General features: G+C 41.2%; 1 protein-coding gene across 3 annotated transcripts; it reads left to right on the top strand.

Annotated features, from left to right (window-relative positions):
• Positions 1–30,063: 30,063 nt before the first annotated feature.
• On the top strand, positions 30,064–114,290 carry LOC108935150 (collagen alpha-1(XI) chain-like). 3 transcript variants are annotated; one of them, XR_001966186.2, is made up of 68 exons: positions 30,064–30,444; positions 37,391–37,555; positions 38,702–38,912; positions 40,487–40,649; positions 49,400–49,525; positions 52,520–52,618; positions 53,346–53,450; positions 56,408–56,698; positions 58,176–58,241; positions 58,625–58,666; positions 58,911–58,973; positions 61,073–61,147; positions 61,559–61,642; positions 62,103–62,159; positions 63,107–63,160; positions 63,304–63,357; positions 64,106–64,159; positions 64,375–64,428; positions 66,636–66,689; positions 66,772–66,816; positions 67,387–67,440; positions 67,534–67,578; positions 68,271–68,324; positions 68,803–68,847; positions 69,359–69,412; positions 70,333–70,377; positions 70,667–70,720; positions 70,800–70,844; positions 73,142–73,195; positions 73,478–73,585; positions 73,821–73,874; positions 76,254–76,307; positions 77,445–77,489; positions 77,611–77,664; positions 77,763–77,807; positions 79,589–79,642; positions 80,714–80,767; positions 82,167–82,220; positions 82,422–82,529; positions 84,729–84,818; positions 86,254–86,307; positions 88,927–89,034; positions 89,522–89,629; positions 90,738–90,791; positions 91,050–91,103; positions 92,137–92,244; positions 95,873–95,926; positions 96,096–96,149; positions 96,263–96,316; positions 96,869–96,922; positions 98,083–98,190; positions 98,298–98,351; positions 98,852–98,905; positions 100,019–100,072; positions 104,699–104,752; positions 105,957–106,064; positions 106,427–106,480; positions 106,566–106,619; positions 107,597–107,704; positions 108,380–108,433; positions 108,527–108,562; positions 108,660–108,713; positions 109,393–109,633; positions 110,503–110,615; positions 111,071–111,139; positions 111,621–111,854; positions 112,762–113,258; positions 113,510–114,290. XR_001966186.2 is itself a non-coding variant. In XM_018753493.2 (67 exons), exons 1-67 carry the CDS (start codon positions 30,324–30,326, stop codon positions 112,906–112,908), a joined length of 5,451 nt encoding a protein of 1,816 aa, XP_018609009.1. In that variant the 5' UTR covers positions 30,064–30,323; the 3' UTR covers positions 112,909–114,290. The 3 variants fall into 3 exon arrangements, 2 of the variants coding, with proteins under 2 accessions (XP_018609009.1, XP_018609010.1); XM_018753493.2 differs by having other exon boundaries at positions 112,762–114,290; XM_018753494.2 differs by lacking the exon at positions 56,408–56,698 and having other exon boundaries at positions 112,762–114,290.
• Positions 114,291–132,157: the final 17,867 nt, after the last annotated feature.

The raw sequence follows: 132,157 nt of genomic DNA on the forward strand, positions 1-132,157 counted from the left end.
ATCTGACATCTTTCTCCCAAGCAACTTGCGACGTAAGTGACAATTACTTTAGCATTTACACAGCTGGGTAATTTTTACTCGATCAGTTCAGCATATGTTCCTTGCACAAGGGTGCTACAGCAGGAAGCAGGATTCATACCTAGCTCTTTCAAAAGGAAGGCGGCAGCTCTAACCACTGCGCCACCTGTTGTCCAGTTACTGTGCTGCCTGTTCAATTTGTTAAAAGTGTCAGGGTACCAAAAAGTCAAGTGAGGCCCAGTTGCCAGGGCACCAATCATTCCTGTTAATGTCCTAAACTGTGCTGATCCACTGCGGTCCTCCCCACACTGATGCGTGACTGTGACGTCCATCCCCTTCGCACAGGCTGACAAGAGCTGGGTGAGCTGTCAATGTGAGTCGGGGCATTGGAGAGCAGGAGCAGGCCCTGGGCACAGCAGTAATTGCCTTCAGGATTGATGTGCTCAGTACACAAGCCCCTGCTGAGCGGAGACTCGCCTCACTCTGACAGCTGTTTATTGGCAGTCCCCACTAGGATCAATGGCCTTTTTCCTTTTCCATCAGCAGGCCAGGAAAGGATTTCTGTTTTTGACTAGGGAGGGTGGGACAGAAGGCTGAATAGCAGAAAGCAGAGAATTGGACAAGGTTATGTATAGTAATTGCTCCCAGAATGCAGAATGGAATAATTGACTAAATGGCACATTGCGGGATTTCTCACCCTTTTAATTAGTCCTCAGCAAAGCCCACAACATCATCCAGAGGTAAAGGACTTACAGCAATGTGGTATAGCCAGATGTGTTTCACAGCAAATGAGAGCAAAAGAAATTATTTCATTCTTTTTTTGGGAAATATACATTGAAACAGGGATGTGACGAAGTTCGAATTCGAATTCGAACGTTGTCGAACTTCAAACGTTTTTGGCAGATCCGAAATTCCTCGAATTTTATCAACGCTTTTTCGGCAGATATGAATTTGATGTTAAAAATAGTAGTCAAAGCAATGCAGCTCATTATAAGCTTTATTTTACATGTATATGCGTTGCTGTTCACATGTCTAGGTACACTTGAGAGAAACTGTAATAATGAATGATTGTACAGTACTACATGCGCACACCGTTATATGCAAACACAACTCAATGATTTGCACATGTTTTTGCATATCGATTATGCAGTGAAATGCATTTGGCCTACTTTGTGAAAGTTTGCATACCATGTATGTCATTGTGGTCTTTTGCGTGGCATAAGACAATTTGTGTAAATTTTCATATATGCAGCTTTTTTAGAGTTTCTCAGTGGAAATACTAATACTGATTTAAATGAACGCTTACATTCTTGCTAATATTTAATTTGAGCATAAAGCAATGTTTCTTGAATTGCTGAAAAAGAAAATTACTCCTGTATGTAAAAGAGAAACCAGATAAATATTTCTTGTTATATTTTAATTGATATGTGCATGAGGATTAGAAAAAAAAAAAGGTATTTTCCATTTTAATTTTTATTAAAAACCGCATCAGTATGGATGCAGATTTTGATTAGCTCCGTCACATCCCTACATTGAAACAATCGAACACAGGGTAAATTGAAAACAGGGAGAAACAACAGCAGTTTTATTCTCTGTTTCTCTAAATGATTTTTAGCACCCTCAGATTGTAAACGATTATAGTCAGAATTACAAAAACGTTTTTTTTTGTACACTGCATTAACACTGTTCAACTGCTGTTTGTTTACTGTTACACTGACATTCTGAGTTTTCTGAGTTTCTGGCTTCAGTTGGCGGTGTGCTTTATGCAGGGAGAGCCATTAAGAGCAGTCTGATGAGACTGGCGTATCTGCAGAGCTGGGTGAATTCCCTGGCAGCAGGGGATGTCTGTCCAACCACATATTAATCACTGGTTTGGAAATATGTCTGGAAAGGCATCCTAAATTTAGTGTTGTTGTGTATTGAGTTTTATTATTAAATAAAATCATTACTGATCTTTTGCCAGACTGTTCTTTACTATTTCATTTACACATTAATCCTTATGAGAAGGGGAACACACTGTAGTAGTTTCTCGGTTTTTTTTGCTACACTGTCAAGAGATGGCTGGAGCCTGTCTGTCCTCTCGGTGTTAGTAAAACCAAAGTCTATCTACAGCCAGATGTGGTTGTTCAAACATAAAAACTATTAAAACATAAATCATGTAAGAGCTTTAAAAATTATTTATAGTGATCCATGAAGGTCCATGAACATCTAGTTGAACAGATTGCCACTTTTTCTGATGGAAATAACATCCCTCCTAAAATGGTCAAAAGTTGGTTTTTGGTGTTATGGTGCTATATTACTTTCCACTTATACATGGTGCCATATGAAAAACAATGCCCCAAAAATTCTAGTAAGTAAAAACATTAAAAACTGACCCATATAAATTTGAAGCTTAAACGGCTATACTCTAAAAAATGATTAACTCCAATAACACTACTGTGTCACATGCTGTCATGTGCAGTATTTTGAAAAGATGATCAATCTTTTGATGCTTGACCTCATAGAGTTCTTTGAGTTAATTCTGCCCCATGGGGCACTGGTTAAGGAACAAAACCCTATTCTTTCTCAATACCGCTCTTCAAAGAGCAAGGAGAGGCCTGGTGAAGAAGTCTGGCTGGGCCAGTAACTTGATCTTCCTCTGTTAAACTGCACCGACTACGAGTCGGAGAGGAGATCTACTCACACCATCCTCTTGCATTCCTGAAACCAGAGGCCAAGATGGTCTTGACACATCTGCCAAGCATCGAGACATTTTTTTTCAATCAAATCCAGAAGCTTTCTCACATGAACACACTGGATGACCTCATAAGCAAAACCGCACTATTGAGTTGATGGACATCTGGCACTTACACCTTCACAGATGAACAAGACCCAGTGCCTTCTGCTGTGGAGTACCTTTCTGGGATGGACACGAGAAGATTATTTATTGTGTTTTTAAATGTTGTTTTATGGGTTTGTATATGAAACACTGCGGGTGGTCTTGTGTTCAGCCAGCACAAAGAGATACCACCAAGACTGAAGGAGGGTCAAGAGTCCAACATGGAGTAGAATGCAAAGAACTGAACTGTTGAACTGAACATTTTTTTATTTGAAATTTTAATACAGTCATCTGGAAAAAAAAAATACCAGGGAGAAGTAAGATGTTGCATATTATCGGCAACCTTCTCAAAATCTTTGCTTGAAGTGAAAATCTAATCATCTGACTTTCATCTTCTTTTGAACGGCTGCCTTCTGGCTTTTTTAAGCACTTGCCTTGTGGATAACGCAGTTGTGCTCTGAAGCATTTAATTCATTCTGTTTGTCATATTCATCTACCTTCACAAAAATGTGCACAAATTCCCTAGATTGTAAGTTATTCCCTCAATTCTAAGTGGCCTTCTGGAATCTAAGATCTGCACACAGGGCAGTGTGTATGTAATGCTTATCCAGCATTTAGTATCACACTATTTCTGAGTAGAGCTGCTGCATGTCGTTTTTTTGTTCACTTAAAGCAAGCACACTTTACAAAGAAGAATTCTGAAGATATGTTAATTAGAATAAATAGCAATAATAATGAATAGCGGTGCATGTGTTTAGACTGCTCAGTAAAATGTGGACTTTTTAATCTACAAATATAGGTCACTGTGCATACACTTACGGGGTACTATATACTGCATGTACTGTTGGCTGTAGGGTTTGCTGGTCAGATCACGGCACAGAGAGACCATACAAAATACTCAGGATGTTAATTTTGGAGGGTGTCCATGTGGTACTCTGGAAAAATCAGTTTCTTTCAAATGCAGCAAGGAGAAGTTCCTACAGTACTTGCCATGCTCTTCCAGAAAGAAGCCCCAACCTTCTTCTATGGAGTTCAGATTGTGGGATTTACAATATGATAAAAAAATCTGGATAAATTATATTTACTCATTTAGCCGACACTTTTCTCCAAAGTGACTTACAATGTTAAGGTTACAATTATTTAGCCGTTTATACAGCTGGGTAATTTTACTTGAGCAATTCAGGGTGAGTACCTTGCTTAAGGGTACTACAGCTGGAGGTGGGGAGCAAACCTGCGACCTTTAGATGCAAAGGCAGCAACTGTAATCAGTACACTACCAGCTGTCCTCTAATTTCACCATTAGATATGACTGGAGGCTTTGGAATGTGTGATATAAGAATGCAAAGTATTAACTAATTACAGTACTGCTGCTGTTGTGTTTCACTTCATGTGTCTGACTGAATAACTTTTATAAACACTATGCTCTCTGCAGTGGATCAGTGTCCACCAGGTGGAACCCTACACAAATATGCACTGAGGAAAGCTGGCATAGATTCAGAGATGGGAAACTGCGGCAGTCTCAAGTGTGGAGTTTATTTATAGTGATTATGGTGATACAGCCAGTTCTACCATAATGAAACCATTGTGTTACTGTGAAATATTGTGTCCTGGTAATTGGTGCAATAAAAATAAGAGATTCATTGAGCAAAAAGAAAGTTATGAGCAGAGAACATCAAAAACACTAATCACCACCTACAAAAAATTCTGAAAACTCTGAAATAAAGCAGAAGAATTTGCAAAAAATACCAAAAATAATAACCTACTGCAAATAAACTACTAAGCACATGATGTAATGAAAGAACACTTGTGGCACTTCATTCCTTTCTTTCAAGGTGCTTTATACCATTGAACTTATGTTTCAATGTTATAATCTTTCCTTTACCATCTTCTGTGGGGCTACCAGAGCACTTTACATTCATCATTGTACCCAGCCGTGATTACCTATAGTACCATGGATCAGTTTTAGGCACAAAACACAAAAAAATCCACAGTGCAAGTTAGAATTTTCACAGAGATCTCTTTATTCCCAGATCACAGTGGCAAAAGTAAGCTGCATTCCTCCATGTGTTCCAATTTTCTCCCACAGTCCGAAGATGTAAAAATATCTCTGGGCAACAGTTTCAGGTTAATTGGTGGCTCTAAATAACATGTATTGTATGACTGAGTGTGTGTACCCCCCAGTAAATACACACACACACACACACACACACACACACACACAGTTTCTGAACCACTTGTCCCATACAGGGTCGCGGGGAGCCGGAGCCTAACCCAGCAACACAGGGCGTAAGGCCAGAGGGGGAGGGGACACACCCAGGACGGGACGCCAGTCTGTCGCAAGGCACCCCAAGCGGGACTCGAACCCCAGACCCACCGGAGAGCAGGACCCGGTCCAACCCACTGCGCGACCGCACCCCCCCCAGTAAATAGGCATCCATTATTAAACTCTAAGGAGCCTTCAATCCTGTGCTTTCAGGACTGGCTCTGGACCACCATGACCCTAAACCGGACAAACTGTTAATGACGGAATAAGTGAAAATGAGTAGATGAGTGGGTATTTACTCATTTTATGAAACTACTTGTCCTGGTCAGGATCACGGTGATCCAGAACCTATCACTAAATCACTGCATGTCAGACCAGGAGGAATATATCCTGGACAAAATGACAGCCTATCACTGGGAGGCCACACCCACACACTCAATCACACCCATAAACAAACTATATGTAATTTAAGGTCACCGATTAACCTGAAACACAAGTCTTTGGAGCACCCACAGGGAAACCCAGGGAGAACTTGCAAACTACACAGTCTGAGCCAAAATCAGCACTGCTCACTACTCCACTGTACTGCTCTAGTGAGTATTTAGTCGGTCCAGCTATATTCAAGTCACCTAGTTAAAGTACACATTGTAGCACAATTTATTGTCTTTCAAACATTAAACAAAGACATACGAAAGAGTTCTCCACTGTATCTAAAATGTTGACTACTTTGACTTAATTGATTAAATTCAAATAAAGCTGAATCCTGTCAGAGTTGCAACTCATCAACCACGTACTCTACAAGTTTCGAATAAAAGCTCAGTTTAAACCCAACCTGACAGTTTTTTAGTGGTCGATAATATTTTGACGCAGTGTTTGAGTCTTTCATAAATATCTACAGGTTTCTTTCTCGATTTACTCTTGGCAAGTTTGTAACAATTGCCATCAGGTTGTTCTTTTCAAATGCAGTTTACATTAAAATGTGTGAATTGCCTGTCTCAGAGAGCACATGTATACATTTTAGTGTTTCATAGATTTCATAGGAACAAACACATTTTACAATACTGCCACTCTTCTACATAATCAAACACTGAACAAATCATATGTTCTAGTTATGGCCTACACCCAAATGGTAAAGCCATAACCGAGCCAGACCCATTATTAAGGCTGTGTTTTACATACTTTGAGCCAGTCCGACGAAGCCACAGAAACCTGGAAACGGGAGCTGTAGTTTCAGACCACCAATTACAGCTGTGTGACATTTTGTGACATCATTCCACCAATTACAGCGAGCTGATGATAGGCTACAGCTATATCCCAGGCTTCAGAAAAACTGGATCATCTGCTGAGATAATTTTAGCAAAAAGAGGCATTTTTGGTTCAAATGGACTGACTTAGCAAACAACCATCCTGTCAGAGACTTGTGATCAAGAAACAGCTTCTCTTGTTACTTACTTAAAAAACACATTCATCATATTGTGCTTTTTCTGCAAACCTGTATCATTGCTTTTTAGAAAGTTACCAGACAGGAACTTGCAGAGCTCTTGTTGCTTTAATCCTTTGGTTTTATTGGCTTGGGTAGAAGGAAGAATCACATTCTGTCTGGCTGAACTATCTCTATTTTTCCCTTTGGAATAAAGACAGAAATTCATAGAAAAAAAAAGGATTGCCTTTCTTACGTTATGTAAAGGTAGGAAAACAGTGATGTTGACCTTCCCAGTGGTCTATCCCTTCAAAACTGAAGTGTTTTCTTTATAAACTCCTCTTTAGTTGTGTTTCATCCCAAAATTTTGAAACACGTTCTTTTAAACTCAAATTAGTGAAAAGTCCCCAGACTGACTCTCAGAGTTTTATTTCAGTAAAAATGCCAAGCATGTAATATAGAGTAGAAAAGAGGTGACCTGTCCACATAAGAGCAGAAGCTTGCAGTGATGACTTTATTTTATTTCTTTAACCAGGGTACAGCAACATTCCAAGACTCAGACAAAACAGGAAGCACAACGCTAATGAGTCAGGCAGCTTTGCATAAAACATACGTGAAGAGAAAGTGTAAATGCATGATAACACTGCTCCCTGATTTTCAATGTCACACTGTTAGGTTTTGACCTGTGAAAGCCAATTCTACGCTTGATCCAGAAGGAAGGCCACAAATCATTAATCAGTGTTTCCTAGTAGGTGCCTTCTATCCTGTGGTATGCAGCCACCTTCCAGCATATCTTTTGCGTAAGTAAGGCCACAGCAGATCTTTTCATTTTGTCAATTAACGGCCTTACCATGTTCATCACCTAGCCCTCAGTTCCATGTCTTTCCAATGGAGAGATGGCCTTGTTGACTTTGCCCTTTTCCTGCCACCTTGGACATGCTGACAGCATTTATTCATAACATTTATTCATTTAGCTCACTCTTGCTCCAAAGCAACTTGCAATGCCAAGCTACTTTACAATTATTTACCCATTTATACCGCTGTGGAATTTTACCAAAGCAATTTAGAGTGAATTCCTTGCTCAAGGGTACAGTTGGAACAAAATTTGGGATAAGTTTGTGAAGGTAGGTCCACAGGCATGAACTACTATGCTACCAACTGTCCCCAACACTGCTCATCTTCATGCTGGCTAACTGGTGAGCAGTATCTTTGGTGAGGATATGCTCACAAAGGCCTACTTTTAGAGTTGATTGCACTGCGCAATTTCCTGAACAGCACCACCTCAAAGTCTGCACAAGATGAGGAAATTACAGTTTGGCTTGAGGAATGAATAAAATAAAGAGCAGAGCTGGTAGATGACAAGCTGTGTTCAGAGACAGGGACTGTGTCATGCTTGAGTACGGACTGAAGAACTAAAAAAAATAGCTATGGGCTCTTTTCCCATTTTCTTTTACTGTAAATTATAACTTTAAAATATTACTTGTACAGCAGTTCAAGTAGCAGTTCTTGGAAACAGAAGCACTCATTTGGGACAAAATTTGGGATAGGTTTCATGAATTCCAAGGGTATCTGATGCTTGCAACATTAACGTTGGGCTAACATTCTTTTTTGCAGGAATAGTGTAATATCTCATAGCGTGTGTTAAAGTCAAAACCAGCACAGCTGAACTACCATGGTAAAACATTCATATGTACATGTAAAAAGATAAGATTTTTTTATTTTATTTTCCATCTGCGTTTTAATCGGAATTCCATTCAATGGAAGAGTTTTTTAATCAAACAAAACAGATCGTAGGCAAGTCCACAAACCACCGTTGCCAGTGGAGGAAATTGTGAGCCAGATGTTGGATTGGGCCACCAGAATAAGTTTGAAGGCTCTGCTATGCCAAGCCAATGTATAGGAAACTCACTACTTATAAGCTTGCATTGTATTTGATATTATAAATTTACATATTAAACTGTGAACATATAAGTTTTCATCCATCAGAACTAAAATATGGAAAAGATCTAACAGAATTTCAGACATTGTACAACAGCATTATTCTTGCATATTTCAGCAGGAGTTGAAGCAATTAATAAGTAAGCAGGGTTTCCCTATTATCAGCTGAAAAACATTGTGTAATTGAGTTTTTTTCCATGAAATTTCCTTAGTATCTTCTAAATAGAAATGAATGAGAGGACTTGTAAAAGGTCTTCTTTTCTCATAATTTACACTGAATTTGAAAATACACACACACACACACACAGACACACACACACACACACACACACACACACATTTTCTGAACCAATACTTCAGATTATAATAGCCTGACCAAAAAGTGGTAACAGAAATACATTTAATTGTTTACAGTGTGGCTTTTTATAGTCGGTTGAGCCCCTTTTTAATATTCTGTTTGGGTAAAACTTGTATTATGTTCATATGTTGCCGGCTGGCTTACTTTATTACTTTATAGCTTTTTCACTTTATAGCTAATATAGTTCTTATAGTCCCTAACTGCATAGCTAAGCTTTTATCAATAGGCTTACTTCATATCTGCTGCAATCTTTTACCACTTTGTCTCCTGATCCTTTGTCCAGTCCTTTGTGTCACTGAGAAAAGTGCTCTATCAAAATAAATTTAATTGAACTGAATCACGTACAGTTCTTAATGTGCAGTAAATGTATGACACAACACAAACTGTGTAAAATAGCCAGTGGCCAATCCTTACCAAGGTTTATGAGTTTTCAACCAAAAAGTAGCTAGACAAGCAAATGTAACAAAAAATTATTTGTTTCACATTCAGAAGGGTAGATGTGAGCTACTGTCAGTTGGTTTGGACTGAAGCGATTACCACCAGTCTATCACCCTTTACCTGTAGCTACACAGATGTCACCAGAATGTTACAGACTTTCAGTGCCTGAAATGCTGAGGTTAGAGGGGTAGGAATTAGCATGAATACCACTCATGTCCTGGATAAGCAGGGGGTCCGAGTGCAGAAGCAGTAAAATAACGACTCAACCTTCCTTTAAGTAATGGAAAACCCATGTGGTTTCCCTCCCTCCTCCCAGACTTTGAAAGCAATGCCTAACAGCTGCTCTATACGGATACTTTATGGATGGGTTTCTAATTAAAAGAATGGTGCTGTGCAATTATGGAAGTGACACTTATGCATATGGCGATTTCAAACCATGATTATTTCAAGCCGCCAATCCATGGCGCTAAATTGCCTTTCAGCAATATTCTTCCCCAACGATGTTATTACGATACTTTCAAACCTTCCTTTCCAGTTCCTGAATAGACTTCTTTCTTCCCTGAATAGAAAGTTGTTTCCTCCACATTTTTCCCTCGAAGAAATAGTTTTTTGTTCCTCTCAAAAGGCATAGAATAAGACTTTTCTGCCTTGGTGAACCCTTACTGCTGTGTCTGTCTGCTGAACTGCTCGTAAATGATGTACTCTATCTGCAGCACAGGTAACCAAATACAGATGAAACTTGCTTTTGGAAAATATTGCAGAAGTATTCCCACTTCTTACCCTGCTGTTTTCCATCCAGGCATCTTAAGATCATTGCGAAAATTAACTCTCCGAGAGATATGTGATGTGTTTAAGGTAGTATAAAAAGCATACCATTAATTTTCATCTCACTGAGAATGACAAGATTAACTCTGGACCATAATCTAGTTCATGTGTTTTTCCCAGTTCCATGCCAGAGCAGCCTCTGGAGTGCTCCACTTCAATTTACAGTTATCTGAAGAATCATATCAAGATGTTTTGCATCTGTATTTCAGCTCCTTTAATGAGTGATGACATATCCTAATGTCTCAGGATTAGACAACAATATGCATGTTATATATAGCGTAGTGCCTTTTGTATTGCTCTTGGTCAGTATTTCAGCACATAAGTTTTCAGTTTTCGTAAGGTACATGTCTAGTATACACATGCCCTGGCATTAGACCAACTGCAAGCAAGTGTCTTCAATTGCTGAATGCTGAAAAAGTCTAAAAAAATCAGTGGGTGAAAAACAATAGAGACAGCAGCTGCTCATAAAAACTTAGACTACAGTGTTTGCCACTGTATTTTTTGTACTGTACATTTTTACAAACACACTCTGTAAAAATGAGAAGCTGAGATGGCGTGGTTTTTCTCCTTTTTCCAGACAAGATTCTTAAGCGCGGAAGGAAAATGATTTTCAGTGCCAGAACAAATACATACAGCCTGGTCTTGCTGTTCTTCTCCAGGTAGAACACTAAATGATGTGTGCAGCTTGGATAAATAAATCACACTGAGATTGCAGGAAAATAGTGACGGGAAGTAGAGAAGCATGCAGATCTCCTCATGCAACACCTAACAAAACAGCACTACATATTTCTCCTTTCCAGCTCAAGTGTAATAATGCACACTTTTCAAGTTGTTAATGGGAGCTGTCTTAGAACAATCTTTGCTAAGTCCCACAATTTGTGGGCACCCATTTCTACAGAATTCATTTAATTTTACATCTTTTTAACAATAAGGTGATTTGGAGCAGAAATGGACTGTGACTATTTAGTGTATCGTATACTGTGTTATCCAGACAGTTTGGACAATCCTCATAGCTTGAAAACTGACAGAACTCTGAATATGAATAACTGCATATTAAGAATTCTCATTACGTCCTTAAAAAGAGGGTTAAGTAGATTGGCTACAGCTCCAGTCAAGTGCAAAGCCAGCCCACTTTATAAAGAGTAAGTAAAGGGTTTTGACTAACGGGTGACATTGGACATCTGGCTTGGTCTAAGAACCCCCCCCCCCCCCCCCCCCCCGGATTGATCTGAAAAGGTTATACCCTGCTTGGATGATGTTCCTTCATGTGCTACACATATAGAACACTGAACACTATGAAATGACATAAAGAACTCTTTTCAGCTGAATGGCACGTTATTGTTACACCTACAGTATCACCACTATACTCCCCAGAAGCCGTAAAGTTAAGTTCACATTAATACACCTCTGTTCACTTTACAAGTCGAATGAAGGTTTACAGTAAAATGCTTGCTTAATTCAGAGAAATACAGCTCACACTGAAAGTTTTGTAACAACAAATGTGGCTTCCACCTTTTAACACTAACAGTAATTTAATGTTAGTTTTACCAATTTCACGTTTTTAAATTCCTCTTTTGGGTGAACTATAAGACATTATCATGTCATGACTGTACATTTCTAGATATATGTAACATAAATCATAACTAAGCATTGTTTAGCCTCACAAGACAGGTTATTTATGTCAACAAAATGGTATGTATGTAACATTTGCTTTGTGGTATGGATGGTTTCATTTTTAAGCTCCACTGGCAAGCAGATTAAGCATGTCTTTCTTTAGAAGACTTAGCAAACAGACCAAAGCTCCTTTTTCTGATAATTTATGAACTAAAACAAACCCAAGTTCAGTAAGTAAGCTTCATTTTTTTTAAATTATAATCCAATCTACTTTCTATACTATACTTACTGTGGAAGATGCTGAATTAAAGACTATATAAGAAATGTTCAAGGCTAAATTATTCTTGGACCCAACATGAATGACAAATTATATAAAGCAATGAAGAATTTCTATTTTGATCATACATATGTTCAAATCTCTGAACAATTTTTCTTAGTAATTTGACCAGCATTGTCCTGTCTTGCAAGGGGGGTGTGGTGGTGCAGTGGCGCAGTGGGTTGGACCGGGTCCTGCTCTCCCGGTGGGTCTGGGGTTCGAGCCCTGCTTGGGGTGCCTTGCGATGGACTGGTATCCTATCCTGGGTGTGTCCCCTCCCCCTCCAGCCTTATGCCCTGAGTTGCTGGGTCAGGTTCCGTGACCCTGTATGGGATAAGCGGTTCAGAAAGTGTGTGTGTGTGTGTGTGTGTCTGTCTGTCTGTCTGTCTTGTGTCTTGCCATGGGGAGTGATGACACTACCAAAGGTCTGGGTCAAAATCACCTGGCAGAATGTGGTGCAGTTGTTCCCAGTGATTCAGCTGGAGAAGGAGTGATAAAAGGCAAACAACAAGCCTGTGGAGTTGTGAACCCTTGATCAGTTATATATGGTTTTTGCCTGTGATTTGCTAATGGGCCCTACTCCCTTGTGTGTTTCCAAAGTTCTTGTTACACTGTGTTTCTGTTCCAGTCCTTAGTTTCTGCCATGCCTGTGCTTGACTGCTGTCCCCCTGTCCTAGTCCTGTGGCTCAACCTTGTTTAAGCCATATTTTGACATGCTTGTCCTGTTCTGCTCATGATACTTGTTTAAAGTGCTCTGTGTTTCACTTTGCTCTGTTTCTCTTCTCACACCTGGACTTAAGCTTCTAATTTACTCCGTATACCCATATTTTCACTCTGCATTTGAGTTTCACACCCCTATGTCCATATAGGGATGTTACAGTAATGTATATCTGTTTGACCTCTGGACATGACAAGTATCGTAATGTTTATCCGGAAACAGGACTTCATCATTAAGTTTCAGTACATGTATTCTCAGATTTATAGAATACCCAATAAACTGTAGGTGATTAAATATATAGTTTCTCTCACATCAAGTGTTATTTATTCCTGAATAACTGTTGATAAGGTGAATTCTTGCAATACAAACTCTTATTATTCATATAAATGGAGAAAACATGAATAATGACAGAAAAGATTCACCTATTTTTTTATCAAGCATGTAAAATTCCTGCTTTATCTTTTAAGCACTATCAAATCCAAAATAAGAAGTCCGGAATATTATAACTCAAATACCTTTACATCCAGGTTAAAGACTGATTTGCTCAAAGTCATTTATACAGTTTGTGTTCCCTTAGTTTTTTTTTTATTTTCTATTTTTGTCTCATAGTTTTTCTCTTCTTGTTGTTTTATTCTTTTGTTTTTTGATGTAATTGTGATCGTACAGCAGATGCACTGGTGCCTCATAGCTCCTGGCTCAGTCTTTGCAGAGTTTCTATGTTTTCTTTTTGTTCGCATAGGTTTTCCCCGGGTGCTCCAGTTTCCCCCTCACAATCCAAAGATATTAAACAACCCTTAGTATGTGTTCAGAATAAGCTCCACCACCTTGACCTTGCATTGAACAAGCCATCACTAATGATGGATAGACAGACTTTATGCAGTTCTCGCAATTCTAACTCTCTGCTGAGTTATTTGTAAAGTGTTTTCTGTAATAACTGAATAGTTAATCACCCAAAGTCATTCCTAATGATATTTCCTTGCAAGGGAATTATATTTTGTGTCTAAATGCTTGAGACTTAAAAGTGAGGATTTCCTTTGCTTTGCCCTTACTTAGTTTTTTTGTAAAACTTTTTATCAGGAGTTAGAAGCATTGCACTGGTTGTACAAAAAGAGAGCTGGGGGTGGGGAGGCTCTGGGGTTGCAGAAAACAGCACATACAGGGCAGAGGTTAGTGGGCAATCCTATATGTTGAAATGAATGATTGACAGATGGGTGTAGCCAGTGCTTGGTCTAATACCTCTCTCTTGATTTTTTGTTACAAACTCGACTTTGAAATGGCAGGGGAGTGTGGAAGGCCTGCAGAGAGGTCATGGTTAGCAGTACTTGCATAGTAAAAAAACAAGGCAAATCAGAAAGAGAAAACATGACATGAAGGCTCAGTCACGTAGATGTACACAGGGACATCTGTGAGTAGAGCCGCCTTAATGGCAGCCAGTAGAAAAGCCGGCATGCGCAAGAATGCAAGGAGCCAAGGCTCAGTCGCATAGATGCACGCAGTAGTATCTGTAAGGAGAACCACCCCAAAGGCGGAATTAAGGGAGAGAATTCACATGAGGGGGGAAGGGCTCAGTCGTGCAGATGCATGCAGTCCCATCGGCGAGTGGAGCTGGCCTCAAGGTGGAATAGGGAAATTAACTAGAGAACCACATAGCCTCCCTAAGGGTTTCGTGTAATTGCTTCCCAAAAAGGAGTGCGGTGGTGCAGTGGGTTGGATCGGGTCTTGCTCTTCAGTGGGTCTGCGGTTCGAGTCCCGCTTGGGGTGCCTTGCGGCAGACTGGCGTCCTGTCCTGGGTGTGTCCCCTCCGGCCTTACGCCCTGTGTTACCGGGTAGGCTCCGGTTCCCCGTCACCCCGTATGGGACGAGCGGTTCTGAAAATGTGTGTGTGTTTCCCAAAAAGTCATTCTTAAAAACTCCAGATTTTGCACATTTTTACAATATATGGATTTAAACTCTGAAAAAATACAGTCACGCAATTTCTAAAAGAGATAGTTGTAAGTGGTCATACAAGGACAAAACAAGAAGCTACACCATGTCTGTGTGGGGGGTTGCTGGTTGCCCAGTCAAACTAAGGCTTTTACTTTAACTGAAATTTCTGTTCTTGTAAGGCGTTTCTCATAAGTGTCAGTTGATGGCTCAAATTACTGTTGTTTATAAGTTCAAAGTCTCATGAATGTTCATTATGTCAAGTTTATATACAGTACAAGTATACAGAACTTAGTCAAAATATGCATTTATTTCTTTAAATAGTTTAATAATTTCAAAGAATCTACACAGCATCATCACATATAGACATAATAGTTTCTCCTTTAAAGAATTTAATTTATTTCTTGCCTGGATTTTTGTTTGATCTATTTAATTATATACTTATAGAATAGTTGTACATTTGTGCGAAAATTAGCTGATACTCTGGTTGCATTAATAACAAACCTTTGTTGCAGAAAAAAGTAGAGTTGTTTTCTAAATAATGACTTTTCAGATATGCATGTCTGCACACTGTGAGAGATGGACTGAATTTCCAGTCTTGTCCATAAAAAGAATTACGTTTTGCTTGTGTTGGTGCAGGCAATTGCAAAATTAAATTAACTCTGGATTGCAGCAAAAGCAAATAACAGCTCTGAGGTCTGCAGCTTTGCAGTCTTTGAATAATCATCAGAATGTGTCTTTTCTGCACTTCCAGAGGTGACCAAACATACTGGTACTAAAACAGGAGAAGAAAAAAGTAGTTTAAGATAAAGCTGTAGTGATGAAAGTGCCAGGATTCATGCTCCACCATATTTGATGCCCAATGCCTCAGTCCAGCTAGTTTTTTTCAGGACTTCTACCTGAAGTAATTATTAGTACATTCTTAGTATATATATATATATATATATATATATATATATATATATATATAGCACAAACACTAAATAAGCCATTAAAAGGTAATTTTGCTGGAGCCATTGTAGCTCCCAAAGCAATTCATAAATAAACTTCATATATGACATTGTTTAAGCGAAAAGATGAAAAGTTATTTACACAATAATGGTCTTAGCTTGCTCGTTTGCACGATGTATGAATCTTCCATACGTCAACATATCTATAGCTTTAATTCAGGGTTAATGTGGTCAGAAGTCTATCATGGAAACATATGGTGCAAAGTGGAGGTATAACCTGAAATCTGGATATAACACAATAAGGGCAGCGAAAAAGAAATGTAGAATATATACATCCCAAAGTCCTAAAGGCCTGGGCTGAGAGAAGAGGCCTAGCACTTTTTATACATGAATGACATCCATAGGACAAAACAAATCGGTCCAGCTCAATTCAGTTTAAGAAGTAGAGGTGGATAACACAAGTTGCTACAGTGTCAATAGTCAGGATCAGTAGTTTTCCAGGCCTGTGATACAGATGTATTTATCAGTAATGATCACCTAATTGAACAAAAGCAGACACCACCAAATGAAAACAATAATGGAACTGTATACTGGATTCTCGAAGATACAATAGCAGACTGTATATTTCTGATCTTTGTACTTGAGTGTCTGTCAAACTCAGACAATTTTATCCCTGGGCCAGCTTCTGTACTCGTACTGCTAATATCATAAGCTGAGTGCTGCAGATGTTGTTGTGAGAGTTCAAGGCAATATCTCCAGACGTCTGCAACCTGTGATCCTCAGTATAGTTGTGTTATTTCTCAAGCTGTACAATCTTATTCCCTTTTTAACAGTTAACACTAACTCTGCTTAAGGATTTCACCCCACACATCAAGTGCAAGCATATGTACTGTGCAGAAAAGCTATGTGGGGTATCATATTGACATTGTAACATTGTTCTTCAAACCATGGTCATAAGCAGAAATATTATATAAAAATAATTCTGCCAGTTTCCTTCACAAAAGATTCAGTCCATCTACTAATGCTGTTATACAAGTCTGAATAGGATATAGAAGAAAACTGGACAGTTCTTCAAGAAGCAATGCCTGTTGTTCTCTAAGGGATCAAGAATGTAGAAATCCACTCTTTAATCACTGGTGCAGAACTTTCAATAAAGCTTGAAAAATGGTGCTTGATTCCATCTTGGCATTCATGGCAAATTTGGTGCGGAGTATATTTTCATCCTGAAAAACAGGTAATACTGGCTTCATATTCCTTGGCCATTATCCATCCATCCATTGTCAACAACCGCTTGCTCCAAGCAGGGTCACGGCGAGCTGGAGCCTAACCCGGCAACACAGGGCACAAGGCCGGAGGGGGAGGGGACACACCCAGGACGGGATGCCAGTCTGTCACAAGGCACCCCAAGCAGGGCCCCAAGTAGGGAAATCATCACGCAAAGACGAATATCCCAGGATGGCTTCCCTTACCATTACATCTCCAACATGTTATCAGGGACAAATACAAAGTACCATGTAGCTTGGCAGTCTTTAGCTTTTTACAAGCATAAACCCATGGAGATGTAGGAAAAAGAGTAAAACATGACTCAGCTCATCGCACAATTTTCAAGATTGAAACATCAAAGTTTTTGGCTCTGTATTCCAGATTATGTGTTTTTGTGGGGGCGCGCAGTGGTGCAGCAGGCTTGGCTGGGTCCTGCGGGGTTGGGTCTGGGGTTCGAGTCCTGCGTCGGGTGCCTTGCAATCAACTGGCGTCCTGTCCTGGGTGCATTCTCTCTACATACGCAGGGCCCACAGTTCTTATTCAAACCAGCAAGTGATGATAACTGAATTGTATAGATCCTTCCAGATGAAGTTTGGGTTAGGACCATTGTTCCTCATTTACAAGATGGTTTTTCTATGTTTGATGTATGCTTCTTTGCCACATTATATGATTGGTTTTTGTGACCTTACACTAATTCAGAAAGCATGGCTGAACTGCATGAATAGCACCCCAAAAGAGATAAATGGTTTGGGTGTTCTAACCCAAAGCCATTAGTCTCTTTTATGGTCAGTTAAGAGCAATATACATCCCTAAATTAGATGGGTCATATTTTAAGCATTTGGTTGTTTGCTGAGAATTTTTGTTTATATTGTGCAGCACTTTGCCTCTAGCTCATGTATGTGATTAATTTCATTCAAAAACAGACATGATGAGCAATCTTCCACTAGTTTTTTAGGCACATTTGGTCTTCACCTGCATCACTAGACATCTATGTTTTCATCATTAAATAAAATGCAGTGTGGTGTGTGTTTTTACACTGAGAAAAATATAGTAATGACATTTAATACATAAAACTCAGACTATACCTTTTATTTCCACACTCCATTGAAAGTGTTTTTTTTTTTTTTTTTTTTTGCTGTAATTGTTTTCAGATTTTTGAGCAATACTGTTAAAAAAGAACTCTGTAAAAAGCATTTCAGAATGTGGAAAGTATTCTAACTTGGCAGGATTCATCCTTCTTTTGTTTATAGTTTGGCCGACTTAATAATACTGTCAATCTTTTCCACCATTTTTATATTTCTCATCCTGTCATGAAATATTTAAAATCACTATGTACTCCCTAGCCCCATTTAAAAATCCCAAATATTACAATTAGCTTTACATTATAAATTTGCATGCTACTAAAGATATACTGGAAACAGCTAACTCAAGGTCAAAATGTGCATATATTTGTTTTACCAACTAATGGTTGTCTACTTATATAACCAATGACAAAGAAATAGTGCCACCAATATGTATTAAACATTTTCTTTAGGAGACTGTTCGAGGTAACTACTTGATGCTGTGTAGAAGACAGCTCTGAAGCAAAAGGAGTGATGCTTTAAAAAGCAAGAAGTGTAATGTGAAAGGAGACAGCTAGATTGAGGAGCTGTAGGGAGAAATGTCACTTCTCAGATAATGAAAAACAGAGCTATTAACTCAGCAGCAAGCAAACAGAAAGATCTGAGGCCAACTCAGAAGCAATAAGCCGATAAAGTGAGTCAATGAATGAAATAGCATAAAGCTACAGCACCAGTTAAAAGTCTAAGTATAATTGTACTCAGATTTCAAATTGGTTCTTTAATCATCCCTACATTGCACATGAAAAGAATTGTTTCACTGTTATGCAATGTCTAAATTTTAAGTAAACAGTCATAATTATGGCTATTTGTGAGTATTTGTGCACGATGAAGGATTTTTGTATTTGGATTCAGAAAATTAAGTACAAAAATGAGAGCTTGAGCTTTAATAGAAAGGGGAGATCCTCTACATGTTGCAGAGTGTAATGTATCTGAAATATGATAGATTTTATCACAAACACTAGGAGATGCGGCCAGTTGGACTGTAGTCCCTCCTCCTTTGGTTCCAGTCCACCTCTCTGCACCAGTTTGCATCAAGGCAATCAATCAATCCATCCATCCATCCATCCATTTTCATGCCCGCTTGTCCTTCTAGGGTTGCAGTGGCAAGAGGGAGAGTAGAGAGGCCCAGATGTCCCTGTCCCTCACAACTTCCTCCAGCTCAACTCTGGATCCCCAGCCGTTCCCAGGCCAACTGGGAGATATAATCCCTCTAGCAGGTCCTGGGCCGACCTCAGCGCCTCGTCCCACTTGCTCGTGTCTGGCATACCACCAAAAGGAGGCACCTAGGAGGCATCCGTACCAGATGCCTGAACCACCTCAACTGGCTCCTCTCAATGCGGAGGAGTAGTAGCTCTACTCTCAGTTCCTCTTGGATGTCCGAACTCCTCACCTTGTCCTGGAGAGTGAGTCTCAAACCCTACGAAGAAAACGCATTTCAGCCGCTTGTATCCGCGATCTTATTTCGGTTCATGACCATAGGTGAATACCAACCGCTAAATAGCAAGCTTTGCCTTATGGCTGAGTCCCTTCACCACTACAGTCCGGTACAGCGACCATATTACTGCTGCTGCTTCTCCCAGTCTTCAGCCAATCTTACACTCCCTTCTCCCCTTGCTCGTGAACAAGACCCCAAGATACTTAAATTCTCTCCCCTGATCTAGAGGGGGTATGCCGTCCATTTCCGTGAGAGAACCATGGACTTAGACTTGGAGATGCTGATCCTCACACCAACCACTTCACACTCGGCTGCAAACCATTCCAGTGCATGTTAGAAGCATCCATGTCATGGTGCCAAAAGGACATCAGCTGCAAAAAGCAGAAACATCACCTTCCGACTCCCACATAGAATGCCCTCCTAACCTTAGCTGAGCCTTGATATCCTGTCCATGAAAACCAAAAACAGGAGTGGAGACAAGGCACAATCTTGGCGGAGTCCAACACCCAATTGAATGAGCTTGACTTATTGCCGAGTATGCAGACACAGCTCTTGCTCCGTGTGTACAGAGACTGAATGGCCTGTAGTAGTTGCCCTAGCACCCCATACTCCCGAAGCACCTCCCACAGAATTTCTCAGGGAACACAGTCATAGGCCTTTTCCAAGTCCACAAAACACATGTAGACTGGATTAGCGAACTCCCATGCCCCCGCAATTATCTATGAGAGACTGGTCCACTGTTCCACAGCCAGGGCGAAATCCGCATTGTTCATCTTCAATCCGAGGTTCAACTATCAGCTGGAGCCTCCTTTCCAGCACCCTGGCATAGACTTTCCCAGGGAGGCTGAGAAGTGTGATATCCCGATAGCATACACTCTCCAGTCCCCTTTCTTAAAGATAAGGACCACCACCCCAGTTTGCCAATCCAAAGGCACTGCCCCCGAGGTCCATGCAACACTGCAGAGGCGTGTCAGCCATGACAGCCCTACAACATCCAGGGGCTTAAGCAATTCTGGGTGAATCTCATCCATCCATGGTGCTTTGCTACTCTGGAGCTTTCCAACTACCTCATTGAGTTCCATCAAGGAAATAGACTCTGATACCCTGGAAGCCTCTGGCCCTAACTCCTCTAAGAGAAGGATATCTCTAGGGTTTAAGAGTTCCTCAACGTGCTCCTTCCACCTCCTGGCAATGTCTTCATTTGCGGTCAGAGTTTCTCCACTTTTTGCACAGCTTGAGCAAAGCTCCTCCGACCCCTTCTGAGCTACTGGATGGTTCTCCAGAACCTCTTTGAGGCTGACCGATAGTCATTTTCCATAGCCTCTCCAAACTCCACCCATGCTCTGGATTTTGCTTCTGCAACCACAGCCGCTGCTGCTTTTTTTCCTGCCGGTACCCATCTGCTGAGTCAGGAGTCCCCAGAGCCAACCAGGCCCTAAAGGCCTCCTTCTTCAGCCTGACGGCTTCCCTCACCACCAGTGTCTACCAGCAGGTTCTTGGGTTGCTGCCGCGACTGACACCAACAAGCTTTAGGCCACAGCTGCGCCTGGCTGCTTCCACAATGGAGGTTTTGAACAGGGTCCATTCAGACTCCATGTCCCCTACCTCCTCCAGGACATGGGAGAAGTTCTCCCGGAGGTGTGAGTTAAAATCATTCCGGACAGGGTCCTCTGATAGTCATTCCCAGCACACCCTTACTATACGCTTGGGTCTACCAGGTCTGTCCATCAGTTTTCCCCGCCATCTGATCCAACTCACCACCAGATGGTGATCGGTTGACAGCTCAGCACCTCTCTTAACCTGAGTGTCCAGAACATGTGGCCTCAAGTCAGATGAAACGACTACAAAGTCGATCATTGACCTTTGGCCCAAGGAACTCTGGTACCACGTACACTTATGAGCATCCTTGTTTTCAAACGTGGTGTTTGTTATGGACAAACCATGGCTAGCACAGAAGTCCAATAACATTTCAGGTTTAAATAGGGCAAGCCGTTTTTCCCAATCACCGCACTCCAGATTTCCCAGTCATTGCCAACGTTAGCATTGAAGTCCATCAGCAGGACTACAGAGTCTGTAGGTGGGGCCTTGTCCAGAACCCCACCCACTCTCTCCAAGAAGGCTGAATATTCTGAACTGCTGTTTGGTACACACAACAGTCAAAGTTTTCCTTTCTGCCACCTTAAGTGGCATTGAGGTGATCCTCTTGTCCACTGGGATAAACTCCAACTGTATGACAGCCAGCCAGAGGCTTGTGTGTATCCCCGCACCCACCCGGCACCTCTCGCCCTATGCAGCTCCCGAGTAGGAGAGAGACCACCGCCTATCGAGGAGTTTGGTTCCAGAGCCAACACTGTGAGTGGAGGTGAGCCCAACTATATCTAGTTGGTATCTCTCCAGCTCCCCCCCAAGTGAAGTTACATTCCACATGCCAAGAGCCAGTTTCTGCCATGAGGGGTCACGAAGCCACACGCCACCCCGCCCCCTCCTGCTGCCTGTCAGACAGCAAGGCAATCAATGAGGATTTTAAAAGGTAACAGATGCAGGTGGCCCTCACACTATCTTTCTACACTCAGGCTCATCTGGCCCAACAAGATTTGCTCTCTGAGTCATCATATTGTGTTTCAATCTTTACACAAATCATGACTGTAAATAAACTCTGCACCTGGGTTCACCCACATCCAATTTGTCCAAACCTGAGAAAGGTGTTTACCTTAAATTGGTCTAGGAAAATGACCAGCTGTATGAAAAGGCAAATAATTGTAGCTTAACATTGTACGTCGCTTTGGAGAAAAGTGTCAGCTAAACGAATAAATGTAAACGTAAACTTTTCATAAAGCTGAAACTTTTGATGTAGTTGAGGAACTATCCTAGTACTTGTTAGCAATCTTAGTAGTAATGTTAACTCCTTAGTGGTCATCTTTCCATCAGTCTCAGAACTGTGTCCAATGTTTTTCCACATATGCTCAGAGGTTTTGATTCTAACTTAAAATGACGGAGTGCATATGTGTGAAGAAACACCATGAACTACATTTATTTATAATGTAGCATCACAATTTTTCAAAGATATTCTTACAGAAGTAGCAAAAATACTCACAGATGAAATATGAAATAAAAAATCTACTGCCTCAATAGCTCCTCCAACTTCAGTACTAGCTTACTGCACTAGCATGTTTTAAAACCTTCCATGTGAAAATTGTTGAGAAAACACTGCCTTGTCCTCAAGGGATCCAGGATTGAGTCCTGTTCACACAAAGTGAATTTCCTGAATTTCTCCTTTAACAATGACAGTACACACACACACACACACATTTTCAGAACCGCTAGTCCCATATGGGGTTGCGGGGAACCGGAGCCTACCCGGCAACACAGGGCGCAAGGCCGGAGAGGGAGGAGACACACCCAGGACAGGACGCTAGTCCATCGCAAGGCACCCCAAGCGGGACTCGAACCCCAGACCCACCAGAGAGCAGGACTGTGGTCCAACCCGCTGCACCACCGCACCCCACAATGACAGTGTAAATAGTTAAATAACTACGTATCTTAATATTGTACATTAACTGGAGAAAAGCATCACTTGTCATGTCCCTAGGGGTTACTGCCCCTCCTGGTCAGAGGCAGCACCACTCAGTGCCGCTAGGGAACACCCACATATCAGCTCACAGTCTCATAGGACACGGAGGTATAAAAGGAGCCAGCGGAGCAGAACCGATTGCGGACTCTTAATCAGCGGTTCCATTGTGCTCTCTTGGCGATTAGTAGTCTCTTGTTCCCTTACTCTGTTTCCTAGGTGTTCATGTTCCAGTCCCGAGTGCCCGTCCTGTCAGTTCCTGCCTCTTGTTCTCCAGTCCTGGTCCAGTGTTCCAGTCCGGTTTTTCATCACGTCTCGGGGTTCCAGTCATACTCACAGAGTAGCGTTTCACTGTCCACCGTACTTCAAACACCATGTGTGTTTCCTGGTCTCGTGTTTCCTGTTTCACTTCCATCGAGTGTCTTACAGTCTGCACAGTGCACTTGTAACATCACCCTGCACGTGAGGTCATTTTATGTTTCGTCCATACACACACACACACACACACACACACACACACACACACACACACACACACACACACACATTTTCAGAACCGCTTGTCTCTTACGGGGTCACGGGGAACCGGAGCCTACCCGGTAACACAGGGCGTAAGGCCAGAAGGGGAGGGGACACACCCAGGACGGGACGCCAGTCCGTCGCAAGGCACCCCAAGCGGGACTCGAACCCCAGACCCACTGGAGAGCAGGACTGTGGTCCAACCCACTGCGCCACCGCACCCCCTCTTTCTGTTTCGTCCATATTCAGATGTAATAGCAACGCTCGTCTGTGTCGGACTCCCATCCAGACACTACAGAAGAATCCGCCTGCTATGACTTCAGCAGAATGGCATAAACTGGCGGAGCTGACAAAGGTGAACCAAGAACAACTCACAGTTTATACAAACGTCGCTCATCACATAACGGATAGCTTGGTGTGGTTGACACGACTCATCAGTCGCTGCGGGCATGGCGCCAATCCGACCAGTTCACAAGCACATTATTGGCAGACATGTCCTCCTGCTGCCGCCTCGTGTCCCCACGCTGAGCATGCGGCTGCCCTATATGACAGTGAGCTGGCACAAGCACGCCACACTGTCAGCTATGTAACGCTCGAAGAACAGTGCATCAGACAGGGATCAATACGACTCAGTAATGGGCATTTGACAGAGGAGGAAAGGAGGCACCGTTTTCTGCAACACTTGTGCTCTTACTGTGGAGCTGCAGATCACGTTCAGGTTTCCTGTCCAGTGCGGCCATCCGTGATGTATCTCTCAGTACCTCCCTGTTGATATTACCAGTTACATTATCCTGGGGTTTGCAGCGGCAGGAAACAAAAGCTATGGTAGACAGTGGCGCTGCAGGCAATTTCATAGATTCTGATATTGCTGCATCCTGGGGCTTGCCCTGTGCCCCATGCTCTAAACCCCTGGCTATTAAAGCTATTGATGGCGCTCCAATCGGGTCTGGGCGTGTAGAGCAGCACACAGAGCCTGTTACTCTGCAGGTGGGACCTCTCCATAGGGAACAGATATGGTTTTATCTGATTAAGTCCCTTGATCACCCCATTATTCTGGGATATCCGTGGTTAGTCACCCATGATCCTGTTATTTCTTGGAGTACTGGGAAAGTGCTTTCTTGCGGAAAGCAGTGTCCCAAACAACATCTGGAGATGTCTTGTAACGCCACATCCATAGAGACTCCTAATGCAGATCTGCCCCTGCAGATTCCGAGGATAGTATGCAGACCTAGCGGAGGTGTTTAGCAAATGCAAGGCTGCGGAACTGCCCCCTCATAGACCTTGGGATTGTGCAATAGATCTTTTGCCTGGCACCACACTCCCTAGGGGAAGGGTGTACCCCCTTTCCCAACCTGAACATCAGGCAATGGATGCTTATATAGCGGAGGCACTAGAAGCCGGACTAATCCGTCCATCTACTCCTCCAGCTTCTGCTGGCTGTTTCTTTGTTGAGAAAAAAGACAGGGGTTTGCCTCCGTGTATTGATTATTGGGGGCTAAATGCCGTTACTGTGAAATACCCGCACCCCTTGTCTCTTATCACGTTGATCTTCGAACAGGTTTCCAGTGCTAACATCTTTACAAAACTGGACCTTAGGAGCGCATATAACCTGATTCGGATTAGGGAAGGGGATGAATGGAAGACTGCCTTTAGCACCACCTTAGGCCATTATGAGTATCTGGTCATGCCTTTTGGCCTGGCTAATGCGCCTTCCGTATTCCAGGCTTTTGTTAATGAAGTACTCCGAAAGATGATTAATCACTCAGTGTTGGTGTATCTAGATGATATTCTGATCTTTTCTCGGTCTCGTGAGGAGCATATTGTACATGTCAGGGAGGTTTTACAAAAGCTAGCAATGCATAAGCTGTATGTGAAGGGAGAGAAGTGCCAGTTCCATGTGGAATCTGTGGACTTCCTGGGGCACATCCTAACACCCAATGGTGTTACGATGGATCCAAAGAAGTGGGCCATGTTCTTCACCAGGTTCTGTTTCACGGTGACCTATCGTCCCGGCTCCAAGAACGGCAAGGCTGATGCTCTTTCCCGGTTGTTCGAGGTTTCGCCTCAGCTCTCCCCACCAGACACCATCTTGTCACCGGCGCAGTTTGTGGCACCCATCCATTGGGCTTTATTTCACGATATCCAAGCGACCCAACTTCAAGAACCCGGTCCCAGCAAGCAGCCCCAAGACAAAGAATAATTCCTGTCCACCGTCCGGTCCGAGCTCCTACACTGGGCCCATGATGGTTCCAGTACAGGACACCCAGGGGTCAACCGAACGTTGAAGCTCCTCTCTGAATGCTTCTGGTGGCTATCCATGAAACAGGACGTAAGAGACTTCGTCCTTGCTGTGCCCAGGCCAAAGTCCCACGACAGGTGCCAGCAGGGCTCCTTGAACCGCTTCCAGTTCCAAACCGTCCATGGTCCCATATAGCAGTGGACTTCATTACTGATCTACCGTGTTCTGACGGAAACACCACCATACTGGTGGTCATAGATCGCTTTTCCAAAGCCTGTCGACTGATCCCACTGAAAGGTCTGCCCACAGCCCTGGAGACCACGGAACTGTTGTTCCAACATCTCTTCTGGCTGTATGGCCTGCCAGAGGATATTGTCTCAGACAGAGGACCCCAGTTCACCTCAAGAGTCTGGAAGGCCTTCTTTGCCCGCTTGGAAGTCTCAGTCAGCCTCTCCTCCGGTTATCATCCGCAGTCTAATGGGCAAGTGGAACGCCTCAACCAAGAGATTGGACATTACCTGCGGAGTTACTGTAATCAGAACCAAGCCGACTGGAGCAGATACCTCCCCTGGGCAGAGTATGCCCAGAACTCCCTGGTCCATTCGTCCACAAACTTGACTCCTTTCCAGTGTGTGCTAGGTTACCAGCCTCCACTATTCCCGTGGATGATGGAAACCAGTGGGTGGCCAGCGGTGGACGACTGGTACAAGAGGAGTGAGTCGGTGTGGGAATCTGCAAATGTCCGCCTCCAAGAGGTGGTGTCCAGCCAAAAGGAGAAGGCCGACAAGAGGCGCAGGACTGTATTATACCAACCGGGGCAGAGAGTGTGGCTGTCCACCCAGGATCTCAAACTGCATCTGCCCTCAAGGAAGCTCGCCCCCATTTCATCGGCCCATTCAAAATACTGAAAAGGATCAACCCGGTTTCTTACCGCCTTCAGTTGCCCCCTCATTATCGTAGCCGTCCCACGTTTCATGTCTCGCGCCTCAAGCCCCACTGCGTTTCCACCCCGCAGAGCCCGGCAGTTTCTCCACCTCCACTGTTAGATATGGATGGTTCTCCTGCTTACTCCGTCAGGGCCCTCCTAGACTCCAGACGGAGAAGGGGTATGCAGTACTATCTGGTTGACTGGGAGGGCTATGGGCTGAAGGAGCAGTCTTGGGTACCAGCATGGGACATATTGGACCCAGCTCTTATAGCGGACTTTTCATAGGTCTCACCCGGATCGGTCTGCTCTGCGACAGCAGGGGCAGCTGCCAACCCACCGGCGTCCTGTGGCTGGAACCGCCCCTGGAGGGGGGGTACTGTCACGTCCCATGGGGTTACTGCCCCTCCTGGTCAGAGGCGGCGCCACTCAGTGCCGCTAGGGAACACCCACGTATCAGCTCACAGTCTCATAGGACACGGAGGTATAAAAGGAGCCAGCGGAGCAGAACCGATTGCGGACTCTTAATCAGCGGTTCCATTGTGCTCTCTTGGCGATTAGTAGTCTCTTGTTCCCTCACTCTGTTTCCTAGGTGTTCATGTTCCAGTCCCGAGTGCCCGTCCTGTCAGTTCCTGCCTCTTGTTCTCCAGTCCTGGTCCAGTGTTTCAGTCCGGTATTTCGTCACGTCTCGGGGTTCCAGTCATACTCACAGAGTAGCGTTTCACTGTTCACCATAGTTCAAACACCGTGTGTGTTTCCTGGTCTCGTGTTTCCGGTTTCACTTCCATCGAGTGTCTTACAGTCTGCACAGTGCACTTGTAACATCACCCTGCATGTCAGGTCATTTTACGTTTCGTCCGTGTTCGGACGTAATAGCAACGTGCGTCCGTGTCGGGCTCCCATCCGGATGCTACATCACTTTAATGACCTACAGTAAAAACTGTATTGAATATACTACAGGTATACCCTGGTATACAAACTCCTGGTTCACAGAAAAAGAGCCCTACAAAAGCTGTACCCATGTTTGGTATATGGACTGACTGCACTGGGTACTATGGACTCTTTTCAGCTGGTTGAAGTAGACTTCTCTCTGATGATGTAGAAGTCATGAACCAATAAGGTGCAGACTTTTCAACAATGCATGATAACCTCTCTTTATTTTGGCATTCTCTTTTATTTATTTATTTTTTTTGTTCACATACCTCTTTACATTTGAAAGGTCTCAAATCTCAAATCTTTCTGATTCACGTTTCCTAATCTCGTAAGTACTCAAAAATGTGTGTGTTATATTTAATAATTTCTAATAATTTGTTCAATAATGGAAAAGCCTATGTGCAGCTACTCATATAATGTATACTGGTTTATACAGTGGTATGTGACAAATTGGCAGTACTCAGAAATCATGTTTCTGCATCCAAATCTCTCCTTCTGTTGAGCTAATCCACTCTTTGTACTGTTCTATGAGATGTACATTACTTTGGAGAAAAGCATCTGCTAAATGAGTAACTGTAAATGTAAAAGTACTGTATGTGTCTTTCATGTTTACGCAGATTTATTGTACAGTGGTTCAGTAAACAATAACAGTTCCTAATTTAGTCTGTTAATTTCTGTCTTGGTTATTTTTAATATCTTATCATACTAATGTTTTGATTCCAATTTCTTCGGAGTGTTTTTAAGTGGGGGGTGCGGTGGCGCAGTGGGTTGGACCACGGTCCTGCTGTCCGGTGGGTCTGGGGTTCGAGTCCCGCTTAGGGTGCCTTGCGACGGACTGGCGTCCCGTCCTGGGTGTGTCCCCTTCCCCCTCCAGCCTTACGCCCTGTGTGTTGCCGGGTAGGCTCCGGTTCCCCGTGACCCCGTATGGGACAAGCGGTTCTGAGAATGTGTGTGTGTGTGTGTGTGTGTGTGTGTTTTTAAGTGTTCGGAGGATGTTTGTGGAAATATTTGGGCAAGTCCAGGAATGCATAATCTTTTCGCCATTTAAAACAACAGGAAAAGCCCTCCTGGTTTACAGACTCTTGGTATACGGCCCTGTATTTTAATTGTGATTGAAACATACCTTAATTGTTGGTTGTGATTTGTTGAGACTGTGAATGCGATGGTGATGAAGCAGGAAGTATATAGCTGGAATACATAGACTAACACAGAATAGTTTTTTTAATGTACACTAAAACGCATACCATTGTTTAGCTATTTAGGCAGCACGGTAATCTTACTACAGCAGCTCAAGATAAGTACCAGAGACATTTAGATTACGTGGCAACAGGCCTAAACACAATGCTACTTGCTAGTTGCAAGCAGTTCTTGTAGCATGAAACCTCTTAAAATAAGATCGAAATGGCGTTCACTGCAACCACCCTGAGCATGTACGTACAGCTGTGTGCATATTCATCTAGCTTACTAGTTGACTAGTTTGTGATCTAAACGGGTGGCTCAGTTGGTTTGGATGGCTGACAACTCTTCACGTTCAGTTTGGTGCACTTACAGACTGCAACGTCCACATGACCGAGAAAAACTTTCTTATGAGTGGTACATTCTTGAAGTCTGAATAAATAAGTATCTGTACTGGGATGGGTCTACATTCAACCTTAAATATACACTGACATACATAAATATGTATTTACTTGACCTGAGTTAACAAAGAACAACTTGCTATATTTTATATTTTTATTAATGGCTAACAGTGGGAACCTAAGGGGTAATCTAATGGGTCAGTTGGCTTTTTGAGCAAGTTCATTTATCAGTCTTATTATAGGCTGCTTACTTTTGACAGAAATAAATGAGTCTAATTAAATTAATTGTAATAACACATACATTTTTTTTTAAAGTTCACTCTCACGTTTTACTATTCCATGATCGACTACTCTCTCTGGAATGAATGTACGGACGGCCCCAAGGTAAGCTACCCCAAAAACCGTATTGAAATATTTACAATTTTTAACATTTGCAACAGTAGTATAAAATACAATGTGATCTAATGATGACAAAAATAAAAGCGAATTCCTTTTTCTTAACATATTGCCTTATTGCCTACGTTCAATATTTTCGTCAACCACTGACTGACTGAGTATGAGTATCCTCAAGCCAAGGTTTGTTGCTCTTTTTTTCAAATAAATCGTTTATCCTAAATTGAGATACCTGGAGATAATGAACTTGGAAAAGAAACCGAAGGCGCCCCGCAATTCATGCAGAAATTTAAAAATGACTCCCGACTGCCTACGTGCAAATTTGCCATCCATCGAACGACAGACAACCAGAGCCAGAGGCACCAGACCCTCGGGGCTTCGGTAAAATAGTGGGCGGGTCCCACGCTCATTTGGCGCACGGTGATTGGCTAGTGGGCGTATTTCAGCGCTGTCATTCTCCTGTAATCGCCGGTCCGGGTGATGCCCTGCGTCCAGCCCTCCGCGCGGTGCGCTCCGCGAGACATGGAATGGGTTCCGCACTTTGACTGAAGCCGAAGTTGCTTCAGCGTGAAGGCTGGGCACTGGGAGGGAAGACCTGAGGGCCCCGTAGTGGTTGAGAAGACAGTGTCCATTTCTTTTCACTTATGGCTGCATAGCAGCGAGCGCGGTAATACGCCTTGGACTCAGTGGAAGGAAAGGTTCTAAATTTTAAGTCGCCCGGCGGTTTTCGTGTGTCAGTTGTGCGGGCGCCATGGAGATGCAGAGGTGGTCCTCGAGGTGGAAGACGAAAAGGTGGCGTGTGGTGGATACCACCGTAACCACACTCGTCGCTCTCACAGTCCTTCTTCTCCAGGCTCAACATGTCTCAGCAGGTAAGATGCGCGGGGGAAAAGTTTAAAGTAGCAAAACGTTGTAGTGAGGTGCAGTGAGTGAGTGAGCAGCATCATGATCGGATCATGTGTGTCTGTCAGCTGCCCGCGCGCGTAACGTCCTGAGTGGCTTCGCTCTCCTCTCCTCGGGGCACAGAGACCCGCCCGTTTGAACCGACAAGCTGAAGCTGTGAAATATCGTTATCGCGTATTTGAAAAGTACATCATTACTGTCCACCTCTCGGTTTTCGGGGAGAGGAAGTCCGAATTGAGAGCATTAAAAGTCTGAAACAGCAAACCACCTGCAGGACAAAGAGAAAAAAAAAAAAAGAAAAATCCCCCCCCAGTTCAAAGCATCACTTGAAAACTAGGGCAGCTTCCGAACAGAAGTTCAGCGCTGCTGTGTCTTTAAAATGGTATTTAGATACAAGCTTTTACCCATTTACACGCTTATTTAGACTTGATAAATTGGGGTATTGGGCTATTTCTGTATGTCTCACTTATAAAAGTCCATTGTTTCAACTAGTGGTCCGTTAGGTGTGTGTGGACACGGTCAGCAGGGTGGAATTCCATAGGATTTTGGATAGGAGTCCAGTGCGTTTAAAAAAAAAAAAAAAAAAAAAAAAAAGTCCACAGCTACTGGAGAGATTTCAACCAGTTTTATTCATGACCATGACTTTTGGGGATGGAATAATAACATTATATCATTTCGTTCCCCCCCCCCAACTTCTTAATTTTATTCACTCTTAATTAAACTAAAACTCACTTTTCTAATTATTCTTCACAGTTCTGATCTATTGAGAGAACATGCTTGAGTAGTTGCAGTGTCACAACTGGATGTGGTTACCTCACCTAAAGTATTCGTAGTATCGGTAGGAATGTGTGAGTTACAGGAAAAGGTAAAATAACTGTGTAACCAATTGTGTAGCCTGTTCCTTGAAGTTAATTTTGTGGCATATTTTAAATTACATTTAACTTGCCAGGTCTATGAATAGTGTCTATCACAAAAACTAACTATTTACAATATATACTGGACAACTGTTGTGATTTCTTTGGACTTCTCTGTGGCATTTTGCACTTTGAATACTTATGAAGACCTAGATTATATGCCTGCAATAACTCACCTTTTCTCCACACTTACCCTGTCCCCATATAAGGCCAAAGAGTGCCTAAGGGGGCACCTTTTCCAGAAATATTTTACCTTTTGATTTTGAAGCTAGACCATGTTTTTCTTCTGTCTGTTCCCTGAGGGACAAAAATATATTTGTTTCTGCGAAATACATTTTGATTTTCTTAGATGTTTCAAAGAGCAAGTAAATGTAGGAGCTTGGATTAATGGGACAGACAAGGAAGGACAGAAGTGTAATCTTTTAAATGTAGATTGACTTTTAATGTTTATCTTCTGCTTTCACAAATGAGTAACTGTCCCAAGGAGTTTGTTTTTTTTAGGAACCATACAGCCAGTATATTCATTAGCGCACTGGTATGTTTAGGTGAAATGGGAGGCTTAAATCAAAACACGTTTATTTGCATGGCAACTCTCTCACACAGGTTAGTCTGTGTAAATTCGGTATTTGGAAAAATAGAAAATGAGTAGAATTTTGCTATGATTAAGGTGGGAATACTCCTTATATTCAGAAGGCATATTGGTAAGTATTTCATGCATTTTTCTGAGGTTCTCATTACGAAAGTAATCAAGATTGGAGGGCATTTTACTTCAAAGAGTGTCTACTCAAGAAGTAATTATTCTTCTAATGAGCATGGGTTTTTACGCCTTGTATAACCCATAAAGAATTTTAATAGTGATGGATTACTGTCATTGGGGGGGGGGGGGGGCAGTGAGTTGGACCAGGTCCTGATCTCCGCTGGGTCTGGGGTTCGAATAGGTCTGGGTGTGTCCCCTCCCTCCAGCCTTACGCCCTGTGTTGCCGGGTTGGACTCCGGTTCCCCGCGACCCTGTATGGGACAAGCGGTTCAGAAAGTGTGTGTGTGCGTGTGTGTGTACTGTCATTAGCCTTTATTTTCCCTCAGAGTACATATGCTAGTATCTATATCACTTGTAAGACACTAAAGCAGTGTCTTGTAGGAGCATCAGCTGTGTGAAGGGCCAGTATAATGCAGCCTTGTTGAGGCTACGAGTATGTGGGTCCGGTGCTTTCACAGAGCACAGAGGAATTCTTCTCAATCTTTGGAGTCGCAAGGATCAGCAGGTGAAGGGGTTTTTTTTTCTTCTTTTTTCATATTACTTTGCCCTGGCATACTTAATAGTTATATAAAAAAGCATCTGCACTTCCTTGCGCTCATGGGGTTATGTGGACCTGCCTGTTGTGCACTGTGCAATGCAGTGAAACCACTTCTTCCCTCAACAGCTGACTGAAGTGGTAAGGCATGGCTTGCTTCCGGGGACATGTCTTTCTCTTTAATGTTGGTTTTACATCTGCTTGTTAACATGACAGGTATTAAATCAGAGCTTGGCAGGCAATACAGTGCAATGCAAATGGGGCTGGGATGATTCCTTCCATTTTTTTTCAAACTGCATTGCATGCCTTGTGGGTAAACAGTAACTCTTGTCACAATCTCAGGCATCTCTCTGTGAATATCATATTCCACTCACTCTTTATGCCCCTGCCCCCATTTGTTTTCACAGAATTCCTATTTTCAACCGATTTGTAAGATTTTTACACAAAGAACAGAATAATATGCATCCGCATTTAGACTGTAACCCAGGTTATATAAACCTACTCTCATCAGATGCTGAGATTTAAAGGTCGCTTACATTCAGGAGTTTTAATGGTTTTGGGATGTTGCTGTTGTTCTGGCACTCTAGCCAAACCATCACATCTGGAATATATAAGGTCTGAAGGTATGCAGTTAGGCAGAAAGGCATTCTGAAACTCACAAAGAAATTCTTCTTTCTCTTCTATAAGATCCAGTAGCTTTTCAGTGTCAGAAAGCGTAGTTCTAAAGAGCAAGTAGCCAGAGACAATTTCCTCTGTGCTTTTTGGAGACGTCTGGATTGTTTTTCCCCCCAAGTTAACACTTAGCTCACTCATGATAGTGTGAAATATAGAGTGCAAAATGCAGGAGGCTTCCAGCCTTCTGTAGGAACCCCAGCAAATGGAATAAAGGGCCAAGCAAGATTAATTTTCTTGAAAATATAGTAGATGTGATTATCCTTTGCAGGAATTAAAGGGCCACCCCATTTTTATTCACAAAGATCTTAACCATTGCTCTCCAACTTGGTTCAAAGCTCAAAAGTTTAATTGATTGACCAAATGCAATTCTTGAACTATAAGTTTGACATTTCACTGGCAGTGTCTGGGTGCCCATGACACATGTGTGCTCTCACGTGGAGCTCTCTGGTGGCCCCAAGAGCAGGAGCACATACCGGTTCTGCCAGAGCCATAATGTGTTCAGCATGTGTTCCAATGGAAAACAGTGTGGATAATGCTTTACCGCCATACAACCTCACGCAGACCTGGTGGAGACTGCGATCTGCAAGATCAGCGTTTCCTACAGAAAAACCTCATTATTTGGGTGTACAGGAAAAAGGATATTAAACAAATACGATGACAAAAAGTAGTCTGTGCAATCAAAACTGTTTCTTGCATCAATATTTTCTAAAATAAATATGAGTTTAGTAAATTTAAAATATTTCTGTTGCAGTGGTGGAATGTATGGTGTGAAGAAGTTATGCAATGCACATAATTACTATAGATAATTAAATAAGAGATAATACTGTGTACAGCTTTATGCTCTAATGAGCCTAACTAATTTTATACAAGGTTACTAACACCACCTTTTCATGTACAATGTTGTTTCTGTTGTCTGAACCTCAGCTACGGTTTTAGCACAGCATCTGTACTTGTAGGTTTATCACTGTTAATAGGCAAGACCCCATCTTCCTTTTGGAAGCACATGCTGTACCAATGGAAAAGCTGCCAGAATCATGGTTCAGTGCTGCTGGTTGAAGCATTTGCACATCTTGTGTTGCCTTGTGCTTACCGTTTCCTGTACAACAGAACCAAGGTGAATACCCACAACCTTTCTTTATATAAGTTGTGCTAATAAATAATTACTTTCAGTGCTCCAGTTTAATTTTGTATCATACCTTTCCCAAAATGTTACCACAGGTGCTCGGTCACAAACTTCTTTGAGTACACAATAAAGGTAAAAATCTAATTTACTGATGTTTACTGTAAACCTGCAGCTAAGCCGGCATTTTCAAAGATCAACATACAGTAAGGTATTTGTTGGAGTGGTGAACTGTTATGGTGTTGTGTGTTAAACAGAATATTTTGTACTGTTAAAAACACATCACTATCAATCACTGAATGAACCACTTGTGAGAACATGCATATCATAATACCTTTTACTGCATTTGTACTTTCAACTTCTATGCAAAGTTTTGGCACAATTATAGCTGTTTCTTGTAGACTTTTTTTTTTTGTGTTGCACAAACCAGTGTAAGATCAAGATTTTTTTCACTGGCTTCGTTCTGGTCTTTCAAAAGTATGTTCCCATGGGGTTTTTTGTCAGGGTTATGTGGAAGTGAGTGGGATCAAACAAAAAACTGCATTGAGGAGGACAACTCAGAGGTTCTCTGAAATACACACTCACCCAAAATGTATCATAGCATAGAGCAGCTATGGAGACATTGTTTATTGTTCTTCTTGCTTTGAAGGAGGTTGTCTGATGTGGGACCGGATGACGCAGTTTTGTTGCCCTTGTTTTAACTATCCTGGTTCTCATATCTCATGCATTCTTTTTCAGACTTTCAAGTTCATTTGTAGCTGCATAACAAGAGCATCTTGAGTGTTGTGATCATCTCACTGATTTTACAATGGTGGTGCAGCAGCAGTAGTCGTTTTACTTTGGCTGGAGGGGGTTGGGACTGCTGAGTGGAGATCATACTTGCAAAAACAAGACATATGGACCAAAGCAGAGAAATTGTTTATTATTACTTTTAGCATTAGTCTTTCATCCAGGAGTTCGAGAAACTGCAATTCCTGTATACTGAGTTACAGATACAGAATGAATCCATGAATCAATTTAACTCATATGGTAAGCCAGCCATCTGTTCATGAATGTAGAATATGGATTTTTGGCAGGGGTAAATATCTTCATTCATTATTTTTCAAAACCAATTAAAAAACACATACACACTGTCATACAGGAAGTAGTCCTTTTAGTAACTGATATCTTGTTAGATTATTGAACAATCGGATCTTGTTTCAACAGACATTGATTGGCAGTTAAAAAAACTATTTTGCAGTGGCATACAATGTCACTGGATCAGCACAGAAGGACAAAATATTATTGCATGTTTTTCATGCTCTGATATATTGTCTGGTACTATCTTACAAGTGATTTTTCTTATGTTTAGTGTTACACTGCTAAACTGTTTTAATATGATTAGCTATTTTAGCCATTATAAAGTGAATACTACAGTCTTTTTGAGTTTCAGCTGTGATTGTGAACAACCAGTTGTGCTGATTATTATCAAGTGTAAAATAGAGAATTAAAAGTCGCAGTTGTTCAATAATGCATGCAATTGTGGGTTGTATAAAGTAAAAATGTAGGGGACCAACAAGAAGACATTTTATGCTGTGCAACATATGTAGAAAACAGCAGGAGTGACTTTTGTGAATAATGGCTCGTTTCATGCATTCTGGTTGAATGATCGGCAGCAAAAGAAGAGGGAAAGTGCAGCAAATGCTTCAGTGAACCACTAAAAATTTTTTCTCATATAACATATAGTTCTGTAGTCTTGCTTCTGCTTAATGCTCTTGAACATTCTGGTACACATCATTTAATATCTTACATATAGGAAAAAGGAATCTATCTCACACACACACACACACACACACACACACACACACACACACACACACACACAAACAACTCCTTGTCTCAAGTGGGGTTGTGGCAAACCGGAGCCTAATCCGGCAACACAGGGTGCAAGGCTTGGAGGGGGGGCACCCGGGGGACGGGACGTCAGTCCGTCACAAGGCACCCCAAGCGGGACTCTCTCTTCTGTTCGGTTATAGGTGTGCATCACTAAATACTAGAATATCTGTTGAATTATAGTTCTTTAGGTTGAGTGTCCTTAAAATTCATTGTTATCAGCAGTAAAAATAAGAGATAATAGCAGTATGATTTGGGGGTTTGTCTGGTGGTGTGGTGGCACAGCAGATTTGACTGGGCCTGCTCTCTGGTGGGTCTGAATTCAAGTTCTGCTTGGCATGTATGTTTTTTGAATATACGCTAGTCAGAAGATAGAAACTTATTCCATAGAGCAAGAGCACAAATCTGTAGAAAATGGAGAATTCATTCCATAACTATAATTAATTTTAGTTTTGTTGAATGTATGATTGTATTACAGCAAAAATCCTGACTAAAAAAAGTTCTCAGTGTAAGCAGGGACATGTATATTGAGGAACTTATTAAACACGTACAGTTAATGCATAATGAGGAGCAACATCTTGTGAGATCCTGTTCAGGAGAGAATTCTTTTCAACTTTTCTTTCTGATTGGATAGTACATTTACAATGTATTTACTTCTTTTGCTGACCCTTTTCTCCAAAGCGACTTACAGCGATTTACCCATTTATACAGCTTTGCAATGATTTTTACTAGAGAATTCAGGTGAAGTACCATGACTGAGGGTACTGCAGCAGGAGGTGGGATTTAACCTTTGAGTGCAATCTGCCAGCTATAACCACTACACCACCTACCTCTAGTAAACCTTGAATAATCATGGCTTTAACCATGTCTTGGGTGCAGTATTCATTTTATGCTCATGTTTTAAAAATTTGCATCGAATTTGCTTAAAATATATACATATTACACAAATAGAATCTAGTTTTAATTTTATTTTCCAGTATGTTTTAACATTTTAGGTGAAAGTTTAAAATAGTTTTTTGTGCACTCTCCCCCTTTCCTACAGCTGAACCTGTCGATGTCCTGAAAGTGCTAGAATTTCACAACTTACCTGAAGGAATCAAGAAAACGTCAGGCTTTTGTGTGAACAGAAAAACATCGCGACCGGACACCGCCTTCAGGGTGGGGAAGGAGGCACAGCTCAGCGCACCCACCAAGCAGCTTTTCCCAGGTAGGGAATCTTGGTAGACACCCACCAGGAGCCATTTAGGTCCCCCTCTGGGCTCTCAGAGTCCTTGGCCTTTGTTTGTCCACTGTGCTGGGATTCGTTTTGACATTTCCTGCTCAGAAGCTGTGTAGGATGTGCAGAATTCAACTGTTCTCTTCTGACCTCCTTCCTTGGTTTTTCTTTGACTACAAAATGCTTGAGTCATGGTTTAAAAGACACTGTTTGTTGCTTTGGGACAGAGCCCATCAGGCCAGACAAACAGGAGTTTTATAACGTTTCCCTCTGGCTGTCGTTTTGTCCGAAGTTATCCCCCAACACTTGATAGAAAGTGTTCAGAATAAAGCTCAGGAAGTTGTTAATCACCTGAAAAATGTGCACTTAGTGAACCCACAGGAAACCTTGAGCATTTTCTGAAAGATAGTTCTTATAAAATTCTAATTTGATGCAGTGATAGTAAAATTGTATATGTTGTCTACGAAAGGTAACTGTTAGTCCTTCTGTTGCAAAATTGTCCAAAATTATGGGTAATTTCTCCATCTTAAAGATTTATTTTAGTTTTTGTACTTAAGTAAGCAAAGATTGTTGAATTTATTAGTTAAATAATATTTCTGAATATACAAGCAAAATTCTTGTTAAATAAATTTCCAGTGTATGTGGTGGTTGTCTTTCAAATTGGCCTCAGTGAAAAGAGAAAATAACACACTGGTGAGCAGATTAAATTAAAAATCTGATGTGTGTGATTTTTGGCAGAAAATGGTTGCCTCAAAACCATAAGATTTTAAAGCTGGAAATTTCTATTAATAACCCATCTTCAGCAGCAAAAAAAAGGTCTTTTGTGGCTGAGACAGAATAAGCCATTGGAGGTCTCTCAGCCTTCCAGGTGTACCATAGACTTTAATCTCTCCTTTATATTTCTCTTTTTTCCATCTGTTGAGCACCTAAGATTCTTACACACTGTTTGTGCTGCAGTTATTTGCTGAAAAAAGTCTAAACATACTTTATCTAATGTGTTCATAACAAAGAGCAGAATAACTTGTGTATTCAGCCTATCCAAAGTTTCCTGTCAAGATGGATGCCCTTCACGCCATTGCAGTCTTACAATGACAATACAGCACAAATGAAATGAACTCCTATGCTGACTGCTTTCAGGAGTCTTCCCTGAAGATTTCTCTGTCCTTATGACCATCAAACCCAAGGCGGGTATGCAGTCATTCCTGCTGTCGGTGTACAATGAGCAAGGCGTGCAACAGCTGGGGATTGAGGTGGGCCGATCCCCAGTCTTCCTGTATGAGGACCAGCATGGCAAACCTGCTCCTGAGGACTATCCCCTGTTCCGGTCTATCGACATTGCTGATGGGAAGTAAGTGATACGTGCACATGTGTCAATCAGGCAGACCCTGGTGGAAGACCCACCATTGTCCAACATTAGACCAACCATAGAAGGCCTTACTCGATCTATCAACACTTCCATTAATCATACTCTCAGACAAACATGCAATGCCACTATCTTAATACAGCTACAAAAGCAATCTAGCTTATAAGATATGTATGGTTATAATTTGGTCAAGATGTTATGTATGGAGGGGGGTGCGGTGGCGCAGTGGGTTGGACCACGGTCCTGCTTTCCGGTGGGTCTGGGGTTCGAGTCCCGCTTGGCGTGCCTTGTGACGGACTGGCATCCCGTCGTGGGTGTGTTCCCTCCCCCTCCGGCCTTACGCCCTGTGTTACCGGGTAGGCTCCGGTTCCCCGTGACCCCGTATGGGACAAGCGGTTCTGAAAATGTGTGTGTGTGTGTGTGTGTGTGTGTGTGTGTGTGTGTGTGTTATGTATGGGCTTTAAAAAGAAAACCCACTACTTCACTGTGAAGTTGTAAAGCACTGTAAAATTATGTGCTTTGACAAAGTAGCTTTCTTTACATTATTAGAGGAGCTATATATACATGCTGTTCCATTCTGTATTTTAAAGTTGGGGTTTTCATAAAGAACTTTAACTTTGGTTTCTAATCTTCCATATTAAATCAACCATTGAAATGACACTTTTTGTCTCAACTCATGCCAGCAAAAGCAATGAATTATAGACAGATAGCCATCATTTGAATTACACAAGTCTAGGAGCTTCTGAAACTCTCTCAACAGCTAATTTATTTAGATGGCCCAATGCAAAATTAAATCTAACAGTAAAAGTATACACACAAAAAAATAAGCCACATGATTTTCAGCACCCATGAATACTTTTTCATGCACTTATAATCTTATGACCCTTTAATGCTCTTGATAACATAAAAAGTTCCTTTAAATTGTGCATGAAAATGTCCTTGGAATATTTGGTGTATTGTTTTACAAAGTTGTGAACCTGTAAAGAATAGTTAAATAAAGGACTAATTCTTTATTGATAAATTGACAATGCCTTCTACGTAGAAGTGCTGGCTTCACATTGATTTATTTATTTACGGTATTTATTTTTTTAAATGCAGAAATGGAAATGAATGCCAAGTTAAAGAAATTGTTAAAGATTACATTACTTAATCTCTTTGTTGGCACTTTGTTGTAAATGATTTACTTGTTGGTTTAATTATAGATAGACAGACAGACCCATGTGGTAGTCCAGTTTATTATTCCACACTTATTTGGGTGAATACTAAATTATCAGTTACAGCTACTTAGGTGTGTATTATGAATATTTCTTCCTGTACACTTGAAGTTCATCCACATTAACTGTGTTAACAGCACAACTTTAACTAAACAGTAAATGTTTCTGTTTGTGCTGAGCATGCCAGCTTGCCAGTTTGCCGGGGGTGATAGCACAGAGGAGCTTGCCTGTGGTTGGAATGGCATACCACCTTCCAACTACCTGATAGATGTTTAGGCTTCCATCTTAACACATAGCATTACTCTTGCTAAAACCCTTGTCCTCTCTCCTTTCTTTTTCTGATAGGTGGCATCGAGTGGCCATCAGTGTCCACAGGAAGACCGCAACCATCATTGTTGACTGCAAGAAGAAAGTGTCAAAGCCTCTGCTGAGAAGTGACCGTCCGGTCATTAGCACAAACGGCATTACCGTGTTTGGCACTAGGATCCTAGATGAAGAAGTATTTGAGGTAAATAGACCGCCATCATCTTGCTTCCTTTAACTTTAATTATGTTGCCTAAAAACAATGTCATTACCTGTACATTAATCATCTTTTATAATGGTAATTGATTAGTAGCTGACACTGATACCTTCCAGGTTTGCAGTTTTCCCACTTATCCTCTATGCGTTGTTCATTAGTTTCCAAAACCTGTTTTCTTAATATTTTATCAGTCACTTTATTTTTTTTAACACAGCATATTAGTTTCATCTAAGTGTGATGACACAGTAGTTAGTTAATTTCAGTTCTCAAAGTATTTGAATGTGAAACAGGGGTTTTAAAACCTCTTGAAGTTGTTTGTTATGGTATGTCATTTATAAAAACTTAACCCTAATTATACTTTATATAACACTATTTTTGGTGTGTAGCTGATGGGTGGCACGGAGGCACAGCGAGTAGTACTGCTGTCTCACAGTGACTGGGTGGTGTGAGAGCATGTGGGTTTGATCCTTGCTTAGTTTGTCTGGAGTTTGCATGTTCTCTTTGTCTCTGTGTGGGTTTCCTCCCATAGTCTGAAGACATGCTGTTCAGGTTCACCCATAGTGTGTGAATGACTGAGAGAGTGTGTTCCACCGGAGGGGGTGCGGTGGTGCAGTGGGTTGGACCGGGTCCTGCTCTCCAGTGGGTCTGGGGTTCGAGTCCCGCTTGGGGTGCCTTGTGACGGATTGGCGTCCCGTCCTGGGTGTGTCCTCTTCCCCCCTGTGTTACCGGGTAGGCTCCGGTTCCCCGCAACCCCGTATGGGACAAGCGGTTCTGAAAATGTGTGTGTGTGTGTGTGTGTTCCACTGATGTATAGATGAGTGACCCAGTGTAAGTAGTGCACAGTACATTGTAAGTCCCCTTGGTGAATAAGGTGTGTGGGCTGATGACATGACATAGAACTCATATAAAGCTGCTTTGGAGAGAAGTGTCTGCTAGGTAAATAAATGTTTTGAGCTTAATGTTTTTAAATTCCCATTTCTTCAGTAACAGTTTGGAAAATTGCTGTTTCCAAGCTGTAGATATTATTTGTCAGGAAGTTCTTGTTGTAGTTGACTCCTTATTTGATGTTTCTATTATATTGACAGTAAAGAAATTTAAAGCTGTGGCTTGGATGTATACTACCTTTATTTTATTAACTGTAATGTGTGCATCAATAACACACACACACACTGTCTACAACCGCTTGTCCCAAGTGGGGTTGCAGCAAGCTGGAGCCTAACCCAGCAACACAGGGCATGAGGACATGCCCCAGATGAGATGCCAGTCTGCCACAAGGCACCCCAAACAGGACTTGAGCCCCAGACCCTCCACAAGTCAGGCCCCAGCCAAACCTGCTGCACCACTGCCCCCTCCATCAATAATACATGATTATCAATAAAGTAAACAATTACAATAAAAGTATGTTTAAGCTATTTTCCAGCTGTCAAATTACATTAGTGTGAACTAAAGTGCCAGTTCTTGGGATGATTCATAGGTAGGTTTTGGAGAGTGGACATGGTGGAGACAAATGTCTGGATAACTGTGAACATACTGTACATACAGAAGTGCTGAAAAATGAAGAAGCAGAGCTTTATAGCCTTTTTGTTCAAGTACAGACTGCTTTATACTATTTAAGCACTGGACTTTGACAACAAATAAAGGAGCATCAGACACAATTTTATTATCCTGTAAATCAGAAATAGGACCATTAGGATTCTGTTTCAGTTCAACAAATGAAACCACAGAGAAATAATAAAAGTTAACCAATAACAAAAACTGCAACACCAATCATATTTGCAATTTTAATGAAAAATATAAAAAAAACAAATTATAGTGTTGCATAGAATGAGCATACAGTATGTCTTTCCAGAAACTGTTATGGAAAAAAATGAGTAGACTTGAAATCATATCAGAAAAAGACCAGAAATACTACTTTCTCGCTTTACAGTATGACTTCCTGCACAGCTACGTTCTGGGTGAGATGTTTAGGAATTCTCATATATGTATTCTTATGATTGCTATTATGTAGTATTATGATTACCATATATTTAAAAAAAAAAATCATGCCATACTTTACCATACTTTAATAGCATGAGAAATGTAAGCATTTAAGAGAAAACTACTGTATATTAACCTTTGTGTCTGTATCATTAGTGTCTTCATATTAGTTAAAATTTGATTTTCCTGCCTTATATATTTTTAAACTGCTAAATTTGTAGAAGTGCAAAAAATGCAAAATACCCAGCCTTATTTGTTAAGTATGTTTTGTTTTCTAGGAATAACAGTGCTTGTTTTTAAGTTCTTGACACAAATCATAATACAATAGAAAAGCTATGAAATAATAGTGCAGTGTTGCACTCATCTAATGTTGGCAGCAAGCTGTGGAATATTTGAGACCGCAGAAAGTGTGGTTTCTCTTCATTTCTTTTTGCCTTTAGTTTGGCAGAATTCTTCATTTGCCACCAAGGTACACATGCCACGTGTAAATGCCACCACTGGAGTGAGTCTGGACTGCCACTTAATGGTCCAAAGGCATGGCTTTGCTTCATGTACCCAGTGGAAGGATTCTGGTTTTGGACTTGTCCCTGCGGTCATGCAGGCACTCTGAGCATGCGTTGCTTTCCCTGCAGCAGTCTGGTGCATAAGACTGGCAGGAAATTTGCATCTTTGGTGACTGTCAGCATCACGGTAGTAATCAATTTGCTTGCTGGAAAAACATCTGCTATTTTTTGGCTGCTGGAAATCATTTGGAGTTATTCCGGAAAACCAAAAATATGTCAGACTCCTGATTCTTGGTAAAACTGAGCAAGTGTTATATTGTGTTTTTCTGGTATTGGGTAATACAGTGAAACCCCTTTATAAATGCGATTGTTAGGGTCCATAAAATGTTATCGCGAAAAAAGCAGGATCGCGCTGAATCGGGGTTCAAGAAAATCAGCCTTCAAACTGACCAAATGTTGCCTGAACATCCTAAATCACCTGTTTTTGCCCTATTTGAAACATTTTTTGCACGTTTACTTTCTGGCAAGTATATTACCTTTGGATTAAAGAATTCTGTGAATTAATGGTTGTTGTTACAGTAGAAATTAAAACACAAAATACACACGCACACACACATTTTCAGAACCGCTTGTCCCATACGGGGTCACGGGGAACCGGAGCCTACCCGGTAACACAGGGCGCAAGGCCGGAGGGGGAGGGGACACACCCAGGACGGGAAAACACAAAATAATTTTTATTAAATCTTTTTTGTTAACATAACAATTAAACAACAAAAAGTGCTTTGGGCTTAAAACCACATTTACATTCATGCAAGTTATAAAAATTCGTTTTGCTCTCATTCTACTCAGAGTTAGTTCAATAACAAAAACATTCAAGAATACATGTACTGTATGTGTAAACACTATTAACTACGGTGGCGTATCAGCAATCATCATTTACAGCATATTTTTTGAAAAAGTGATCGAGTGTTCATTGCTTGAACGTAGCATGTCACTGGGGGTGGGAGTGGAGGCTCTTCGCTATCATCTTCTTGTGGCTTGTTTGCGTTCTTTGGATGTTTTAAAAAAGCTTTTGATGTGTTTGATATTAGTTTAGAACAGTCTTTTGAAACTAATGTCAAAGTTCGGTAAGTGTGATTTGCCCCCAATGAAATGATGGCAGGTGCCAAGACAGTTGTAAGAATAACAGGCATTTTAGCATTTCTAACCCATTCGCTCTGTAAAACGGTTTGCTAGGTTTGTAAACTTTCCCAGCTTTTGAAGCTTTCAATGTAGTTTCTTACATTCCAGAAAGAGCAAAAAAAAGGGTCCAGTGACCCATCGTGTTATATCCAAATTCACAGTAAATGGGGTCGCATTAAATCGGGGTTTTACTGTACTTTTTAGAATTTACAAAATTGCTCCTTGCCTTACTTAATCGTTGTCTCAATACATCAGACAGTTTTCAAATGACTATTTGGATTTTTATTAAATGCTACTGTCCCTAATTGTAGATCCTAAGGATCCCCTATGGTAGGCAGTGCATTGTTCTTAATTTACTTGAGGCCCACTTAAAGGCCTTGTGTGTCAGTGGAACAGCCCACACTGTAGAAATGCAGACCTTTTCTCCTGACACTGTTTCTGTAACTAAATCTTCCCTGCCATTTGGCCTGTGAAATATCATTGAGGTTCAAAGTTGCACAAAGTGCGTTACTTCACCTGTCCTTGGGAACAATATGTGATCACACAAGTACAGGATGAGACTGTGGTGCTGGTTGGTGTTGGTCTCCTTTTAGTAGGATAGCTGATCTTTCTGAATTCGCAAACATACTCATTTTCTTTGTAAATAATTAATTAGCCCCCTAACTTCTCTTTTTGTGGCTTGATATATATATTTTTGTATAATTTGATGTCTTGATATTTTGCTTTGTTGTTATCTATCTGTATCGTAAGTTCATCGCATAGAGGGAGAGAACTTCTGTTAAGGCTTTTTCATTTCATTCCTCTGCCATGATGTGTAAGTGGTATGTAAATGTACCCATTTTTTTCAAGATTAAATTGCACAGCACTACATAAATCCATTTGAATTTCTGCTGAGATTTCACTGAGAGCATACTTACACTTTGAACTGTGGTGTTCCATTCCTCTGACAGGCCTTACTCAATTCTGAATGCAGTTTGAAGGATCAAATGAATTTATCCTGTTAATTGAAAAATACCAGTTTTACTGTGGAGGTGAAAAATCTGGCATGAGGGGATGGTGAAGCCAGAGGAAAATATGATCGGAATAACTGTTTATGCATTTTGTTATTTATTTCTCCCTGCTGCCTGAGAGACACTGTGGCTCACCGCAAACTTGGCCTTGCAGTCTAAACCAAGTTTTTGAGACCTGTGATACCTAGAGTGGTGCGAGCCTCACAGCAGTTCTAGAGACACAGCTATAGTACAGGCAAGCGTGACTTGGGCACCGGAGAGCAAAGCTGAGGATAGGGTTCCTGACACGTCTCCCTCAAGCCCCCGGCTTTGTGACAAACCACAGTGGCCTTAGCCGAATTGAGTTTGCTAAATAGCAGCCATGTGCTTCCAGCAAGATTTGGATCATTTGGGATAGATTGCACTGTTAAGCATCTGCAGGTTTAACTGTTGTGTGCCATACTTCGTGGCCGACATCTTCAAAACTTTCTGCAAGGCTACGAAGGAACATAACACCTTAGTGGGGTCTGTCTGCAAAGCACGGTCTAAGATATTAAACGTGGCATTAATGAATTTTCCTGGGTTAGGGTTTTTGGCACTTTGGAACAGTAATTAGTGTAATTTGTTCAGAAGAAGGAGATGAAATTTCTTTTTGTTGATCATGCATTTTTGAGAAATAAATACCTATTTGACAAATCACTCCATTTGTACGGGAGTCACACAGCACAGTAATTACGATATAGTATATATAGGGTTTTGTGAATGAAATAATTTCTCCACTGGATACTGTCCAGTCCCTCAGTGGGTCCAGAACAATAAGACCAACTAATCATCACCACACCAACCTTTGGATTACTTCTTATTTCTTCTGCTGAAAATCTGTGCTTTTTATGTGTTTGTGTATTGAGAAGTAAGATGTAAAAGAACTTCTGGAATTATTTTAGAAATGTTTGAAAGGTGGCGACTTGTTTGTAGCTATGTGGAAATATCAAAGAAATTCAGGCTGCAGGTGGCTTCTGCATGTCCTCAGTACATAAAAATATGTTTTATTCTCGCTTTGCCCAAAAAGGCTATGCTTGATGAAAGCTGTAAAATCTGGAGTGTATTAAACCTTTTATGGTATTGCTCTATGGCCTGCATCTTCACACAAGTTAAAAAGGCAGATGGGTTTATCGCTATGCTCCCCCTCTTTTTAACCAAAGTTCTGCATGATACCACCTAGTGTGAGTGATTTATTTTATTGCATGAATGGTGGTGGTTGATGAGAGTTCCTTGAATAATATATTAATCACCATGAAATTGTTTCCTAAAAAATGTTTTAAAACTTTTTTCACCCTTATTTTCTTGAATCTTGTGTTTGGCACAATTTTACCTGAACTCTCACCCTTGGCTTCATATCTCCTTTCACCTTTGACCATGCCTGGTTCTTTGACCACGAAGACATCAGCTCTTAACAGAAGCCCATGTTAGCAGTCATCCTTTGTCATTCAGACCTCTAAATCAGGCTGAAATAAGATTCAGAAGAAGAAGAAATGGGCCGTTTAACAGTCTTCAGTTCAGTTTAAATGAACATGTATTTTTGACTACTTTACTTTCGATGTTACCAGGAATTTTGTAGTCAATTTGCCATGAAAGCACTGGATATTAAATAGTTCAGGATGTACCTGTTCTTCTTCGACATGGGCAAAGGATATAATGTGATTTAATGTTTTAAAAAACAGCTCCATATTTAGAACTGCAGTGCTAGCCTTGTGTGCTACTTTTGGGGCCAGCAGTAGTACCCGTCATGCAATTTGAATATGTAGCTCTTGGCAAAGGCTGATCTGGAAAATAGTTGTTAAATTTCATAATGCAGTTGAGTGTTACTAATGGCACTCTCATTTTCTGTCATTCTGGAGAACTGTGGCAAGTTAATGTGCTGTAAAAGTAATGCTGACACATGAAAGTGCTGGGTGCAGATGGACAGGTGTCAAGTGAGGTAATGGACATGAGCTTTTGGTTTGAGGACATTCATTTTCCTATGCTTCTGTTCACACATGCAGGTTTTACCATTGTTTTACTGCCAAATCTGGATTTTGCAATCTAGTATGCATTCAAAACACACACACACACACACACACACACACACACACACACACACACACTTTCGGAACCGCTCGTCCCCATACGGGGTCGCAGGGAACCGGAGCCCACCCGGTAACACAGGGCGTAAGAACGGAGGGGGAGAGGACACACCCAGGATGGGATGCCAGTCCGCCGCAAGGCACCCCAAGCGGGACTTGAACCCCAGACCCACCAGAGAGCAGGACCCTGTCCAACCCACTGCGCCACCACACCCCCCTGCATTCAAAATATTTCCCAGTAATTAGCAAAAAGCTCACATCTGACATGTATAAGGAACTTTTTAAAGGCTACAATAAATTTACAAAGGTTATTAAAATGTGAATTTTCTGGAGGTTCTCGAAGAATTTGGTGACAAACTACTGTGTCAATAGAAGTGTTGAGAAGTGTGAAAATTTTTTAATCAGAATACTGAAGCACTTTCAATTAAACATACTAGGTGTTATTGTTAATATCTTGGTAATGTTTAAATTCTGTTTCTTAGTAGACTTATGAATGGATGCCATGATTTGAGAATATTTAAAATAACTATATAATGCCAACCTTTTTCAGAGTGTATTTTATTGTGCTCACCTTGTTTCACTGAGTTCACATGTAACATGGTGTTACATGTTTAAATACTGGGTCAGCACCTCACCAAATCTTAATGCAGTTCATGCTGGCTAGCGATGCAACTTTAGTGTGCTGCACTATGCTCTACCTTCAGTTTAGGTAGGTTTTTCCTGATGTCCTTCAGAGGGAGTTGTTTTACCCTTCATACACCCAATAAAAGAAAGTAAGACTGAAACAGTCAGGGACTCTTAAGGCTGATTTTCATTCCTTTGCATTCCCTGCCAGTCAAGGCAGCTGCTATATCATCAAAGAAATTCTTAGTAGCGTTCCAAGGTTGCAAGTAAGTTAGGTTTACGAGTAATTACAGTTCACATAGTGGCGACTAACTTCAGTATACTAGAGAGAAAATACTCGTTAATTTTAGTGAACACATGAAAAAGACTTCATAGACTGCATTCATAGTACAGCCAAATTCTATCATCTTGAGATTGCTTCTTCATCTGCAATGCCGTTCAGCAGCCATTTTACTGTGACACGCTGGGCATTCTTGGAGCAAATTTTGGTCGGATAAGGTAATGCTGAGGTTGTGCGGTGGATGATTAACATTCCCTGCAGCAACAGAAAGATGTGGGTGAAACATTCTTTGGGATAAAACCATGCAAAGAACCTTTGGATTAAATAAGAAGTGCAAGAGAGGGGACAGGGCTGGAGACAGGTCAAGGGAGGAGGGCTTTAATTTATATTCTAATTTATATTCTAATTTATATCCCTTTCAAAATCTTCTGAAAAAACAAACCTTTTAAAATATGTTTGGATGCTATTATTACCATTCCATTACCATTCATGCAGGACTGTGCAGTGAAATGTGACCTTAAGCGATTGAAGAGCTGGGGAAAGCAGAACAAAAATAGCCTCTGAATTATACATTACTCCACCCATGACGTGGGCTCTCAAAGCTCCTGAAGGAGCACAATCTGTGTGCTTTTTTCTCTCTTCCCCATCAGATGAGTAGGAAGCAGGCTAACCGTCTTCACACCACTGACAAAGTATAATAGTGCCACTGATCTCATGTCATCTTAGTTGGATGCTGATCAGCTGAGTAATACATTTTAAAGAGAAAAGAAAAAAAAATAAAGATACATGTTAATTGTGTTTATCTCAGGAGCTTAACTGAGAGAGTCATGATTTTGTTTTAGTGCAGAGGATGGACTCCAGTTAAGAAAACCAGCACTGATTTTAAAAAAAAGAAAACCTTGATTTACCTCATTCCATTTGATAAGACAAGAACTTCACTGATAGTTGATCTCCATCATCGCAGCTGTGCTGTGTGATTTTCAAAAATCATCTTGGTCACAAAATATTATAATTTAAAAGGGGTGATAGGCACTAAATGCCCAGTACTGTTTGTTTACAGGGTGATATTCAGCAACTTCTGATCGTGGCTGATCCCAGAGCAGCTAATGACTACTGTGAACACTACAGCCCAGACTGTGAAACTTCCTTTCGCGACACACCCCAGGCTCAGGAACCCGAGGAAGAGGTGAGTAACTGCCTTTGACCATGAGCTTGTTCAAAGTTAATTGGAAGCCTGTGGCACACACAGAGTTAATGCCGTACAGGCAGTGTATAACACAGGTGCTCGCATTCCCTGTGTTATGAACGTCCTCATGTCTGCTGTGACTTTAAAATAAACCAAAGTATTGTCTTCTAATTTATCCAAAATGTTAGTTGCAATGGTTTACCATATTTTCAACTGATTTATAGCAAATTTTAATGTTAAGGCATTAATTTCTTTATTCAACAGATGTTCAAGCATGACACAACAGTTCAGCAGTTTTTTTATTTAATTTGATATAGCTGTCCTTTTTTTGTTATTCTACAGCTGGGATGTATGACTGTTAGCAGGATGCTTATACTACTGTTATACAATATCTCTGGGTTTCGGTTGGTAGCCGATTTCCTGATTGAAAATGCAGTAGGCTGAACTTGGCCCTTAGGAAATTCTGTCTTTAACAGGCTGCCATTTTCCTATAGTATTTCACCAAATAGCTGATGACCTCATGGTGGAAAAAATGTTCCACCATGAAGGCCGAGTCCTCCGTGATGCCGCCTCTGATTTATTCCACTAACGACTTCTGCAGATCTCTCCCAGCTCAAAGGAAAATTGTGGGCGTCGCTCTTTGGCCCTGTGATACATCTAGCTTAAAAATCCCGACTTTCTAATGTATTCACCAGACTTGAAAATTGCTGCTCTAAACACACCAAAATTAAAGCAACAATCACTATGAGTAAATCAGCAATTTGTATGTCATGAGGTAGTGCTCTTAGGGCAAATACCTTTAAAAAGGCTACTTCCTCTGTTTAGCATTGTGGATATTAACGTATAAATAAGGAAAATTAGGAATGGAGATTTTCTTAATACGTTGTTTTCAGTAAAAATTCCCAGTTAGAAACACACTACCACCTCTCTATTTGGAGGTCCCAGGTTTCTATTCAGCCTCCTGCTGTATTACCCTTGAGAAAGGTACTTTACCCTAGACTGCTCAAATGAGCATTACCTTGTTATGTAAATCAGTGTAAGCTGTTTTGGAGAAAGCAGTCAGCTACATCAGTAAATGTTAAATGTACAGGTCTCTGAGTTGATCTGGGTAAGAACGTCAACTAAGCAGTAAATAATGTTCCAGAGCAGCAGGCAATGGTTGAGGTTAAGACAAGGCAGTTGCAACTGCCTTCAAGTCTCAAACCTCAGGTTCACACCTTACTCACCTGCGACTGCTCTAATACCCTTAAGCAACATGAGAATTTAGAATCAGTCCAGTCAATATATCTAGCTATTTAATAGGATAAAGACTGTAAGTTGCTTAGGATGTTAGATAACAAATAGTCAGTCACAAAAGACTCTGTATGACACAGTGGTGCGCAACATATTACAAGTATGTACTGAATGTGTGGAGGAACTTCCATGTGATATTTGCATTTGCCTTTCCTTTCATGGTGATGCTTCCTGACCAGAAAGTCATTTAATCTGACTTTCTGTGTGGAATTGTGCTTCCATTCATCCATTCTCTAAGAGGATGGGTCAGCTTTTCAGATTTAGAGGTTTTCTCCTTTTTTTTATCAGCTCAGCAACTATGTAGGGACTTTTATTTATATACTCACACACACACACACACACACACATCAGTCTCTGATGATTGCAGAGTTAGCAGGGGTCGCTGCCTCTTAACTTAATCTGCCTTTTCTTTGTTTTGACTGCTGATGCTTGTAAAAAAAAATTAAGACCTCTCTAGTCTGACTGTAGAAATATGTTCTACTTTAAGTTGATTTAGTCATTCATTATTATTTCTTAGAAACTAATGAATGTGCTTCTAAACACCTCGTTTTGCTTTCAGATAAATTCTACTGGGGATAATGTAACATCCATCACCTTTGTTTTGCTTATGTTTATTCAAAATGGGGAGTAAAGAAGAACAGTAGTCTAACTGCAAAAATATGTTCCACTTGTGTTTTGGCTGGTTCATTTGTCATCTCGTAGCAAATAATGAAAGTATTCTTTCTGTGTTATATTAGACACTGGATTTTGCCTTCAAAATATAGAAAATTCTGCTACTGTTCAATAAGTAACTTTGTTTAGCTTTATTAAAACACGTATTCTTTTTATTCTAATTTTTATTCTTTTCCTATTTTTTCATGATATTGGAAACAGTGCCCTTATTATTTGTATTTTTATGACAATAATTTATGAAGCTCCTTCTATCAAGTAAGGGTGGGTCTGATGGACATCTCTTATTGTGAAAGGGCTGGGTTTAAGACTGTCTTGACTGACATTTCATTTCCTTCATGCCACATATCCTGTTCTAAATCATGCTGCGAGCAGTTTTCTCTCTGTCTGCTGCCAGGAGAATGCCCTCATGGGAAAAGGATATGTAGGTGACCAGGAAATAACTGCATAAAAGTGCCCTGAACTACCTTTGCTGTAGTTCCTGTGTACAATGCTTCCACATTACACACTAACCACACTCACTGGTTAATTTTTCACATTTCTGGCTTTGTGCTTCCGTTTATTGGAAAAAATGAACTATAGCTGCTGTTTTAATATGTGATATTGAGCTTTTTTGTGAATTACACTTATGTGATGAATTTTGAAACTGCTATTTTAGGTGCTATGAACCTTTGTTCTAGCTTGAGGGAGCAGCTATTTTGGTTTGGCTTGTCTGGTAAAAATGTTAAATATATTGTCCCTTACATAGTTTAATGTATTTTGTTTCTATCATCTTATATAGTTTAAAAAGTGCTTCAGATGAGAATTGTGAAGTGAATTCTTATGAGATTACTGTGAAGTGAACTCAATATGGAACAAAGGTTAATGCTTTGCTGCTTACTAATTGCACAAACGGTTATCATTTCAATATATAATATGTCTAAGCTGTCGTGGGCATATTTTGTACCCCTTTTGCTATGAAAGGGTTATTGTTTTATAAGTTTTGCTCATGCTAATCTAGCTGTGCTTCACTTGTTTCTCCTCACAATCCAGTACACTACTTATGATTTAGAATTCACTGAATTCTATGACTATGATGAAGAATCTGAAACTGCAGCTCCCCCAACAGAAGAGGCTTATGCTGAACCTGAGGTAAAAAAAAAAAAAAAAAACATCCCAAGAAAATCCCCATCTTCCTGCTGTTTTTCACTTGGTATCTTGCTTCCAGATATCACTGGACCCAAAAGCCATCAATCAGCTTATCACTAGTAGCCCTGTTCCGTATTGATCCTGCCTCAGTCTTTACCTCATTTCGAACTCTGTTTCGTATTGCCAGAACTTTGTCTATAGAAAGTGTGACACTGCACTTTCAGCAGCCCTGTTGTTGTTCTCTTAGTCCTTTCCTCATCCACGGTTATACCTTCTTTTCCATTTACTGTGGGTTACCCTCATTTCTCTCTATTTCATTCCTTTCATCACATTTTCCCAGAAAATGAAACATAAATTCTCCACCAATCAGAGAAGAGCGAGAAAGTCAGCCAGAACTAAGGCTGCACCCCTAAAGATCACATCCTTCAAAAAATCAGCACCTAAAAAATTAACAGCTAAGAAGAAGAGACTGATGCCTGGCTACCAAGCTACTGCACCATCGAGGCCCACAGTCAGTCTAGGGGTAACAATAGACCAGAGGAAAGCATCAAGATCTTTCCTGTAAGAAGGACAGGAAAATCTCTGATGTTAACCAGAACCGCAGCTAACCCCACTGTAGATCAGTATAGCTCACTCTAGGTGACACTTGACTGTAGTAACAAGAGTGTCATATTTCCTTTTAACACTTTCCTCCTCCTCTCCCTTTGCCTTCAATGTGACTCGATGTCAGCTAACCAATGTAGATGGAGAATATTATACTGAGAGTGAAACCGACTACGGCACTGTAGAAGGTTATCAGACTCAGTCCCCCATTGAAACAGCTGGACCAGACAAGGTAATGTCCCACTTTTTTCCCAACTTGTGTTAATGTGACCAAGGATCTAGTGAAAATGGTTGCCTGCTTTGTTAGGTAGACCTGGGGGCGGGGTGGCAGGACAACACCTTGCAGAGAAATGAGTACGAAGAAGTATAGGGTATGAAATGACAGAAACAGAAGCATTAAAGCTAATGGTTCTGTTTCACTGATGGGTTATTTCAATACCCTGGTTTGAAAAAATGCTAGGCAAAGAATTTATATTCAATCCACTTGATCAATATGCAAATGAACACTTTCCTCAGCATTCATTTTGTGGATTGTAAAATTCATTTGACAGTGAAACTTGCACTTGAATAAATCTTACCTTGTTTACTTGTTTTGTGTTAATTGTGGGTAAGGCAGGACTTGCATACACGGAGTCCTTTCAACACAGTTGGGGCCAGAAGTCTGTTCGAAACTCAGTTTTTTTAAGTCAGTTTCATCACTGAGTTACAACCAATAAAAGCTGAACAGCAAATACATTGGTGAATTCATTAATGAGTAATGGAGGATCTGTAAAAATCTCGGATTAAGTTATAATAAATGAAAAGACTCTGTAACACTTCCATTTCTCCATTATCAATAATTGCTTGGCCAGCATAGTGTCTGAGTGTCCGAAGCCTATCCTAGGAGTAAAATGTGTGATCCAGGGTTGCACCTTGGATGTGATGCAGCTTCGTCAGAGTTTTATTTTATTATGTTGCCTTCACTTCAGGCTGAATTTTTAAAATTACTGAAAAGAAATCTGCATCCTCCACAACATCTTGTTCAGTGCTGTTGACCAGTTAGTCACATAAGCATGTCCTCATGTTTGTTAACTTCGTCCCACTTTCTTTATTATTTACACACTCCAAAAATATTAATAAAACAGATGTCCCTTAATTTGTTTACATTTTGGGTTGTGTAAATAAAATGGATATAGCGATACTAAATATAAAATGCATTTCCTCCACAGTCCTGTATTCAGTGAAAATGGACTGATTTAACCCATAAAGATGTGCAGAATTTGTCATCTTGTTATTGATCACTGACACTCAAGAACACCAGACACGAGTTGTAAAGGCTGTGGAAACAAGCTGAATGAAGGAGGACCCACACTTGGGTTCCTATGTTATCTGGGAGTTTTTTACTGCCAACTAGTAGCCGGACACAGAAACGCAAGTGATTTCCGCTATACAACAGACAGATATTTTAGAAAACAGAACCATGAAGAAAATGCTAAAAAATGTATAAAGAAAGAAATAAATGAATAAACAAGAAAATGGTTGTGTCTTCAGAATGTTTGTAACATGGTGTAGCAGTTTATATTTAGAATATATAGTTATCAGTATATTTAGGTTAAAATGTACACAGTTTATGAAGAAATAGGTAGGATATGTATATTTTCTCGGTAAATTAAATTGTGCTTAGCGATTTGCTTAGGTCTAAGGTCCTGGTGTATCACCAAGCATCTGAGCAGGGCTACATGCACCCAATGAGATGCCAAACAGTCCTTTAACATACTGATTCTGCTCTGTGATCCATGATGTACATGTTTAAGGTAGAGGTCCTTTGGGTATCCACATCACAAGCTTTGTCCTTGGCTGGACCTAGGATTGACACAGTCTTCTGTCTACTCTTTTGCTCTCAGCCAAACATTTCCATGACTCACTGTTATCAACTGAGGTTTATATGTCCAGCATCATATAAGAATGCTTTTGGTCAGCTGGTAAAATCCAACTACTGAAATTGACAGGTGAGTACTGAATATTACGGAGAATTTCTTTAACGTTCTAAATTCTACCCGTTCCCTAAGAAACCTATCATTTGAAGCTTTATAGAGACCAAAATAAGAAAACAGCGTACTATTTAACTGCCCTTAGCTGAACTGAAAGTAAATAGAAGGCTGCATTTCTCCGCTTTATTTCGGAGTCTGGCACTTCGTTACATAATTTGCACTTGACCCTCTTAAAAAACCGTCCATAATGAGGAACACATTGAAACAAAACTGAAGCAAGAGGTTTATACTCTGTGTGAATCAGAACAGTGTGTGTCTTTCTAAGGTCTGGCGAGTTAGTGCTTGACTAATAGTCCTAGCCTTACCCACAATTGACAGAATAATATGACAAAGCACTTCTGCTTTTGGTCTCATTTGTGGATTTATTGCCTCTAAAAATAAGTGGCTTACTCTCCAGTTTTTCAAGTCTTCTGTACCTGCATAGTTTCATTTTTCTCATGCTACTGCTTGCAACGCAACTATGACGGAGGCTACAGGAGTGGGCAATGCGCAAAGTGTTGTTTTGTAATATGACAGCACAAGCGCAGTATTGCAGAGGAACTTGTGTGTGATGCCAGCGTCAGTGATTTATAGCCGTTAAAGTATAACTCAGCTGTGTTTCTTTCAATGACATAGCCATGAAGGGTATCCCTGGTTCACCTGTTGCCACCATTTATCCATTTTGCCTTTATCGTAGTGCGTTCAGCAAGGCCCTGTACTGAAATTTGGAGAATGTGTTCAGACAGTGTCTTTCCTGTAGCTGGCATTACATACACAGGTGGACTAGAGAAACTCTATGTGCAACATGCACCTGATAGATTACTTCATGAGATATTTTCAATTGAAATGTAAACATTTTGATTGCATTGTTGAGTCAAAATCCATTTAGACTTTGTATTCATGAGTATAACGGTCCTCATTTCTCTACCTATTAAGATCACAACTTACTTTGTTATGGCTGCTAAAAAAAGTATTCTCTTTTACACATTTGCTAAACCACTGACAAAAATTTGATTTTCATATCCATGTGGTCTGCAATACTGCATTTGTGTAAATCACCCATGATTTTTTTGTGAGATTATAAATAACTATGTCAGATTATATAAGTACAACAGTAATCACTTTCACTGCTCAACTAACCATCATGTTTCTTTTACTGCTGAACTCTTTGCTTTGGTAGAGTAAGGCTTTTGAAGAGCACATTATTGATGACTATATTACTGGAGTGGATGAGGTCGGTGTGGAGCCTACCATTGCCACAGAAACTATGGAAACCAAGGAAACAGTGGACCTTGGGTTCAGTTCATATGACTTTGGGGAGTATGACCTGAAGGAGTATGAAACTAAAGAGTTTTATAAGAAACCATATCAGTATGGAGACTATGAGTATGGTCCAAATGAGCCAAAGCCCACCGAGGACACACCAAAGGAAGACTTTGGGCCCGCTGACAATGTCTTTAGAGAAAATGATGTAAGTATGGTGGGGCCCCAACTGGGCATGCTGAAGGCATGTGATGGCACGACTCGTTCCTTCCTTTGTGAAGCTGGGGCTCTTACCCACATGAGATTTTCCCATTCTCCAGTGATTCATGTGGTCACATTCACATTATTTTTATGTATACAAGGGTCTTTCTCTTGTACATGCAAAAAGATATTGGCTTGCATGTAATAAATACAGAAAAATACTGAAGTGAACATGCATGCTTACACACACACACACACACACACACTCTGCAGGCCGCCCTGCCGTTCTTTTTCACGCGATACAATGGTAGTTTTTAGTCCCACCTCCAGAACCCATAGTGAGTGACAGCACTCTCCTGTTGCCCAGAAGCGTAGCACTTACCACATGTTGGAGAGAAGGCTGTCATTTCTTTCTGAGCCTTGTGTCCAACCTCCAGAAATAACAATCATTTACCACTGACCATTTTTAGCCCCTGAACTCTGATCTGAGCTCTGAACATGGACATTCAGCAGTACAGCTGGGTAACACAGGGCAGAGGCACCAAAATGATTCTCTTTTAATGTACAGTATTCCATAAAAGGTATATAAATATATTTATATTTTAGAGCAATGGTAGAACTGCTTTTCACTACCAAGAAAAGTCAGCATATGGTCTTTTGCATCACATGAGATTCCACAGATGTCTATAAGCTTCACAGTACATTGGAACCTCTCCAAATGCACCTTTTCATCCTGTTACCACAGCCCATCTGTTACTCATTTGGGGATATTATTTGCAGAGCTCTCAGCTTCTAGTCTGTGAGAGCTTCTCTTGTAGACAAACAAATAAGCAGTGGATACCCAGCACTCAATCATTGCTTGATTGTTCGGGCCCACATGAGGTGATTTCAGAAATCAGATTAGCTGTTTAAAGTATGTTAAGCACCATTTGCTGTTGTACTTTCTCCGGTAAATCCTCTTTTTTAGCACTGGCTAAAAAGTCCACACCACAGCAGATATTTCCGTTTCTGACATATCTAAATGTTTTGCCTTGCTGGGCAAAATATGCATATGGAATTGGAAGACATCGCTTGGTTGAAAGGTACCAAAGCTTTATATGCCATCTGATATTTGTAATGGGACATGAGGATTATGACTAACGAGTGTTATAATACCACTGTATTGGTAAAAAACATACACTTCATGTTACATTGATAGTAACTGCACATTACTGAACTATAACATTTCACTGTAAACAGACATTGTTTTGAGCTGTTTGGTAGTGATCAACTCAGCCTGCACAACTACTAACAGAATGTACCTCCCTTTGTTTTTCCCTTTCTTTCTGTTTCCACATTATTCTATGCTAACTTGTTTTTTTCCCCATGCATGTGAAACATAAGACTGTTACTGTTTTTTTAAAAAGAAATTTAGAATGTTTTTATATACACATTCAAAATATTTGTCACTGTTTCCTTAAAACTCATGGTGACATGGCTTTCAGGTTGGGGGTGGCGGAAGCTACTTCGGGGAAAAAGGAGAGAAAGGCGAACCAGCTGTCATTGAACCTGTAAGGACATAAAATAATGACTTCATGGCATTTTCTGACTGTAGAGTCCTTTATAGTGGGCATATTAATTTTGACACAACAAATTTGTTTCTTTTACATGATATTACCATGACTGTTGTGAGGTCATGGCTATTACAAGCACGTATAGGTTTGTATTGTAATTAATGTATGATTAGATTTAGGAAGCACAGAAGCATATTATCATTTAAATAAAGTATGCTCTTATTACAGTCTGGTATCAGATGTATTTTCCCATGACTGTTTCATGAGAATAGCAAAGAAGGCAATAATAACTTATAGTATGAGCCTTGTGTCTTGTCTCCTGCTGTTCTGCCTGGAGATTTATGACTTGCTGTAAATGCTACCATTTCCACATTTATCAGGGAATGCTTATAGAAGGACCCCCAGGACCACCAGGACCCACTGTGAGTATCATATTATCCTGCACGTTTTAGAATGAAAATGATTCCCTTTTATTTAGGTGGAGGAACCTTCTGGGGAGGACAGAGTTTCCATCTCAGCTCATATGGAAAGTGCTGCAGTTCCAGATGAACTTTAGTTTCCGTGGCTCTTTTTCTGCCTCACCAGGATTTTTCACTGAATGGTTACTGCAGGTCTTGGACAGCCTTTCCCACTGTACAGTAGCTTGACTGTGTCGTATTTTGTCAGGGTCTTCCAGGCCCCTCTGGTCTGCAGGGCCCCCCTGGCCCAGCTGGAGACCCAGGAGAAAGGGTAAGTGTGAGTGAGGGATTGCCACTGTTCACAGGCATCTGATTCAGTCTGTGTATATGTGAGCGCTTGTATATGTGTGTGTGAGGGGGTTGACTGTAATATGGTGTGAGGTGACTTTTTTTTTTTAAATATTGACCCAAACTTTGTCCATGAGCCAGTTGTATATGGTACATTCTTCAATTACTTCATTTTCACCAGTTTTTAAAACATTATAAAATGCCAGTACTTCAGTACGATAACATTTTATGGTACAGGTCATTAAAAAAATGTGAAAAGACTTAGAAGTCTGTGGTTTGTCACACATTTAACTTCAAAAAACAGCCATTCCCTGATTAACAGACAGTGCGCTATCTTCTAGCCTTATTTGGTACCACTTTTTGCAGACAACTGAGTGTCCAACCAAACAAGGGGTAGCTAGATGATCCTAGGGTGCAGGCGAGCATGCAGCTGCAAGCTGAACCGATGGAGAGGGGATAAGAGAATTCCCACTTGAGCAGCGTAACCGGATCTTGGAAATGTTGGTTTCATTATCACAACAAAGGCTCTTTGGTAGCAGCCTTAATTGTTGCTCTGATTGACCTCCTCCCCCACACTCTCTCCCTGTGTGGGGGCTCTCCAAGGCTGAATGTGAGGTGCTTGAGCACAAAATCAGTTCCTGCTGTAGCACCCTGTTCCTCTCAGTTTCTCCAGGAATGCGCCAGGGTACCAAATATGCTTGCCTGATTGATTGTGAGATGTGGGATAAGTGTTCTCCGAAAACTCAGAAAAAAAAGAAAGCTTTTTTTTCCAGTCCGTGATAGTGATGGCAGGTTAACCCTTTAGACGCAGTCCTGTTACTGATCACCCGCCGTGCCCTCACTCACAGAGGGCTTTTTCTCTGTCATGTTTACGGGGATGCTTCATGCCAAAGAAAATCAGGCAGGACTCCCTGGGGAGACCCTGTTGGCATAGTGTAGTCCTGTCCTTCATGGCATTCCATTGCATCTGAAGCTGGAATCCTCTGCCATGTGGAGAAACCCATCATTTACAGCGCTATCTTATTAAACACGCACACTGCGGATAGCACTGTGTGCTACCTGCTATCACACTGTGTCCATTAAAATATTTTTCCAAACGCACGCGGGAATAATTTCGATTACATTTCGAAAAACATAAGCGGCCTGTTAAACACATTCTAGCTGAAATACAAGTAAAATTTTTCATGAAATATGTTAACAAGATTTTTTTCTACTACTTATTCTTTCCTTTGATTTTATATTGTATAGCTTGTATATTAGTTATTATATATTGCTTTGAATTAATTCTCTAAGAATAAATACATCATTACATTTGTACATGCATCATTACAGCATAACAAAATTGTAAGTATTCGGTTAAAAACGGTATGCCTAAATGAAGTGTAGAATTAAAATGACATTCTCAGAAATTAATTCAAACATAATTTTGCCTGCAGTGCAGTTCTTGTACAATTCTTTTGATGTTTCTGTAAATGAATTAAAATTGGTTCATTTTTGTATTAAAATGCTAATTTACTGCTTCATTTAAACTTCAGAAGTTTGCACTATCTTGCAGCTGATACCTTTTTTCCTCACTCTCCCTTGGACACCTTTGGCTCTTGGGACAACAGCAGAAAGCAAACCTCCACTGTGCACTCACTGTTTGTTTTGGAATGTAGACACAGGCCTGCTTACAAACAGGGTTGTTTAGTGAGTTGGTCATGCTAATATTGCCAGTGACAGCTGCTGTGTAAACAAGGCGCAGACTGAGAAACAGTGGTATATTTCTGCCCTGCTGAATGTACATGGTCATCAAAAAAGTGCATTTCAGCGACTCATCTTATCATTTGAACAAGTAAGATGAATAAAAAATTAACTGCTACAGAGTGAACAAACACATGCCACATACATTTTTCCTTAATTTAGCCTTTTTGTGTGTCTTAAATTTCCATATTTTGAGTATAAATATCAGTTGCTAAAGGTTTATGAATAAAAGGTGTTTTGAAATTCCTTTGGATGTATTTTGTACCCATTTGGGTGGTTGAAAACAGTTTTTTTTTTTTTAATAGACTCCTCAGTTATATTTTTCTCTCCCTCTTTCAGGGTCCTGCAGGACGAGCTGGCCTTCCAGGAGCTGACGGCCTACCTGGTCCACCAGGAACCATGCTGATGCTGCCTGTAAGTGCTGAAATAATTTAAACAGCCATGTCAGAAATTATTATTATTGTGACCACTGTTAATTGACTATTTACAGATGCTAAACGGTTCCTCTTTCAACGAAAGCTGTTAGCGCCGTAAAGGTCGCTTGTAAAGTCTGAGTGATTCATGGAGCTTCACCACATCATAAACAGGCTGAACTTCCTGAGGGCACACTTCCTCCTAACATTGAAAAGCCACTCCAGAATCTTGGAAGATTTGCTGAAAATTACTGTGAAGCCGGTTGGGACCAGAGATGATGTTCAGAAGATTCTCAGCGTTTGAACTGAAAACGAATGGTGTCTTTAAGAGTTTAGGGATGCTGGTGAAAATAAACAGCAGCAGTGCACGTGTTTTGGAGAAGTGAGTAAGATATCTGTTTCTGATTGACAGTTCCGCTACGGAGGAGATTCCTCCAAGGGACCCGTGGTGTCTGCTCAGGAAGCCCAGGCTCAAGCCATTCTGTCTCAGGCCCGGGTAAGTACTAGTGGACTCTGGGTATTATGGTAGTGTGGTGAAAGCTGCTCATACACTGCCAAATTATAGGCTTTTATTGCCTCCAGTGGTTCATTGAAGTGGTTCGTTTAGCTCATTTTGGATATGTTAAATCTAGACACACCCAGAGGCACTATACAACTAGAATCCTTCTCCGTGTTCATATGCGCTAGTAGAGCCATTTTTAGCAAACAGCAGAGAACCTCTTTAATACTGAATCCTTAATTTTAAACTTCTTCTCCCTTTTTCACTAAATTGAAAAGCATTTGGGGAAGGTCGGTTAAAAAGAAAAGTTAAGAAAAAGTCAGTTAAAATGTTAAAAAGTTTAAAGACAAGTTTTGTTGGTATGTCTTATTGGTGGGGCTTTGATTTTCTGGGGAGGAAACATATATCTAGATGTGTGCTCAGTGCTGTATTTTGACAGTTTATTTCACCCCCGCAGCTTGCCATGCGGGGCCCACCAGGTCCAGTGGGTCTCACAGGAAGATCTGGGCCCATGGTAAGTTTCCAGCTTCTTCAGAGGCAGGAGTAACATTCCTACACCAGGCTGATGAGAAATGCAGCTCTCCCCTTCCAGCTGAGGACCCTCTTTCCCCCTCCTGGATAGAAATCCAAATTTCTGAGGCTTAGTGTTTTAAGCAGCACACATTGTTAACAAAATGCTGTTTTCATGCCTGCATTATTTCTAGTTATTTATGGCAAAGTGCCCTGTCTTCTACCTTTTTTGTCTTGTCTTCCTGATTATCTAAGGGTCACATAGGACCAGCACTCCGTCTATCTTTTCATCAAGCTAATTCCCTGTGTAATTACCATGTAATAATTTAATTTAGTCCCCAGTGCCCATATCAGGTACTTGTGCATTCTTGCTTCAATGTGCACCTCAAGGCCAGGCTGTTGAAACAGCAGCAATTGCTGGTGGTTATTAATAGTGTGCTTTGGGGTCTTGAACGGTTAAATGCGATGCACATCTCAACACTGCCTTGGGCTATTTTTCAAAGATAAATTAATCAAGAAAGCCTTTCCAGTAAAGTTATTTTCATGACACTTTTCATAATGTTCAGAATTTCTGGCAGTTTATTTTGCTATTCCTATTTGGATTTTATACAGGTAACCACCTGCCTGAAACAGACAGATGAAACATGTATTTTGCATTGTTCTTATTTAACATCGCCTCCTGCTGTTTCCATTACCAGCTGGTCTGCACTTTAATTTTTTTTATTTCACCTACTGCATATTCAACCTTGTAACAAAACTGGCAAAACCCACCTACGCAGTTCTTTGTAGCACTTTGTATAGCACTGGGTTTTAAATTCTGAGTGAATTAAATCCATATTTCAGTTTAACTTCCAAAACAGTTCTTTCTTTTGTCAGTACATTCATAGATACCAAAGCTGTGATTGTTTTCTTTGCACAAAGATTGCTGACTTGCGTCTCTCTCTCATGCAGGGTGGACCAGGAGCTCCTGGCCTCAAAGGTGACTCCGGAGATCCTGGACCTCCAGTGAGTATCAGGCACCTAGTTCAAGTCCCAGAAATGTATCTGCTGCTGTACTGTTAGAGCAGAGAGTTTAAGTAACTTTGAATCAGATAGCAACAGCATCATAATTAGCAACAGTAAAATAAATGATAATGAACCTGTCTTAGGGCCCAAGGGGTGCTCAAGGTCAATCAGGACTCCCTGGAAAAGCAGGAAAAGGGGTAAGTGCATTTTACATTCCTCCATCACTTTTACATTTTCCTTTTCTATAGAATTAAACAACATGTTTTTGTTCTTTTCGTACAAGTCTGACACACGCACACGCTTTCTGAACCGCTTGTCCCATACGGGGTCGCGGGGAGCCAGAGCCTAACCCAGCAACTCAGGGCATAAGGCTGGAGTGGGAGGGAACACACCCAGGACAGGACACCAGTCTGTCACAAGGCACCCCAAGCAGGACTTGAACCCCAGATCCACTGGAGAGCAGGACCCGGTCCAACCCACTACACCAGCACGCCTCCCTTTACAAGTCTGACAGTAGATTTCTGATTTGGGAGGCATTGGGTATATTTTGAAATTGTGATTCCCAGGTATTGTGTGACAGTGCTAAACTTTAGCTTGGTTTAACTACACAACAGATTGTTGTATAGTTGTGACTGATGGCCGCTTAGGATGGCAGCAGCTCTCAATACATGTGTACAATGTTCTTAGACTTCCTGATAAGGCTGGGTCAGTACTAGAAAGCCTGATGTTGACAATAATTCCCTTTAATTACTCATAAGCTTCTTGCTGTTACATCTTCCATAGTCGATACAACACTAACCTTACAGGTGAGGCATACAGTGGGTATTGGAATGTGACAATGATACTGTGAACACTCTGTCTAACTTTGGGATAGATACAGTATAAATGAGTGCAGATGTTTGCTTCTCAATGTTTTATACCTTTAATTGTTGCTTTTGACAAAAGGGTCGCCCTGGAGCAGATGGATCCCGAGGAATGCCTGGAGAACCTGGGGCCAAGGTACGAACCACAGGCAAAGAAGGATTTGCTACGGATTTGCTTTTTATAGCGATTGACAGCTAGTGTGAATAGCATCAGTTCTGCGTGAAATTAAAGGAGGATAGCTACGCATGAGTTGTAGCCACTGACCTGGTTAAAAGTTCTTAGTTCACTTTAGTAGAAGTGTGTTGCTGATATGTATGTATGATTGCATGAATGTTGCTTTGTTCTGACAGGGTGACAGAGGGTTCGATGGACTTCCAGGCCTGCCGGGGGAGAAGGGACATAGGGTAAGTCGAGTGTGCATTTAGGGTAACAGTGTGAACCTACATGCTCTTTGCCAGTGCAGACCTTCGAACATGGACCAGAAGCCTGAGGGAGTGTGTGCTTTAGATACTTAAACAGTTCAGATGAGATAAAGTGGATGTGCACAACACCCCCGCCATCCCTGACAGCTATATGTAGAGACTGGTTTCCCACCGTGCAAATACCAGCCCTGGAGTTCACCCAGTTTTACAGGCCGCAGGCAGCACTGAGGCCTCTCTTCACCACACTCTCATCTACTTCAGTTTCCTTCAGATTAAAAGAGACAATTTAATGGGTCGAGCATGCGGCAACATCCCCTGTTTAGACTGTGCTCAACTGGTGAGTGGTTAGCTTTCGAGGAGCAACAAAAGAGACGCTTACTCGACTCTGCAGGAAATGCATCATTATTTGTTAATATATTGCTGTATTATGAGGAGAGGGGAGACATGCAGTTTATTATTTTCTGTGCCATGATACTTAAGATTAAATGAAGAATAAAGTTGAACAACAGAGCTGAGGCTTTGCATGCAAAACCTAAAGTATTGGGCTTTTCCCTTCTTATTTTGTAAGACATCAGAAAATAAAAGTCGGATTTGGAGTCTGGGAAAAGCCCTGGGAGCACAAAAAACTGAGCACAATGGTGCGTCTTTTTGCAAATCTTAGACATGGCACATATCAGATTATATGTGGACACACTTTGGGCACGTGTGCTGAAATTATGACCCATAATAAAACAGGACGATAGCCATTTTAGTGTCTTCATTGCTCACTGGGTCACACCTGTGTTTTTAGGAGGTAAAACTGGAATCAATGTTCCAGCTCATTTTTGGAACATTGAGCACAGATTTTGCTTTCAGGCAACAGTGCATTGATAATAGTTAATAATCGTTAAAGATTGTCCAGAAACTGAAGAAATTGATATGGAAAATTCTGTTCAGTGCAGTTCATTTTTATAAAATGCATTTCTCAACAGAGTGACACAGAGCAATAAGCGATTGAGGACAAGTGACAAAAAAGTGCTTGAAGAACCTAAAGACAAGGATAATGATTTATAAACAGTAACCAAGGTGGCAGCTGAATAAAGGAAGACCAAGAAAATCCTAGTATAAAGAAAGGGAGAAAAATAAAGCTCTGTGACTCAAAGTACCAGTAGTGGCCCAGCCCCTGAGGAAAAAAAGTCCATCTTGAACTAAAAGTCCATGCTCTTTATTGGTCTATGTACTTTATAGTCCAATTGAATTTTCAGTGTAAAGAACTGTGCAAAATTGTTACATAACTTTAAGGCTTGGAAAGTTTCAGTGTTACCTTTTTTTAAACACGTATGGTGGAAAGAAACAAACTAACTGCACTTAAGTATCATGCGTCTGCATCTAAGTCTCTCTTTCTGCTAATATAATGCACACATTGTATTTTCTATGAGATGTACATCACTTTGGAGAAAAGCGTGTGCTAAATGAATAAATTTAAATGTACAGTGGTTTTGTTTGACATATAGAAAAGCATTGCTGGAATGTGCTCTACATTTTCAGGCATGACCTTATTATGTAGAATCTGTCGTTAGAAGTGGAAAGTTTAATTTTGGTATGGGTGGGAACAGAACCAAAGACCGTATTCCATGCACAGTCATGCTGTTATCCAGACCCAATTATGCCCGCTTGACAGTGCCCCCTGACAGCACACGGCACTCAGAGATGCCTGAAGGACTCTTACAACTGCATCTGATGCCTCCCTCTTCTATATGTTCATCATGGCTAGAGGACCTTTCCCAGTGCACATCGTTCCTCATCCACTCATGTTCTTTCCCCCCCACTGTACCCCATCACCCTCACCATCCATGAAATTATAATTGGTAGTGTTCTGGCTGCCGACTTTTCTTTGAAATGGCCTGGCAAAGAGAGAGGACCCAGCCTGGTCCATGCTAAATTTGGGGCCTAAAGCTTCGGGGGAAACTGAGAGAAGGGCCTCAGATCACAGGGAGGATATTTCCGGCCCTTGCGCCAGGCTCCTAATCCTGGCCTATGTAATTGCATGCCACAGCTCAACAGTCTGGGTAGCTACCCTTATAGCAAAGAAACTTTAAGTAGAGGTTCTGATCTTAAATGATACTGTATGCTCAGTTAGGTAGTAGTGGTAATAATATACAAGCCTGTCTGTATGTCTCTCTTCCTTTTTGTTTCCTTGGGCATAACAGGGGGAAGGAGGTCCACCCGGACCCCCTGGACCTCCAGGAGACGACGGCCAGAGAGTAAGTTCCACTCGGTTCTTCAGCACACTGTAGCGTAGGGGCCGCTTCAATGTCGAGACTCACGAAACCTTTTTCTCCTCAGGGCGAGGATGGTGAGATCGGGCCCAGAGGCCTCCCGGGGGAGAGTGTAAGGCTTCTCGTTGTTCTTTTTCAAATCTTGTCCTAGGTATGCAGGCTTACAGAGCAGTAGCCACAGGTTGGGTTCACATTCTTGATTAGCATTGTTTCTCATAGTCTTGTTTTATTTGTCAGCTGCACAGCGTCCACCGTCTATGTCTGTACTTCACTAAACAAATATCCCACATAAAAGAAGGCAAAGATCTATTCACCATCCTAATATGAAGCCATAGCCAAAGTAATGTGTACTGGTAGCATAGCAGACTGACTATTTGTATATTGAGCAAATTATGTATATGTATTAGCCATAGTGGCATGAAATAATTACCTTTCTCTTACTTATTTATCAGTAGAAGTGCGAGAAATCAAATGGGCAGGGAAACGTGCCTCGTCTACTAACCACTAGAGGGCAGAGTTGTGCAATTTATCTTTAATGTATTTAATGTAATGTATTTTTATTTTGGTGTCTCTTCACTAGCAAGCAATGTAACTGATGTTTCGACTCTGCATTGTGTTCAGCTGTCTTTTCCACAGTGAGTGAAGGTTATCTGAAAAAGCAACTTTTTTCCTCAATATTCAGGGTCCAAGAGGGCTGCTTGGTCCCAGAGGATCTACTGGTCCCCCTGGACAACCTGTATGAACTTTAAATTTGCTCTCAATTTTCTTGGTATTTAACCTAATCACAAGTATAAACTTGTAGTCACACTTTATTCATTTGCTTCCCCAGGGTATTGCTGGTGTGGATGGTCCTGCTGGTCCTAAAGGGAACATGGTATGGACCATGGTTCATGGTCTTTGTCATATAAACACAGTTACTCATATCTGACAATACCTCATTGTATCCCTGTAATATTGACCATACACATCTGCATTCAGTACAAAAACTTGCTGCTGAAATGTCTTGCTTTACAAAGGTGTCACCATGTAAAAGTTCACTGATGGTCCTATGTTTCTGTACTTTTCAAGTCTCCACTGAGATGTGCACTTAAGATCCCATGTGAAGATTGTTGACTTCTAGCAGTACATCATTTCAGCCCTCTTTGTGCTCTTGTTAAATGCACAGAGGTCAGGGAGCTAAGCTTGTCAAAAAGCATGGAAAGGGAATTTTAGATGGCAGTAGTAGTGCAGAAACTGTGAGCAGCACATAATCTTCATAGACAATGCAGTGTACGTAGCTTAACACACCCAACACTTACAGGCTCAAGATGCAGAAGTGTCCCGGTGTTCATACCTTTCTGCAAAGTGTTCAGATGGCCTGAGGTGAACCTAGACCATCACCAAGCTATATGAATCAATTAACTGTGAGCTGTGTGTCTGGCTGTGGACAGGGCTGTCGTGCAGCATCAACTACATGAACGTGAAAATGTTACTTGAACATGCACTTCCAGTCAGCTGAAAATAGGCATTGCAGACATTTTTTTGAATGAAAGATGAACTGAAGGCTATTCTTTTCCACTTTTATAGGGACCCTCAGGAGAACCAGGACCTCCTGGCCAACAGGGTATCCCAGGGGCTCAGGTGAGTGCTGTAGGCACTGTGAATTTCCACACTTCTCTGGTTCACCTCTATTCTGACCACTAGTTTCAGCTGCTTCCTGTTCTCCACCACATCGTCTGTTGACTTACTCGCTTCTTGGTTTCTGCTCTCCTGAGTCTCTGTGCAGTTACCCCCCCATCTCCCGATTTAGGGGCCACAGTGAAATCTCTTGGAGTTCACAGAGCTCCTGTCACTGGAAAAAAAAACAGCAAGACCCAAACTGAAAGCAAGTTATTCATAAAGCTGAAATTCCAGCAGAGAACGCTACTCCCCAAAGCGGCAACAGACAGATTGGGTTACTGGGGGCAAGTCCACGTGGTTGGTGCCGAGAAGAGGGCAGAACGGAAAGCACAGTTATTACTGTGTGGAGCCCATGGTGTCCGCGGCCCCCTCATCATGAGGAGAACGCCCACTGCGTTTCTGCAGAGTGTGACCTTGTCTGTCTTCTCCTCTCCCTCAGGGTCTTCCTGGTCCCCAGGGTCCCATTGGACCACCCGGTGAAAAAGTGAGCGCTCCCACTTTCACAACTCTGCCAGAGCAGTTCCCGCTAACTGCTTTAGCAGACTTACTGATTTTTACAGAATGAGCATACACAACCACACAGACACACACACACAGACACACACACACACACACACACACACACACACACACACAGACACACACATGCACACAGTGTTTAATGCACATGAGAGTTAAGCTAACACAGATGGCTATGAATGGACTCATTTCTTATGCAGCGGGACTGAAATAGAGCAATAGCAGTAATAGCAGCCCTTCAAAAAACAACTGACCATGACAGAAATAATTCCATTGTTCTCAGTAACTATTTGTACTGGACATTGAAGCTGAAATAAAAAATTGTCTTCTTTTTGTAATTTCTCAAATTTTAGACAGTTTTTGATGGTTCAGTATGTTCTGTTCAGTGGTGACATTGAAGGTTTGTCCTCACTTTGAACAAAAACTGAATTTCTGCCTGGACATTTAGCCTTCCCTGTGTCTCTCTCTGTGTGTAGGGCCCCCAGGGTAAACAAGGGCTGGCTGGTCTTGGTGGAGCTGATGGACCCCCTGTAAGTCTGTTCTGTGTACTCTTTCTGGAGCTCTTGCACATCATACTATACACTGTACATATTAATGTACAGATGTATTTATCATATCCATGAATAAGAACTCTTTGTGTAGTGAAAGTCCATTAAAACATTTAACAGCTATTTCAATTACATGATGCCTTTCTTTAAAGCCACTTACAATCATTTACCCATTCATACAGCAGGGTATTTTTTATGTTAAGTAGCTTTCTCAAGGATATCACAGAGGGAGCTGAACCTACCATCTCCAAGTCCAGAGGCAGTGGCTCCAACCACTATGCCACCTGCTGCCAGTGATCCATGAACCCAAACAACTGGGTGGTAGTTTGCATCAGTTACACTGACCCAGTCATAATTTCACTTTACAGAAGCAGCCTCAGTAATATAGTTTTGTAACCAACTTGGTGTCTCTTGGTAGAAAAACTTTAGATGGCATATTATAACGTTTTATTTGTGGCTTGCGGTTTTACTCCGGAGAAGGCGCCCACATTCGAAAAGCAAAATGACCCATATCCAGAGAAGGGCATTGCTCAAGGGGCCCGAAGCCAATTATTTTACACAAGTAGCAAACATCTGTGTTCCAGCAGACACAGTTTGCAACATAAACAGATAGATTAGATAGTGCTGCTTGATCACACCTCTGAAATACTGAAACCTTTTGACCTTCTTTCCTTGCTTTATGTATGGGGATATATTTGCAATTTCTCAGTATACCATTTCTGTCTGTGACCCAGTGCTGTTTATAAAAGTATTTTAAAAAAAATTAAAGAACAGAGTGAAAAAAGAACAGCGACAAACTGTAAACTATTCACAACGACACCAGCTTTAATGCAAGGCATTCGGCAGGGTTATTGATATTCTCCCAGCTGCATGTAGTAGGCTATTAATCACTACCTTCACAGGGTCACCCGGGGAAAGAAGGACCACCGGGAGAGAAGGGCACAGTGGTGAGTGAATTCTCTAGTTGTTACTAATGACCACCCATCTGGAGTTCATCCAGCATGCAGGGGAACTCTGGGTAAGGGCTCAGGTCCAGTGCAGGGAGCGAGAGAAGTGCCTGACTGCAGCTGCAAAACGAGTAGGATGGTAGGAGTAGCCATGTTGGATTTTTGATCCTGTTTTAACAAAAGAATCCGGTGAATCAGGAGGAAAGAGAGGGGAGAAAGATACACCTGTTTATGTGCCCCTCTTGCTCCCCCAAGACACCTCTAACATCTCTGTGGTTTTTATTTCCAGGGACACCCTGGTCCACAAGGCCCGATTGGCTACCCAGGCCCTCGCGGAGTAAAGGTATAGCTTCTCCAGTGTTCTTCTCATTCCCACCACCCCTTGTTTTCTTCTGCCAGTAACTTGTGGTCTCTCCCTTCAGGGTGCCGATGGCGTCCGTGGCCTTAAGGGTGGCAAAGGTGAAAAGGTAAATATTCCCAGCTACTACAGCACACACTCTATATGACCCAGACCAAGATGGGAGAGGTGTGGTGGAGAATTTTTTTGTTGTTAATCATTTGCTCTTGTTACTCTGAGGTTAACTGGACTTAAGTGAGAGGTGTCCAGTTGCAGTGCTGTTGTGGATGCCTTGCAGCTTCTGATTCTCATTTCTCAGTCTGGAGTCTGCCTGCAGGGCCCCGTCCTCTTTTTTCACCCTTAAGTCTCCAAACTTGATGCTCACATATAAACCACAAAAAGTCAGTCTACCATCTTTATATTAGCAGGACACAGTTGGAAAACCCAACACTTCATTAACTCTTGACAGTGTTCTGTGTGCGTGTCAGACAGAAGTTGTGAAAGGTGGTGTTGAAAACCTTTGAGGGGCACAGTAGACAGATTATGAACCAAAGCATCTGAGAATGATTGCAAATCCTGCCTGGCTACACATCACCACACAAGTGCTGGGCTGTCTCATCGCTTTGGAGTCCATCTTTGCCAGATTGTGTGGCCACTTTGGCATTTCCTCATGTGGTGTTTTCAGAGTTGTTCCACGTGCATAAGTGTTTGACATTTTGCATTTGAAGAAAAAGACCAAAAAAAAAACAACTCCACTGAATTTGAGGGGGACTTTAATGTCTATGATGGGTGCACCTTAAAGAGACATATTTTATTCACATGCACTACCAGAGCATTTAAGCATGTCTACAGGCTTCACATTTTGTAAACTGCCTGTGAAGCTGAAAGGCAGTGCTTTTTAAAGTAACAGACACTTGTGATGAATGTGTACAGCTGCCTTCTGACAAGGAGGTCTCACTAGCCAAACATGTTAAAATGATTAAAAGAACAGGCAATTTTCATTTTGTAAATTTATCTGTATTTTCTCCTTAATAGTTTTATCTACTGTTACACAAAGACTTCTGGAAAAAAAAAATCTATGAACGAATTGAATGGTATTAATATTATTATTTAAATTGTTGTCTCAAATATCATCTGTCTGCATCCAAATCCTTACTTCAGCCGGTTTAATGTACTTTTTGTGTTGTACTCAGAGATGTACGTCTCTGAAAGGGAGTGTTTTCTAAATGAAGAATTGTCCCATACGGGTTCGCGGGGAGCCAGAGCCTAACCCGGTAACACAGGGCTCAAGGCTGGAGGGGGAGGGGACACACCCAGGATGGGACACCAATCCATCACAAGGCACCCCAAGCGGGACTTGAACCCCAGACCCACTGGAGAGCAGGACCCAGTCCAACCCACTGCACCTCTGCGCCCCCTTGCAACCAAACATTAGTGAAGATAATTTTAATTACAGGGTCCCAGGTTGTGCTCTGCATTTTAAAACTACCTTTGAAGCATCTTTAAATTGACATGTACAAGTATGTTCTCTGATATGTACACTAATGTCACCATTTTCTGAACAAAGCTTGATTTTAGCAATTTGCTCAGTTCCACTTCCCCGTTATGGTACTCATAGTAAGTAGTCTCAGGTTGCAGGTGACCCATGATGCTCGAGCTGGATAGTGGCTCTGGTGTTGCACCGTATTCAGCACACATTCCGAGGTGGGGCAGGAGCTCTGATGGCACACTTCATATCCTGCTTAATCAAATGCTGGGAAAGCAACTGCGGACCTTTTATTGCACTCACTCCACACATAGCCCCAAAGACAATTGAAGTGAGCTAAGTGACAGTCTGCATCTGCGGTCATCATCTGTGCCCTCAGAGGGCAGAATGCGTACTAGATTTTTTTTTTAAAAAAGTGTAAACAGACTGCGGCTGTAAGAGTGCGAATTTTGTTCTAAAGGGCTGCATTGCGCCAGAGATGATGTTCTCAATCCTTTCTCTATTCGCTGTGCTTGACAGAATGTGAGCAATATCCAACAGGGGGCAGCTTGGGTCTCGACTCCATTCTCAGTGGGATATCACATTATCTATAGTTTGGATTTAAACACGTTCTTAGATGCTTAATATCGCAAAGTCAGGAAAAAATATTAAATTTGCAAGCTGAGATGTTTCTTTTTGAAAATAAATGTTTGTGTTTTTGATTCACTGGTTTTGTCACCGTCCAAGTTCAGTTAATATTCACAGTGCAATGTGGCAAAGCTAGCAGTAATGCAGAATGAGTGATGCCATTCTGTAAATAAATCAGTATTATATGTATATACTTTGAACATTTTTAGTAATTTAACTATGATTATTGACGATTGATGTTTTTTGGAATACCTTATTTGTGGTTGTGCTTTGTGGAATGGTTCAGTGATGCACTAGTTTGTTTTCTGTTTTAGGGCGAGGATGGGTTCCCTGGTTTCAAGGGTGACATGGGTCTTAAAGGCGATCGAGTAAGTTCCTTAACAGCTGCGATGCTCATGAGTTTGATCAAAATTTGGGATTTTTTTAAAACATATTCTTTATTCAGTGCGAGATACTGTTTTTTATTATTTACAGGTGTTAAATTGCATGTTACTTTCCATCTTGGGGTCCTTGCTCAAACAGAAAGGATTTCACCTAGGATTTCAACCCAGTACTTTTTAGTTAGTATAGTTCCACACTCATATCCTATGGGCTCTGATCCCATACCAAAGTGTATGTGTATGTTAGTGCCATGTGCTGTGTTTCCTCAGGGTGAGCCTGGTGTGCTGGGGCCACGGGGTGAGGACGGACCTGAAGGTCCAAAGGGTCGTTCGGGCCCCTCCGGAGAGTCTGGTCCGTCAGGCCTGGCTGGTGAGAAGGTATGTTTACACATCATCGCATTGAGTATTGACTCCTGTGGCCTTGATGCTATAGCCCAGAAGCTGTATGAAATGTTCATGAGTGTTTCTGTGTTTCAGCATTGCTTCAAGAAAACACATAATCACCTTTGATAGACTTTATGTTATAAAATATACAAAACATTTTCTCTTGGAAGGATTATCTCATTTAAAACTTCTCCATCAGTGGTTTTGACTGAAAATATTTGTCATGCAGGGAAAACTGGGTGTTCCAGGATTACCTGGCTACCCTGGAAGACAAGGGCCAAAGGTACGACCATATAATTTCACTATACATCTGAAGAGAGTTCATCCATGGCAAAAGCGTAGCTGAATTATTTTAGTCCGTCTGCTAAAATGAATAATTGTTTCCCAGAAAGATGCTGTGAGAAGTGCAAAGGGAATGTCAGTCTCTTGCTACTGCTGACACTAATGCTAAGAGTAATACTGCAGAGAATGAACAATGTACATAAGCTGCTGTTTTCACAACTGCAAAGAACAGGGAGTGACCTCACAATAACATTTGTAAACTTACTGAGCAGATCCCAACAGAGTGGATTCTTGGTATAAGTGGGATCCTTGGAAAAGTGACCGGAATCTGGCTTCATAATACTGCTGATGCAGACATAATGCTGCACATCATTACCGATTCTCAGTCAGAATCAGTAGCATGTTTCTTCACCTCAGGCTGAATGTTGCCAATACTCCAGTTCTGAGTTCTGGTTTCTGGGTAGTGTCAATTTGTTTGCCTCTGACAATTCTGTAGGATCTTGGGACAGCAAGGCTGCCAGTTTCCTGCGTCTCTTACACGTCTTAGAGTTCAGAAATTGACTTATTGGAACAGGTTTTATCAAGAGAATTATGGAACAGTTTGTTCCGTTCCTAGGTGGAACAAACATAAGATGGATTACAGGCCTATGGTGTCCGCAGGAGTCAGATGTTTACTGTACAAATGCCAAAATAGTAACAGTACAGTGTACTGTGGAGATTCATTCAGCTCTTACTGTGCACACAGAGAGGGAGGTTGGTGCAAAATGGGGAACCTACCATTGCATTTCACGTGGGAACTTCGTGATTTGTCTTAGACCGCAGGTGGAGTTTAACATAACCACATTATGGAGCCTTCAGTTATGCCATGAATCACAAGCATAGCTGTCCTGTGGTATAATTTTTTTGAGATGTAGGTAAATTGTTCCACTGACCAGTGAGGAGTAACATTGGATAAAATTATATTATTATATTATTCAGTCTGTGACAAATGACATTAATGTGGCACAGTGTCACAGCGAGTGGTGCTGGCGCCTCCAAGTGCCTAGGTTGTGTGAGAGGATGTGGGTTTGATCCCTGTTTAGCCTGTATGTAGTTTACATGTTCTTGCCATATCTGTCTTGGTTTCTTCCCACCGTCCAAAGACATGCAGTTCAGGTGAATTGGTGACACTAAATTACCCATAGCCAGAGCCACTGGTTAACCGGTACCGGCTAGCGTTGATGGCACAAAAGACATCCATTCGTAAAATCTCTTCTCCAAAACACGGCTCCAAATGCTGTGGGACTTGAAGGTAAAACCGCCAGGTTTGGGTTCCCCTGGAAAACTTGCTTTAAAATTGAATAGTAACAGTAATGAGGAGTGACTTTGTATAGTTGAAGCTGCTTAGTCAGTGATGAGTGAAGTTTTACCAAGGAGACCTTACATTGTATAAGTGATATTATTCACTTATTGTATAAGAGATATGCAGTATCTTGATGTTTGACCGATGAGAAATTACACTGTAAATGTGATGTTGTTCACCCAACAAGGGCTGACATCATACAGATAACACAAATTAACTAGTGGTACTTGACCAGTGAAAAGTTATCATTATATTAGTGAATTTGTTTGGCTAGTGAGAAGTAATGTTGGCCAATGAGGCAAATCTATATTAGCCAAGGGCTCAATGCTGTACGGCCTCACTCTCAATGTGTCTTCTGCCCTCCAACATCTCCTGGTGTGTAGCGAGCGAGTACAAACAGCTGGGTATTCCTAGACTGCTGCGAGGGATGACGTTAGAGGGAATCCAGCGGTAAACAAGGGCTGCAAGTACACACACTATCTGCAGTTGAGATGCATATGAAAATACTGTACTGACAGGCTTGTTGCTTTTAATGCAGCCAGGATGGGAATTTTATTGGTAAGCGATATTTTATTACTCTAAGATTCCCAAGTTCATTTTGTCCAATTTCCAACCTAAGTTCATAATTAAGGTACTAAATATATTTAAGATAGGCTGTATACTTTTTAAATGTCAATTTGTTTGCTTTTTCCTGTTTCAGCTTTGTTTGAATGAATGTATGTTTTAAATATAGTTATGCAGTAGAAATAATGTGCATCTTAGTATGTCAGCGAGAATGAATAAATAAGCATGCATGACTGAATTTTTTTTTTGGTACAGATATTTCACTTTGAGCACAGCCCTTTCTGTCCCATGTCACGGGAATGTAACAATACAGTTTTTCTATGAGAGACATTGCAATACATTGACAGAGGAACTTTTCCTTGTGCAACACCATCTTATTTGATCTGACAGTAATGTTAACACCTGTGAGTCGCTGCACAGTCTGTCATATCCAGAGAACACGCTGACTCTCCCCCTTCCTTTGTCCAATTGCAGGGTTCGACTGGCTTTCCAGGATTCCCGGGGGCTAACGGAGAGAAAGGGACCAGGGTAAGACCATTTGCTAGGGCCTCTGGGAGCCTCTCGGCATGCTGGGCAATACAGGGTGAAACCCGCAGTGTGGGCCTGCATATGAGTTTGAAAATCGGCTGTAGAGCAGATACTGTCATGATTGCGCCCACAATGACTTCCTGTTCTTCCCATTAAGCAATTTAAACTCACTCAGAGACAATCACTTTAAAAGAGGACCTCTGAAGCGATTTCAATGCTGATTAAGAGTTTAGAATACTAAATGGCTCTTTTGAATGTCACACAAGGGTTTTTGGCTTGAAAAAATTTGGTCTTATCACTTCTGATATTAATCGAATCCAGACCAAGGTCAGTTTATTCTGGTATAAACCTTGTTTGTTTAAAAGTCTCCCCATGTGCACTGAAATGTTGCAACCTTGGATCTTCCTTGTGTTCATCCAAAGTAAAATTAGCATCGCAGCCAGCTCATATCAGACAATCTCCAAAAAATACTGTAACTTTCAGTGTGATCACCACCTATAAAACATCTGCTTTAGAAAACATTCAGCGCACTAAACATATGTGAACATTAGGAGGTTGCAGTAGAATGAGTGGATGCCAGGGATGCCGCTTTGGACTATTCATAGAGAAAATGTCAAGCGCAGATGTTCCGAATCACACCCCAACCTTCTTTGGTCTAAATACCAGGCCTGCAAATGTGAGCCTGTAAACTGTGGGTGAGAGGCAGGCTGATGGGATGGAGCGAGCTAAAATGTCAGCTTGTGGACTGTTCCCAGCCCTGGTCTCAGATGTAATAAACCCAGGTCAGAGGGTCAGCCTCAGCCCGTTATCCACAGAGATGACAGTGTTCAGGTTCTTTTCTTGTTCAGCTAGGACAGGTAAACAGCTAAACTGTCCCAATACACCACCTGCAGATTGACATCACTTACAGGGTTCTTTCAGATGTTTTTTTACGATGGTAATTTAATCATTCTGTTTCAGGGGCCGATGTTCTTTGTTACTAAAAACCATTTAAGTGCACGTTCCACGTTAATCTTTTTATTCTGGTAACTGTACTTCTTAAGACAAATGTAGTCTTTTTTCCTCCTTTTTCTTGTCTGCTATTGTGCAGTTTTGATTGTTGATGTGTAAGTTGTTCTTATGTGTTTATTGTTTTAGGGAACTGCAGGGAAATCGGGTCCCAGGGGACAGAGAGGCCCAACGGTACTAATTCAATGATTTATTCAGTTTAATTACATTAACCTTTCATCCAGGTTGCATAAACAGACTAAGCTGATTGTTTTTTGTTTTGTTTTGTTTTGTTTTGTTTTGTTTACACTTTTAGGGTCCACGTGGTGGACGGGGTGCCAGGGGTCCAACAGGAAAACCTGGTCCCAAGGTACCATGTACTCTCTTCTAAATCTGTATTTATGTGTCAGTCACACCCACTTACCTACACACCCTACAATACCTAACTGCCCTCTGCTTTCTGCACAGGGCACATCAGGCAACGATGGACCCCCTGGTGGACCCGGTGAAAGGGTAAGTTCTGTGACCTGCCCTAGGATGTTGCTACAGGGGGATTTGGCAGAAGGTGTTATGGAATAGAGCACGAATAAAAAATTAGTGTTTTAAAAAGCAGTCCAGTACTTTTCCACTGTGAACTGTGTTCTGTTTGGTGTCTGATCCAGATTCAGTTGCAGGAACACATCTGACAATCTCTGGATGGGTTTGGGGGACAGAAAAGCTTGTTGTTTACTTCTGGAAACCATTACTTTCATTTAATATCTGGATGTTTGGTAAAGGAGGTTTTGAAGTACAACATAGCCTTTGTTTTTTAAATGACGGAAACAGTCTGAACTCTTATTTTTTTGCACATTCTCTTAGTAATTTTTGTCTTAATGTTCAGCACATATGGAAGAAAAGAGTGTGTTATGTTTGAGATGTCATTACAGTTTTTATGGAATTCCAGATCCATGTTCAGTGATGAATATTTTCCATTACCTACTAGTAAATCCACTGGAATGCTTGTCAAAGTGAACGGAACCTTGGCCTTAGTTTAATTGCACTCCTGTGGCATTTGTCCTTTTCAGAATTAAGTGGAAAACTTATATCAATTTCATAAAGCAGACTCGAGGATAATGCCATTGCAGTTTAATTGAAGTGTTTTATATTTGGTGTACTTTGTTCCAAAATTAATCCGTTAGCAACATAATTTTTTGAGATCTTTGGCACTCAGAGACTTGCAAATTTCTATAAAGAGTGTGGACTTGCATTACTGCTGTATCACAACTACAGTATAGAACAGGAAAAACCCAGCAAACAGTAGCCTGACACATCAATTAAGCTGCTGGTGAAATTGCAGCTGAAAAGGCAGTATGCTCTGTCAACTAGACAAATTTAGCATAATTAAATGGGACACCCATGTATGAAGTAATGCATGAGTGAGCATTGCTACCCAATCAAACACTGAATGTGGCTTAGTTAACAAAATCAGTGTGTTTGCATACCAGTTTTGCGGATGAATTTCTTGCTTGTGCCTTTGTGTGATCATAACTTTCTTCAGTTTGAGAGAACTGTGTTTATTGTGGGGTTGTGGTTCAGTTCTGTTCATTAATAGCCTTAGATTGACCCCCTTCCTCATGTCACTCAAATCATCAAGCAGGCATGTGAGGTACTGTCCTGACAGCTGTTGGAAACCTCCTTTCCATTTTGATGCAAGCACTTCTCTTTGAGTCTCTGTGATTAAAATTCTGCTTGTGTTGCAGTACAGTTTTTGTTAGGAAAACAAGGCTAGCAGCATCAGGATTTTGAGAAAACTCACTTTAAACTCCCATTTTGTTTGAAAGGCTTGGACAATTTATGATTGTTTAATTTCTACATTAGTTCCATATTAGCACCTCCAAAAAAAGGGCCATCTGTAGAAATGGCTTATTTCTGTGTCTGCTCAACAGGTAAACACTAATGGTGAAAACCACATGCAAAATTATTCAGTATTCGTCCTTGAGTTGTCCTGAAACTCCGACAGTATATACTATAGAATCCCCCTCCTAAAAGAGACTGTTTTAAAGCTTTTGGAACTTGCCATTTCCAATCCTTGTCACGCCACTGTAGTTGGGCTCACTGTCATCTCAGAGTCCCATCTCAGAGTCCGACCTCAGAACAACATGACGGATGAGGGCCTGCATGCATTATTCAGCTCCTGGATTGGTTCTTTTCTTCCCCAAGGCTGTCTGTTTTTCATGCACAAAAGGAGCTCTGTGTCTTTGATGCACACTGCTGGTGCTCCTACCGTTCCTGATTTGTCTTCCTGTACCTGCCAGGGACCCCAAGGACCCCAAGGACCAGTCGGATTCCCGGGACCAAAAGGCCCCCCAGTGGGTATCCTCTGTCTTCATGGCTGTTTATAGTCACCTGATCAGATATTCAGTTACACACGGTGCATTTAGGCATGAACCGAAGACAGTCCGACATCAGTGGCAGCAGTTCTGCTGCCACATAAGGTTCTATTATGTAAATTGTTTTAGACATAAAGTTGTTATTGTTAAATTAGTTCTAATCAAAATATCACTTTACTGTGGCTGAGATCCGTTCATTTCATGATGTAAAATGTACAGGTGATCCCCAATTTACTATGGCCTGACCTACAATTTTTTTCGACTTTACGATGGTGAGCTGGCAATAGAAATTCAGTAGAAACCGTATGTCATCCCCACACCCTCATGCCAATCGACCACACCTGCCCTGAATTAGAGCAGCTGGGTATAAAGGAAGCCGTGCTTTTCACCTGGTTGCGGAACCTTGTTGAGTAAACCCGCTTCTCCTGCAATAGTGATAGAACCCTGCTTGCCTCCTCGTCCTTCCAGTCCCTCTTCGTCGTTTGCCTTTCTTTCCCTGTTTGCAGTTTCAGATCTCCTGCTTTGCCTGATCAACTTGGATTCCTGTCTTGCCCCAAGAACAACGTTTGCGCCTCGAATGACTCACGTCTATTCCTGACTATGATCCTTGCTTACTCCTTGTTTTGGTTCCTACAATAATCAAACCCGCATTTGGGTCCATACAAACTCCTCGGTCTCCTACCCTCGTCCGTGACACTGTACTTCGAATTTTGAATTTTTATTTTTTTTCCGGGCAAGCAATATGGGGTGCGATACTCTCTTGCAATGCAGGGCAGCGGCAGTGATCCGCATCACCCAGTCTGTCATGCACAGGTGTGTATTAGGTGTATTAAATGCATTTTTGACTTACAATATTTTCATCTTGCGATGGGTTTTGCGGAATGTAACTCCATCGTAAGTCGGGGACCACCTGTATTTGATGATTTAAAATACAACACGGTAAGAGCAGGTCCAAAGTAGAGGTACTGTGGCATCTCATCGGTGCAAGGGGAAGATGTATGTTGTATGTTAAAGTATTCATTGTGAAAATGTATCCTTTTAAAATCATAGGGACCACCTGGCAAGGATGGACTGCCTGGTCACCCAGGACAGCGAGGAGAGACTGTAAGTGAAACAAATAACCTACCCCATCACCCTGTCATGTTATACCCCCCAAGCACTAGTGATTTTTTGAACACATGTGCACATGCATAGGTGAACTCCTGCAGCTGGCACCTTTTAGTAGAGGGACACAGGTATTATTGAACTGTCGGTCCAGTCACATATAATTAAGGGCTGTGGGGCCTGCGGTCATCTGTGGTTGCATTTCGGCTCTCTGGCAACCCAAAAAATACCACTAGACAACTTGCAGGTCCTCAGCCTCAGCGTGTCTAACAAATAAGACTTAAAAGCAATACTTCACCACAGTGGCCTCTGGCATTGTATGAACCCTCAGATCTAAAGCCAGAACAGGCCGAGTCATTTAGTTCCGCCATGTCAGTGGAGGGATGCTGAAGATCCTTTTGGATTGTTGTTTTTTTTATTTTTCACTTTCCACTGACACATTGGACAGAGAGGTGGTTGTCTGTGCTGTGTGAGCATCTCTCAGTCCAAATAATGTTGTCTGCCTCAGCAAATCCTTACAGATGCAGAACTGGGGAGTTGTCATTGGAGTACAGCACAAAAACTGCATCCTGTCTTAGCTACCCAGCATTTTAATAAAAAGTTTTTCAGCCTCCAAAGTGCTCACATAAATAACCTATTAACCATTAAATTAACTTGTGCGGCAATTCATCAAAACTGTTATGTTTCTATAGAATGAATTATCTGATAGAATTCACGTGTCGTTCTCAACAGAATCTTTATTTATTAGTTGAATTCCCAAGTTTCCAACAAATATTAGTAGGCAGTTAATAGGCAGTGATAGAAGAGAGACTTTTAATATTTGTAGGTGGGTGGTTTTAGCTCTTTTTAAATTTATGCTGTTGACTGTTGGCTGAGAGGAAACTGCCATTCTGATGATGCATTGTCAATGGTGGGCCAAAGGGTACTCTCTATGATGGGTTACTTTACAAATTGATGCATTAACTTCAGAAATGGCTCTTTGCCATTCTCTCATGTTAATTGTATCTCATTAGTAGGCTTTTATGGTCTGATTTACTTAGTTGGGAAAAGCTTGCAGAGTTTGCACATCAAAATAGATCACTGCGGTTGTGATGTTTTCTTGCCATGAAAAGGCTGTTGGTGTTTTTACTGCAATGAATTCTGTGAGAAATTCTGTCATCAATTCCTTATGCTTCATGTAAGAGAAACCACTCTTTTCCAGCAGTTACATTTTTGATTTATAAATGAAATCTTAATCAAGGATAATGTTTGCAATGGAATGTTCTGTTGTCTTAAGCTGTTAGTGTTTATGTGATGGCACCCCTCATATCTACAAGCAGGAAAACACCTGTTAGCCGGCTATTTATTTCTCAATATGTGCCTACAATTACTGGTTTTAACTTTTGTTATGACTCACCAGGGATTTCAAGGGAAGACTGGACCTCCGGGTCCTGGTGGCGTTGTGGGCCCTCAAGTAAGTAAACACCTAAGACTATAAAAAAGTGACTGCCAATATACACATCATACTGTGAGATACTGAGAATTATTGAAAAATTTTAAGTGTTAATATAGTCAGGTTTCCATTTAAAGTGTTAAGAATTTAGACCATTCAACTCTTAAGTGTTCATTCTCCTTTAGTATATTGGCTAGCTTTGGATTTGGGTTGTTTTAACAGGGTCCTACTGGAGAGACTGGTCCCATTGGGGAGAGAGGACACCCAGGTTCACCTGGTCCCCCTGGAGAGCAGGGTCTTCCTGGTGCAGCAGGAAAAGAGGGTGCGAAGGTATGGCCACCTGTGATCTGCTGTTTCCCAGGGAACCTTAATGCTTTTGCAATTCTAGCCTCACCCTGCTGGCCTTGCACTTTAAGGAAATATAATAAAAGGCTACGTTGGTGTTTGTCGGGCGGCATTGTGGCGCAGCGGGTTTGGCTGGGTCCCGCCCTCTGGTTGGTCTGGGATTTGAGTCCTACTTGTTATAACTTGGGACAGACTGGTGTCCCGTCCTGGGTGTGTCCCCTCCCCCTCCAGCCTTGTGCCCTATGCTGCTGGGTTAGGCCGCGGTTTGCCGTGACCCTGCTTGAGACAAGCGGCTTCAGACAATGTGTGTGTGTGTGTGTGTGTGTGTCTGTGGTGTTTGTAGCCATGGCTGAATAATATTGCACTAAATGTAAACTGTTAATGAGTAGAGCAATACTAACAACACACGTCATGTTCGCATTAAAAAATGGAGTATGAGTCTGATAAAGCTCTCAGTAATGTTAAACCCTTCATTACCATTACTGTTTCAGTGCCTAAAAAAGTGAGTAATAGTATGCAGAACGGTCAATTTCCCCACATCGATTGGCTTTGGAGAGCAATTTTAGAGAAATTGAAGTGGCTTTGTTGAAGGATGTTCATATTAAATCTGGGTCAATTTTGCCTTGCTGTTTTCACACCCATTTCCTGCTTCCGTTTTATTCCTCCAAGGGCCAGATGGTTTAATCAACTCCAATGCTAAAAAGCAGGCAAGCTGTCACTCTCCAGTTCGCCTCCTGCAGTGCCTGTGCAATTCCCCAGGATTGTCAGCTTGTCCAGGAACACCCTGGTTGCTGCTCAGAGGGCACAACAATTTCTGTCTCTCTTTTATTGAACCTTCCATCATATAAGCACAGAGAAAACACATGATGTTTCAACATAACCCAAAGAAGCTGTTTTGCTCACCTCACTATGCCAACCTTGTACGGGTTTCCATTTTGATAGATTAGCTGTGTTTTTCACATTTTACGTTCCTATAATTTTTGAAAAGAGGAAACAGGTAGTCTTCAAATTACGACAGGTGTGACTTATGACAACCTGCACTTACAATGACCTTCTTATTAAACTTACATTATTTTTCAAATCTAATGTGTGGTTATAATGTCTAATTATGATTGCTCCATCTGCTGTATGATAGCATCAGCTGCGTGTGCTGCCCGCATTTCTTATTGATTCAGTGTGTCTAATAAATGTATTTTATTTACAGAACCTTTCATTTGTGATTCCATTCAAGTTACTTTTTTTTTAAACAATGGTTAACAAGTGAAAAACATGAGCATTTTGGTGGTGCAGAAAAGAAAAAGCAAAAGAAAGCAATTTTTAAAATGAGAATAAAAATATTAGCGCAACATGAAAATATAATAATAATACTGTACTGCATTTATAGTATTATAAAAGGTATTATTCTGCATTAACATGAATGTATAAAATTAGTGAAAAAATAAAAAGGCCAAAATCTACAATGTAGCATTCATGATTGCTTATGTTTCCTCATGGTTCCTATAATACTTTTTATTGAATTGTGGACTAATGACAAAGTCTACTTACCTCTCAGAAAGGAACCTCGTAGTAAGTCTAGGACCACTGTAAATAGTAATCCGCAGCTTGCACTTGCCTTTTTGTGACTTGAGAGCCACCGTATTTATTTGTTGTCATACCCCCCCCCCCCCCCCCCCCCCCAGGACAGAGAACAAAGGGGGTCCCTGGGAGTGCAACTTGTGTCCAGGGGCATTAGAGTGGACACGGGACGCTCACAGGGCTGCAGGCAGCCAATTAGACTTGAGGCTTTTTGTTTTGTTGTTTTCTCTTCGGGGGGCGCGGTGGCGCAGTGGGTTGGACCAGGTCTTGCTCTCCAGTGGGTCTGGGGTTCGAGTCCTGCTTGGGGTGCCTTGCGACGGACTGGCGTCCCGTCCTGGGTGTGTCCCCTCCCCCTCCGGCCTTACGCCCTGTGTTGCCGGGTAGGCTCCGGTTCCCCGCAACCCCGTATGGGACAAGCGGTTTGGAAAATGTGGAAATGTGTGGAAATTTCAGTAATAGGTATTAGTGATCTATAAATAGTTGATCAGCTGCCATCTCCTCTAAACTGTCCAAGGCATCTTTTATTGATAGAATTCCTGATGTTTTGTGCTTCAGGCTTTTGTTGGTAGCTTCTTCTTATGTTGTACTTTCTGTTTTTCTGCTTCTTAGGGGGACCCTGGACCTCAAGGAGTCTCTGGGAAAGTTGGGCCTTCTGGACTGAGGGGGTTTGCTGGAGAGAGAGGTCTACCTGGAGCTGCAGTATGTCACACATTTACATTATATTTATTCATTTAGCTGACACTGTTCTCCAGAACACTCTCAAACATTATGCTTCTTGAAGTGGTTTCTCTGTTTACTCAGCTGGGTCATTTTTACTCTCAGTTCAGAGTAAGTAATTTGTTCAAGGAGACTGCAACCAGCAGTGGGACTTGAACTTGGGTCTTTTGAGTCCAAAGGTGGCAACACTAACCACTATGCCACCTGTTGCTTGTATCACGCCCTTTTCAAACAAACCAAAACCCAAATGTGCAAGAGTTTTCATGTTGAAAGGATGCTTTAATGCCATTCACTCACAAAAGTGACTGTTTTTAGTCTATTTTCAGTCAAATTATAGTACTTGCTGAAGAGCAAATGGAAGCACACACAAATTAATATGAAATAAATTCACTTTACCACAAGACTGTCTGTGCTTCCTAGTTTAGGGGCTTTTTTGTGCTGTGTTGTCAAGAGAGTTACTGGTTATGTTTTGAAAAGTAAAACAAATGTTTGCGCTTGTCTAATGAAAGCCAAGGTCAAAGGGGGCTTACAGCCCTCATTATTTCATGGCGGTATGATTTACTGCCACACAGTGACAAAAGGCCTTATTACTTCCCACGCATCTCATGTGTGGTGGTCCTTTAAGGAGACAGCCCCTCCACTCTATATCTGTTGGAGGGAAGAGGATGTATGCGTGTAAAGAAATGTGCCTGCGGGAAATGCAGGCAAACAGTCCAAACACACAGTGTGCTGCTGTAGAAGCAGAAACAGTGGGCAGCATGAGGTTGTAAAGCTCTGATGTGCCTGTGCAATTGTACACTGTTAAGATTCAGATTAAATATGAATCTGCTCAGTTACTGGTGATTAATTCTTTTTCACCTTTTAAATGGCTCAGTTTAAACATAAGAAGAGGGATTTTTATTGAAATGTATTAAAATGTTGAAATTTATTTGTATTTAGCGCTCTATTGTAAAGACTGACACAACTTGCATATAGAACAAATAAAAAATTGTTGCATCTCTTTTGCAAGAGACGTTATGTATTAAAATAAGAACAATTAAGATTATAAGGACAGAAGAAAACAATTAAATGAATTAAATAAAAACAATTCAACAAATATAACTGAAGAGTTATCACTGATGTGTGTTATGCCTATGAAGCAATGATGAAGTTGCCAGCTGGTAATAGAGGAGAGGAAAACAAAAATTCCAGGCTGACATCAAACTAGAGAACGGTCAGCTGGCACAAAAAGTGGATCGGCTTAATCCAGTTGGCCACCTACCCCTGGGCGGTCATCTAGAAACAGAATTTCTGCGTGTGTGTTTGTCTGTGTGCACATATCCACATGTGCATGTGGAGGGAATAGCATGGTTAGTTGATTAAAAGTGATTATTATATTTATTGCTGGATTTTGAATGTTCTTCTGCTCTTTTTCTAGGGTCCGGCTGGCTTGAAAGGAGGAGAGGGTCCACAGGGTCCTCCTGGTCCGATTGTAAGTATACCTCACCTTAGTGCCCCAGTAAAAATCACAAAAGCACACACAAGAGCACAGATACGGAAGTAAAACTGATGTTTGGGTGTTACAGTCATTCAGTCAGTGACATGATTGCACCAAGAAGGGCATGAATGCCTGCTGCTTCAGGAGATTCACTGCAGCACACAGTATCAGAGCACAGACACTAGGGGGTAGGTTGTTCCCCTTTAAAGGTGGGATCAAATGCACTCAGTGGCAAATTCCATTCAGATAAAGCCAACAGCCAGCTTGTAATTACTGTCTCTTGACATGTCACCCTCCATAGCTCCCAGGAGAGGTTTAAGGTGGCAGACACACAAGTCTAACAGCTGTGCTTTAATAGCTCTTGGCTTTCAGCTGTCCTACATTTTCCCCAGAAGTCCAGAGAACTGCCTGTCCGTATAATTGCTCTTTGTTAAAACTGACAGTGTAATGCTATGTTCCGAAATCACTTTGTGTCTTAATTGTGTTGGGGGAGATATTCAGCTTCACTATGTAGATGAGATCGCATATTTAAAATAATGTTATTAGAATAATCTGTGTATAGTCTTCCTCATTAATATATTATTTATTTTTGACCCTGCATAAAGCATAATTTATATGCCAGGGCACAAGCTGTATTATTCATGCAATATTCATCCACACAAAGAACATATGCTAATTTTTAAATTTAAAATTTTTCATTTGTCATTTATAATTTTCTAGCCAATTGAATTAAAGCCCAGCTTGACTTGGTGCAGTGAGACAGCATTTGTTGAGTGGCTGGCCAGCCTCAAGCTGCAGGCGATGTCTCAGTGCTGTTTGCCGCGGTGATCAGTCAGTGAGCAGCAGGTGGCTACCCACAACGCAAATGTGACTTTGACTGACTGACAGGATGCCTATGGCTTGCCAGGTGCCCACAAAGCCTGTACCCTGAGAGTATGTGTGTGTGTGTTTCCCCAAGAGCCATGCTGTACGTTCTCATTTTTGTATTTGTGTGCGCTGTACTCTGTGTGCCTGTGTGTGTATATCTATGAACTCCCACACAGAGTCGTGCAGGCCTCATGAGTAGGCTCCTCACAAGAGTGATGGGCACAGCATGTTGTACCGCTGCCCCCACCCACCTTGTATATGCGTGGCATGAAGAGCAGCAGATGTCCCACATGGCATTTAACGCGTGGCACTTTGCAACGGAGAGTGACAGAACAATCACAGGGCCTGTATTAAGCATGCATTAAATATGAGAGGGATGGAAAATTTGTTAACCAGCAGGTAGCCCTAAATGCCTCTTTAATGAAAATCTCAACCACACATGCACCTGCATTTGCATATAGCAATTTACTAAGCTGTCTGTGTCACTGTAGCCATTGTAACTAGATACCATTATCATCTTTATACCAGATTTGCTTGTTGCCATTTTTTCGCACTGATAGTGCTTCAAAACTTTTTAATTTATCAATTTATAATCAATGTATCAATAGATAAATTCCAATCCATCTTTCATACCAGCCTCACATGTTGAGGTGCACAGTTTGTTGTAGTGGATCCTTTAGTTCCTGTGAGCGTACACAATAAAGCACCCACAAAGGATAAGAATGTGCTTCATTTTGGTCTTTTGGGCAGAGGCTGCTTTGGGCAGAGGCTGCTTTAGTTCACCAACTCTTCGCAGTTCTGAGGTGTTTAGCTGAAGCAAAACTGGTGCTGTTTCTCCACCACTCTGTAGTCCTCAGATAACTTACTTCTGTTTCCTGACTGACCTCATTCACCTACTAAATGGAGGTGTCCCTTTATATTTGGAGGATGATTCCACCGAGTTTGACAGTACGTCTGTAAGGCATGCAGTGTCTCTCTAAAACTATTCAGTATTATTTTTAGCATCTGTTTTGATAAACATTCGATAGTCTCTAATGTCAGAGGTTCATAAACAGTGCAGGTCCTGTTCAGGATGTGTATGTCCAAAGAGCTGTGTCTGGATGGTAGTGACAATCACTTTGTTCTCCATCCTGCAGCTATGTCTCCTTCTCTTAGTGTAATGCATAAATTGTACTTTTGTTGAAATGTACGTCGCTTTGGACAAAAGCGTCTGCTAAATGAATAAACGTAAAGGTAGAAACAGTGAGCTCCTGCTGAGACCAGACAAAACCTTAACCTAAACCTTGTTTCTTTTTTTCTCTTTTTTGCCAAGTATTTCTGGCCTTAACTTAACCTCATATGCAGTCAGATTGTGGAACAGAGGATGACTCATCATTTGTTACTTTGCTCTCTAGTTTAGACATATAAATGACAGAGGAAGGTCGGGGAAAACACAACAGGCTTTCTCATGAATAATTTTGTCTTTAATAAAAGAATGCCATAAAAGTAAGATGGAACACCTATTACGCTGAAAAGAGAAGTGGAGTCTACAAAAGTGCTTTTAAAAACAACCCCCGATCATAACAGCATGATGTAATTGGTCAATGCATAGAAAGCACTACTTGATTCATGTGCATCAGTTTCTAGAATTTCTAGTGCATTTTTTACACGGAACTGAAGAAGTTTCTGGGAAGATTGTATCACAGTTCCGAGCCCTCGGACTGGTCTGCGCTCTGTGAAACTAAAAAGCTCCTGCCTTCTTTGCAGGGATCCCCAGGGGAGAGAGGTGCAGCAGGACCTGCAGGACCTATTGGCCTCTCTGGTCGCACAGGACCCCAGGGACCCCCAGGCCCGGCTGGAGAGAAGGGAGCCCCGGTGAGTTTCCCCCACCATGTTTGGAAGGGACAGCTAGTGACAAACACACCAGCCTTCAGCTGCTTTATCAATGTCTAACGCACATTTGAAGAGAAGCCTGATAGTACCTTCTGGTGTTACTAATTTCTGATAATCTTCAATAAAGGTGGATGTCCAGTAAGTGGTTTTTGATAGGAAAAAGAATAATTTAGTTAAAGAACCAATTAGCTGCAAACTGTCATATGAGATAATGTACTGTAAAAGGGTAATCTGAGACCCTCTGGGGCTCTTAACATGGTAGCTTTTGTCTTTGGCAAAGGTTAACCTCTTGAATGTAGGAAGGATTTCTTTTAATTATAATTTCTTTTCAAAAAGGATAGGAAAGAGGAATAGACTCATTTAACGTGGGTTGTTTGAATTTATATAGTTTTAGCGTCTCCTCTTCAGACTGATACTGGCCCTCGGGTTAGTGCCTACTGCAACTCACTGTGTTATGTTCTGAATGCAGGGTGAGAAAGGACCTATGGGACCAGCAGGCCGGGATGGCATACAGGGACCAGTTGGCCTCCCTGGACCTGCAGGACCCCAGGGACCACCTGGAGAGGATGGCGATAAGGTGAGGCCAGCCTGCTCTCATACTGCTCACCACTCTCAGAGTGTACATTTTTTGTTGAAAAAAGCATCAGCAATGATCATTCACTATGCATTTATTTTCTGATCATCTGTGGCAGAAACGCATGCTCATGTCTTATCCGTCAACATACTTAGGGATAACATACAGCGGCACCTGGAAGAGAGGTGACTGGAAAACCCATCCTGTCATTTTGTTCGTGAATAACAGTCCACAATGAGGGTGCTGCAGTTGCATGACTGTGGTAGCCAGGCTTTGTTTACAATAGCCTAAGGCCGTAAAACTAGATTTTCCACCAAGTGTATTATAGAATATGATTTTATCCATTTAGAATGTGGTGCCAGAATTTTGAAATCCATGTAATGGCCTATATTGCATATATTTAGTCAATACTAGTATTAATCAAACCATGGGAAAGCATAGTGATCATTTAATGGCAAACATACCCACAAGGTATCTTTGGCACAGTCAGATGAAAAATATTCTTGATAATAAATGCCTGTCATATTGAAAGTGAGTTTCATTGAAGTTGACAACAAAAAAAACAAACTCAAAAAACAAAAATTGTCGTTTCCAACTAATAATATACATCTGTGCCCACTAACAATGTTGAGCTGAAGTGCAGTCCTTACCCGAGTTCCATACCTCCGTTGAAATCTATATCCTACTTGTCATAAGCTCAGTACCTTAATCAGTGCCCACATAATTGTCACGCGGAACACAGGGAGCCGGGCCGGCTGAACCCAAGTGTAGCGTTGTTCGTCAGAAATTGAGGGAAGAGGCAAGTTCTCAAAACCAGGGACAGGCAAAGGGTCGGTCGATCGGCGAACGGGACAGGAACGAGGATCCATGGACATGATCGGAGAACGAAGCAAGGAGTCAAAAAACTGGAGATTGTGAATAGAGTAGGAGTGTGTGTAGTAACGCGAGGAAGGGCGGTTGTCCCAAACAAGATTCCGCAACGGTACGGGAGCTGAAGAGGGTCTTTATAGGGTGAGCGATTACTCAGGAGCTAGTGCAGAGTCAGGTGTTGTCGCTTGTGTTGTGGACGTGACAATAATGACCTTCTTTGCCAACTTACTGTGTTCTGCAGGGGGAGATCGGAGAACCAGGCCAAAAGGGAAGCAAGGCAGACAAGGGAGAGCAAGTAAGTAGTTTTCATTGTGATTTACATTGATTATCTGACTGTCACAGCCTTCGACTTCGTAGTCCATCTTTATGAGACTGGGACATTGCTAGTTTTCTTAAATATATATTTAACAATTCTGAAAAATCAGATGGTTCTGTGTGAAAATTAATCTTTTTTAGATTTAACTCTTTAGATGTGCTTCCTATCATTCTTAATTGTACAGCATTACATCATCCCTAACAATGATATTTTTTGTGTGTGCTCTGTGATCTCTAGGGTCCACCAGGTCCAGCTGGTCCTCGGGGTCAAATAGGACAACCCGGTCCTGCTGTGAGTGTCCACCTCTTACGTCACCAGTCTCCACCTGCACTGTACATTATTTCACAGCATATTTGGAGACACCCTGGTGTTTACAGTATATGTACTCAGTAGAAACAGTACAACACATCTTCAGATCTTCAAGGTTAGTTGTGTCTATACTTTTCTAGCAATGTTAAATGCACATTATTTACTACAAATAAAGTTGATGCTTTGAAGCTGAATCACTCACTCACTTATTTACTCTCAGTAAAAGCTTATCATAATTCAGAGCCACAGTTGTTTAGAGCCTATCCCAGAAACATATGGTGCTACACTAGTCAGGGTAAATATTTTCCTATGACTTATATCTTTTGTTTCAAAATACAGTGAGCTGTCTTTGTTGCTGAGTAAACAGAAGTTTGTCTTTTATTTAATACCTTTTTAACTCAGTATATTAAATTTTGTGTAATTGGGGCATTCACTCCATTGGGCCAAAATGATCTGGTCTCAATGTTTTCCAGTTACTTGGAATCCACTGTTTTTAAAAATACTAAAAATATACACCTTCACATCACGAAGTTCCTGTGCAATTAGATTTCAACAAGCTTGTCGTGTTGCTGTTTTCAAACTGATGCATGACACTAAGGCTCTGACTTTGTCTCGTTTACAAAATGCTTTGTTTTTAACTGATAGCATAAAAATTCTGACATGATTACTTGATTTATTATTAGTGGATTGATCCAGGTCATCATTAGATGCTGTTGCCAGGCAGCCCCTACAGCATCTTCTCTTGCCAGTATCAGTGTTTGTTTGAGCTCAGAACTATTGCCACTTTCACAAGCTAAACTGCATACTAAGGACTTTGCAAAGTTAGTGATTACTCAGACCATAGTGCTTGTCATTTAATTGGCCAAAGTGGGTTTGTATGGGTTACATTACAGTACATGGCACCAACAGATACACCTCTCACATGAAAGTGCTTACCTCAGAGGAACACGAAGTGGTGGGTGTCCTTTAATGTCTTGAGACTTTTGCTTGCTTTGACGGCTTCATTCTCCTCCAGGGTGGTGATGGGGAACCTGGGCCCAGGGGGCAGCAGGGCATGTTTGGTCAAAAAGGAGATGAAGGGCCCCGGGGCTTTCCCGGTCTCCCAGGCCCCATCGGACTCCAGGTAAGTCCTTCATACACACACGTGCGATCATTCATGTATTCGCACTCACAGGACATTGAAAAAGTGCAAAAAAAGAATATTGACACAAATTTATTAATTCGGGGGCAACACGGTGGCCCAGTGGGCTTGGCCGGGTCCTGCTCTCTGGTGGGTCTGTGGTGGGAGTCGAGTCCTGCTTGGGGTGCCTTGCAGCGGACTGGTGTCCCGTCTTGGGTGTGTCCCCTCCCCCTTCAGCCTTACGCCCTGTGTTGCCGGGTTAGGCTCCGGTTCGCCGCGACCCTGCTCGTGACAAGCGGCTTCAGACTGTGTGTGCTTAATTAATTTGATATCTGGAGGGGGAAAAATGCTCTACTACTTGAAAAGTGATATTGTAAATCACAAACATCTTTGCATTATTGTAAATACTTTCATTAAGCACTCTTATTTGCATTTTAATTTGTTATTTAATCTTGAAAAGTTTTGTTTTTATGTAGTTTTTTTATCTTTTTTATCTGTTCTCTTAACTGTTACTGGAGTCTGAGCAAAATGGGTTACACAAACTTATTTGGTTCTCCACCTCAGCAATTCCACAAAATGTATCAGAAAATGTTTCCAAAAATTATATGCTGCGTGAACTCAAGTTACTCATGTTAAGGCATAGAATGACACTGTCCGAGAGCTAATCATCCGAGCAGCAGTGCAGTACCGCCTGGCCACCTGTAAACAGGGAGCTTGTCTGATGGATGAGGGCTTTTGGCAGTGATGCTGTTGCCTGACCTCAGTTCAGTAAGACTGATCGACAGCTTTATGGTTTGAATAACCAGTTCACACACCTGTATACATAGCTGAAACACAAAAGATTTATTACTGAGGTAAAATAGGTTCCTTTAAATGAAATGAACTGTAATTACCCAATGTATGAAGGTGAGCTTATCCATTGTTATCCCTTCTGATTAATATTGTTCAGCACTTAATTTTCCTATTTCTTCAGTCAACATAACAGATACTGGTTTGAAATACACCTTTCCCATATATAACAGGGTTAATTTAGGGGTTGTAGGCACGGCCTTGCTTTGAAAGGACCCAGGTTTGAATCACACCTCCTGCTAGAGTGACTTGAATTGTTCCAGTAAGAAAAATTAAAGGTATAGCCGAAGGTGTGAGACTGTGATATCTTTAGAGCAGATCGAACAGTTCCAGGTCTGGTGCAGCAGGTGAACATTACTGTCTGAATCTTACCGAATTACTATGCACCATGGGTGCTGGGAAGCATATGCTTAGCTTATAGAGCACTTTTTAAAATATATTAGTATACTCATAGACCTGTTACCTTGTAATAGGTACATCCCTGTTTCAAACTGATGTTGCGGTGTCCTTGGTGAAATACTAACCTGAACTGATGCAATAAAAATTACCCAGATATATAAATGGGTAATACACATTGTAAGTAGCTTAGTATATAAATAACTCACCTTGAACAAAGGTGTCAGAAAGAAAAAAATAGTAATAAATACAGGATATTACCTGCTGGCTCACTGTCTAAAAGACATAATTTTCACTGGGCCGTGGAACCTTCCTGCCCTGAGTAAATAAAATCGCTGAACCTCCATTATGTGAGTTTCCAGCAGCATTTCACTGTGGCCTTTGGCACCCCCCCATATCCCCACACAGAATGAGCCTTTGTCATTTAGTGGCATTTAGTCTCCATGACACACTAGTGAAACGAGCCACTGATTCTTGATCACACCTCATCACTGTCCTGTCATCATCCTATGTTTCCCACCAAAAGTGTTGAGAAGGCAAGGAAGCATGATGGTGATTGGGCATATCCAAAACGGATTGCTAGGTGTGAAATTGAGGAGAGTACTGTCTGGGACTCTGAAGCTAATGACCACTGTGATCAAATGGGTGATAACTTTAAAGGGGTTCAACGGCTTAATAAGACTGACTAAAGAGAACAACAAAATTGTATAACTGCATTATTTTTGAGTCAGTTAGCCATGGATTGATATTGCAATGAATGTATAATGAAATTACACAGAAGATGGAGGCTGCCGTGAGACCAGAAGTCATTCATTGCAATTGACTTTTAATTGGATGTAATAGACTTTCTTCTGACTGTATTAATTGCATTGGCTGACCTCCATTTCCAAAAGAGGAAGTGTGATTGGATACTTGGAATTTGTTGTAATTAGTACTCTCATTAAAGATCTTTTCACTGAGGGAAAGTGGAAGTCTTTTGGTTTTATTTCCTACCACTGCGGGAATCCCAGTGTAATAACAGTATAATTGCAGCTGCTGGGGGCAGAGAATTTTAGGATGTCTTGTTTTTAAATGGCAAAAAGTGTATAAATATCAGATTATATTAGATACGCATGATTTTAATTCCTTGAGCACAGTGCTGGCCACCTTTGCAAGTCAGCATGGGGTAAATGCCAAGGAGCAAACATCACTTCACCTTAATGTATCCCACATAAAATATGTGAAAGCAAAGTGCAGAAAGTGCAAGTGGAAAATGATCCATCTTCTGGAATTCGCCCCAGTCTAGTGAGTATGTGTGTGTGTGTGTGTGTGTGTGTGTGTGTGTGTGTGTGTGTGTGTGTGTGTGTGTGTGTGTGGGTGGGTGAGAGGGAGAGAAAGAAAAAAGAGAGGGAGAGAAAGAAGCAGAGATTTTTCTTTATTTCATAAAACACTGACAGTTATACATTTCTTTCTGTATGCCATATGGCCTACCGACATTGCCTACAGTTTTAAAGCAAATTCTTCTCTATATCCTTTAGCCTTCAGTAACTGCATCCAGGCCAACTTATTTTTCTTTTGTGTGTATTTATTTTTGTTTATTTTTGCTTTCATATCCATTAATTCTGTATAGTCATTTTTAGAAAAAAATGACAATGGTTTGCTACATATGCTGACATAACCTAGAATTAATGTATTTTGTCTTTCATTTGTTCTAAAATTTTAATGTTTCTGTTACTCAAAAGTTTTCTGTCTTATGACATCGAGAATTTGGATCAATATTTTTTGAAGAATGGCTGCTTGCATTCCCCTCATTTGCAAAATAAATCAAGTAAACAGGGTTTAACGACTTGGATAAAGAATATTTCTGTCATTTGAAAATGAAGGAATTCAAGGGGATCATTTCTTCAGGGTGTATGACAAATCAATATCTGTCATGCCTTCTGGTTTACTCTGAGAATTTTTATCGAATTGCATGGCCACACACTAAACATCTCATGCTGTAAACCAATATCTGGCAGTGTTGCTGGATCTCTAAATTATTCTTTTTATTATTATTATTATTATTATTATTATTATTATGGGGGGGGGGGGGGGGGGCGCAGTGGCACAGTGGGTTGGACTGGGTCCTGCTCTCTGGTGGGTCTGGGTTTCGAGTCCCGCTTGGGGTGCCCTGCGACGGACTGGCGTCCTGCCCTGGGTGTGTCCCCTCCCCCTCCAGCCTTACGCCCTGTGTTGCCGGGTTAGGCTCCGGCTCCCCGCGACCCCGTATGGGACAAGCGGTTCAGACGGTGTGTGTGTGTATTATTATTATTATTGTCAAGATCGTCAATATTAAAAGTAGTATATATTTTTGGTAATGTAAATTAAATATAATCGTCACTTACTGAGGTTTGTTGTTGTTGTGTAGGGTCTTCCTGGGCCTCCAGGTGAGAAGGGTGAGAATGGAGACGTTGGTCCAATGGTAAGTTGACATATTCGAAAAAGTTAACTAAACAGTTTTATTCTTACACACCTGTGCAAAGGCTCAGTGCCATGTGATAAAGCTCTTGGTTCTCTTTGTTAGCCACCTGACAATCTTCTGTTGTGCCAGTCTCCGGTAATCACTTCACTCCTCAAAACTTTCTCTCTAGGGTCCCCCTGGTCCTCCAGGTCCAAGAGGACCCCAAGGCCCAAGTGGAGCAGATGTAAGTGCTGCAGCAACTTTGCTATTTCTGGGGTGTTTATTAGCTGAGTTTGGTTTCTGTTCTGGAGGACAATATTGTTGCCTCTGATTAGCCAATCTTATGTCTTATGGTAGGGTGCACCAGGTCCCCCAGGAGGAGTGGGCACCATGGGAGGTGTGGGAGAGAAGGTAAGAGTGTTGGCCCTTTCTGTAGCTCATCAGATGCAATCCCTGTTCCCCTTTTAGGGGTCAAGCTTGTCACAGAGCAGCTTTGGTGTGTGGTGCCCAGACTTTAAGCTGCTCCTACTTGAAGCTAATCCAGTGTCCATCTCTTGTCCGTTTATGACTTTATGCAGATGTTATTAGTGCATAATTTAGAGTAGTTTCAAGACTACGCTACTCTTTAACTGCCTTTTGGCAGACTTCCTCACTGTCTGACCTTAATGGGGATGTTGTTTAACCCAAGGAAGTGGGTCTCTAAAACTGACTGTTGAAGGTTACCGTAGCACTGATAATTATGTTTATTCTACATGTTTATCCATTGTAATGTCATGGTAATGTAAAATTGACTAACTGTCCTGATTAAGACACATTTAAATGTTCAGGTTTAATTGCCCAAACCTGAACAGGCATATCTTTATGGATTCAAACCCACTCAAAATTACCATTTCAGAATATTTAATTGTTTGTTTTGTTCCATAAAGAATGTCTGTTTTTACTGACCAGTGTGATCTCTGTCAGGGAGAAAATGGTGAGGCTGGTAACCCAGGACCACCTGGAGAACCAGGAACTGGAGTAAGTGTTATAATCAAAATTATTTACTGTCTCTGGTCATTTCCTGATGTCTGTGTGATGTTGATTAGTACATTTTGCTTGCTTCTTTATGTGTTTGAATATTTGTGTAGGATAATCATGTTTGTATATTTTTAGAGTGTGTGTTTGTATGCAGATGTTTGTGTGTTAGTGTGCTGTGTTTGTGTGTGGGAAATGATTGACTGATTATCACAAGTAAAAGTGTCTAGCACAAGATAGATCTTAACCAACATTGTTCTGGTTTGAAAAGAAACTCCCTGTTCCACCAGAGCTGCTTATTCCACATACCCTCCTAATAGCACTTGACCACCAGTTCTACATGTTGTTTCAGATTCACATGACCTCCAAGCCCTACATGAACTCCCATGTCCATGTTCTCCCTAGACTGCAAGCCTCAGCTACTCAGATGCTTTATTACACATTTGTGTGACTTCATTGTCAAGACCTACTCTTAAGCTCAATACTCAGAAAACAACACCAGGCTTCTCACTGTGATGTGTGTGTCTGTGTGTGTTTAAGACATTCATTAAACCCTTGTTTGTGTATCTGTCAAACAGCCCAGTATAGCAGGCAGTCTTGGTGGAACACTTGATTAATCACATTGTATTGATATGCTGTCTGAGTCATTCTATCATATAACACTCCTAATTTGGGTATAGTGAGAGCAGCAATTAGTTGCACAGCCATCTCTTTGCCACTGACTGCAAAATATCCATTTAATAGATAGACTGAGAACATATCTAAAGTTTTCATTAATTAAACGTTGCCTGTTAGTGGAAATTAGGATCCAGTAAACACAACGTGGTAGAGCACATGCAGGTCACTGCAGACAATGCCAGGGAGTTGTGTCACAACTGTTTCTTAAAATGCTGATTAAATGAGCCTTTCTCACAAATTGCAGGCACTCATCATCCCCACAAACTTTATTGTTTAAATCAGACTGTAATTGTATTCAGTTTAAAACACGTGGTCAGTGTTAAAGCACAATCATTGACCCTGTTTGAGCCCAGCACTTCTCATGTAAGCCCGAGGTTACACATCAAGCTGTGAACAGAATACTACACCCATTTTTGTAATGATATGGAGTGGAGGTGTTATGATTTGATCATGGCAGGCTGTGAACGCTCTCCTTTATTTTCCAGGGGCCTAAAGGGGAGAGGGGCGAGAAGGGAGAAGCAGGACCACCTGGAGCTGCTGGGCCAGCTGGTCCCAAGGGACCCCCTGGTGAAGATGGCCCCAAGGGTAACCCTGTGAGTCACCACATACATCTGTGTGGGGTTTTATTTCAAAAGCGAAATGACAAGTGGTTTATGCAATTATGTCATTTACACTTTTTTATTATCTTTGTCCATTTAAGGGTCCAGTTGGATTTCCTGGAGACCCAGGTCCCCCTGGTGAGCCAGGAATCGCTGTAAGTAAGATTTATTATAGGGATAAAAATGATCAATTAATCTGTTTTATGCAAATTATACAACCAGGAATATGTGGAAGGAAGTCATAATTTTGTTGACATAATTTTTTAAACATGCAGGTTTCTTCTCTGCCTCACAAATATAGGTGTTAGTCTGATTCATTGCAACTTATACATCTTACCATTAAGCCATTTTACAGCTTCATGGATATAAAACAAACCTCATTTTGAATGCTGCACTTAATGACCCATTTTGAGAATTTTACACTGAAACCTTCCAATCGTAATTGTCTATAACCATGGCATTACCAAATCTACCATTATCACACTTTAAAATTGTTACTACAAAGCTAACAACTGAAAAACATGTAATCCTTGAAATAATTTTTAACTCCCAAACTTTTGGCATAATCATGTTTCGCTGTGGTTAAACCCAAACCATTGAGTAACAATAATGGCAACAGACTACAGCTCACTGAAACCGTAATGCTTTGTTCCAGGGCACTGATGGCACGTCAGGTGAGAAGGGAGAAAACGGAGAGCCTGGTCAGCCTGTAAGTTTATTATTATTTTCACTCCAAGATACTGTGTACTTCCACCCCCACACTTCATACTTTCATATTGAAATTTGAAATTTCATATTGAAATTAAATCTGAAAACATTTTAACCGAATGGTAGCCACAATAACATGATGCACTTTTGAAGACATTACAGGAGGTCCCGCAAACCCATACGTTCCGCAAAACCCATCATAAATCGAAAATTTTGTAAGTCGAAAATGCATGTAATACACCTAACCTCCCGAACATCATAGCCTAGCATGCGTGCAATGGCCATTACAGGCTTGCCACCTTCGTGCTGAGCAATTATCTTGAGTTTCTCCTCAAGAGTAATTGCCCTCCTCTTCTTCTTCCCGCCAGTAGCAGGAGACACAGATGGGCGTTTCTGTGACATTATTGATGCACAAAACACAACATAGATACAGGGGGGTATCTGTACAGCAACTGCATGGCAGGCTGGGAGAAGCGGATTGCTGCTGCTGCCAAGCATCACGAGAGAGTATCGCACCCCACATCGCTTTCCCGGGGGGGGGGGGGGGGGGAATCAAAGTTCGAAGTACGGTTTCTACTGAATGTCTATGACCAGCTCACCATCGTAAAGTCAAAAAATCATAAGTCTCACCATTCTAAGTCGAGGAGCATCTGTACTTTAGTTTTTGCTTACATGTATAATGATGTGTGCATTTAGATTTTCCATTAAGTATGAATAACTCATGCTCACTCAGTCATTTTCACTAAACGCTTGTCCTGGTCAGGGATGTCGCAAAATGAATAACTGAAAACACAAAAAATAATAATTGTACTTTTTAATTGGAGATTGTAATTTGTATTTTGAGAAGTACTGCAGACATGTACTTTATTATACCTTTACTACTGCAACACTGATTTGGCCCCTGTCACTGATATTCATTTTCAAGAGCTTCAAACAATGTGATTGCCATAAAGACACTTTCTGCTCTCTTTCATTCTTCTCCTGTGCTGCACCCTCAAGTAAAAATCCCCCTTATATGAAGGAAATGAAATTGAACAATTGTAACAGCTGTTTCTGGATTAGTAAAGTTGCTGTTGTAGAGTTGCACTAACCCAAATCTTGTTTTCTCCTCTAGGGTCCAGCTGGTCCATCTGGAGAAGCAGGGCCGCCTGGACCTCCTGGAAAGCGAGTGAGTACCTATATCAGCTTGCAGTGCCATAGGCTACACACACAGTTAGGGCAGCAGTGTTATATTAATTTTATCCAAGAATTCAGCCCTATCTGCTAGTGGTGATCTGTTGGGATTTTGGTGATTTTAGTCATCCACTAAAATGTTATTAACACTGTCAGTTTTGTAATGTCTCATGACCTCAAAATATATCCTGTATCTTTCTGGGGGGAAAAAAAAAATGATATTCATTTATAATTCTTCTACAGAAACTTTAAATCAGCATTTTTAAAATTTGCTGTATAGATTTCAGTCATCTGAGTATCACAAAGACATGATTATTTCAAAGGTGAGTAAAACAACCTCAGAGATTTAGGAAGGTCATTGCATGGAATAGTCAGTGAATATAAAGTAATTTAAATGAACTAAGGAATTGATATTAAATCTATGTGTGAAACTGAAAATGTACTAAAAAGACAAGGAGTCTCTTCCAGACTCATTTACATCACCTCCGTGCAACACCACTCCAGATTACATACAGAAATAGTTTCCTAATAGAATATTGATCTCAGTCTGGTGAGTGACAGTAATGTAAAAAGCAATGGCACTGTGCAATTACTGCTAGGAAAAGAAGAATAAAGTTGTCTGTTTTGGGACTGGCTCCTGGAGGGCTGATAGTAAGCGCTCTTCTACTCAAAGGAATGTATCGTCAAGTAAAATTACATTCCTCACTGAGTTTCATTGGAAGCAATGGCTTTTATTTCACACTCAACTTACTTGAGAAACCAAGAAACAAACTTGAGAAACAAACCTTTTTAAAACAGAATTCCTATTTTCTTTTGTTGTTGTGGGGATTTTTCAGTTTACTGTGATTTGATCTGTTGCACTGTATCTTTCACCTAAGTACAATTCCCTGTTTCTGCTTTGGATTTTATGAATGTTAAAATCTAATCTTTAACCACTGAATTATAGCTGACAAAAATATACACGTATTTTTTTATCTGTCCCAAATAAAAATTCTCGTCATAAGTATGTTGTATAATACACATGACATTTCATCCAATTAACCGTATACTGTATATGTATGACAGGGGCGCGGTGGCGGAATGGGTTTGGCCTGTGCCTGCTCTCTGGCGGGTCTGGGGTTTGAGTCCCACCTGGGGTTCCTTGTGACGGACTGGCGTCCTGTCCTGGGTGTGTCACCTCCCCCTCTGGCCTTACGCCCTGCATTGCCGGGTTAGGCTCCGGCTCACTGTGACCCCACTCAAGACAAGCGGTTTCAGTCAGTGTGTGTGTGTGTATATGTATGTACCATGTATCAGTCTCCATGGGTGTCTTCATTTTCACTCTTAAGCATGCCTTTGAACCACTAGATGTTTTTTTTTTGGATAAAATTTATTCTGTTAAAAAATGAATAATAATAGACAGATTCATATTATAACAGCAGATGGAATGGGAAAGCAAAAAAAAAAAAATCTTAAAGTGCTTAATAGTTTATGGGACCTATTGTATCTGTCCCTATGTTGCTTTGCTTCTTACTGTGTTGCTTGCAGTTGTTTGCAATGAGCTTAGGATCACTCTGCTACTATTGAATAATGAAGTCATGATGCCTGACTTATTATCCTGCCTGTGTCACTGTTAAGTGTATGATTATTGTTATAATACAATAGCATCACCTAGTTTACTTGTTGTCTTTATTATTTTGGAGTGGAACCAGAGCCCTGTCTTTTCTTAAAATTTAAAGACATAGAAGATCAGTAATAGTGTATGTATTCAAAAGGACATTTTCTTCTAGCAAATTATAGCTGCATTACCTTTTTAGCCCTAAAGACCTGGCTGGTTTTAGAGTCCTTCCTCTTCCCAGTGTGTGAATGTGGAGCCTCCTCAATAGGTTAAAAAGAGCTGTTTTTAGGCTTCAAAGGCTGATTGATGAAACAGATGACCTGGAAAGCCTTAAAATAATTGGCGAGCCATTAGTCGCAAATGCAGCCCTATTCTTCTGTCACTGCAGGGTCCATAAAGAGAGCAATCGGAATTCGAATGCCATCCCCTCAAACAGTTATGCTTGTTTGCCTTTCAGTGCTTTCAGGGGGTGCCTGCATTAGACATTTTGCTTTCGTTATGCTGAATTAATAGTGAAACATGTCATTCTGATCAGAGAAAAGTCACAGAAATTCTGTGTGGTAACTGTAGTCTTTTCATTTTCTCCACATATATTCCTTTCCACTCTGGATAAACCATATTCAGATGCAGCATTAACTGTATTGTAATATATTTGGAAACTGTATAAAATAGACATTTAAAGTAGCATTTTGTTACTAATACACTCATTGACTGATTGATTGACATTCTTTGGTTTGATTAAGTAGTGACAAAACAACCAAATTCTGTTAATGGAATAAAGAAATTTTAATTTGGTATAAATACCCTATTATGGAAATGTGCAAATAATGTGTACACATAAATAAGTAAGAAAGATCTTAGTATCCCTCAGTAACACAATGAGATGTTAGGACCACTCAAACAGTGCAAGGGTTGCATCATTACAGAGCCTAATGGCCATTAGTAGAAATGACTTCAGATAGAGCTTCAGATGACATGACACAGTCAGAGATGAACAGGAAGAGGGGCCAAGACTATTCGTTGAGGGACCTCCCGTGCTGCCCTCGGCCACAAAACCTGTGCTCTACCATTTATCAGGTAGATAGCAGAATTGTCAGTTTAATTGTGATCCTGATAGCAAACTTGAGAGGCTTCAGTGCAGTATTAAGAAGAGGTTTAAGGTATACCGAGACCATTCTTTCTTGGGTTTTCATGATGTGTGAAGTAATCAGTAAATAGTCATTTAAAGCTGACAGTCACCATTTCGTGACAACTGAAACCAAACAGGATGTTTTTCACATTACGGGCTTAGACTCAGGTCAAGCACATTCTGGAAAGCTCCACATAACTATTCTGCTTCAATATCCTAGGACTAATGCCATTGATCCCTGGAGGTTTACCCTCGTGGAGCCTCCTCAGCTCTTTTCTCACCTGGTTGAGAGTGAAAAACAATCTAGGGTGGCCAGCTGATGGTAGGAGAGGGATGGCAGAAGTAATGCCCAATGGCTGCAGTATTGAGGTGTAACTCAGTAATGGGGAAGAGGTGGTGGTGTTCACAGTCAGCAGTGTTGACCTAAAGAGATTTCTGCACCTTTGTAGAGAGGAGTAAGAGGTAGAGACAGGAGAGGAGTGCGATATATACAAATGTGGAATAGAGGGAAGGCAGACAGGAGCTGTGTCGTCATAGAATGCTCAGAGATAGAGGCTGGTGGGCTGGAAAGGTGCTGAGTAGAAAGTCCTTTATCAAACCAGTTAAGAAACTGGTTCATCTCATTGGCCTTGTCACAGTTAACCTCCACCGGGGACCATTAGACTGCTTGTAGCCGTTCTCTAGGCCCTTCCACACCTCCCACCCATCATTCTACCCCAGTCTGTCCTGTTCCTTTTTACTGTAGATGTCCTTGGCATCCCTGATCCTCAGCCTTAGTTCTTTCTGCAGCTGCCTTACTTCCTTCCTGTTACCTTTTCTGATTAAGAAAGCCTTCAGGTCACTTGTATTCCAGTGTTTGTGATTATGGAAGCAACTTGTAGTCCTGGTGGTGTAGCCTTTAACAAAGTCAGGCTCTCTAAATCCTCTCTGTGTGGTTCAAAGAGCTCTTTCTTTCGTGATTCCAAATGAAATGTGAGATGTTAGAAATGTGAAATTTCTAAATTCAAATGAAATTAAAACATGACTTTAAGTTCTCTTCATATGCTGATGAAATAGGTATACAACACATTTGGCTTAAGGTGAACTGAGGGTATGGGGGTGTGAGCTGCAAATTTGGTTCCCTGCCTTATGGCTGAGTGCTGTGTGGTGCTATTTGCTCTGGTCACCAGTGCTCCTGCTCTCTTATTTTACTCTCTGCCCCCTAAATGATAGCTGAAATGTGACTCTCTCTGGGCAAAATGTCAGCTACTGCACAATTCAGAACCACTCCACAAAGAAAAGACACATCAGCGTCTGCTTTTTTCTTTCTTGTTTACTGTCTTTACTGCGTCTTTTTAATTAATTAATTATCTTATTTATTTATTGTTGCTTTCAAAGTAGTGCATTAGTCCAGAAATACACTTTTTATTATTTGTACAAGGCCCAACAGACGTCTCATCTTGATATCTTTGATCATCTAAAGAATTCTGTAGAAACTACCTCCATCGTTTGGCCAAATAATGTCATAACATTTAAAAACTGTTGTTTTATTAAATTACAAGAGTCCATAGAAAAATTAGCGATTTGGAACCCAGGGTGACTATGAGTCATGTATTGTTGCAAATATCAGTCTAAGATGGGCAAATATTTTACGCCCAAGATTTTTGCCTTTTTAAGAATTGTTACTGTTGGATAATAAAATATGTAGAATGTATGAAAATGTTTTTTCAGCTTTTTGTTTGCATTATGTAATAAAATTATCTTTACAGTTATGATACCCTTTTGACTTTAGCCTCCATAATTTGGATGCTTAACACTTTGTGTATTGAGTGTCAATTGAATCCAGAAGGATGCATGTTGACTGTCCCTCATAAACAAACCAACTCATAAATCCGGTGCCATCTTCTTGTTACCAGGGTCCCACTGGAATGGCTGGAGCTGAGGGCAGGCAAGGAGAGAAGGGTGCAAAGGTAATTGCATTGCAATTTTGGCAGAATTTTTATGTGTGGAGGATTTCATTGTGTTCATTCAAGCAAGGAACAACACATGTGGTTCAGCATCACATTTGAAAATAAAAGTTATGATTATTTAGTAGTTATTACTGATGCAGCATAGCTTCAGCACCAACGGGTTTGAATCAACCAAAACTCAAGCTCTGTGGAATTTGCAGGTTCATGTAGGTTTGTTCAGGTCCACAGACAAGCCATTCTGGTGAACTGCTAACTTTAAATTACTCTTAGTGTGTGCTGTCATGAAAGTCAGAGTGTATCTACCCTGTACTTCCCAGGATATTTCACATAGTTCGGATAGTTTGTGAAAATGAAATGATTGGATGGAAATTATTTTATTACACTTATACCCAAAGTATACTTGCTTGTATAGTGTTTGTTGTGACACTCATTTTACACAGCCGTCTTAACTAGAGTCAAAGCATGATTTTTTATTTGGCCATTTTTTCCTCTTTGAAGTAAATCATCCAACATCTGCCAAAAATTAAAAAAAAAACTCATTTTACCAGCTAAAATCACAGTTCAGTCAGAAAATACATTTGTCTGAAGTTCTTCTTCCACATGTCTTTGGAAGGTATGTGGAATATGGTATTTTCCAAAATATAGTTGCATTTCTTTGAGGGGTGGTTTTCTGATAGCTGATATGCCTTTATTATTGTTTACTTCAATTGTTCAGTCTTTTGAAACCTTGATTAACAAAGGCTTGGAGAGAAGAAAGCAGATACAACATTGAAAGAATGGTCCTAATCGGGTGTCGAGACCATTTATTCCCTCTTGCAAATTTTGTCACTGGAGCTGACATAAAATCCATGGCAATTACAAACTTTTGGTTTTATTTTATGAAACTCCTGTCACAGGAAAGTGGCCCAATTTGGAACCACATTATAGCTATGCCACTTTGTATTTGGATATTGAATGTGATAGTGCACAATGAATTTTAAAGACAGATTACCACTCGGGAAGAAGCTGGTTCAGTTATTTATCTTGTTCTTAAATTAGCAACAAGTACCGCACTTATTTGCTGTTCATATCTGGTCATTCACTTGCTGTAGGCTAATTTGAAAAAGACATGAAGAAGTCCATTCCTCTACAGGACCTAAGTGGCTGTTTATGTGCTGACTTTGTTTATTTGTGGCATTTATCTTCAACTTTACTTGGTAACTAGGGTGAAGCTGGTGCAGAGGGACCACCAGGAAAAACGGGGCCTGTTGGACCCCAGGGTCCCCCTGGAAAGCCTGGTGCAGAGGGTCTACGTGGAATCCCTGGGCCTGTTGTGAGTTTTTCACCAAAGCTCCTATGGAAACAGATTGCACATTCTACTAATCACTGCCTGGCGTCCCGTCCTGGGTGTGTCCCCTCCCCCTCCGGCCTTACGCCCTGAGTTGCCGGGTTAGGCTCCGGTTCCCCGCAACCCCGTATGGGACAAGCGGTTCAGAAAATGTGTGTGTGTGTGTGTGTGTGTGTACTAATCACTGCCTGTAGCTGCTATAATACAGATAACAAATCACTTAATCCAGATCATAGTCTATAGAGCCAATTATGGCAGTCATTTTGTTGCTCTCCAGTAGTTTTATTTATTCATGTCGTTAATATGGTAGTTGAATGGAATGTACATGATAAAAAGTGTTTCCACAGGGAGAACAAGGACTTCCTGGGTCCCCTGGGCAAGATGGCCCTCCTGGCCCATTGGTGAGACACCTGACCCTCCTGTACACCATTAGAGACCAGTCTAATCTTGACATCCTGATTTCTCAGACACATTTCTTTGTTTCAGGGCCCCCCTGGACTTCCAGGCCTGAAAGGTGACCCTGGCTCAAAGGGTGAAAAGGTAAGACAAGTTTTCTTCATGCTAATGTTTGTTTTGTTTTTTTTTTTTTTTTTTTTTTTTTCTGGTTCCTAGCACCAGAGCAGAAACAGATGTATTACAGAAGTTAGCTCACTGACTGCAGCGCACTGAAGGTACAGTTAGGTATTTGAAAGCCACATGGTGTCTGCAGCACTTTGCCCTCAAGAGGTACCACAGCAGGGCAAACCTGTGCAGCATGGTGATTTTTGTTCCATGCCAGGATATTTTGTAGTGCAAATACATGTCATCACAATAACTCTTAGTTCATTTAGGTGGAAAAGGTATGTGGGTGGGGATGTGCGGTGGCACAGTGGGTTGGACCAGGTCCTGCTCTCCGGTGGGTCTGGGGTTCAAGTCCTGCTTGGGGTGCCTTGCAACGGACTGGCATCCCATCCTGGGTGTGTCCTCTCCCCCTCCAGCCCTATGCCCTGAGTTGCTGGGCTTGGCTCCGGCTCCCCACAACCTTGTATGGGACAAGCGGTTCCGAAAGTGTGTGTGGGTATGTGGGTGTCAGACCAGATTTCTGCTGCCAGCCATGTAGACATTGTTTGACGTCTGCTGTGAGGTGCATCAAAAAAAGAAAAACGCTATTAAAACACAAGGGAGAAAGACTGAGCACCAGACTGTGTTGCCTTGAGCAGTTTACATATTAACCCAGAATAACTGGTTGTTTTCATTGATCATTATCATTCTTAATTTTTCATTGTTTTATTAATTTATGAGTAATGTAGCAACGCATGAGCCTAGATTATTAAAAAGCAATGTATGTGCATCACTTTCTGAATATGAACTATATAAATACTTTGTTTTGTCCTGTGAAGTATGTTTACTGCATAAAATGCATTTAACTTTGATTGTATCATGTGTCATGTTTGATGTATCATGTTTGCTGTTCAGGAATTAAGCAATGTGCTTCCTGCTTCTACCAAACTTATTTTGATTGTTCCTCTGCCCCACAGGGTCACCCAGGTCTGATTGGTCTGATTGGCCCCCCCGGAGAGCAGGGCGAGAAGGGAGACCAAGGTTTGCCAGGCCCACAAGGTCCTGCTGGGACCAAGGGTGATGGTGTAAGTGATGAATGAAACATTAGTAGGCGACTGGGTCCAGGTCAGACCCTGAGGTTGCTCATATCTTGCATACAGTGTCAATGCTTTACATACTTTCTACTGAAGTCAAAATGAAGGGAAATGCTTTCAGAGGAATATGAGAGAAGAAATGTAATATTAAACATTCTGACCTGTTCTGACATTTTGCATCAGGGTTCATATTCACAGTTCCTGTTTTCATTATAAACCTGAAGTTTAAAACATGGACGAATGCTTTTTTTATATTTAATAGAATAATGGAAGACTCACACAGTCATGATGAAATATGAAGGATTATAAAAGATAGCATGTCATTTCAGCATATTGGCTTTCTTTCAGCTGATTTTAGCTCACATCTATGCAATTATACAACACAATAATACAGTAATCTGTGAAGTTGAGGTTTTTATGCTGAAATTACTCTGTTTCATGATAATGTTGTTTGAAGTATACTGAGTAATTATGTACCTGATTGACCAAAATGTAAATGGGATATGCACTGTCAAGTTGCAAAAAGATGTTTTTATATCTGATAAAAGTACACATTTCATGGCAGTATTTATTTAGGACAATGAGTGGGGTGTGGAGTCACTGAACCCCAGCCCCCCTGAATGATTTTATTAGCTAAATGACTGAAGGCTTCTCTTCTCCCTACAGGGTATCGGTGGTCCTTCAGGTCCTCTTGGTCCTCCTGGACCCCCTGGCTTGCCTGTGAGTCAAGTACTGTGAATCTGATTCATGTGGGCATATTGGCTTGATCATGAAACTGAGTAATTGCTGTTCCTCTCTGCTTCTATGTTTCAGGGTCCCCAAGGTTCGAAGGGTTCCAAAGGATCCACTGTGAGTTTCATTCCTTTGCTTGCAAGTAGAATATCCTCAAGGGATGTGTTGTTGACTTTGTCTAAAAGAGCATCTTTCTTTTTGTCTTGTTTTATAGGGTCCTGCCGGTCAGAAGGGAGACACAGGGATCATTGGGCCACCTGGTCCACCAGTGCGTGACATTTTTGTTTCTTCAAATTCATTTTATAGAAGATATATACAGTGGTTAATAATGAATTCACTAGGCTAATACGCACATCTTAAACATTTAAATTTTAATTCTATTTAGCCATGAATGTATTTTTTCCAGGGGGTGCGGTGGCGCAGTGGGTTGGACCGCAGTCCTACTCTCCGGTGGGTCTGGGGTTCGAGTCCCGCTTGGGGTGCCTTGTGACGGACTGGCGTCCCGTCCTGGGTGCGTCCCCTTCCCCCTCCGGCCTTACGCCCTGTGTTGCCGGGTAGGCTCCGGTTCCCCGTGACCCCGTAAGGGACAAGCGGTTCTGAAAATGTGTGTGTGTGTGTGTGTGTGTGTGTGTGTGTGTGTGTGTATTTTTTCCAGATAGGTGTTGGAATCCATGGGTGATGAGCCAGAAGAATAGTTTCCAGTCTTGAAATTTTTTATACAATGATAGGTTAGCGGCACTAGACACAAAGAATCTGTTTGTAAGTTCTTATAGTTTATAAAATCCTGAAGACCAGCATGAAGGTTAACACTCTAATGTTAATACTCTTTCATGGGCTGAATGACCATTTATGTTTTAACATACGTGTCATATTCTTCTTTGTGAACAGCTGTACTCAATCTTATGTGAGCAACTCAGCTCATGAATGTGTTTCTGGCCTCCTTGAAGGGTCCACCAGGTGACATCATCCAGCCCCTGCCCATCCGGTCCCCGAAGAAAACCAGGCGCTCCTCTGATGTCCAGGGTGACGAGGCAATGATGGATTATGGTGAAGGCATGGAAGACATCTTCAGCTCTCTCAACAACCTCAAGCAAGATATTGAGCGCATGAAGTTCCCCATGGGTACACAGGACAACCCTGCCAGGACCTGCAAAGACCTCCAGCTCAGTCAGCCTGACTTCCCTGATGGTAGGGAAACCTGGAAAAGCATCTGGGGTTGAGCTTCACCAGTGTAGCCTTCAGATCTTTATTACTTGGTGCTAAACTCGGCTGACAATTTTTTTTTTTTTTTAAATAGAATTACATTTTTTCTTTCAACAGACATGCTAAATGAAAGCAACATTTTCTCCAAAGTGCTCAGAAACTTAGTAAATAAAATGTGCATCAACAACAGATGAAGAGTTATAGATGTAGATGCAGGGTTCGTGAAGTTCAAATGGTGAAATGGTGTGAGAAGTAGTGAGGTCGAGAGAGAGCAAATTTCACCACATTGAAGCTAAATGTGAGAACCTACAGACTTTCAATTTTGGACCTCCCAAGTGTGGGAACTTCAAGGGACTGGAACTGATGGAGCCTAGCATTCTAGCTAGAGTGTGGGGAGTGATTGGGCCCTCAAGGTATCAGGGTTTATACCCTTTGACAATCTTGTAGGCAGTAACCAGAGGGTTGAACTTAACAGTTGTAGGAACAGGAGATGGAGAGAGACTAGGAGGGGAGATCCATGAAAATGCTTTGGCAGGGAAGACACGACACTGGCAATTTGGATCAGCTGTAGAGGTCTGGTGGCAAAGGCACGAAAAACCAGACAGTAGTCCAAGCAGAGTATTATCATGGCCTGAACCCGCAGCTGTGTAGATTGTGCTGTGAGATACAAGCAGATCCTTGTGGATGTTATACAGGAGGTAACTACAGGATCATGTTATTTCTTCAATGTGCTGGAAGAAGGACAGAAGTGCCAAACAGATCTTTTTTTATGTAATCCTTACTTTCGATGTTCTATGCAAAATTTGAATTATGTAAAATGAATCCGTGGAATAATGCCTATGCATCATCTTCAGGTGAATACTGGATTGATCCCAACCAGGGCTGTCCAGGAGATTCTTTCAAAGTGTTCTGTAGCTTCACCTCAGGTGGTGAGACCTGCATTTACCCTGATAAGAAATCCACTGGTGTAAGTAAAATACTTTTAAAATCTCTTTTTCAATAAAAGTAAATGAAAGATTAATATTACCACACTATAAATATTTAATATGAAATTTAAACAGCATCAGTGGACTTTACTGCTTCAGTTTCGTGCATTTGTTTATTTTCAGATTTGTTGCAGACATGAATGAGTCAGTCATATTACATTTTTTTTAAACATTATGTTCTAGATTAATTATATTTTGCCTTTATTACATCTGGCTATCTAAACTCTAGAATGATTGTCATATATACAGTTCATGTCCTGTAAAGACTCTTTATGTGCCCTTATTATTATTACTTATAGTGTTATATCTTATGTGATTTAATTACGCATGGAAGAGCATGTTTATATTGTTTGCTCAGAAGCAGGAACCATTTGAACTGTTGCATCCAAGTCATTTGTGTATCGACTGATATATTTACATTTCTTTGGTACATCAGGTGCGATTATCTTCCTGGCCAAAAGAAGCCCCAGGATCATGGTTTAGTGAATTTAAACGTGGTAAAATAGTAAGTGGACATCCTCTCTGTGTTCTTGCAAAGCACTTTGTATTGATGTTTTCCAATTTAATACACAGTACATTAAACTTCATGATGCTATTAAATACTGTATGTGGTCAGGGATTTTATCTACATGTACATTTTTTTAATAATCAGGTGTAAAATCATTTTTTGCTTGCCTCACTAAGTTCATTTTGTGGCGTCAGGGGTGTTCTGTGTCTTGTGTTGTATGGGTTTCATTCAAAACTGTTTTTGAAAGGTTCACTTTAAATGTGTTAATGAAATGCAGTTCACATTGCTTGTCTCCTCAGCATTAAAGAGTCTACATTCTCTTTATTTCTATCTAATAAGGGACAGATATACCTACCCATACATACACAAAAATGTTTGTCAGTTTCTGTCTTTGTATTGCTAATTAAATATACGAGTGTAATTCTTGAAGTGATATTTCAGCTTGCTGTTGTACTCTTTTTTTTTTCTTTCCCAATAGCTCTCCTACATGGATCTTGAAGAGAACGCAGTAAACATGGTCCAGATGACCTTCCTGAAGTTACTAAGTGCCTCAGCTCGACAGAACTTCACCTACAACTGCCACCAGTCTGTTGCCTGGCATGATGCCAAGACTAATAGTTACGACAAAGCTCTGCGGTTCCTGGGCTCCAATGAGGAGGAAATGTCTCATGATAACAACCCTTATATTCACGCACTCTCGGATGGCTGTGCTGTAAGTACTATTCCAGCGCTTATGCTTTTTTGTCTATTTAAATAAAATGTGTCGGATTCAACAGGGGGTGCGGTGGCACAGTGGGTTGGACCACAGTCCTGCTCTCCAGTGGGTCTGGGGTTTGAGTCCCGCTTGGGGTGCCTTGCGACGGACTGGCGTCCCATCTTGGGTGTGTCCCCTCCTCCTCCGGCCTTACGCCCTGTGTTGCTGGGTAGGCTCCGGTTCCCCGCGACCCTGTATGGGTCAAGCGGTTCTGAAAGTGTGTGTGTGTGTGTGTGTGTGTGTGTGTGTGTGTCGGATTCAAGTATTGCTAGTGGTGACAACCAGTTCTGGATGGCACTGTGGTGCAGTGAGTTGTGCTGCCACCTTGTAGCGATTGAGTTGTTTGGCTGTAGGTTTCAGTCCAACTCAATCTGTGTAGAGTTTGCGTATTCTCCCCATGTCTGCATGGGTTTCCTCTTGGTGCTCCAGTTTCCTTCCAGGGTCCAAAAACGTGTGTTGCCAGTTGATTGGTGATTCCAAGTTGCCCATAGAATGTACTTGCATGTGACTGAATGAATATGTGTGGCTCAATAAGCATAGGATGTGTTACTCTTCAGTTTTGGTGCTTTGTTGAAAGATGAAAGTATAAACTCCGTGTTACAAATCTATGTTCTTAAGTACTGCATTTCCTGCTTCTCTGGAGTGATGGGGTGCTGAAAGCTGCTTACCCAGTGTTTAGTCTTCATTTTTGATAACATAAGAACTTTTTGTAGCTGATATTGGTTTTAGTGCCAAACTATTGCTTTATTTATTTTAACGCCGTAAGCTGTTTATGATTCATAATCAGACTAGTGAAGATTTACTTGACAATGTTATGTTTTGGTACCTTCTAGGCATTGCATTAATTCGATTGTCTCTTTTGCAGCTGAGGCAGGGCTTCGGAAAGACTGTAATGGAGATCAACACCCCAAAAATTGACCAAGTGCCCATCATCGACGTGATGTTGAATGACTTTGGTGATCCAAACCAGAGATTTGGTTTTGAGGTTGGACCAGTCTGCTTCATGGGCTAGATTTGGCAAAGGGATAGACCGGCAGTGCGTAGGCAAGGCACTGTACCATCAGAGCTCTCCACACGTCTCAAAAGCTTCCAGTAAGAATGGTGTAGAGAATATGCCTTGCCATGTATGTATGTGTTATTTAGAAAATACTTGTTGCCCTTGTGGGGCCAGAATCACATGACTTAAACCTGTTTTGGAAGATCATGAAGGACATTGGCTGTTGTGGCAGAGAATGGTGCACTGGCAATAACAAAGAGGTCCTCCAAACAGTGGAATCCGCGGACTCATTCCCCATCTTTTTGGATTCTCCAATTGCTGTACAAGACACAGCTACAAAGGTGCTTCTGAACACAGAAAATAAGGTGCTAAGCAGGTTTATTTGATAAACTGTAATTATTGTTTTATACAATGATGTTGTCCTGAATCCACTTCAGTGTTAAATTTTTTAATTATATATAAATATGTTAACATACCATTTCGGACTGAATAGTGTCTACCATTAATTAAGAAAACACTAGTGTTCTAAGTCAACAGCCCCCTATTCTAAATTCTAATATATTAATATATTTCCTTTGTATATATTGACCACCAAAAATGTGTGCATGTTTTGCAGTTACCATGAAGATGTTTCAGGGCCTTTGTGCTGGTTTTGTTTTATCATCCAAGCCAACACACAAGAAGCAATAATGAGATGACAGCAGTGCTATAACATTTTGTACTGAATATTTGAGAAATAGTGCGTCAGGTCATTTTCTTTCCGGTGGTATACCTCAGTCAATCTAAATAAATGTTCAGATGCAAGGATGTTATGCTCTGTACGTAGCCTACCTTGATGAAACAGTTATATATATTTGGGGTGAAGTTTTCTTAAAGAAATCCTTTTTAGGCATTTTCTTGAATGCGTTGATTAGTCCTTTTAGATAACCCATTTTTGTATCTCAAACAAAAAAATGTTTTAATGTGCTTTTTATGGTTTATTCACAATATTAAAACTGGATTCTAAACAACAGAGATTCAATTGTGTGCATTGTTTACTTTCTATTTTAAAGTGCACTTAAGAATATGTAAAACTTCTTATTTTTTGTTTACAGTTTATTTACAGTTAATTGATTTCTTGCACTTTTACTAATGCCTTTAATTGCATAATATGTCTAGGTCATGTGATTCTGCCTTACAACGGAGCAGACCATCTTCTTCAGAGTTTCCTGCTATTGACCCAAATTTATTCAAAAATTCTCATTCTAAATTTAAAGTACTTGCCGCTGGAGCAGAAAAAAATCTTCTGTGTATCATTTTCCATAACATATGTAAGACTTGAAATAAATGTTTTGTGTTTGCTTGATACATGGTAAAATTAATTTGGCAGTGTGGGGATCTTATGTTATCTATTTCTGTTTGTGTTTTTTTTTATTTTTTTTTTTGTTTTTTTTTTTTTTTTTTTGATGCTTGAAGAAATGCTGACCATTCATTTCATTTATTTTCATACCAAAGAAAACAAATTTCCTTCAGAGACATCAAGAGCTTGGCTCAATGTTTCTGCTTTGCAATTTGTCGTAAACTGAACTAATTTAAGGGAGTTCACTTGCACAGAACAATATGCATAGCATTTGCATTTGGAAGCAAAAAGTTGTGCAACTTACATTAATAAGATACAGAAATTTTAATTATTTGCAAAGCAAAAATATTGATACAGGTCTTGATAGTGTCCCGTTTGCCACTAGTCAGTTTGCTAAAGCTTCCTTATTTATGAAGTTGTAAATGCTGTAAATTTAAACTGTCCCTTGTTTTTTCCTAGTCAAATCACTCATCATGTGTTCTGATTTTTATTACAGTAATGTTCTGCAGTTTGTGATAAACATAAATTTTTCCTTTAAACAATAAGACTTTTCATTTACCATATTTATGCATCCGATTACTGTTATTTAATAGCATAATTTAAGACACTAGTTTATATTTGAGACACTACAGCAAAAATAGTTTTTTCTACTGCCAACCGCAAGACCTTAGATTTAACCATGTGTAACATGTTTTAAATAGGAGGAAAGTGAAGTAGGGAAAAACACCTTTATATTTGTTTCATTGAGAAGAGATACAAATAATTGGAAATGTGAAAACGTATTTTAAAAAACATTATTAAAAAACATTGTGAATACAAATTTGGTCACTCTTTATGCAAACACTACTTGCAGTTACAGCCAACTCTTCTTTACTAATGATACATTTAAGGAATTATTGAAATATTCACTGCTCACCGTACTAACACCAATTTTAAACTAAAACTGTTTTAGTCAATTCACCAGTTGATTTTAAGAATCATTTAAAATATAGTTTTGTCCCTATACTGACAATCTAATAAAGAAGACGTTTCAATTTCTAATGAAAATGTTTCTATATTTATCCTTTTAATAGTCCTTGTGGTGTGTTCGTTGCCTATAAAATGCAATTTCATGTTTTCACAGGGAAAAATTTTTAAAAAGTAACTGTGATTTATCATGGGGGTGCGGTGGCGCAGTGGGTTGGACCACAGTCCTGCTTTCGAGTGGGTCGGGGGTTCGAGTCCCGCTTGGGGTGCCTTGCGATGGACTGGCGTCCTGTCCTGGGTGTGTCCCCTCCCCCTCTGGCCTTACGCCCTGTGTTACCGGGTAGGCTCCGGTTCCCCGTGACCCCGTATGGGACAAGCGGTTCTGAAAATGTGTGTGTGTGATTTATCATTTACATGGCAATTATTTACTTCACCTCTTATTTGTTGGGTGGTCCTAATGAAGCCGTATGTAAAATACTTAGGCCATCGAAAGTATTAGATGTCTACAAATGATGTTTAGCAGCCTCTAACACACAATTAACAATGTACACTTTTAGTGTATACTTGACATACTGTACAGTCCCTTCAATGTACAGTTCACAAACTATATAATTCCTATAATATTCACATAATATTCACTTCACACATTTCCTTCTTCATTCTAAGCCATTTATCTGAGTATCGTTTTTAAAGTCAAAACCAAAGTATGTTGTCACCACACTTAATTCTGTTTATATTTTTTCTTATTTATTTTTTTCATTGGGGGGATGTGGTGGTGCAGTGGGTTTGGCCAGGTCCTGGTCTCTGGCAGGTCTGGGGTTCAAGTCCTGCTTGGGGTGCCCTGCGATGGACTGGCGTCCTGTCCTGGGTGTGTCCCCTCCCCCTCCAGCCCTGTGCCCTGTGTTGGCAGGCTTGGCTCCAGCTCACCGTGACCCCTGCTTGGGACGAGCGGCTTCAGAGAGTGTGTGTGTGTCTGTGTCTGTGTCTGTGTCTGTGTCTGTGTCTGTGGGTGTGTCATTTTTCTGATTTGACAATGTGCTTTAGTCTGTACCTACTTTGAGATGATGTACTTTGAGTCTGGGCAAAGTATGAAGCTTCCACCTGAGACTTTGTCTGTCAATGACTTTAGAAGTGATGGACAATATCCTTTTGTTTAAAGTTCTGTACGCATAAAAAACCTGAACAAAATGTGTTAATTAAATCAAGTTCAATTAAAGAATCACTAAACCTAAGTGAGGGTGAACTGAAGGAGTAATTACAGAACACAACTGTCACTGGCTGCAAGCCAGTTTGTTTGTGGGTGATGAGAGTTAATTACAACGTTCCTCATTGATCTCTCATAGTTGTGCATCATATTCCTGCTGTTACTATTTTCCTGAACAGCAGTTGAGGATGCCAATCCATTTTTGACAAAATTCAGTTTATGACAGGACTTTGGTGGAACCCTGTAGGTATGTGTTATACCCGGAACATTCCAGAAGCATCCTCCCAAGTTGTCAGTACATTGTCAGCCGCTGATACAGGTTTCTAGAATCAGGCCTTACCCAATAGCAGCTCTGCTAATTCCAGCAAAGCCATATTCTTTATGAGTGCAATCATTTTCATTATTCAGCAGAAACCTGGATTAAGTGGCCAGTGTGGCATCTAATTTAGTTTAAGCAGTGTAACTTTATTGTACCATCCATGATAGACAGGTGTCATGCAAAGACTCATATTGTAGTATTCAGTTCCTGTTCAAGCATTGTGGAACGCAGTCAGTCTGAAAGTCAAGGGACTCCCATACAGACATAAACTTGAACTCAGCGTTTTAAGAATGGATCACAAGTTTTTATTTTATTTATTTTTACGGGGGGGTACGGTGGCGTAGTGGGTTGGACAGGGTCCTCCTCTCTGGTGGGTCTGGGGTTCGAGTCCAGCTTGATGTGCCTTGCGGCGGACTGGCGTCCCGTCCTGGGTGTGTCCCCTCCCCCTCTGGCCTTACACCCTGTGTTGCCGGGTAGGCTCCGGTTCCCCGCGACCCCGTATGGGACAAGCAGTTCCGAAAATGTGTGTATTTTTATGGGTAGTGCTTGACTTACAACCTATGAGACAGCAACTTGTATTTAGAGCAGTCATCCTATCAATCTTATTTTATTTTTTTCCAGTCCCAGAATTTGGTCATAACATCTAATGGTAACTGATTCATCTGCTGTGCTTGGGTCCTGTCCTGGGTGTGTCCCCTCCTGGGTGTGTCCCCTCCCCCTCCAGCCTTGAGCCCTGTGTTTGCTGGGTTAGGCTCCAGTTCACCGCGACCCCACTCGGGACAAGCGGTTTCAGTCAATGTGTGTGTGTGTGTGTGTGTGTGTGTGTAATATCAGCTGAATTTGTGAGTCTAAACTGAGTCTAATTCCACATTTAAAATTACTCGTCATTGCTCAGAACACTTCTGAATTTAATACAACCTATCTCAAAATATGAAATGCCTCATTAAAGAGCAGTAACGTTATGAAACACAATTCAGATGACAGAAACACAAGATTCAGACACAAGGCACAACTGTTTATTTGTATTTTCAACATTTCTTCTGCTTTCTTTTTATAATTGTTATTGCAACATCAGTATAACATTGGCTTTTGAACTGCTAAATGGATGGAAGAAGCAGGGGTTTTCAATTCAGGAGGCTGCAGTGTTGACTTCAGCATAGTTCCCTTTTATCTTGTGCCAAAGCTTAATGGTGAGTTTATAGCTAGAGCTTCTGAAGCCATTAAGACAGTCATTGCATTATGATGCAGCTTTATTTCACTCATTTAGCATACATCAGCCTTTCAAAGGCATCCAAACGTTAAGCAAGAGAATTATTAAGATCCACTCCACCAAATTATGCATATTAAGGAAATGGCAAATAATTAAGTTCTTGAGTGTTAAATCATGACAGTGGAGGGAAGCACTGCAATTCCCTGACAGATATATCTGGGTTAAACATAAACTTTCATGAGTGACTTTTGTTGAGCTTTTCAGAGACATTTAGCAAAATTGTTTGTTAAAAACATGTTTTATGAGTTTGAAGGATTAATAAACTAAAATCTTTGTATTTGGAGGTCAGTGCTGTGCATTCTGTGCGTTACCATCTCATTCAAAGCAATTTGGCCTCCTAACTATACTAAGCCCCCCTTAGGTCCTTGTCTTTCAAACTATTACAGGAGACTTCAATGGTGCCTTAGCAAGCTTTGATCAGATGAGAAAGCAAAATGGTTCTGAACAAGCCTTCTGGATCTCTTGAAGGTTCCCCCATTACATTCCTGAACGACTGTCAGCAAAGCCGCATGGGTGTGCATAACAAACTCCGAGCAGGCCCTCCGCTCTTCAAAGCCAGTGGCTGACGGGAACAGGTTCAGTCGGGGTTCTGCTTCCTCCACCCTCTTGGATGCCAGGGCTGTCGGCACCAATGCGCACTTTTCCACAGCTTTTCAATCCACCCTCTAATTACTTTGCAGCACGTCTAAGCAAGAGCCAGACTAGCTTGTGGGAAATCAAGTCCGTTTGAAGGACACGTAGGGCGATTGCATTCGCAGGGCAAGAGAACTGTCTCCCTTTGTCAACCTAGAAGCTCTTCAAAAAAAAGTTATTTTATTGGAAGGACGGACGGACAGATGGACGGGTGGGCGGGCAGGCCAGACGGACGTGTTTTGTGTTGCTGGAATTGTTTTGCTTTCTTCTCTTTCTCTTGAAACATCTTTAACTGGTTGCTTGTTCAAATTGAAGCCCAGCAAGGAAAGAACTGTCAATGAAACGGTAAAGCCTGTGGTAAAAATCCATACTCTATTAAGCTGTGGGTGGCTGTGCTTGCCAGTGTTACAGCATTAATTAGCTGTAATGAATATCACACATACACCCAAAAGATTCTTGTCTTCTCTATACTTTGTGTTAATACTTTTGCAAGGATACAGATGTAGTTAATATGCACCCCAAATAATGCTCCTTACCAAACCTTTGTTGACTGGATGATACAAAGAATGATGTGTGTCATTAACAGGTGCAGTCAATATTCTCAAACATTTAACTTCCCTCATCTGGATTCATTAAATGCGGCACTCTGCTCAGCTATTTGTTAATGTCAGAATCCTTCCTTATGAAAAGCAATTAATATAAATTTATAGATGAAAAGCTGGACAGACACATAATGAAGTGAGTAGGTTTTTGAGAACACGCTGAAAGAAAAGATACTACATTCAAAGGCACGGAATGTAAATTTTGGTTTTCCAGCCTTGAAATAAAAAAAGGCTTGCATATTTTACACTATGACATGCTGCCCAGCTGTAACTATGTGTCTGGTACCCAATTCAGTGGTACAATAGTAGAGGACTTCTTGTTTTCTGAACCTGCAGCTGTGAGCCACACAGGTCTAGATGTCTTTACCAGTGGATAACTATTTTTATGCAGTAGGTTATCTACAGCTTTGTCAAGGTACCTGGGCTGTTTGGACCTGCAGTAAAGTCTGTGTGGCGTTTGCAGATCCTAACTTTGTTAGTGTGGGTTTCCTCCAAGTGCTCCTGTTTCCTCTCATGGTCAAAATACATGTTTCATGTGAACTTCCGACATGAAATTCTCCACTGGGGTGTGAGTGTGCATGGGGAGGGATGTGCGGTTACCCTGTCAAAGGTGTGCACAATTTAGCCTTGCGTTTATGGAATAGGCTTCAGGCCACGCAACCCTGACTTGGACAAGGTTAAGAAGAGTGGGTATGCAAGTGTGATTTTTGTGAAATGAAGCTGTTACTTTGGGAGATTCTGTTGTGTCAATGCCTTGATTATTTCATCTATTGTCAAAAACCACTTGTGCCGAGCAGGGGTCGCAGCAAGCCAGAGCCTTGGCCAATGGTGGAGGGGACACACCCAATACAGGACACCAGTCCATCGCAAGGCACCGCAAGCAGGGCTCAAACCCCAGACCCACCACATAGCAGACACTGGCCAAACCCAACACACCACCGCACCACTGCATCCCCCCCCTTGATTATTATTCTGAATAATTTATATCCCAGAAGTGTTGAGTTTAGAGGACCCTGATATGGATAGTTACATCACATGGATTAATTTTTAAAGACTATTACCATTAAACTCATCAGTCATTCTATGAATAGCAGTCATTTTACCTCTATCACCAAGGTCCTTAACCTCAATCAATACTTTGAAATATGAAGTATTGTGTGCAGCCTTTCTGCTAAACTATTTTCAGATTTTATTGTGCTCAATGACTCTTGGGAGAGAATCTCAAAGTAGGATCTAATTAACAAAACTCAATCCATCAAAATGAAAAGGCTGGTCATACAAACACAACTCCCCGCTGCGGTAAAAATCTGAGTGGAAGTAATAAATGTGGAAGGTTAAGCATTGCCCAGTACCAGAACGTTTTGTTTGTATAAACAAAGCCCTCCCTTTAAAGATTCCAGAGGAGCACCACTTACTTCCAAGATGACTGGACGTATTTTAATTGGAAGAGCATGCATTGGTGGGGATGTGGCTAATTACCACATTAAATTCAGGAGAATCTCCACCAGCTGTTGTTCATCTGCTCACAGGAGGGTCTACTGACTCAGAACTGAAAATTACTTTACTGGGGTTTTTGTGGTTCAGAATACCAGCCTCAGCTGCTCTGACCAAGAAAAGTGAAATCACACAAAGTCAACATCATCCATAGAGGCACATTTATTTCTTTATTTATTTATTTATTTATTGTCAGGGGTTCGAGTCCCGCTTGGGGTGCCTTGCAACGGACTGGTGTCCCGTCCTGGGTGTGTCCCCTCCCCCTCCAGCCCTACGCCCTGAGTTGCCAGGTGAGGCTCCGGTTCCCCGTGACCCTGTATGGGACAAGCGGTTCAGAAAGTGTGTGGGTGTGTGTGTGTGTGTGTGTGTGTGTGTGTGTATTTATTTATTTATTCATTTAACAGACATTTTCCCCCAAAGCAATGTACCACTCAGAGAAAAGAAAAGTGCATTTCACTGGCAGATGCAAAGATACAGATGCAGATATGATTTTCAAAGTACAGTTTGTCTGATGTCCAGCATGCATTACACGAGCATCTGCATAAGAAATTGATAGGACAAATTAAAGTAATTATGACAGATGAAGGAATGCAAATTCATGGAGTATGTAGAAGATCCATAGAAAAGTATGTCTGAAAGAGATGTCTTCTGAGACCCTTCCTGAAAGCTAAGAGAGATTCAGCATTTTTGTATCTGAGATGAAGAACGGTCCACCGCACTGGAACCAGGATCGAGAGCCTTCAGGCTTTTGATTAGAGACTTGTGTGTAGACTCTTGTGTGTGCGACTGACAAGTGGCCAGAAGCAGAGGAACATAGCAGTCTGGTTGGTGCGTAGTGTGATCGGGTCCTGCAGCTATCATGGAGCAGTCTTTTTGATGGTCTTATAGGTTGGAACTGGAGTCTTAAACAGGACGGGTAGCAAAAGGAAGTCAAGAGAGATAGCCAAGAAGGGGAGAGACATGGAAACAGTTTGGCAGAACTGTTGTGGTGTTCTGTATGACCTGAAGAGGTTTGATGGAGGACACTTAAAGGAGAGACGGGAAAGAGTTACAGTAGTCCAGGCAGGATATCACCATAACCTAGACCAGAAGTTTCATAGTTTGTTGTGAGATAAGTGCAACTCCTGCTAATATTATGCAGGACGTGTCTGCAGGGCTGGGTTATGGCATCATTATGTTGATAGAAGCAGAGATGTGAGTCGATTGTTACTCTGAGGCTCTTAACTGATAAAACAGGTGACGTGAGCAAGTTCTCCAGTTTGCCAAACAGTCCCCGACAGGAGGATGGATCAGAGGTGGGTGAATGATCTCAGATCTGGAGAGGTTGAGTTGTGGATCGTGGTTAGTCACCCAAACGGAGATGTCCAAGAGGCAAACAGCAATTCAAGAGCATGTATCCGTAGCTACAGCAGGAAAAGAGAAGAGCTGAGTATTGTGGACTGAGGAAAAACTGGGAACCAAGTCAGATTAACTCAAACCCTTTCACTGCCCTTTCTTTGAGGCCAAGGAGGTCAGACTTAGTGGAACAGCCAGAAAATGAATCCAGACTGAAAGTGTAAAGGCCATCATTCTGGGCACTGTCTGTGGTGAAGTGTACAACAGGACAACAAGTGATTATAATGTGTAATAGGATAGCATGTACCATAGTAATTATGGTTGTTGGTTTAAGCCCTCCTCAAGGCTCAGATGTAGTACCCCAAATCAACATACTGAAATTGCTTCCCAGCTACCTAATGGTAAGTGTTTTCAGTATAAGTGATGGTTGCGCAATGTAATACATAGGCCTAGAAACTGAGAATTCAGCATAAAAGGATCATGAAGGTAATGCCAAGATAGTGTACTTTTTCCTTAACACTGTAACAGGAAACAATGTATATTTTTTTATTTTTTGTTGTCTTTTTCATCCAAAAGAGTACTTTCAGCTTGCCGCATTAACCCGTATTTCCTTTCACAAGGTAATGAGATCCTGTCTACAATAATGACTACCAGAAAGAAACGGAGTCAATCATTCAGTTTCCCCCTTTTTAAAGAAGACACACACACAAACATTGTCTGAAACCGCTCGTCCCGAACGGGGTCGCAGCGAACCGGAGCCTAATCCGGCAACACAGGACGTAGGACTGGAGGGGGAGGGGACACACCTAGGACTGGTCGCCAGTCCGTCACAAGGCACCCCAAGTGGTACTCAAACCTCAGACCCACCAGAGGGCAGGACCTGGCCAAGCCTGTGCACCCCCCCCATCCCTTTTAAAAGAAGAAATGTGACAAAATGAAAACAGTGAACAATGTTAAGGCACACCTCAGAAAGTCTTTTCCTTCCTTTTCTCTTCAATGTAACTAAGACACTTCAAAAGGAAAATTAATTTGCAGAGCTGGCATATGGCTAAAGCCATGAACATACACATATACACTCTTAGAAAAAGACATCATCTTGATGTGTAAACTATGTGTCCAGGCTGATGGAAGTAGGAACTGTCCCAGGTTCACTATTAAAATAGGTCATAACCTTGTCGTGACTAAAATCTACTCTCTAACGTCACATTTCATACTTCGGTAATCTGGGAAGAAAAGTAAGGCGCAATTTTTGTAGCTGTTTCTGAAGGTGGAAATTCAAAATTAAAAAGTCTCCTCACTGTATATGTACCTAGATCACGAAATGAATTCAGCTGCGACTGAATGCTGGACTGACACCGGCCCTGGCTGGTTGACATTTGCTGGAGGTGTCCACATTCCTGTTGTTCTGGCAACCCACAGAGCTGTTTTGGGGTAAAGCTCCTGTCACACAACGCTGCAGCCATGTTGATGAGGGAAAGACTGCCTGCCGACAGCTGATAAGTGGCACAGGACAGCGACGGGGAGAGCGACAGACATAGCGGCAAGAGACAGGACTCGGGGACAGGAGCAGGGTTAGGGTAGAGTGGGCAGGAGGAAAGGCACAGATTATGGAGTGGCAGAGGAAGAGGAGATGACGGTGAGGGGACAAGGGCACGGAAACAAGACAGGAACATGGAAGAGGGGACGAGGACTATCTTGTAAAGCACTGAAAAACGCATGGGAAGTAGGAGTGAGCAAAGCATAATTTTGGCTGCAGTTTCAGCTTCTTTAACCACTTCCCTTCCTTTGGCCCTGAACGCGACCAAATGTTCAACAAACCCCGTGAAGCATGTCATGAATATAAATATAAAACTAAATACCACCACGAGGCAGCCTATTAAGCTTTGCAGTTCAGTCAAGTTTAAAGTCTCGCTTAAAATGGAGAAATTCACTCCCGCCCCAGACCCGCAGTGACCGGCTTGTATCCCAGGATTCCCAGTCGTGGGCTACTTGTACCTCACATGTTCCCAAAGTGTAGCCAGCAAATCCACCTGTCTCACTGCAACTTCCAGGAACACGACAGCAATCGTTTCGAACCGTCTTCTGTTACAATTATTGGAATGACTTTATACTCTATCGCACCACTTGCAGTATGCGATTGTATCAATACATGACTAAAGTGCCATCCAGTTCCTGACCGCCTATGCAGTGGCCTTTCTGAGAGATAAGTACTTTGTCCTCCCCTCCCCTTTTCCTTTGGTCTGAGATACACCATCAGGGAGAGTAGGAGCTTGGTAAACACCAGATGTACTCTCCAGCAGGTAGGGCGTGTCTGTCTTTCCCCTTCCGCCAGGAACCCCCACCCATTAGATAAGAAGGGGATGGATGAGGTAGGCTGAGATGCCTCTGAGAGTAACACACACCCACCCTTTGGACCTGTCTCACTCTTCTCTCTACCCTGTCGACTTGCATATCATGTTGATGTGTTTGTCACGTTCTACGACACTGAGATATTCCTGAGCACCGGGGCCCATAAAACGACACATTTCAAACCAGGGCACTTCTGATGCCCTCCAACAAACGCTCAGAAGTTATTTGTGTGGTGTTCACGAGTGTGATGTCTGTTCATTAACAGTCAAGTGTTTCTTGGCAGAGGAGCTTTTCTTCTCTCAGCGCCTGCACACGGCTCTTGTCTCAGAGAGGAAACACCTCTAAAACCAGACAGTGGCGGTCGACAGCTGTGGCCGACTGCCAGACTTAGGGACGTGACTGGGATTTTGTGGGCTCTAGTTAGGCAGGGTATTCTCCACTTGCCGTCTGGTGTGAGTGCACATGATGGGTTCTGTATCGTTCCCTTTTCATTGCAAATGTTATTTCCTGACAAAATCCAATGGTGCATGAGTGTTTGGAGTTTCCCTGTGTGGGCAGCAGGATGCAACCGTTCAACTCTCCTTTGAGAGCTAAATAAGCCAAATGTTTGGCTTCAGTGCATATGCTTATGAGCAGTGCGTTCAGGTGAGTGAATATGCTTCAAGAACTCCGTCACGCTTCAGCGTTTTATTAAGAAGCTCCTCTACCACATTTGTCATTAAGATGTAAGGGCTTTCATGCACCTCGTGTGGACAATATAGCCTCAGTCATTAGACAGAATGTTGTGTCATATGCTGTAAGTCTAATTGCAACCTGAAACTGGTGAAGCTGTTTCATATTCCTTCTTTCAGAGTCATCCCTGGAAAGTACCAGGCTTAAGTTAGGGAACGCTCTACACCCGTCCATCACAGATTCACCGAGGTTCTTTCACAGTTTGTCACAGAGCAGCTTGAAAGAGCACATCAGACTACACAGCACTTTTTCTACCGAAGTTGCTAAACGTACCCAATATTTCAAACAAAGAGGTTAAATTGTTGGGGACTCATTGACAAAGTTGTGCAAGCGCTCCACAGCGCTGCGAGATCAGACTTGAAATGATCTATTAATTTATTCTTCACAAAATAATGCTTTGAGCAAAGATTTGCACTTGGCAGGTGACTGCAGAAAGAAAAATCAGACACAGAAACGCATGCAGAAGTGGAAGAAATATTTAGCAAGGAGCTGCGGGGGTGCCCACCGAGACGTTTCATTAGAACACATTAGTACATATTTGTCAAAGGCTGTCGAGCCCTAAATTCACTGGCAGGGCCACCGTGCAGGATTGGTAACCCACCGAGCGCCTCACTGCATATAGAAGCAAACCACCCAGCTGGGCTAAGGCTGGGAAATCAGCTGTGCAAAAAGGTGCAGAGGTACAATAGCATCAATAATGCTTTGTTCCTTTGAGGAGGACTGGCCTTTGGCTGGATAAAGAGCTGCATATGCATTACCCAGTGATACGAGAAGCGCATTTCAGCTGTGCTACAACATCCCGTTATACAAACTAATAAAAGGCAGCTTGAAAGCAAGATCAGTACAGTTTCAGCTCAGAGGAGCAAAGAGGAATGAACAAAAGAATCAAAGCCAACAGGAGGAGGCCTATTGAAGTATAGTTTCATAAAATCTATAATATCTGTACTGGCATGTCATCATGAAATTGTCCTTTCTTGTTGTATAATATACACTGGAACAATGACGCCTGGAGCTTTCACGAGGAATTTCCAGCCCAGCCTGAGACATACACTTAAAGGGAGGTTACAAATGCCGGAGTGGTAAGGTGTTTCATCTTAATTTGAATGGGGCCAAACTGGAGTGGTTTTTTGATTGTAATACCTATGGTGGGAGCCATATGAACCGCATGTTTATATGCACAATAACACATTACAGAAAGTAGTGTGATGGGAGACTTCCTATGTCTGGACAATAAACCTTCTTCTAGAAAATTTAGAACTCTTTAACTTATTCGCGCACTTGCATGTACGTCTATGAATATTTGATACAAAAGTCACTTAGACGTCTTGTTGACAGAGATAAAATTGAAATGAATTCCAATTGTCTGCCGTAGAGTGCTGCAGATCTGTGAAAGTTAATGAGATAAAAATTAAGCCAAAGTGTTGCCCTCCCATCCATACGTACAAACCCTCAATCAGAAGAGCTGTGGGAAATAACCGTAATTAGCTGGTAGCGAGGATTCTGCATAAGAACAAAAGCTTTCCACCCAACAAAAACACTGAATAACTGCAATAATGAATTGCGTGCGCAGGCTATTTTCTGTCTCCAGAATGGGTGCCCTCAGTGGGTGTTGCCGAGCAACTAAGCCCAAGAGGAAGAAAAGTTCACACACACTCACATCCTCTCTCTGGACTTAGAGGTCAGAGCTGAATCAAACCCTGCTGCATTTACAGGCATTTATCGACTCGGTAAATTGTACTGTGGAGCTCTTTAGTGTCCTTGCAAACCTACCAAGTACCTAAGTTCCCAAACAGCCAATGCAAGCTATATATTTTAGGAGAGTAGTGAGCTACACCTTTCTAAAGGTGTAGGTTCAAGTCCTGGAACCATCACAAAACAATGACCCAAGTACTTAAATCTGAATTCTTCAGTAAAGTGTCCTCTTCCATTTGTCCCTAGATTCCCCATGTGATGTACCTACATTGGTAAGGGAGCACTGTGGAGACTGGAGATACGGAAAGTTTTTTTTTTTTAATTTTTAAATTTGCTCAAAGTGTCTTTTCTACACATTGTCCTTTATCAGAATGTGTGTGTGTGTTTATTTTTTTTTGTTTTTATTTTTTGTTCTGTGTCCTTTCTTGAATGGGATTTAGGGAACATGTCAGTCTACTCCTTCCAGTAATGAGCAGCTTAGCTGCAACAGAAAGTTGAAATATCCTGAAAAGTGTTTTGTATGCCTTGGCTACACCACCAAAAGCTAAAAACATAAATGCAATGTCCAAAACATATGCACTCCATAATAAATATATAATAAGTAATAGTATTTATCTGTATGGATGAGTGACCCATTGTAAGTAATGTATCTAGCAGTGTAAGTCACCTTGATGAATAAGGTGTGTGTGGACTAGTAACACTACATAATATCTGTTGTAAGTCGCTTTGGAGAAAAGCATCTGCTAAGTGAATAAATGTAAATCTTCTACTACTTCTACTTCTGTCTTGTGACAATTTATTTTTCCTCAGTGTATGCAATATTTATTATTTGGTATATTTAAGATGATTTTTATGACATGGACCTTCATACCAATAAAGCTGCATTACATGTTTGTAATTATAGTTTGATGAACAATGCCAAGTAGAGTGCAATGTGTGATAAAGCTCAAGACGATCACATCTCAGGAGCTGTTTTTTCAACACTTGTACATGCTGCTGTGGGCAGGTACTTACTTATGCATTTATGCATTCTTTGCTGGAGGTGACAGTCATAATTCCTTTGTATGATCTGGAACAACTTTTGATTTCCAGGTCACAGAGAATCTAAAGGTGATGGAATCTAGGAGATATGCAATTTACTGTTATTAAAATACAGCCCGACTTTACAATGGAAAGCCATAAAAATGTAGACTGTGAATAGAATTGCAGAATACATGAATTTGGAGGTGCTATTTATAGACAATAATCAGCGCTGAATTATTCTACGTATATATTTTAGAGAGGTTAGAGAGCGTGCACAATTTCAGCTAGCCAAACGGTTTATTTTGGTATGTGTGAAAGTTAGATATTCATACACCCTATGCAAGTGTGCTATGAGAGAAAGAGGTAATTGATGAGTGATGTTTTGAACTGAAGTGTGTTGATGAGGAATCAGGCCAACCACCGACAACTGCAGGTTCTTGCCATTTAATGGGGTTAGGAAGACAGGTGTAATTATGCACATCAGATCTAAACATAAACTTTCATTAACGTTTCATGACAGCTGGAGATCCAAACCCAGCACAGTCCACGGCTGGCTTTCAGTCCTCCTAATGCAGAGAGAACCAGAGAGGGGGGAGGAGGGAGACTCCCATCAGACTGCTAGCAAGAGGCTCCTTTGAATATCCTACATGTTTACACTTTGAAATGCCAGAGAAATAAAACCAGACATTGTTAGCCTGCTCCCTTTGTTTGCCTTTTCTCTTTGCTATATTTATACAGCATGAAATCAAACATTTCAACACCACTGTTTTGACAAGTATTGTCATTGTATTGTTTATCATTTATAGGCTATAGGAGAGCCACATGAAAAGACATGAACCCTGGCTGTGGTTATTTTTTAAAAACATTATACACCCTGGTGTATAATTAACACTACAGTTGGCAAACCGCTGGTGTCGAACACGTTGTTAGAAGTACAGTTTATGATTTAAGAACAAATAAATAAGATGAAAACACAAAGCAAACCTCTGTATCAGAGCATGGGGCCATTTTTTCAGTGCTGGTCATGGTCTTCTAGAGATCATGTATAAAATGACTCTTCTTAATCTCCATTATTCTTTACAGAGTGAAGAAGACTTGAATATTGCTCTAACAGACAGCCACCCAATTGCAGGAAATCCCACCTCCAGGATATATGGAAAATATGTAGAAAAATGGTGCTTTGTTTTGATTAATATGGCATTTATGAACTATAAAGCACTTTCATTTTGCAGAGTTGAGTATAGTTTTCCTCTGCATAAAAAGTGAATTATTGTGAAAATTGATGAACTGTGCGAGCCTCTTCAGTTATATTCTTCAGTGCCAGCACATCTTGGCAACATGGATAAGGGGACAGAGGGGAATACTGAACTGGATGTGCATTATAAATTCAGAACAACTAGTAAGGCTACATTAATGTGAGATGTTGTGAACATTGTACTGCTGTTATGCTGAAAAAATGCTAATACAAGTATCACATGGGGAATATGTATTTTTTACCAATGTCCTTGAGCTACCTTCAGGCAATCTTTTACAGCAGTTACACAATATCACCACTGCACTCTGACCAAACAGACATTTATTCTAATTCCATGCAATTTATGTAGGCCACCAACATGTGGCCTGTTTATACAGTGGAAACAGTGTTCAGTGGTGTTCAACCCTTTGTAAGTTAAAATTCTGAATGCTTCAAAAGGGCAAAAACCAAGCATTGTTCTAATGGCACAAAAGTTACAACCATTTTGATAAGTTTCTGTGGTTATATTCATTCATTGAAAAGCTGAGTATAACAATATTTTGTTTCACAAAATAGACTTTGCTTCCTCAAGGGAAAAAAAAAAAAGATTTGTAGCGCGCAACCTTTCAACACAGATTTTAAATGGATGGATGGAAGGATGGATGGATGGATGGATGGGGAAGCATCCTGAGCCCAGTGCTATACTCCCTGTTCACACATGACTGTGTGGCCAGTCACAGCTCCAACACCATTATAAAGTTTGCTGACGATACCATCATTGTGGGTCTGATCACCAACAACGATGAGATGGCCTACAGAGAGGAGGTGAGGCTCCTGTCTCTCAATGTCAGTAAAACTAAGGAGTTGGTGATTGACTTTAGAAAACAGGATACGGTTCAAGCACCCATCTATGTAGAAGGGGACATTGTGGAGAGGGTTAACAGCTTCAAATTCCTAGGGGTCACCCTCACTGCCAGACTCACATGGACTGAGCACACAGCATCAACCATCAAAAAGGCCCATCAGCGTCTCCACTTCCTCAGGCATCTGAAGAAAGCCAGGATGTCCACTAAAGTCCTCGCCACTTTCTACAGGTGTGCTGTGGAGTCCGTCCTCACAGGGTGTATTACATCCTGGGGTGGCAGCTGCTCCATACAGGACAAAAAAGCCCTACAGAGGGTGGTCAAAACAACTCGGGAAATCATCGGCACACAGCTACCAGCAGTACAGGACACCTACACCATACGCTGCCATAGGAAGACGATGCGCATCATGAAGGATCAAAGTTACCCCCCACGGGCACTTTTCTCTTTTCTGCTGTCTGGAAAGCAGCTCAGGTCTATTCAAACCCACACTGCTACGTACAGGAACAGCTTTTACCCCACTGCTGTAAGACTATACAACACTAACCAATGTGCCACCTTTAGTAACTAGAGTTGGACTGCTCCTCCCAAGCACATTGGTAAATTACACTGTCACTTAAGCATTCTCATTCTCTCATTCTGAGTTCTCTGGCTGTCAACTGGTATTATTGTTACTACCGTTACCATTATTTATTGCTATTGCTGTTGCACTACTCACTGTCATTGTCATTGTTTTGTTTGTGCAGTATTTCTATTCTTTTTGTCCTGTGGAGAAGCATTCAGGAAGATTTTCATGATACATGTACATGGTACCTGTATCTATGACAATAAACTTAAAACTTGAATGAATGAATGGCACCTTTTGATCCCATGTTTGGGTTATGGCAGAAAACTTACACAAATCTTTGTACCCCCCCAGAATCTGAGGTGTTTAATCAGTCGTCCAAACTGCGGTAAAGGAGAATAAACCAAACAGAAAACCAGAAGAGCTGGTGGCTGTAACAGAAGAGAAAAACTCTAAACAACTGTTCTGGCTTTGCTGAAACAGCCCAAAATATATAAACAAATACGTACAGCCAGGCAAAATAGTCTGTCAGGTTCATCCTGCTTGATATTCCGGTTCCATTAGTAGCAGATCTGTGTTTCCCTAACCCTCAGTTTGTCACAGCTCACTGTGGGAGGCATTTCAGTGATGCTCAGGATGAGCACTCCAGCTGCTTTAAATCAGTCTTTTTCAACAGCCATCCGCCTTCGCTGGCAAAATTTACAGGACAACAGCATTTCTAGAAGCGACAAGGGCTGAGTCGCATTCCTCTTTCTTTAGCTACTCTGGCAAACAAATGCGAAGGACTGACGAAAACTGTGATTTTACACTTCGGAGGCAATTAAGAGCAGTTTTCTGTCAACAGTGTGTGTCACAGGGACACTTGAACTTGCTGACATGAAACATTCGAAGACTTAGTGCAGACTGTAACACTCATGGACCATATTCTTACTGCCATATGATTAAAGGTGCGACGTGATGTGGGGTGACATCTGGTGATGTTCAGCTTTTCATTCCAAGATTTATATATGGCAGCAAGGAATACAGTGCAATTAAGTAAATTCTGTACCTCTCTCTTCCGTCAAAAGAAAACACATTTACCCGCTATTTTCTTTTCATGTTGTTGCATTAGTTTTTTTTATGTATTTTTTTAATATTATTATTTATTATTATTATTATTATTATTCTGAGGAATTATCATGTAATAACAAGAAAACTTCGCACTACATTACATTTCATCTCGTACCTTTTTGGGAACTAACTGGGAGAACTTCCCCGCGCAGAATTTTTCTACTATATTATTTTTCTTTTGTTTGCTAAATTAGCCACGAGTTTTTGTTTTAACTGACTAATAATCGTTTCAGTTTCTGTTAGCTCCTTTAGCTGACGGCTTTTTTTCAAGGTGACTTGTCTTGTTAGGGTTAGTGCGACGCAAAAAAAGTGCTTTGAATAATAAAGCCACAACAAGGTAGAAGGTAATAAAGAGACGGAGACACAGACAGTAATTGAGGGCGAAGCATTACGTCACACTGGGACCGGACTGGACACGATCATATAACAAAAGAAAATCGTGTTGAACAGAGATCGGCAACATCACGCTGAAGTCGGTCAGTTAGACACTATCATGGGAAAAGCACGAGTAGCAGAGGAGGAGATGCTACCGTT

The sequence above is a fragment of the Scleropages formosus genome, chromosome 3, assembly GCF_900964775.1.
Source record: "Scleropages formosus chromosome 3, fSclFor1.1, whole genome shotgun sequence".
In the NCBI taxonomy this organism is placed as follows: domain Eukaryota; kingdom Metazoa; phylum Chordata; class Actinopteri; order Osteoglossiformes; family Osteoglossidae; genus Scleropages; species Scleropages formosus.

Coding starts and splice junctions, on each gene's coding strand:
- LOC108935150 (XM_018753493.2), top strand. CDS start 30,324: ATGGAGATGCAGAGGTGGTCCTCGAGGTGGAAGACGAAAAGGTGGCGT. Junction 37,556..38,701: donor CACCAAGCAGCTTTTCCCAG/GTAGGGAATCTT, acceptor GACTGCTTTCAG/GAGTCTTCCCTGAAGATTTC. Junction 61,643..62,102: donor CCATTCTGTCTCAGGCCCGG/GTAAGTACTAGT, acceptor TCACCCCCGCAG/CTTGCCATGCGGGGCCCACC.